General features: G+C 44.6%; 2 protein-coding genes across 2 annotated transcripts; one reads left to right on the top strand and one right to left on the bottom strand.

Annotated features, from left to right (window-relative positions):
- The first annotated feature begins 1,783 nt into the window (after window positions 1-1,783).
- VSIG2 (V-set and immunoglobulin domain containing 2) lies at window positions 1,784-26,771 on the top strand. Its single transcript, XM_079955217.1, has 7 exons — window positions 1,784-1,919; window positions 5,465-5,628; window positions 8,326-8,533; window positions 10,163-10,321; window positions 13,326-13,445; window positions 24,763-24,913; window positions 26,623-26,771. Exons 1-7 carry the CDS (start codon window positions 1,853-1,855, stop codon window positions 26,765-26,767), a joined length of 1,014 nt encoding a protein of 337 aa, XP_079811343.1. The 5' UTR covers window positions 1,784-1,852; the 3' UTR covers window positions 26,768-26,771.
- A 5,314-nt stretch (window positions 26,772-32,085) lies between these two features.
- On the bottom strand, window positions 32,086-82,770 carry NRGN (neurogranin). Its single transcript, XM_079955311.1, has 3 exons — window positions 82,354-82,770; window positions 61,256-61,459; window positions 32,086-32,991 (listed from the first exon to the last, which is right to left on the bottom strand). Exons 1-2 carry the CDS (start codon window positions 82,366-82,368, stop codon window positions 61,259-61,261), a joined length of 216 nt encoding a protein of 71 aa, XP_079811437.1. The 5' UTR covers window positions 82,369-82,770; the 3' UTR covers window positions 32,086-32,991; window positions 61,256-61,258.
- Window positions 82,771-105,210: the final 22,440 nt, after the last annotated feature.

The following is a 105,210-nucleotide window of genomic DNA, read 5'->3' as shown; positions in this document are numbered from 1 at the left end:
CTCCCCTCATTCCTGTTGGTTGGGGCTGATGGGAGTTGTTGTCCAACAAGATCTGGAGGACCACAAGTTCCCCATCCTTGATTTAAGGCTTTCGAAGTGCACTTTGAATTAGACTCGGAACCAGGCCAAGAGCCAATGCAACTAAAATGATAATAGAAGAACATCCTCAAGAAAACATCTGCCTTTGGACCACAGCATCCTGTAACTGCTTTCTGACTGTTCTTCAAAGGCAGTGTGCATTCAGATAGTCAAACCAAGCTGCAGTACAATAAAGGGGGCAGCTGGTGTCACCAGCTGAAATGTTTAAGCAATCAGGATTTCATTTGTTGCCTTATTGGGGAGGAGGTTTGAGGGTAGGATCGGAGTAAAGTTTTAAATTGTTGCAAAGCTCCATGTCTCATGACATCACAAGCACAGGCCAATCTGAGCCCTGCACATATAACTTCAAATGGCAACTAGGAGAACCAATTTGCCCTGTATAACGTGAAAGTGATGAGTCTTGTCTTTCCAGACTGCAGCAACTCCTATCTCTTTCTGTCTCTTGTACATCTGTTACTTTTTCCTTAAAGAGAAGTTATATCCCAATTTTTCACTGTTGGTTTGGGTGAGAGGTACAAGAGCTCGTGATATTTCTCTTCCTAGGTTACCTCTTGTCCATCACAGAGGATGCAGCTACTTGGACTCTGGAAGATCCCCATAAGGACTAAACTGAATGCACACACCTGGCCCAATCACAGGTGTGTGTGTTTTAAATCATCTGGATTCCAACAGTCTCCTATCAAAATGTGGGGTCAGATTTATGTAACGTTGGGTGTACTGGGTAAACTCTTGAGAGTTCTTGAGCGATGTCTGCATTTCCCTTGTCTCGTCAATACATTTTAAACATTTTGCACCTTGCTTTCCCATGTCTGCATGACAACTTGTTCTTTGAAAATGAAATAATCAAAAGATTGGCATAAAAAATTCGAATAACAATTAACTTAAAAACACACACAGAGAGAGAATGCAAATTAAATAGTGAAGATGTGTGTAGTTGTGTCAGCAAAATACTTGGAATTGGAAAAGGCTTGGAAAACAAAATCATTTCACTTTGCTCCTAGAGACCTTTTATAATAGGCAACTAATAAAGGAAATTAATGTTTGCAATAGTGATATACCATAGTTCATTTCTCCACCTTTCCACATCAGGTTGTATTTATATATATATATATATATATAAATAAAAGTCATCGTGAAAATTCACCAGCAAATGTCTCCTAATATACAATGTTTTGGCAAAGCAATTTCCCCTAATATGATGCATTTTTTGTGTTATTGTCACTGATATAAAGTATGCTTTTAAAGGCACACTATATGCATTTTTGCGCACAGTCCTTGGCTGTACTGCAAAATTCAGAGAAGTGTAGATTTTGAAGAATGTGTTTCAGTTCACATATTGCTTGGGAAAGCACAGTTTAGGTAGTGCTTTTTTCCGGAGGTACTCAAATGTACACAGTACCAGTACCTCTTTTTGTTGTAGTTATAAAGTGTGGCAGATACTGTAACAACTTCACGGTGAGTACCGGAACCTATTTTTCTAGAAAATAAAAGCACTGGGTAGGTACACCTTTACAGGCAAACTGAACTGAATTTTTCCTCCATCCTTTGTGTGAACTGCCCCTAAGCTGCAGCCAGCACTAAGGAGAAACATCTCCACCCTTTCGCATCAAGGGAGGCTCTTGTGCTTGAGGGTGGTTCAGAACTTACGTCTCGGCTGTTTGTTTTAGCTCACGTACGAGATAAAAAACAGTCCTGCTTAGTCTCAGTAGAGTTTCAGCTTTTGCACCAAAAGTCACAGCCTCCCAGCAGAGCAATGGCTCTCACGGTGATTTTCCTGACTCCCTCCATCTCTTGCAGCCTGATTCTCATCTCAATCTTTGGTGAGTACCTAAGATAGTAGCATACATAAATGACCTTTTTTTGACACCTGGGAACATCTAACCAACACCAACCCGACAAAAACGAAACTAAGGAACCTGCTTCCACCACATTCCTAACTCTCTGGAGAGAAAGGCTGTAGACCTATACCCACATGCCTGGGTGCAAGTCCCATTGAACTCACTGAAACTTACTTCTGAGTAGACCTGCCTCCACTTTCGGTTACAACTCCCCCACCCCAATTTTCTACATTTTAGCAGCATAAGTGTGGGAGGGCGGGGAGTCTTTTAGTTGTCACCATTGTTAAACAACTCAAAGTCAGAAGTCCTCGAAGATCTACTTCATTTTATTTTTTAAAAATATATATCTTTATTAATTTAAAATAAATACATTTATGAGAAAACAGACGTACATACAAGTAAACAAACATACAATCAAACAAACGAATAACAGAAAAATCAAACAAACCACCACACTATAAGATACAAGAAGATTAATATAATTATCATCATATATACTACTGATACTGAACACAATTATAAAACTTATAGAGAAGAAATAAAAAACTGACTTCCCATTAATCTCACTGTACTTTATCTATCCATTACTTTATACCGCACAGTTACATATTTCTTATATAATTTCTTTTTACCTCCCTACAAACTTATATTTATACAATACAGGGATCAGTCTAATTCTGCCAAGATGTTTCCTTTTATTCCATAGTTTTCTAAATATTCTTTAAAGATTCCCCAATCCTTATAGACTTTTTGTTTTGGTTGGCTTCTTACTCTTCCTGTCGCTTTCGCTAGCTGCAGATATTCTACCATTAGGATTTGTCAATCTTCCGTGTTGAGTATTGTGTTTTTCCAATTTCTTGCTACTAAAATTCTGGCCGCCGTTATTCCGTACACGAACAATGTTCTTTTCTCACAGTCCTCGCAGATCTACTTCAATTCAGTTCAAAAAGTCCTTGCAGATCTGCTTCAATTCACCCAGAGATTTGCCCAGTCGTAGCATACATGACTGCTGCAATCGTAACAACACTTATCAGAGACCATTATGCCCTGAACTAACCGGGAGACTCAGGAATCAAGAAGATAAGGACTTTAAAAAAGAATGGGGAAATTTTTATAATTTATTTAGGAGACCATTGTAAACAAATTAAAACTTTAGCTGGACTATTAAGATTCATTTGTAAAGTAACAAAAATTATAGATAATTCATGAGTACAAAAAGTATGGAAAATGGACTGATATGTAATTGTAAATATTGGTATAAGGACCCATGTAAGGGATGAGAGGAAGTTTGGAGATTCAGAGAACCTCAGAGAATGGTTATTTAAATACTTTTGCTATAAATTTGTATTTGTAAAAAACCAATAAAAAATATTTCATATAAAAAAGAGACCATTGTGTCCTGAAAACCACAGGACTTGCTTCCTATCACTAACCATGCAAAGGGCTTTAAGTATCTGAGAATGGGCAGGGCGATACCTGTCCAGATTATAAATGTGGCTGAGTATCTTTGCGTCATGGCTAATCTACAGGAACCACATCAATTCTAAAAGTAAACCATCTAAAGCCGTTTATGGTTAGTTTACTAGGTACATCAGAGGTGGGGAACCATGAGCCAAGGCATCCAACACAGCCCTGTAGGCATCTCTATCTGGTCACTGGGATAGTTGCTTGGCAATATCATCTCCCCAAGCCAGATTGCTCACTGGTACTGCTCCTTCTTCAAGCAATTTTTGCCCGGCTGGAACGTGTCCCTCAGCTGGGACGGTGCCTTGTGCTTGCATGTGTGTCTGGATTTTGCAGATGTGAAGAACCTTTGGCCTCTGGATGTTGCTGAACGACAACTCCCTCCACTGCTGGCCACTGGCTTTATTTGCTGAGGCTGATGGGAGTTGTAGTTCAGCACATCTGGGGAGCCAGAGGTTTTTTCATCCCTCTACTGCAGGGATAGGGTGAGTTGAACAAGCAACCTGAAAGTGTGTTTAGAAGTTTCTTGATACAGGATTTACAAAAAAACAAAAACAACCAGAGATATGAAGATGCTAACAATCCAGGGATGCGGAACCTGGGCCCCTATTATTATTAATTATTATTATTAAATTTATATACCGCCCTTCATCAAAAGATCTCAGGACAATTCACAGAATAAAACACAAAATAAAATACCCTACAAGTGTTGCTGGACTAAAACTAACCCCCCTGTGTACCAAAGACTGCATCTGTGAGTTAGGAGACATGGAGGACATTCAACACTATTTGTTACAATGCCCTTTATATACATCCCCTAGACAAAAATTCCTCGATTACACCCTTTGCTCTCTTTCCAACCGACCTCCCCTTGAGCAAATCTCTAGCCAAACTTACCAAACTTAAAACCATGGAGAGACCTGGTCTGAATAGAGACATTGGATTCTTATCTCATTATACACGATAAAGCTATTTTTGGCCATCTCATCCCTTGCTTTTTCCTGTAAGACCAATTGCAATCGTTAACAGTCGTCAACAGGTTTACCACACCTATCAGCCAATCACCCATTCCCACCAACCTTCTGAGTGATACCCCTCCCCACCCTCTCACTTTATATAAGGGTCTGGTGACTTCTGTTTCCATGTATCTGAAGAAGTGTGCATGCACACGAAAGCTCATACCAAGAACAAACTTAGTTGGTCTCTAAGGTGCTACTGGAAGGATTTTTTTATTTTTATTTTTTGGGTTTCGACTATGGCAGACCAACACGGCTACCTACCTATATCTAGTATTTATTAGTGCACAAGTTGCAAAATTTGCCTTGGCTGCAATTAAGTTGAGAGCTAGGCACCAAGGCAAGTATCATAAGGGGGGAGTGTGAGATGTGGAGTGCTTAACTTATGCAGGTGTGATTTTGGCATTTTTGTATGTTTGCTTTGCTGTTGTTGTTGTTCAGTTTTAAATCAATTATTTGTATTCTATACATTGTGATGGCTTATAGCTTTTACCGAGGGACGCGGGTGGAGCTGTGGTCTAAACCACAGAGCCTAGGGCTTGCTGATCAGAAGGTCAGCGGTTTGAATCCCTGCGACGGGGTGAGCTCCCGTTGCTCGGTCCCTGCTCCTGCCAACCTAGCAGTTCGAAAGCACGTCAAAGTGCAAGTAGATAAACAGGTACCGCTCCAGCGGGAAGGTAAACGGCGTTTCCGTGCGCTGTTCTGGTTCGCCAGAAGGGGCTTAGTCATGCTGGCCACATGACCCAGAAGCTGTACGCCAGCTCCCTCAGCCAGTAAAGCGAGATAAGCGCCGCAACCCCAGAGTCATCCGCGACTGGACCTAACGGTCAGGGGTGCCTTTACCTTTATAGCTTTCAACAATAAATATAGCATTCATTCATTCTGCACTAAAACACCCAGTCATTCCTAGCCTGTGCCTATGCTGCCTGGAGTCAATGGAGGTTGAAATCCCAACAACATTGGGGGGGGGGGGCACAACTTCCTCTGTAGTAATCCAAGAGATGAAATGATCAAACTGGTGAGCTTCTTTTTTCGTTTCCCCTGCAGGCTGTGGGGAGTGTGTGGAGGTGACAGTACCACAAGATCCAGTCATGCAGCGGAGAGGTTCGAGTGTGGAGCTGCCGTGTCATTACAAAACATCTGTCGACAAAAACTTTGTGCTTGAATGGAGGTTTGCCCCTGGCTCAACTCCTCCTGACCAAGGGAAACAGGTGAAGGGGTTGGGGGCCGTGGTGTGACCCATAATGAAAGTTGCGTAAGGAGAATGTATTGATCTCAACCAACCTAACCTTGAAGTTAAAAAAAATGGAGGGGAAGAGGACATTCTGCTTAAACTATGGGCTTCCTATTGTCCTACTCCTTTCTTACAGGGAAAACCACTCTTTAGTACTCAGTCAGAGCAAATAGCAATTTGGGTTTTCTCCTGATTGCCATTTGCTCTGATTTAGCACTTAAGGGAGGGTTTTCCCTGAGGAGGGAGATAGGCAAAAGGAAAATTACTTGGAACAGTGTCTACAAATTGGAGGTCGAGCAGAAAACTGTGGATGAACCCTTTGTCTGAAATTTGTTGAGGTTGCAACCTTACACACTCTAGGGAGTAAGGCCCACTGAAAACAGTGGGACTAACTTCTGAGTACACATTCACAGGGTTAAGAATGTAAAGAACTAGAGCTATAAACAGAAACTGCTAAAATTACCCAACTCCCAAAAGGTTTGGCTGGATAAGATTCAAGAGATTTCTCAGATGCCTAAGTTCAGAGTCAGGCTCTTCTCCAGCTGATCAACAGGAAGAGAAGACAAGCTGCATTTAGCAGATGAGATGGGAAGTTCTAGCATTGGAGTCAGGCTCTAACTCCAAGAAGTGGTCCTCTGGGCAAACTGCTAGAGTAGCAACAGCGTTTTCACAGCAGGTGTAATGATGTAATCTGCTAGAGCTGCATTTATTTGCGAGTTCTTGTGAGTTTCAGGATGGTAGTAGTGATAGGTTAAAAAAAAAAAGGTAAAGGACCCCTGGACGGTTAAGTCCAGTCTAAGACAACTATGGGGTTGCGGCGCTCATCTCGCTTTCAGGCCGAGGGAGGCAGCGTTTGTCCACAGACAGCTTTCCAGGACATGTGGCCAGCATGACTAAACCACTTCTGGTGAAACAGGACACTGTGACGGAAACCAGAGTGAACGGAAACACCTTCCCGCCCCAGTGGTACCTATTTATCTGCTTGCACTGGTGTGCTTTTGAACTGCTAGGTTGGCAGGAGCTGGGACAGAGCAACAGGAGCTCACTCCGTCGTGGGGATTTGAACCACTGCAAGCCCAAGAGGCTCAGTGGTTTAGACAACAGTGCCACCCACGTCTCAGTGATGATAGAGGGCCAGTGTAGCCTTGGCTGGTACATGATCCCTCTCTTTGGAAGGATAGGCAGAGGCATCAATTGGTCCAAGGTCACCCAGTGCCCCTCATGACTGATCAGGGATTTGACCGCAGGTGTCCCCAGCTGAAGTCCAACAGGCTAACCATGATTCCGTCCTTTGTTAGCTCGCTATTCTACAACCGCCACTTGATCCTTATAGAATGGGTATTAGGTTGTGCAGTGATGTTCTTTGGGATTATATCTAGGGGCTTGTTCACACATTACACTGAATGCAAACATAAGCTGTCCCCACACATGCTGATGTGTGAAAGTGTGTACACTAGTTTGTTTCTACAGCTCAGCGATTGTGTACACAGTTAGACACTACTGTACTCTCGTTGAATGCATACAGCTTTAAACAGTCACAGCATTCCCCCAAAGGATCCTGGGAACTGTAGTCTGTTATGGGTGCTGGAAGTTGTTAGGGGGTCCTTATTTTCCAAGTGGTTTAACAACAACAACAACTTATTTATACCCTGCCCATCTGCCTAGGTTTCCCCAGCACTCTGGGTGGCTCCCAACAGGATATTAAAAACACAATAAAACACCAAACATTAAAAACTTCCCTAAACAGAGCTGCCTTCAGATGTCTTCTAAAAGTCGGATAGTTGTTTATTCCCTTGGCATCTAATGGGAGGGCGTTCCCCAGGGCAAGTGCCACTACCGAGAAGGCCCTCTGCCTGGTTCCCTGTAACTTCACTTCTCGCAGTGAGGGAACCGCCAGAAGGCCCTCAGAGCTGGACCTCAGTGTCCGGGCTGAATGATGGGGGTGGAGATGCTCCTTCAGGTATACTGGGCCAAGGCCATTTAGGGCTTTAAAGGTCAGCACCAACACTTTGAATTGTGCTCAGAAATGTACTGGGAACCAGTGTAGGTCTTTCAGGACCAGTGTTATGGGGTCTTGGTGGCCACTCCCAGTCACCAATCTAGGTACCGCATTCTGGATTAGTTGTAGTTTCTGAGTCACTAAATTTCTCTTCACAGGGAACTCTGGAAATTGTAGCTCTGGGAGGGGTATCAGGGTCTCCTAGCAACTTTCAGAACCCTTAACAAATGACAGTTCCCAACTTTCTTTAGGGTGCCACAACTGTTTTACTAGTATAAGAAATGTGTGGCACAGATGTAGCAAGGCCATAATCTGTCATAGCTGCCTATGCGTAATATCCACTATATGTATCTACTTGAAGTTAGTCCCATTGATCTTAATGGTGTTAACTTTCAAATAAGCATGCTTTGGATAGCAGCTTTATTTCAACTTCCAGCACATGATTCAGTTACAGCTTGTACATCAGGGATGGGGAACCTGATGTTGTCCAGATGGGTGGCAACACAACCCAAGATCCAGGTGGAGAACCATAGCTGGAGGGCCACAGGTTCACCAGCCCATGCTAAAAGTGTCTTTCCTTCAAGTAACCTCATGGGTTCATCAGCGGGTTAGGGATACACCCAGGTATCTCTGAAGAGGTGCCTGTTTCCAGCGGAGCCTCCCTTCTCTCTACAGATTCTGTACTTCACAAATAATAAGCTGTACAAACCAGGCTCCCAGAGTGAACGGCTAAGTCTCCTTCAAGATCTTCCCACGTTGGGTGATGCTTCCATCCAACTGACTGACTTGCATGCATCCGATGCCGGCACCTATATCTGTGAGGTGAACAATCCCCCGGACTTCTATGGAACGAGCATTGGGCTCATCCAGCTCACAGTTTTAAGTAAGTCCCATTTCCCTTTTAACATTGATGAAATATACTCGGAGTTGAGAGTGGGTTTCATGCTCTTTATTCAGCTCATAGTGGTGAGGAGGAATGGAAGTTCCCCCAGAATGTCTGCTTTATATACATTATTTACACAATGGGTCCCACGAGATTGGCTAATTCGGGGATTCTCCTGTAGGTCAATCAGGTTGCAGATTCACTTCCACCTGGAGCTGGATTGGGTGACTCCTGTGGACCAATCAGACTGCTGCAATCTGGGTCCTATTGTTCTAGGACCAATCAGACTGCTGCATTCTGAATCCTATTGTTCTAGGACCAATCAGACTGCTGCATACTGAATCCTATTGTTTTAGGACCAATCAGACTGCTGCATTTTGGATCCTATTCAGCTCAGTACATAACAATTGAATAGAAGGGACGCAGTCCTGCAACCATGCTGAAAGCAGGCCAAACGTTTTGTCTCCGTTTCCCCAGAGGGCAGGGTGGGGAATGGGTTTAAGTTGGGTTTAAGTTAACCCACTTGGTTGAATGGGTTTAAGTTGCAGGCAGTGAGAACTTGGTTATGTATAAGGAGAAATGTATTCAGTTTAAGAGCAGTTTGCCAAGGGAACCAGTTACCTAGAAGGATGGTGGTTCTTAATCTCCAGAGGACATTTTCAAGCATAATCTGGACAAACATCTGTTGGGGATGCTCTCACCCTAGGACTTCTTTTAGATCTATGACTCTATGGCTGCATAAACACCATACATTTAAAGCATATTCTCTCCCCCCCCCCAAACCCTGGAAACACCCCTCAGAGTGTGTTGGGTTTCCATGGGAAGGGGTACATCTGAAAGCCCCCAGTCCCTTTCTCCCAGCACACAAATAGCCAAGAACACATGATTGTTCAGTTTAACATTTATTGCAATGATACATCACATGCTCTTCCCTACTGTTTAAAGTGGTATGATAGTGCTTTGAATGTATAGTGCGGATGGGGGCCCAGGAGCATGCCTTCAAGGGGGCTTTGTCCGTTTTGAACCACTTCCTTTTTTATATAATATTTTTAATAAATTTTCAACAAAAATAACCAAAGTAAAAGACGCACAATAACAAACACAATAACAACCACAAACAAAGAAAAATACACACAAAAACAATGTCAAATCCATAAAATGGGATTTTCTGAATCCCGGGTCTTCTGTCCCCCCCTCCATCCCTGGTCCCTTAAATTTTCTTTTCAATTGCATATCATTTCTACTCCAAATTATTATTATTTGACTTCAGATTTCCTGTCCTATTTCTAAAATTACAAGTGTTCTTAAAATCATGCCAATGTATTAATTAACCTGTTTACAATACTTTTGCAAATACAAAATAAACATTTCCCATTCTTTTTTAAATTTCTCGTTCTCTTGATTTCTGAGCTTTCCAGTTAGTTTCGCCATTTCAGCATAGTCCATTAACTTGGTTTTCCAGTTTTCTTTAGTCGGGGCTGCTTCCTCTTTATGACTTATGTCTGATATATCTCTGTAAAATTTTAATTTGAAAAACCAAATAAATAAATTTAAAGGCAAACTGTACAATTCTATGATTCTATGTGTCCTGGCACTGAATTATCTCTCTCTCCCCCCCCCCCACAACAGTGCCTCCATCCACTCCGGTGTGCAAAGGGACCACTTCTGCTTCCGTGGGTTCAGATGCCCGCCTGACCTGCAATTCTTCCGAAGGCGTGCCTTCACCAACTTATTCCTGGACACGGCTGGATACCAAGACTCCGCTACCTCTGTCCAATATGGTGCAAGGTAAGTGAATAACTGCTCTCTTCAGATACATTACTATTAAGGAACACTTTGGAAAAGGAAAACTGCATTGGTGCAATTTTCGTTCTTACCAACAGGGTAATGCAGATAGATGTGTAGGGACATGGGTGGCACTGTGGTCTAAACCACTGAGCCTCTTGGGCTTGCCGATTGGAAGATCGGCGGTTCAAATCCCCGCAACGGGGTGAGCTCCCGTTGTTCAGTCCCAGCTCCTGCCAACCCAGCAGTTCAAAAGCACACCAGTGCAAGTAGATAAACAGGTACCACTGCGGCAGGAAGGTAAATGGCATATCTTCTTGCACCAGGTCATTGAGGACCACTTGCTTTTTAAAATTCTCCCATATATACAGAACTCTCTGTGCACCTTTTGCAGACCCTCCAACGGTCCCTATTTTCCAGGGATAGTCCCCGATTTACAGAAGTCATCCCAGTTTCTGATTCAGTTCCAGAATGTCCCACTTTTTTCTTAGGACGTCCCTATTTTCACCCGAAAAGTGTTGAAGGGTGTGGAGTTTTCTGACCACCAAGCCATCTGTAGGTAGCCTTGCATAGGTTTTAAAAAATGTTTTGTTATGTTTTTATATATGTTGGAAGCTGCCCAGAGTGGCTGCAGCAACCCAGTAAGATGTGTGGGGTGTAAACAGTAAAATTAGTATTATGGAATAGAACACCCCTATTTTCATTGGAGAAATGTTGGAGTTTATGCTTTTGGCCTGTTATCTGCAGGTTTCCCCCTCTGCTTCAATAATATTTCATTATGTTCCTATCATTTTATGTAATTGTATTTTTTATAAATTATTTTAAAAAAATAAAAATAAAGCATGTTTTACAAAACAAAATATTTAAATAGCTACCGTCCTACTGGTAGGACAGAGTGGGGAGCCACAGGAAGGAAACGAGGTCAGAAGGGGGCCATGGTCGGAAAAAGGTTGGGAAGCACTAATCAAATGGGGTGCCACGTTGAATTCCTCCAAACGAACTGGGTCCAGCAATATATATTTTTAAAATCATTTTTATTCGATTTTACAAATACAGTGGTACCTTGGTTCTCAAACAACTTGGAACCCAAACATTGCAAACCCGAAAGTAAGTGTTCCAGTTTGCGAACTTACTTTGGAAGCCAAACATGCTCCATTTTGAATGTTACGCTTCCGATTTGAGTGCCACACCTCTGTTTTGAGTGTTACACTGAGGTCTGTCTGTTTTTACTATTTATTTTGCGTTTTTGTTTTTGCGGCTTTTTTTTGTTTTGTTTCTGTGACTGTGTGGAACCAAGTTCAGCTACTGATTGATTGATTGATTGTGTGACTGCAGTATATTGTTTATTGCTTTCATTTTATGGATCAATGGTCTCATTAGATAGTAAAATTCATGAGGGGGCCCACTAGGGGGCGCATAGGAAGATGGCCGACAATAACATCTCTCCGACCCACGGGAGGTATTTGGAGGCTATGTTGGGAGTAATTAGCCTCCCTAAACCCACTCAAGATGGTGAGTGGGGCCGTATGCCTGCTGTGCCCGATACCACCCCTGAATTTTTGAGGGGGATGGGGGCATTAGGCACAAAACCCTCCCGTGGGTCGGCACTCCTGGACGCCATCTCTGACCTGCGCCACTAGCTGCGAGAACTTCAAAAGAAACGATTTGGCATGAAGGAAACGCACATACTTCAGGAAATGAGGAGGAGTGAATACTGCAACAAAGAGGTCTCTGGAAAAACAAGATTTAATTTATGAGAAGATATGTCAAGATACGGTATGGCAAAGACTGATGGGGGAGGGGGAAAAACATTTTATTTTACTTATGTGATTAACCCCAAGAATCCCCTCCCTTCAAGAGTCAAAAGCCAGAAATGAGGTTTTAAGGACTTAAGCTGTGAATCTAAGGCTGTGTGGAGATAAACTTTCGAACCAAGGTATGTTTTTAGAAGACTGTGGAATGTATAAGAGCTTTGTTCTGACGCAGTTAAAAATGTCGTCGTCGCCATCTTGGGAAGCTCTGTCGGAGGAATAAGCCTGGGAGGACAGTGAATATCGTGGGAGAGACTCATCAAAGAGGCTTTAAGTACGACAGAGCTATGAATTTACGAGGGAAAAAGTGATCTTATCTCCGAAGGTGATGATTTATGGGAACCATCTGGATGGAGGTTCACGACAAGAAATCTACGCAGGAGCATTACCAGTGTATATCGGCTTAAGGAGACCATCAGGAGAGACCATAAAGGACAAAGAGAAAATATTTGATTAAGAAGTGATGTGGAAACAGCAAGATAAGACTGGAAAGAACTATGAATATGTGTTTGGACTGTTTAAACATCTATTTGGACTTATTTGGACTGATTTGGACATTAATGCAGAAGTAATGATTAGATCAGAATCCCTCCTCGGATCTGGAAGTATGGGACCCCCCAACAAAATTTAAAAATTCGGCACTGTAATTTGGAATTTATGTGATGTGGTTTGATTCGATGTGATTGGCCGGTTAATAAAAATTTATTAAAAAAAAAAAAGATAGTAAAATTCATGTTAAATTGCTGTTTTAGGGGTTGTTTTTAAAAGTCTGGAATGGATTAATCCATTTTACATTATTTTCTATGGGAAAGCATGCCTTGGTTTGGGAACACTTTGAATTTGAAATGGACTTCCAGAACGGATTAAGTTTGAGAACCAAGGTACCACTGCTCAAGTTTATAACAAAACCAAGTACTTTATCCATATAGAGAGATTTCTCTGAATCTCAAGACCCGACCCTCCCAATCCCCTCCATGGGCCGTATTGTCAACGTTTTCAACTGCAAATTATTTCATAATCTATATTTCAAATCTATCCTTGTTGTCCATAGTATTTGTTACATTACAAGTGAGACTAAAATCCTGCTAATGTTTTCATCTGCTAACAGGGTCCAGCAATTAATAGGCAGGCTGTGCTGTTTTGAGATTGAGCAAATTGACCCTAAACTTCACTCTTTCCTTCTTCCCTCCCCACAGATGACAAAACAGGGAATCTGTGGCTGAGAAACATCTCACTCGCATTCTCTGGGACGTATCAATGTCTTGCCTCCAATGAGTTTGGACAACAGAAATGCGAGCTCACCATTCATGTGACAGGTGAGGACAGGTGTCTAGCTTTGTGTTTACCTGCTTGAGTGCCTGGCTGTTGTCATGAGTGTGGCCACTTCAGTAAGCCTTATATATATATATATATATATATATATATTAGATAAAGTAATAACAATAAATAAATAAGAATAAAAATGTGCACCCCACCACCGAGACCATTCCATTGTAACTATCCAACCTCCCAAAATTTCAACACTTCTTGCGATGGTTTGACCCCTTTCCGTTTTAACAGTACAAATTCTACAAATATCCTCCATAGCTCCTCAAAATCATTTCTTCTGCATATTCCCCATCTTACCTTAATGACACGTGTTAATTGATCATTAATAGCTATATCCCACACACCTAAGTAAGCCGAAGTGAGATACAGTCAAACCTGGGTTGTCAATCGTAATCCATTCCGGCAGCTTGTTTGGCTTCCGACATGTTTGACAACCGAGGTGCTGCTTCCGACTGGTTGCAAGCAGTACTTTTTTTCTATTAAAAAAATGTTTAGGGGTACTCTAATTTTCCTACTTATATTGAAATACTGCCCCTCAATGAGGCCAAACTTAGAGTCACAAAATGTTTAGGGGTATGCAAACCCCTGCGTATCCCCAGAAAAAAGCACTGGTTGCAAGAGCTTCCTGCACTCGGACGTTCGGCTTCTGAAAAACATTCGAAACCCAGAGTATTTACTTCTGGGTTTTCGGTGTTCATGAGCCAAACTGTTCCAAAACAGAGACATTCGGGAACCAAGGTTTGACTGTATCACGTAGTGGTGATTGAGAAACTGGATGGGTGATTAAGGACATAAAATGGTCCTTAATGACCTGGAATCTCTCTCCAGCCTTGGGAGTGTGGGACCTATCAAAATTTGGGGGAGGGGATTGGAACTAGCTAAAAAGACAGCCAGAGACATTGAGCTACCTGAGGCGAAGGGTAACAGGAAGCCCCTCTGCATGCTACCTACAGAAACCAACTGGGCTGGCTGCTGAATCTTAGATCAATATGGGCAACAGGATAGTGCCCCCCTGAAAGCAACAGACTACTTTAGGGGGTGCAGAGCAGGCCATGTGCCTCCCAGCAGAGAAGAAGACTTGGGTGGGGATACATCAGAGGGAGCTGCGAGTAAGCTACTGCTTCTTCTTTTTAATTTTCAGTTTTTAGAAATGCCGTTTACATTCAGATATAATCAATTTTATACATGTATAGGATTCCCTGAATTCATGGACCTCCCTCCGTTCTCCCATGGTTTCCATCTTATAATATTTATCAAAAAAAAAAAAATCCATAAAGTTATTATATGACAAGTGTTATGTCAATCCTGCTAACGTTTATAAATGTTTACTGTGTTCTTCAAGGTAATCTGTACAAAACTTCCATTCTTTGTTAAACTTCTTGTCTTCTTGGTTTCTAGTTTTCCTGGTCAGTTTTGCCATTTTGGCATAGTTTAGGGGCCAGCAAACTTTTCAGCAGGGGCCGGTCCACTGTCCCTCAGATCTTGTGGGGGGCCGGACTATATTTTGCAGGGAAAAGAAAGAAAGAACGATTTCCTATGCCCCACAAATAACCCAGAGATGCATTTTTAATAAAAGGACACATTCTACTAATGTAAAAACACCGGACCATTCCCGGACCATCCGCGGGCCAGATTTGGAAGGCAATTGGGCTGGATCTGGCCCCCGGGCCTTAATTTGACTATCTATGGCATAGTCCATCATCTTGATTATTCATTCTTCTCTGGTTGGAACCTTACCTTCCTTCCATCTCTGGGCAAATAGCATCCTTGCAGCTGTCCAGGAGGCAACTGCTTCTGCCCCTAGCATCTGATGCCTGAGGCTGTTGCCTCACTTTGCCTATTAACAGGGCCAGCCTGTGTTGGAGGTGGCACATGGCCATATAATGGCAAGTAACTTCTGATAGCCATATCCTTCTTATATGGAATATTTGGGATCATAGGGAGCTGCCTCAAACTGAGTCAGAACATTGGTCCATCTAGCTTATTGTTGTCTATGCTGAGTGACAGCAGCTGTCCAGGATTTCAGGCAGAGATCTCTCCTAGTCCTATGCAGGGACGCCGGGAATTGAACCGGGAACCTTTTGCACGGAAAGCAGAGGCCCCATCATTGAGCTATGGCTATCCCTGCTGCAACACCAGTACAGCCTAGGAGAGACATGAGGGATGCATGCTACCTTTGAGAAAGATAAATCCACTCGTGCTGTTTGACAATATAGAACCCATTTGCAAAAAGTCCACTCTCTCTATTTCAGGCAAATCTTCATGAGCTTGCAGTGCCATCTAGTGACCAACATGTATCTGCATTTATTTATTTATTGACATGTGATTTTCCCCCCCAACTGTGTCCCAGTATAGTCAGAATCTGGGCTTGAGCCAAATTACAAGATGGGTCTTGTCTCTGTCTCCACCGACCAGTATATTGCAGGATGTGGTTGAGAGAAAAAGAGAAACAGAATACTCCAGCATTAGTGTTCCCACATTGCAAGTGTGTTGGGGGTAGGGATGAGCAAATCTATCAGTTTATGTTTCCCTGGTTTTCATTTTCTGTTTTGTTCAGTTCTTCACATTTCCTTTTTTAAAATACAGTCATACCTCGGGTTAAAGATGCTTCAGGTTGAGCGTTTTCAAGTTGCATTCCGCGGTGACCCGGAAGTAACAGAACAGGTTACTTCTGGGTTTCGCTGCTCGCACATGCGCAGACGCTCAAAATGGCACCACGCGCATGCTCAGGAGCGGCAAATCGTGACACGTGCATGTGCAGACGCGGGTTGCATTCCGCTCATGATGCGAACGGGGCTCTGGAATGGATCCCATTCGCATCCAGAGGTACCACTGTAATTTTTATTGAGTTTTTGATACTTTTATACATATAAAACACAACCAGACAATAACATACAGGGGTTCTTTTGCACCTTCGGACCTTCTTCCTTCTCTCCATGGGGTCCATATTCAAGATTAAATTTTCTGCATCTTTTACCTTTATCCATCCATTATATAACCATAATTACCATAAATCATTCCACATTACAAGTGTCATTACATCCCTGCCAAAGATTCTAACTGTTTATAGTGGTCTTTTAAATCAATTTCAAATTTACTCCAGTCTTTAGAAAATACTTGATCTTCCTGGCTTCAGAACTTCCCCGTCAGTTTTGCCATTTCCACATACTCCATCAGTTTCATCTGCCATTCTTCTTTTGTTGGTCCTTCTCCTTCCTTCCATCTCTGGGCTAGTAGCATTCTCACTGCCGTTGTTGCATACAGTTCTTCACATTTCCACACCACTCTTTTCTAAGTCCCAATGAAAACTCACCAGAAAATTCTCCTAATTTTGTGTGTAATTTTTCTATACAATTTTGCCTAACGTACAAGTTTTCGCAAAGCAACTTCCCCTGATAGAATTCATTTTTGCATGTTGTTTTTCAGTAATAGATACATTCTTATGCACACCTTATCCCGGTAGATGAATTTTTGTATGCATTACATAGCTGTATCACTGCATTGCAAAATTTGGAGAAGTGAGAATTTTGAAGGATGCTCCGAGTTTGGCTGCCATATTGTTTCTGAAGGTACAAATTAGGCAGATTCACCTTGAAATGTGAACTAAATCCCATTTCTCCCCCATCCCTAAGGGTGGGGTGAGGCTGAGAGAATATGACTTAATGGCAGTGCTCCAAGACAGTTCACTGCAGGTTGGAAGCATATCTAAGGCTGAGAGTGGCTTACAACATCCCTGCTATGTTACTTTTATGAATATTATGGAAGAAGGAGCTGAAATTGAGAGAGTGAATGGCTACCAACAGCCCTGAAATGCAATCTGCGTTTACAGATATGTGGCAGAAAGTGGAGATAAGGAGTCACTTGCTGCTTCTCTTAATGTAACAAAAATGTATTGGGTTGGGACTGCAAAGAGACCTGTCTTTCTTCAACATGTTCTTCGGCTTAAGAAATTCTTCTTCTTCTTCTTCTTCTTCTTCTTCTTCTTCTTCTTCTTCTTCTTCTTCTTCTGTGATCACTTGTAGCCAAGTAAGATTGACTTCCATGAACCCGGTTTAAACAGTGAGTCTATAAGTGACTGTGGAGGCCAATTCTGGACCCACACATCCTTCCACAGTGGGGACATTGGTTTGGGGGCAGGAATTGATTGCGGTGAGGGTTTGCCAAACGTGCCTTCCTCTTAACTTGTTTCTCCCCTTCGTCTTGAGTTCGAGCGTCTTCAAAGTTCATGATGCCTTTGGTAAAGCCTCTTCTCCAACTGGAGCACTCATAGGCCAGTGTTTCCCAGTTTTTGGTGTTTATACTACATTTTTTTAGATTTGCCTTGAGAGCATCTTTTGTTGCCCACCAGCATTACGCCTTCCATTTTTAAGTTCAGAATAGAGTAGTTGCTTTGGAAGACGATAATCAGGCATCCACGCAACATGACCAGTCCAACGAAGTTGAAGAATCATTGCTTCAACACTGGTGATCTTCGCTTCTTCCAGTACATTGGCATTATTTCTCCTGTCTTCCCAAGTGATGTGTAAAATTAAGAAATTATACATAATATCTCACATGATGAGCATGAGATCGCAGCCTTGCATCTGTGTTGATTAATCCTAGACCTTTCACTTCCTGATGCTCAAAAACAATGGTGGGGAACCTGTAGCCTTCCAAATATTTGAACCCTTGGCAGGTCAAGTTTGGCTTGTGGGCCAGAGATTCCTCACCTCTGCTCTAGCAGGCAGCAGGAGAACTAATGACTGGAAATGACAGGGAAGCAGATTTTGTCTAAACATTGGGAGAAACGTCCTCACAGCAAGAGCTGTTTGACAGTGGAGCAGACAGACTGCCTTGGGAAGTAGTGGACTCTCATTCGCTGGAGGTATTTAAGCAAATCCTGGATGGGCATCTCTTAGATATGCTGCAGTTGTGTTCTGCACTGTGGTCTAAACCCCTGAGCCTCTTGGGCTTGCCAATCAGAAGGTTGATGGTTCGAATCCCTGCGACGGGGTGAGCTCCTGTTGCTCTGCCCCAGCTCCTGCCAACCTAGCAGTTTGAAAGCACACCAGTGCAAGTAGATAAATAGGTATCACTGTGGCAGGAAGGTAAACGGCGTTTCTGTGTGCTCTGGCTTCCATCATGGCGTTATGTTGCGCCAGAAGCGGTTTAGTCATGCTGGCCACATGACCCAGAAAGCTGTCTGTGGACAAATGCCGGCTCCCTTGGTCTGAAAGTGAGTTGAGTGCCGCAACCCCATAGTCCCTTTTGACTGGACTTCACCGTCCAGGGGTCCTTTACCTTTTTACATTTTCAACCTCTGCATTACAGAGCCTGCACTGCAGAGGGAGAAGGACCTCAGGTGCCTTACAAACACTTTAATGAATCTGAATCCTCATCTCATGCCTAAATGTGCATTGAAATAAAGACCAAATTCAAAACAGGATAGCTAAAATAATAGCTAGAGTGCATTAGAGGATCCGTAGAAGGTAGTCATGCAACCTGGAGACAGATAAAGTCACCTTTAAAATGAAGTCAGGTCTTTCCAACAACTTTCTCCTGGCCTGCCTGCCTGCCTATCTGCCTATCTTTTGCACCTCTCGCTGTCAGCCTTCAACAGTTCCTACTGAAATAACACTTTCCCACCTATTCACCAGATAAATCCCTGAGCTAAATCTGCTTCACCGAATCTCTGTTTTGACACCCCAATGATGTTGCTGTTAATTCTTCAAGAGAATTCTGGGCTCAGAGCCAGTTCTCATCAATGCCCAGGACATAATAGGCATTCGATCATATTTCTAGGGATATGAATTGTTGCAGCTGTGCTGAAGGTTGTCATTAAAGTTAATTTATGCTGGCTTGAAGTTACGTCTTTAGGGAATTCATTGTAAGAACTTTCTCCATGAGAAGGTGCTTTTAAAAAACCCAAACCTGTGCCAGCTGTGGAGTCATGACCCATTTGCTTCGCGCATTACAGCTGCCTCTCCTTGGATTAATGCTGCTTATGTGCAGGATCTCACCTTTCCCTTTGCATACACCTTGTACACAGGAGAATGTGATCCTGTACATGGGGAATTGTGATATTTCCTCCAAATTGCACATCTATTGCTACTGAAGCTGAGGCTCCAATACTTTGGCCACCTCATGAGAAGAGAAGACTCCCTGGAAAAGACCCTAATGTTGGGAAAGATGGAGGGCACAAGGAAAAGGGGACAACAGAGGATGAGATGGTTGGACAGTGTTCTCGAAGCTACCAGCATGAGTTTGACCAAACTGCGGGAGGCAGTGGTGGACCAGAGTGCCTGGCGTGCTCTGGTCCATGGAGTCATGAAGAGTCAGACACGACTAAACGACTAACCAACAACAATTGCTACCAACAGAAACATGGCTATGTGAGCGCCATAGAAAGGTATCTATTGGTCATTGTCCATGACGTCATGAACAGCAAGTAACCAAGCTCTGTCCACCATGCCTGTGCCATTGTGTGAAATTGTTTTCAGAGGTGCTTTGTTTGGGCTTTAAAGGTCTGCACCAACACCTTGAATTGTGCTTGGAGAGGTACCCAGGAGCCAATGTAGGTCTTTCAGGACCAGTGTTATATGATCTCTGCAGCCACTCCCAGAATCCCTGCTCTCCTTCGTCCCTCATTCTGCTGCAGCCTGAGATATCCACAAACAACTCTGGAAACAGGAGAAAAGAGTTCTGGGTGACTGAGTGTGATTCTCAGTTAGATTGGAAGCATATTTTTGGCATGCGAATAAATAAATAACAGTGTTATTTTCTTTTAAATTAAGCATTGCTGGTACTCACTGATTGGAATTTTCTGGTACCAGCGAGATATCTGGCCCATTTGTGCTCTGACAGATTTCCAGAATGTGCCGGGCTTTGATTGCCGCCTCAACGACTCACATCCCGTTTTTCTGACTTGCTTCCTACTCAGGTCAGGTCCTTTCATTTAATTAGCTCTCATTTCCGTGGGCAGATTTCCCCCCCCCCCCCCATCGTTGGCTTCGCTTCTTGGCTGAACGGCGACTTAGAAGGAGAAATTGGACGGCATCTGGGAACGACTGAAGGATAAAAACACCAAGCGTACATGCAGAGGGGTTTGAGGGTGCGGAGAGAATGGCGGCAGAAAAATGAGATGTTAATTGAAGGCAAGGGACTGGTTTGGTTTAGGAACATAGGATCGAACCTGAGACCTTTGGCATGCAAAGCAGATGCTTTGCCCCTGGGCTACAGGAAGAAGAAGAAGAAGAGTTTGGATTTGATATCCCGCCTTATCACTATACGAAGGAGTCTCAAAGCGGCTAACATTCTCCTTTCTCTTCCTCCCCCACAACAAACACTCTGTGAGGTGAGTGGGGCTGAGAGACTTCAGAGAAGTGTGACCCAGCAGCTGCATGTGGAGGAGCGGAGACGCGAACCCAGTTCCCCAGATTAGGAGTCTACCGCTCTTAACCACTACACCACACTGGCCCTTCCCCAGAAAGTGAAAATGAAGCATGGGGGAAAGCTGGAGAAAGGGTTCAAGATATAATTAAAAAATGATACTAGTGACTTCTTAGGACTTGGAAGAGCCTCAAGAGATAAAGTGGAATTGGAAAATGAGTGAGGTCCCAGCTAAAGAAGAATGGCAACTTAAGCTGACGGAATATGCACAGCTTGCAGACTGAACATACAGTGGTATCTCAGGTTACAGACGCTTCAGGTTACAGACTCTGCTAACCCAGAAATAGTACCTCGGGTTAAGAACTTTGCTTCAGGATGAGAACAGAAATTGTGCTCCGGTGGAACCTCAGGTTAAGAACAGTTTCAGGTTAAGAATGGACCTCCAGAACGAATTAAGTTCTTAACCTGAGGTACAACTGTATAGAATAAGAGAGCAAAAGAACATATGTTTAGAGGAGCCTGGAAAATGTTTATTGAATATATGGGGGGAAATTTTGTACACCTGAAAACACTGACAGGATTAAGATAAACCCAGGGAAACCCAGCCAGATGGGCGGGCTATAAATAATAAATTATTATTATTATTATTATTATTATTATTATTATTATTAATTCAGTTTTAATGGATGCAATAATGGAATACTGAATAGTTTTGTTTTTGTGAAATGTGCAGGGATTTATGACATGCAAAATGAGCCATGGAAAGAGAAGAAGGGAAGTCACTGATATTTTAAGGATGTTTAAACGAGCATTTTAAATTGTAAAACAGAAAACTTAATAAAAATGAGAGAGAGAGAGAGAGAGAGAGAGAGAGAGAGAGAGAGAGAGAGAGACAGACTCAGTGATGGGCTATACAGAACGAAGTGAAATGTGAGTAAATAAATGCATATCTTATCCTGAAAGAAACAGCTTCACTTCAGTTTCCAAAAAGATTTCAGGGTTACCTGGCTGTTTCCTGTGAAGCAGGTAGCAGCATCCATGGAGGGAGGAAATTTAAACTGGGAAAATGGTCTAGGATTAACACCCTCCTTACCTGCATTACAGCCCGGATCAAATTCTCCCACAATCGCTACTGCATTTGCTTTTAACTTTAAAAGGCAGGAGATGAGGTTCATCCTTCCCCAAGTCACATCTTGTTGGGGCCCACCTTCTACATCTTCCCCATTCATTTAAACATATTCTCTGTTTGGGGTCTGTTTGGAACCTTATTTTCAAAATATGTGCAGGTTCGATAGGTACGTAATAATTTTATTTGTGAAGCTATAAGCCGTGATGAAACAGGAAGAGCATTCAACGGTCAACAAGGCGGATTCTGCACGTGCCGCAGAGGGAATTGAAGGGCAGAGAAGGTTTGTCAACCTGGGAAAGTAGCCCATCTAGGAGAAGGAAAACTCTGATCCTAAACCTCCACTGTCTTACAGGATGGCTTTGGGAGAAGAAAAAGGTGTGGGAATGTTGAGGAAAGTAGGAGAGGATATATTGATTAAATATTATCCTTCCTCACTCAAGTTAGTGAGCTAGTAGCAGAGCACATTCCTTTGTACACTGCAGGAAGCTAGTTAATGGATTCATGAGAATCATCATTTGAGCTAAGCAATCCAGTCTGGCTTGTCCAGATTGGCTTGTTCCTGGTAAATCCCCTTTAGTTCCCTCTTAAAAACAATAACAGCACAACAGTCTTCTTTTACAAGTACAGTCATACCTTGGGTTGAATGTGCTTCGAGATGAGCGCATTTGAGTTGCGCTCCGCGGCAACCCGGAAGTAACAGAGCGCGTTACTTCTGGGTTTCGCCGCTTGCGCATGCGCAGGTGCTCAAAATGATGTCACATGCATGCGCATAAGCACTGAAACGTGACCCGCGCACACGCAGACGCATGGACACGGGTTACGTTTGCTTCTAGATGCTTCTTAGATTCAGTTCACAGTACAGTGGTACCTCGGGTTAAGTACTTAATTCGTTCTGGAGGTCCGTTCTTAACCTGAAACTGTTCTTAACCTGAAGCACCACTTTAGCTAATGGGGCCTCCAGCTGCCGCTGTGCCACCCGATTTCTGTTCTCATCCTGAAGCAAAGTTCTTAACCCGAGGTAATATTTCTGGGTTAGCGGAGTCTGTAACCTGAAGCATATGTAACCTGAAGCGTATGTAACCCGAGGTACCACTGTATAGTCCTGAAGGCAGGCCTTAGCTTGTAGTTACAGTTACAGAGAAAAGTGTGGGTTCATCCTCTGTGACGGATGAGCCCATGCGCTGCTAGCTGAGAGCCAGCAGACAACAAAAGGCAAACTGGAGAGAAGGAACCAAAAGAAAGATGAGTGGCTACATGACTGGCCCTTTTGTAGAGTCTGCTGGAGTCACACCCATCTACCTGGTCATACGCTGGGGGAGGATGCTCAAGACCAGGTGTGACAGAAAGTCCTCCTGGCTGGAGCAACATTATCCTGTGTGGGCAAACAGGAAATGTTGTATTTGACTGCTTCAGTGATGTTACATCCCACAAAAGGCTATGGAGTTTGCCCTACACAAATCCAGAGTGGAGTCCTTAAGAGGGCTGGATGGTGTCTTGTACACCTCCTTCCAGAGACTCCTGCAGCCAAGTGAATGCCAAATGTATTGCTCTGCTTTCCTTTGGACCACATCAGTGAGGCCGAGAGGGGGGTCTTGTTGTCTGGGCAGCTCAGGACCTTCATACATGCTGCCCAGGCTTGTACCCTGGGGGATGTCAGTTGGGTGCTGTTAACACAGAAGTTTGACTTCAACCCTGGCACACTCCATCGTCTCTCAAGACAGATGGATGCAAATTAATTGTTCTGGGAGTGCACCAATGTTGATTGAATCCCCAGCTTAACAATTAATAGGTTGCATCAGATTTCCATTTTATACGTTTCTTTGAGATTTCTTTGAATGGAAAGTGATAAAGAAATTTTCAAAAGAAATAGACCAACAACACTTGGAGGGTCAAGGGTTCTTCACCCATGCTTAAGTTGTCAAGAAAAGGTCCATGTTTTTAGGTTACTGGAAATAAATGAGCTGAGAACTTCTCTCTCTTTACATCAGGGTAGGTGAAAGCAAGCAAGCAAGAATATTCTGATATTGTGAAATTAAATTAATGGTTTGAGGTTTCCAGCTCACAAGTCTATTTTTGTTTCTCTCAGATTTTGAGGAAGAAAAAAAAATCTATAGGAAGTAGAGAAAGTAGGATCTTCAGCATCTTCATGTTCAAAATCCATTTCTGAAAATGAATGGCTTATAAAAGCAGAGCAGTTGGGAAGAGCCATATGGTGTGAAGCGGTATCTTGAGCATCTCCATTGACACCACGTGGTCAGGGAGTATCTGAGAAAAAAGGGTTCTAGTAGAAGTGAAATAGAAGTAGAGGGCAGCAACAAAAATAGGCATTTGCAACACTTTCACGAGAGAGGAGGATGTGCAAAATAGGGGGAAGATCTTTACATGATTGAGGCGAAAGAATAGGTTTCCAGTGAAATTAACATGGGAAGGTAGAAAAGGAAATGCTTTTGGCATGTGGAACTCTCTGCCACCAGATGCAAGGAAGAATAATACAACTGATAAGGCCAATGGCCCATCTAGTCCAGCATCCTGTTCTGACAGTGGCCGAACAAATGCTCCAATGGGAATACCCCCTGGTATTCAGAGGCATAATACTGTTTTATTGGGTCTGCCCTACTGATTGTTGTACCCCTTGCATTGTACAACGATTTTTTTCCCTCTGATTTTGTTCTTTTCCCTCTTAAAATACCGCAAGTTGTTTGGAGACCGCTTTGTGGAAAGCAATTAATAAATAGACTAAACCGTTAAGATTTTTGTGCTGCTGCTGAGGACTGAAGCCTTGTGTTTTGTGTCTCTCCATACAACAGGCACTGCGGAAGCTGGAGTGATTGCAGGAGCTGTCATAGGGGTCCTCTTAGCGCTCCTGTTGCTCTGTGGAATAGTCCTCTGGTTCTTACGCTTTAGGAAGCAGAAGGAGAAGAAGAAGACACAATCCATATACAGCGGGAATGAAATCAGGTTAGATTGGCTCGCCGCAAGGTCGCCTTGGTTCTAAGCAAGCATCATTTGCCAACTGATCCTTAAAAGATGCAAAAACAAGGAAGCCAGGAGCTAAAAGTGGCCTTTCCTAACCTGATGCCCTCCAGATGTTGTAGACTACTACTCGCAAGTGTTGGCTGAGGATGATGGGAGTTGTAGTTCAAAACATCTGGAGGACACCGTGTTGGGGAAGGCTGGCTAAAGGCCAGAAATCCACAGAGGCCTGTTGACACTAAGGCTAGTTTATGCAATACCATCAGTCTTTCCTCTTACCACTATTATGGCACGAGGTCTGATTCAACAGGTAGTTTGATAGCTCTGCAAATCAGATGGATTATCTGAAGGTGCAATGAAGGGGGAGAAGCCTCCCTTCCCAATTCCTAGGTCCTGTTGACTGGTAATTAAAAAAAAAAGTGATATTGAGCAGACAGGTGCAAGGGGCTTCTGGTTAAGTTAATTTCATACTGAAAGGAAACTTTTAAAAAAATTAAAAAGTCTTTTCCACTATTGTCTGTTTGCTACCCATCTTGACTTTTCAAGGCATGGGATATAAAAGATGAAAAGCTTTCAATGCAGTCTACTCCACTTAATAGGCTACAATATTGGAAAATGTGACCAGTTGATGTGTGCACCTGCTCAGTCTGCTGTTCAGGATCTAAAAGTAGAGAGAAGTTGGATTTCATGGAGAGAAATCCATGTATTTCATGGATAGGGGAGTGGGTGGCGCTGTGGTCTAAACCACTGAGCCCCTTGGGCTTGCTGATCAGAAGGTCAGCAGTTCGAATCCCCATGACGGGGTGAGCTCCCGTTGCTTGGTCCCTGCTCCTGCCAACCCAGCAGTTCAAAAGTACTCCAGTGCAAGTAGATAAATAGGTACCGCTGTGGCAGGAAGGTAAATGGCATTTCCGCGCACTCTGGCTTCCGTCACGGTGTCCCGTTGCACCAGAAGTGGTTTAGTCATGCTGGCCACATGACGACCTGGAAAGCTGTCTGTGGACAAACGCTGGCTCCCTTAGCCTGGAAGCAAGTTGAGCGCCACAACTCCATAGTCCCCTTTGACTCGACTTAACCGTCCTGGGGTCCTTTAAGGTAAAGTAAAGGTAAAGGGACCCCTGACCATTAGGTCCAGTTGCGGATAACTCTGGAGTTGCGGTGCTGATATCGCTTTACTGGCCGAGGGAGCTTCCAGGTCATGTGGCCAGCATGACTAAGCCGCTTCTGGCGAACCAGAGCAGCGCACGGAAATGCCGTTTACCTTCCCGCCAGAGTAGTACCTATTTATCAATTGCACTTTGATGTGCTTTTGAACTGCTAGGTTGGTAGGAGCAGGGACTGAGCAATGGGAGCTCACCCCACCGCAGGGATTCGAACCGCTGACCTTCTGATCGGCAAGTCCCAGGCTCCATGGTCCAAGCCACAGCGCCACCCGCGTCCCTTTACCTTTACCTTTTTTACCTTCATGGACAGAGCACATGTTTTGCATGGGAAAGGTCCCAGGATCAATCTCTAGCATCTCCAGCTAGTATTGAGAAAGACTCTTGCCCCAAACCCTAGTGAACTGCTGCAAAACCTCAGTCAAGTATAACTGTGCAGCCTGAATTCACTGGTCTCTCACTTGAAAATAGTGACCATCTGGCTGATGCTACCTGCTTCAACATCTCTTCTTTTCCCCTTCTTCTCTTCCAAAGGGAAGATGCCACAGCTCCAGGAATCTCTGAGGCCTCTCTGCAGGGAGAAAGCCAGCCAGAAAATCATCTTCTGGAAAACATACCTAGCAGGCCTGCATCTACTACCAGCACTACCAAATCCCAGCTCAAGAATTTTCTTGTCTAAGCTTGCTCTGTGACTGTGGGGTTGGTTTGCTGTTGCTTTACAGCATTTTGTTTTACTGCATGGAGAACATTTCTTCTGAAGATATTTAGGACATCCTTCAAAGGGTGTCCTAAACTGCCCCTAATCTGCTTGCTGCATTGTTAAAACTTGAATTAGATTTATGAGAGCTCCACCAGAATAGAGGTGGTGGAGAAATTCTATTCAGTTTGCATTTCAACCTACCTTATTTTCACTTTCCAAAACAATATGCAAACCAAGACACAGCTATCCTTTGAAATTCTCATGTCTCTGAATTTTGCGATCTCGTTCTCCAGCAAAGTAACGTGTACAAAAAATGAATATACCAGGGTAAAATACATCTTTGTGAAAAACACATATGAAAATGCATCATATTTGGGGGGTATTGTCTTCCAAAAATGTGTCTACTAGGCAAAATTTCAGACAAAAATATGTATAATTCACACTAAAATGCTAATGAATTTTCATAATAACTTCTAGCTACAGTACTTCCTTCAAGAGCTGTGGTTCAACATCACTTGCCCTCTTATCCAATCAGAGTTTTTAGTGTAGTTTACTATGACTCCGCAAGCTTCCCTGCTAGGTAGCACTGAACGCTAGCTTTTCTATGGACTTCCTACCCTTAGAATTTAGCTCCTGTGTTGTGAATTTTCACAAGACTTGGAGACAGTGACCTCATACTGCTGTGCAATCTGCCATAGCTTTCCAGCTGGACTACCTGATCTGCGCTCGAAAGTTGTTCGGAAACTGCAGTTCCTTTGGAACATGGGAGCCAGACTTATTTTTAGTGTGAAATGCGGGGAGCATTTAAACTTTGATTCTGTATTTGTCCATTTGTTTCCAGGTTCCTTCTGCATCCCTTTTGGGAACAGCCTTTTTTTTTATCCTGAGGGCTGCATTTGCTTCTAGGCAACCTTCTGAGGGCCACATGCTGGTGGGTGGAGCCAGAAGCAGAAGTGAGTGGAGCAATAAATGCTAATAGACCAACCACCCGCCTCTATCCTCCATACAGGCCAACAAGAGGCATTATCAGAGTTCAAGGGCACAGTCTAGTCAGTCAAACGCCTTCAAGGAGGGTGCAAAGCAGGGCCATTAAAGATGTAGCCATGGAGAGGGGCGTGTTAGCCTGGGGAGAGTTCCACATGAGACACATGGAGAGACCTGGAGGTCTGACTTTGGCCCTTGGACTGAAGGTTCCCCATCCCTGTTTTATGGTCTTAGTCCAGGCTATTTGAGAGAGTGCCTTCTCCCATAAGTACCTCTCTGCTCTTTAAGATGAGTCACTGAGACTCTTCTGGTGGTTCCCACGGTGTATTTCACTGATGATGACTGCCAATCAGGCTTTTTCAATGATGGCTCCTAAGCTTTGGAACTTGAAACAGGTTCATGTTGCAGGGTACCAGATAATCCAGGAATTTTCTCCTTTAAAGCACACTGTTAATATGTTTTTGTTGTATTCATAGGCTATTTATGGTCAGGTTCATGCGTCAATGCTCTTGATTTCTCTCATCGTGTGTTTCCACTACCATTGTTCTGATTCTATATTTTGTGTTGTTCCTTTTTTAAAAATCATTTCCTTACCATGAAGATTGTTGCATGAAGAGTGAGTTAACCAAGCCCCACCCCCCAAAAAATAAACAGTGGGTGTCTTGTTGTATTAAGCCCCATCTTACTAAGACTGAACAACCCTAGGCTTTATCCTTGGCTTTAAGGCTAGACACAGCTGCCCAAAGTATCCCAGTTTGGGGGATTTTTTTCTCCCTGGAGCTGCCCAGAATCTCTTTTCTTCAATGTGTGCCCCCGCCAAAAAATGTGTCCAGGCAACCCAAACACTCTCTCTCTCTCTCTCTCTCTCTCTCTCTCACACACACACACACACACACACAAACACACACACACACACACACAGCTCAAACCTGTTGCCAGCGTCCACTGTGCACAAATTAGAGGAGATCAGTTCTAGAGAGCATGCCAGAGGAGCAGCTACTTCCAGAGTCGTGCTGCGTACACACCAGCCAGGACAAAACAAGAGCCTTTAACACATTATTCTCCTTGCCCCATTATCTGATGTAAATTATAGGGCACCTCCTATCGGTGGTTTACCCTTCCGTGGACTCCCTGCAGATGGGCAGAAGTCAAGATATAGCCTGGCTTCACCCCAGTGCCTAAGTCAAACCCCTGACATCTGTAACTAATTAAGTTGTGGCCTATTTGAACCCATAAAACCAGTGTGTTTTATTGTTCTCCTGGGAACAATGGGCAAGATGGCGGGCAGCTGCTGCAACAACAACAAAAAGAATCCAGATTTTCATATCAACATTCCTTTATTAACATTCCATCTTGGTAGAAGCAATCACATGCAAAATGTTAAAAAGATATTTAGAAAGACAGCTGCACCAGCTCCTGCCAAAACTGGATGGATGGAGAGAGAGAGAGAGAGAGAGAGAGAGAGAGAGAGAGAGAGAGAGAGAGGACTTACAAAGTGGGGCACGGTGCAGAGAGGCCGAGGAAATGTGGGGTGTTCACAAGGCAGATGGAACAACAGTGTAGGGTGGTGTAAAATGTAGCTGAATAAGCAGGGGGGGAAATTCCTGCATGCTATCAAGGCCTTTTGAACATTTCTTGGAATGGTTGGATGGTGTACAGTCCTCCTTGCTACCTAGAGAATCTTCCTAAAAGCCCAGCAAATTCAAAGCAGAGAATACAGTCACTGCTTGAGTTTGCTCTTCTGCTTATCCCATGGCCTTCTTCCCCACCCCCTCAGCCCTTTTCCTGCCTGCTCTGAGCCCTGTAAGAAGCGAGGGAAGAAGAAAGTGTAAAAAGCCAGGATCACATCTTCTTCCTAACCTGCCAGCCTGTTAGAGAACTTGGACCGTTCTTCGTGCTCTATAGAGAGCATAAAGCTGGAGGTTTGAGTAAGAAAACAAGAATGAGGGAATTGAGTCAGGGGAGCCAATTGGGGGAAGGGGGAATCGGATTAATACAGCCTTGCAAATAATAACAACAACAATAATAAGTGGTTGTCTGCAAAAATATTTACTAGCCTGCTGTGGGCTAGCATTGGAGGGACAGAAGTGGTGTGCTATTGCATTCAGGTCCTGCTTTTGAGCTACCCATAGGCATTGGGGGGTGGGGGCACTGTAAAATGGTCCCTTGGCCTGATCCAGCAAAGCCTTCTTATGTTCTTATGACAAGGTACACTGAGTGGCTTCCTCTTCTCTCACTTGCTCTCTCCCTCTGGGCCCAATCGGCACAATGCCCTGAAGCTGAGCATGGGGAGAGGCATGGAGGCTATTCTTGTCTTCTTGCTCTGGTTTGCAGGCTCAAAGAGAGCAGGTGAACAGACAGTTCCAGGATGAGGAAGAGGAGGGAGAAACACCAGAAAATGACAGGGGGCCCCTAGTGGGTTCGTGCAGGTGCCCACCAATGCCTGCCCTGTGGAGTGCTCTTCCCTTCCTTTGCCCTGCCTTCCTATCCTGCGTGCAAAGCAGGGATGGGACACTCCGTTCCTCCTCTACCAGCTGCAAGTCTTTCATGGTTGCTGATGGCTTCTGGGCTAGTGCTTAATTGCAAGGGTGAGTTAATAGCAAATGCGGAAGGCAAAACGATTTAACCTGACTACACGGTTGATCCCAAAACTATAGGGCCGGACCATTACAGTGGTACCTTGGTTCTCAAACTTAATCCATTCTGGGAGTCGATTCGGCTCCCAAAACCATTAAAAAACCAAGGCACGGCTTCCGATTGGCTGCAGGAGCTTCCTGCACTCAATCGATAGCCACGTAAGCCTCGTTGGATGTTCGGCTTCCGAAAAACATTCACAAACTGGAACACTTACTTCCGGGTTTGCGGCGTTTGGGAGCTGATTTGTTCGACAACTAAGCCATTCGGGAACCAAGGTACCACTGTATAGTTTGCAGCCTGAAGACAAGAATGGTGCCCCTCTTCCCCAAACCAACTGGACTGGTACATGAATCTTGCCTCAGCAATGGTGATGAGACAACATTCTCCATCACACTTGAGGCAGTGTATGCAATCCTGGCTTCCAACAGAGGGCAATGGCTGGGGGGAGGAGCTCAGGAGCCACAGCTGCACCCCAGTACCTGACCCCTGAAGTCACTGCCTCACTCTGTACAATGGTAGGGCCAGCCCTACAGAACTTGGGGCTAGGAGGTTAGGGCAGCCACAATAAGCAACTTGCATGGTGGGGGGGGGGGAATGATACACACTGACTATCAGATTGGGTCTGTGCAAATGAAGAACCTGAAGGCTTATAACTGGGAGCAACTTAGCACTCCCCATGATCTACTGGCCCAAAGAATAAAAGGTAACCAATGGCTGTCCTACAGCTACTGTATAAGTTCATTTAAAAAGGGCTCACCACACCATGACAAGAATTGAGGACACCAACAGAATTAATATTTCAACCTTCAAACCACAACTGAACAGGAACGTTCAACAAAGGCTAGACTGATTAAAAATGGAGCTTGGTTGCGCAACGCCTCAAAAAGAATTTCTAAAACTGTCAGATGCAAAAGAATAAATCAGCATGCAACATGCAAGAAAAAGCTTTATGGGAACACCTCTCTGGGCTGACCAAGGAAAAGGGTGTTTCCTTTCTAGCTGGAGATATTTTAAATTTCAAGTGTGAAAGGTAGTATGAGAGAGAGGTTTCAGAAACAGCTTTGCAGGATTTTGATGTGTTTTTCCAAACTTGATGCCGCCTGTAATGAGGACAGACAAAACACCTTATTGCAATCCTATGCATAGTTACGGTACTCAGAAGCAAGCCCCATTAAGTTCAATGGTACTTACTCCCTGGTATGTGAACACAGGATTGCAGCCTCAGTCGTGGGGAGATAGTTTGAATGGACCTTCCTTGCACAAGTAACATTATGTACAGATTTCTGCCTGGCGCAAGTTCAGCAGGCAAGGAATGCTGCTGCAATTTTTCTGTGTGTTGGGACAGGGGGTGGGGTGGGGACACAGAGCTGGGATGGACACATATGAGTTGGTGTTAGGGATGAGGAAAAATATATGAACTGAAGCACAGCTATTTTTTGAAGCATGCCCTTCTCTGAATTTTGTGACGTAGTTCTCCAAACAAATGAAGTATACAAAAATATATATATTGGGGAAACTAGGCAGACAAAGGCATATATTAGTGAAAATAGCACCATACGTGCATTATATGAGGGGGAACTGACTGAAAACACTTGTCTGTTAGGCAAAAATGCATATAAAAATGTGTACATTAGGCTAAAATTCTGATGAATTTTCAGGAGAATCTTTTTTTAAAAAAAGGAATTCCAAAACTGATGCAGAAATGTGGTGGACTGGATAAACGAGAAACTGAGAGAAACCAAAATTGACAGGTTAACCCATCTCGACGTGGCACCCGTAACATCATCAACATGCATTTCCTTCTCCATTATTTTTAAAATGTTATTTAATTGGTAAGATGAAAGATGGGCGAATGGAGATATAAGAAAATCATTGCGTTCACAATCACAGCCATAGGCGATGTTAATGTGGTTTTATTTTATGTGTGTATGGTGTTGTTGTATGCAGTAAGGATCTAATTAAAAACAGCAGCCAATATTATGCCCCATCGAGCCAGATATTACAGTGGGACAAAATACATGCTTGTGTGCTGTAGAGCAAGCCACTATCATACCACTTGCAGCTCCACTGCCTTGTCTCCAGACTCTGGCCAGTGATGGAAAAGGCTTAAAGGCCAAGCTATAAGAAGAATAGCCTCTTTGCCTCTGCTCAGACTGCTTAGAATACAGGACTGAGTAGCGAATGCCTGGAGGGCCCCAAAAACTGAGAGGTGGAGAGGCAAGCTTACAGGTTATGAGCGCTGCAAAAGAAAGCTCCGTCCTATATTGCACAGGTGTGGGTGTGATATACGTGTATATAATTTGGGTGGGGGAATTGAAGAACAACTGATATGTACACAGGGAGGGGTTAGAGACAGCGTGCAAAGGAGGAAGCAAGGAGTGCCAATATGATTGTTATTTTTAACAGAAAGAATAGGGATAGCGGCTCTAAAAAGAAAGGCGGTCCAGGAGAGCATTGCATCTCTTCTGTGATCAGACTCAATGGGGTGGTGATTGTTCTTCTGGAAGTGAAAGGGTGCTGTTGAGAGGACCAATGGGAAACCAGCTTGGATGCTTCTGTGCCATTCCATTTCTTCTTAGACACTGTAAATAGAAAGATACATATTGACTCTGGCATTCGCAGACCTGCATCAACAGCTTCCTTCCTGACCCGTGGAGGGACTGCTTCCAAACCTCCCCTCCAGATTTCTTGGTAGGTTTCGGAGCTCCAAATTGCAGGGGTTTGTTTCCAAAGTGGAACCACCAATGAGTTAGAATTTGCCCTTATTCTCCTTTAAATAACATTTCTGAATTCTCAGTGGTAGATAATAATAATAATAATAATAATAATAATAATAATAATAATAATAATTTATTTATATCCTACCCATCTGGCTGGGTTTCCCAAGCCACTCTGGGCAGCTCTCAACAGAATATTAAAAACACAATAAAACATCAAACATTAAAAACTTCCCTAAACAGGGCTGCCTTCAGATGTCTTCTAAAAGTCAGGTAGTTGATTATTTCCTTGACATCTGATGGGAGGGTGTTCCACAGGGTGGGTGCCACTACCAAAAAGGCCCTCTGCCTGGTTCCCTGTGACCTTGCAGTAAGGGAATTGCCAGAGGGCCCTCGGCGTTGGACCTCAGTGTCTGGGCTCAATGATGGGGATGGAGACACACCTTCAGGTATACTGGGCCAAGGCCGTTTAGGGCTTTAAAGGTCAGCACCAACACTTTGAACTGTGCTCAGAAATGTACTGGGAGCCAATGTAGGTCTTTCATCTGCTTCGTAACCCTGGCATGTTCAGGAAGGGCTGGGAGAGACCCATCAGAAATCCTAAAAATTTGCTGCCGGCCACTGCGGAACAGGGGCAGCCAATGGGGTTTTGCAAAACCTCCAGATGTCTTGGACTACAACTCCCATCATCTCTGACTGCTCACCACACTGGCTGGGGCTGGTGGGAGTTGCCATCCACAATATCTGAGTGGTGCCATGTTAGCTACCTCTGGTGGAGACAACACTGAGTTAGGCAGTCTAATGGGCTGGCCCACTTTAAGGCACCTTGCTAGACTAGATTTTTATGTTGTGAACCACCCTGAGATCTATGGGCATAGGGCACTATACAAATTGTAATAATAATGATAACAATGATGATGATGATAACAATAACAATAGTAGTAATAGTAATAATTCCCCCCCCCCCCAACTTTCAGAGTCCCAATAAGGCCCACCTCTAGCACCTGGCCTGGGCACCTCTGCTGGGCACCTGAAAATAACCTGCAGTTTAAAAATAACCTGCAGTTATTCTTTTGGGAATTATAGGGACAGAACTACCTAAATTGTATAGAAATACAGTGGTACCTCGGTTTACATATGCTTCAGGTTACAGACTCCGCTAACCCAGAAATAGTACCTCGGGTTAAGAACTTTGCTTCAGGATGAGAACAGAAATCACACGGCGGCAGCGCAGCAGGAGCGGGAGGCCCCCTTAGCTAAAGTGGTACCTCAGGTTAAGAATGGCTTCGGATTAAGAACGGACCTCTGGAACGAATTAAGTACTTAACCCGAGGTACCTCTGTAACCAATTTCTTCTTTTTGGTGTTGTGCTGAACAGTCTTAAAGCAGGGATGCCTAACTGCAGGCATAGGGACCAAATGTGACTCTCCAAGCGTCTTTGTGCCCCCCCCCCTTTCCACACCACACCCCCTGTCCCAAGCCACACTCCTCACTAATCCTGCTTCACCGCCTCCTAATTTTTGCCTGGATGGAGGATACAATGCCCTTGTTGTTCTGCCCACTTTTGCCTCTGTCTCCACCCACCACTAGCATGTGGTCCCCACAAGGTTGCTCAGTAGACAATATGGCCCTCGGGCTGCACAAACACCACCCTTGTCTTAAAGGGTAGGTTAGTTTGATACAACAAAAACAAGAGAGTCCTGTAGCAACTAAAGACTGACAAATATATTATGTTCCAAGCTGTGATTCCAAAACACAAGTTCTGATTCATACTACAGTGGTACCTCGGGTAACGTAATTTCAAGTTACGAATGCGGCAACCCCGGAAGTGTATACTTCCGGGTTTCACCCCGCGCACATGCGCAGAAGCACTCTATTGCTCTGGTGCGTGTGCAATAGTGGCGCCTCCAGATACGGACTTGGTGCCTCCAGATACGGACTTTTTGGGGTAAGTGCGGACCCCCAGGACGAATTAAGTTCGTATCCAGAGGGTCCACTGTACTACTACTACTACTAATAATAATAATAATTTATTGTTTATACCCCACCCATCTGGCAGGGTTTCCCCAGCCACTCTGGGTGGCTTCCAACAAAAGATTTAAAATACTTAAAGGTTGGGAAGGGGGGAAGGGGGAAGGCATACTTGGGGAAGCAAGTGCACTGATCCCAGTGAAACTTACTTCTGAGTAAACAAGCAGAGTGGATTATTATAATAATAATTTCTTCTTTATACCCCGCCCATCTGGCTGGGTTTTCCCAGCCACTCTGGGCGGCTCCCAATAGAATATTAAAAACACGATAAAACATCAAACATGAAAAGCTTCCCTAAACACGGCTGCCTTCAGATGTCTTCTAAAAGTCGGATAGTTGTTTATTTCCTTGACATCTGATGGGAGGGGGTTCCACAGGGCGGGCGCCACTACCGAGAAGGCCCTTTGCCTGGTTCCCTGTAACTTCATTTCTTGCAGGGAGGGAACCACCAGAAGGCCCTCAGAGCTGGACCTCAGTGTCCGGGCTGAATGGTGGGGGGTGGAGACGCTCCTTCAGGTATACTGGATTGGGCAGGCCGGGGCGCTCAAGTGGGACTCAGCTCACATGAATGCAGGCTAATAACCTGCAAGCAACTCGAGCATCTCCTCCCTTTTTTGAGCCATGGGGAATCTCCCCCTCCCGCTTCGAATGAATGCTGCGATGATGATCCAAGGCCTGGACTGGCTGTGCCGGATCCCTGGTGGAAAGGAAGCTTGTGTTCTGGGCGTTGTTTGGAAAGCACACCGGGCTTAGGAAAGAGGCAGGAAAGCAGTGGGGCACTCAGGAAGCCCAAGGAGGCATTCGGAGAACTCGCCGTCTCCATTCAGATGAGGAAGTGTAGGAGACGAGGGCTTTGGATCTGACTTGAAAACAGTTCTTGCAGAGGGTGTGTGGGTGGCGAGCAACACTGGCTCCTGCTATTTTCTGCCAGATGGCTGATGATAACTCCTCTCTCTCTCTCTCTCTCTGGTTCTGTGGCTCTTGTTTTTCGCATTGCCTTGATACTGTGCAAAGCCGTGGCACCTTTCTCATCCTCAGGGAGGTGTGAATCATTCCCCTGGTCTACTGATGGGTGTTGCACTGCTGCCTTGGTGCCACCTGCAAAACCTGGCACCTGTGTCTCAAAACAGGAGACAAGCTGACATTTTAGGCACCAAGTTCCTTTCTCTGCTTCTGTAGCTTTACTGAGATGTGCATTGCTAGTACAGTGGTACCTCTGTTCCAGAGCCCCGTAAGCATCCTGAACTGAAAGCGACTCGCATCTGCGCGTGCGCAGGTCGCAATTCGCCACTTCTGCGCATGCGTGAGACGTCATTATGACCATCTGCGCATGCGCGAGTGGCGAAACCCGGAAGTAACACATTCCATTACTTCCAGGTCACCGCAGAGCACAACCTGAAAACACTCAACCTGAAGCAACTTCAACCCAAGGTGTGATTGTACATTCAAAAGGATGGGAAGGGGGGGGGGACTCTGTGTCTCATCATGACATTGTTGACCTACCCCTACCATCATAACTTGACTGCTGGTCATCCTGGCTGATGGGCGCTCTCAACTCAACAGCATCTACAGGACCACAGGTCCCGAGAGAAGAAGCTTGTTGGATCAGATCAGGCACCCCCAAACTCAGCCCTCCAGCTGTTTGGGGACTACAACTCCCATCAGGGCCAGTGGTCAGGGGTGATGGGAACTGTAGTCCCAAAACAGATGGAGGACTGAGTTTAGGGATGCCTGGATCAGATCAAAAGTCCATCTTGCTTGGCATCTAGCTGTTCTCCCCCCAAGCCACACAGCTCAGCAGATGCCTCCAAGAAAGTTCAGGATAGGACCCCTGGACGGTTAAGTCCAGTCAAAGGTGGCTATAGGGATGCGGAGCTCATCTTGCTTTCAGGCCGAGGGAGCCGGCGTTTGTCCACAGACAGCTTTCTGGGTCATGTGCCCAGCATGACTAAACTGCTTCTGGCACAATGGGACACCGTGACGGAAGCCAGAGCACACAGAAATGTCGTTTACCTTCCCACCACAACAGTACCTATTTATCTGCTTGCACTGGCGTACTTTTGAACTGCTAGGTTGGCAGGAGCTGGTACAGAACAACGGAAGCTCACCCCATCACAAGGATTCGAACCACCAACCTTCCAATTGGCAAGCCCAAGAGGCTCAGTGGTTTAGACCAGAGCGCCACCTGCCATCCCTATGGGGCAACATCAACCCCAGCAGCAATTCAAACGGTATTCAGTAGCATTTGTCAGAGAACATGAAAGTTCTGCCATATGGGCACCATAGCCAATTGCCATTTATAGTTCTATCCTCAAGGCATTTGTCTTAGGGAGGGGCCCTAACTCTGCAGTTGAACATCTGCCATGCTGGCTGAATGTCCCAGGTGCCCATCACAGGGGTCTCTGAAGGACCATCTTGCCCTGTGGGGAATGGAGAAGAAGCAGAAACAGTTTTTTCTGAACAAACTTCTCTTTTCCATTTTATTATAACTTTTTTAAAAAGGTGTTCTTTGCTGTAATCTTATGTAAACTGTTTTGTGAGGTCCACCCAAAAAATGGTACATAAATACTGTAAGTAAGTAAGTAAGTAAGTAAGTAAGTAAGTAAGTAAATATTATAAACCACTCTGGAGAGCCACTGTCAATCAGTATAGAGACTCTACTGAATTAGTATAAGGCAGCTTCTTTCTATGCTCCTAGGATGGGGCTGCTACAGGCAAGTCCCCGCTTCCCTCTGTGAAATCTCGCAAGGTGTGTCAGAGCTATACAAAATCTGCCTCCTTTGCAGGGAACCTACTCTCTGCAACCTCCGATAAACATGTGTTCAGTGAACCTCAGGGTTGTTGTTTTTATTAATTTAAACACCCTCTCTGATGCACAGCGCTGCCTTCCATCTCCAACTGTCTCTCATAGTCGTTTCATCATTGTCATTACCATTATTTAAACCTATTAGTTGCTTTTTGTACAGAAGTAAAGCAAAATGACTTAGAACGGTGGTTGTCTAGGCTCCATAGGTTGCAGGACTGTCTCCCTACTGCAAATGCAGAGATGTCTAAAAGGGGAACTGGCAAATGTGTTTTATTTATTCATTTATGTTTATACTACTGGATTGTGGTAAAACCTCAAAGCAGTTTTCAAGAAATATTAAATTCACCGATTAAAAACAGCTAAAAACCATTAGAAAGATTTTTTAAAAAATAAAAAAATAAATAAAAATTATTACCTTCCCTTTACTCCCAAGGTTCCATGGGCAGGTTACAACAATTCAAAAAATAATTAGAAATAACAGTGCAAGAGATTAAAACACACCAATACCTACATGTTTGTATAGGATATTGCGTATTAAAAAAAATGTTTGAAGCAGGCACCCAAAACCTGCCTGGTGTTAATGGTCAGGGGGTTCCTAAGTGTAGAAGCTGCAACACCAAAAGATATTTAATTTTAGCTTTCAAATTTCCCAGCTGTCATGCATCCTACAGAACCCAGCAAGAAGAATGAGTGACTGTTGTCTAGAATATTATCTAATTGCAATAATGTGCAGGTGGGCAGCTATGGAATACCACTAAATATTACAGTGTTGGGGAGGAAGAGAATTCCACCCACTTCTGTCTCTTCCCATTTCATTTAGTACAATTGCATTTGGGAGTCTGTAAGCCTCAGATTGCTTCTAGATCAGTCCTGTTTGCCAGTTCCACATCTTTGATGTTTTCTGTAATGCTTTTTGCTAGGGGGAAGCATCAACTCTAATCATGATCATTGTAAACAACACTTAACATTAATCATTGCTGCCTTTGTTTAATGAGCTCACAGTGAATTTGCTGCAATGTCCTCTTAATCCTGTAACAATCTGTGGGATCTGCATCCTATTCTGGGGGTTTGTATTTCAAACAGGGCTGCTGCAAAACTATCCCATAATGGCAGCCTATAACTGCACTGATACTTGAAAGGTGAGCTAGCATTGCTTATCTTTTAAAACATAGGCTTGTGTCTAGTGTTCCCTTTCTGCTAGTGCAAGGGCTCACATGCTAGTCAACGGGTGATGTGGTTTTTTCGCCCTGGCGCTTTCCCCAGAAAAACCTGTTCTTTGCTGCTGAATCGGAGCAAACAGCAGTCTGTGGGGAAACCGAATTCAGCATGAGTTTTCTGGGGCAAAGCAGTGGGGCAGGGGGGAAGTGCTCAGACACAGAGCTTTAAAGACCAGACCTGTGTCTAGCAAGCGTGGGGCAAAAGGGAAGTTTGGACATTTTGCTACAGACTCAGCAATCTCTTGCACAACCCATGTATACATTGTCTAGCACAGCCATGTTCCGCAGGCACAACATGTTTTTTCCAGAAGAACAAGGATACCCTAAGGGACTTTAACTGAATGCCACATTTAGATACAACCCTCAATATTTTAATCTTATTGCACGCTTGGGGAATTCTTATCTTGTTTTATGTTTGTTGATGCATTTGCAGAGCCTGATATTTAATATAGAGAGAGGAACCGTTCGGTATAAAATACAAAACAAAGTCCGTTTCCCGCAAGTGTTTTATTCACTATAGTCCTTGTTGTGCGTTCATGTCAAAGAGGCAGTGGAAATGAGCTCACTGGTGCTTCATTTTTTGCCACCCTCCAGCTTGTGGAAGATCAACTTCTGCAGCAAGGAGTCATCAATGAAAGCTCATTTTCCAGGGTCTAAAAGCCTCCACAGGTACAAAAGGTCCCTATTGCAGATGTTTGCCCTCTGTAAGTTGGACAAGAATGGCAATGGGACAGAGCTAGGGTGATCTTTCCTGCAGCCCCCTCCCATGTTCTGGGCATGTGGCCAAGCAGCAGGCAAGAAGCCCCTTAAAAGTAAAGGTAAAGGGTCCTCTAACCATTAGGTCCAGTCGTGGCCGACTCTGGGGTTGCGGCGCTCATCTCGCTTTATTGGCCAAGGGAGCCGGCGTACAGCTTCCGGGTCATGTGGCCAGCATGACTAAGCCGCTTCTGGCGAACCAGACCAGTGCACGGAAACGCCGTTTACCTTCCCGCCTATTTATCTACTTGCACTTTGACGTGCTTTCAAACTGCTAAGTTGGCAGGAGCAGGGACCGAACAACGGGAGCTCACCCCGTCACGGGGATTCAAACCGGCAACCTTCTGATCGGCAAGTCCTAGGCTCTGTGGTTTAACCCACAGCGCCACCCGCGTCCCTAAGAAGCCCCTTACCACCCTTTAATGCTTCAGGGGCTTAGGAAGTCCCTGTTGTAACTTAAGTGGCTTTAGATTGCCTTGGGCATGATCGAGCAATTAAGCTACTAACAAATTTAATAAATAAATAATAATGATAGGAGAAATTCACAACAAAATGACAATGAATTTTCACGATTTCTTTTTAAAAAACTAACTCACAGAATGATGCAAAAATGTGCAGAACTGAACTTGAGACTGGAAAACGAAAAACTGAGAGATACCAAAATTGCCATACAGTGGCACCTCTAGTTGCAGACGCAATCCATTCTGGAGTGCCGTTCGAACCCCGAAAAGTCTGCAACTAGAGCAGCACTTCTGTGCAAGCGCGGAGCATGATAGAGTGCTTCTGCATATGCAGAAGCACGCAGAACGCTTCTGCACATGCGCAGAGTGCACAGAACGCTTCTGCACATGTGTGCGCAGTGAAAACTGGAAGTATACACTTCCGGGGTTGCCACGTTCACAAGCCAAAAAGATGCAACATGAACCTAACACAACACAATGTATGACTTTACAGTGGAACCTCAGTTTTCAAACATAATCTGCTCCAGAAGACCATTCAACTTCCGAAACCCGAAGCATGCATTTCCGGAAGCAAATACTTATGGAAAACTCAATACGGAAGCTGCATGGCACATTCTACTTCCGAAAACCAAAACGTTCAACTTCTGAGACATTCGAAAACCGGGGTGCCACCGTATAGTCATACCTTGGATCTCGAATGGCTTAGTTGCCGAACGTTTTGGCTCCTGAATGATCAAAAACCAGAAGTAAGTATTCTGGTTTTCAAGATTTTTTAAAGTCAGATGTCCGGCACGACTTCTGTGGCTTCTGATTGGCTGCAGGAAACCACACCTTGGTTTTTTAATGGTTCTGGGAGTTGGATGGACTTCCAGAATGGATTCCATTCAACTTCCGAGGTATGACTGTATTTGCCAATCCCTACCTCCAGGCTAGTGTAGGGAGGATGAACAATCCAATCCATGCAGCATACGCAGTTCTGTCCTCCAAAAAAGGGGAATTGCTGGAATTGCAGGGGGTTGCATTAGATAACCCTCAGGGGCCCTTCCAACTCTTCTATTCTATTCTATTCTATTCTATTCTATTCTATTCTATTCTATTCTATTCTATTCTATTCTGGGGCCCAACGCTATTTCCTCACTCTGCCTAATAAAAGGGCCATCCCTCCTAAAACTGATTTTGGAATCCACAGGATGTGTAAGGATTATTTAAGCCACATTCTTCTTCTTCTTCTTCTTCTTCTTCTTCTTCTTCTTCTTCTTCTTCTTCTTCTTCTTCTTCTTCTTCCACTCCCTTTCCTTTAGAATCGTTTCTCAATAAATATCTCAATTAGAAACCTGGAGTTGAGCAACGAGGCTCCACTTGGAAGATATCGCCCACGCTGACTGTTCAGCCTAATTGCTAAAAGGAGAGCTGGCTTATGTCTGTCTCCTGCCTTCTTTTAAAATTTCTTAAGTTTGGATTTGGCTGGGGCTTCTTCTCAGGAAAGTGGAGACAGGCTTTATTTATTTTATTATATTTTATTTTGCTGCCTTAGTGACCATGTGTTTGTGAGCGATAAAACACACTCATCCTTTCTTGCATGGCAAGGCACCGGTGGGCACGAGAGTCCCGAGAGTCTCAAACGGCATCCGCCCTTGATTTACTCCACTTTTCTATACCTTTTTCCTGCCTGGTTTTAAAAATAGCATGCGCTGATGTGAGGCATTCAGCCTGGTGTTGCTAAGGAAGAAATCAAATTCAAATCCAGCTCCTTCATCTCCACTGGGGCGTTAAGTCCTTGTTTCCATGTGAACTACCAGCATGTAGGATTGCTGCCTGCCACGTTAAAAACTAGGACATACAGTTGTGACTCTTTGCTGGTTCTACATGTGGGAAGTTTGCAGAAAAGAAAGAGAAAGGAAAAACAAACCAGAGTCGTCGTGAAAAGCGGAACTGGTTCTTTCCTTGTTTTCAAGCAGAAATGGAGGAAACCATGCAGGGTTCAATGATTGTTTTGGATTTCTAGTGCATGCATACACACATAAGGAATCAGGCCCAGTTGAAATAAACACATTTAAAATGAAAACAGGACGTGCTTTCGAACTGCTAGGTTGGCAGGAGCCATTTGCCTAAAAAGGTAAAGAGACCCCTGACCATTAGGTCCAGTCACGGACGACTCTGGGTTTGCGGCACTCATCTCGCTTTATTGGCCGAGGGAGCCGGTGTACAGCTTCCGGGTCATGTGGCCAGCATGACTAAGCTGCTTCTGATGAACCAGAGCAGCTCACAGAAACGCCGTTTACCTTCCCACCGGAGTGGTACCTATTTATCTACTTGTGCTTTCAAACTGCTAGGTTGGCAGGAGCAGGGACCGAGCAACGGGAGCTCACCCCGTCGCAGGGATTCAAACCGACAACCTTCTGATCAGCAAGTCCTAGGTTCTGTGGTTTAACCCACAGCGCCACCCGCGTCCCACCATTTGCCTACTTGTCAATAAAAATAGATACAGTCTACAAAATTTTAGGATCAAGATCCTGCAACAAAATATTGAGCAGTGCAACCCAAAGCTTAATGGTCAGGACACCTGAACAAATTAAGACATGTCCTAGTTGATGCCTCTCGAATCACATGGGGGAGGGTGGTCCAGAGGCTTGGTGGAGCTATGGAAAAGGTGCTGTTCCTTGTGATCTGCCAACCATGACATGACCAGCAGGGTATTCCCCAATGGGGAAGTGTCCCCAGGATCAACCCCCAACATCAGCAGGTAAGGCTGGGGGAGAATACTGTCTGAAAACCTGGAGAGCCAAACTGAGGAAGATATCCATGTATGTAACCACTGCCACGAGAATGCTGACAGCCAAATGGTGGAAGGGAGTCAAAATACCCACTAAAATGGAGTGGCAGGCGAAATTATTTGACTATGTAGAATTGGCAAAGATGACAGGAGAAATGAGGAACCAGGCAAACCAAAAGTTTAACAAAAAATGGGATATATATTTAAAAGAACATTGATCACATATGAAATCTTTGACGTGCTTTGATTAACTTCTGCAGTGTGATATGCTACAAAGATTGTAGATAATGTATGATAAGTTAAAGGTCCTACAATATGCAGTCGACAGGGAAACAAAGGACCCATACTGAGGATGACGGAAGTCTCAACATAGGGAAGAACTTTATTTTATATGTAACATATGTTTTGTGTGTATTTGATGTGATTTGTTTTTTCTTTGGGTTTTTTGTGGTGAATGGATTCAATATTTAAAAGCAATAAAGATTAAATTGCAAAAAAGGGAGAGAAAACTTGGAGAGCCACTGTCAGTCAGAGTAGGCGATACTGAGCTAGATGGACGAATGGTTGGATTCATTACAGGTATAAAACAGCTCCCAGTGTTCTTAAGGCAATCAGTCTGCCAAGTATTCTGATCTTCAGCTGTTCAGGGTTTCCTATGTCAATAGCAAAACCTTGAAGATGTACACAATGTACAAACATGTACAAAATTTGGGGGGGTTCTTGCAAAAACGTATACATTGGGCAAAAATACTTGCAAAAACTGTGGGCATGAAGGGAAACATGTATGAAAACAAAGACAAATTTTCATGTACATTGGTAAAAGAATATAGAATGGGGCGAACTGGGGACTGGAAAAATGAGAAGCCAAAATTGACAGAGTCACCCACGCCTAATTCTGCCCCAGTCAAAACAGCCTCCATCTCTGTCATCAGTAAAAAAAATTAATCAAACGCAGAGCTAAGTACAGATATCCCCAGCTGTTGAGTGGGGCTCAAAGACCATCATTGCTCCATGGACCACAATTGGGTGATAAAAACTATTTGGCATTACTTAGAAGCTGGGCCAGTCACTCTCTCTTCCGTCCCTCCCCCCTCACGGCAACAGGCTGAGATTCATTGGTCAATAATTCACATCAATATTTGCAGTCCCCATATGACAAGCGTCAGACACGCTCCATCCATCTGACTTGCACTCCACAGCATACATGCAACAACTCATCAGCAAATATGGCTTTAGGGTTTTCATTTAAATTTTAAAAAGAAAAGATGAAAGGAAATAGACCACGTTGCATTTATACATCAAATACTATCTAAATTTGTCAGAAGGCCAAATTCCATTTCCCTTCTAACGTCTTTCCTCCCCCGCAAACCTGTACATTTGGTCTGCAAATGCTTTCAGGGAAAGCATATAAGCTTTGCATATGCCAACGATATCCCCAGATGGATTGAGCTAATGAAATCATGCTGCGGAATAGGATTGCAAGCCTATTTGTGCAGGGGAGAAATTGTGCGCCTGGAATGAAGAGGGCAAATTCCGATGTCCTAAAAGAGTGTCTTAATTCCATGGATCCAAGGACCTTTTGAAGACCCAATAAATCTTTCCACATGCAATTGTGCCTCCAGTCCTTCCAGTATACCATAAGGGTGTTTAAAACATCACAGGGGGCCACTTTTTTATATCCCTGCATAACTCACACAGCTGGGGGTTATGGCTCTGAACGCCAGTTGTTGGAGACCCTGAGCAGGAAAAGGCTATTGCCCTCCAAGTGTCCCTATGTTTCAGGGACAGTCCCAGATTTAGAAAAGCTGTCCGGGTTCCTAATTTGATCCCATAATGTCCCGCTTCCCCTTAGGACGCCCCTATTTTCATCGGAGAAATGTTGGAGGGTATGGAGTTGTGCAACCCCTGAGCCAAGGAGATAAGTAACTCTACAAACTTTAGAAGACATCTAAAGACAACCCTAAATAAGGAAGCTTTTCTTTAAAGTTTAATGTTTTATCATTTTTTTAATATATGTTGGAAGCTGCCCAGAGTGGCTGGGGCAACCAGTCACATGAGCGGGGTAAAAATAAATTATGATGATGATGATGATTGGATGCAGGTGGGGCTGTGGTCTAAACCACCAAGCCTCTTGGTCTTGCCGATCGGAAGGTCGGCGGTTTGATTTCCTGTGACAGGGTGAGCTCCCATTGCTCTGTCCCAGCTCCTGCCAACCTAGCAGTTTGAAAGCACACCAGTGCAAGTAGATAAATAGGTATCGCTGTGGTGGGAAGGTAAACGGCGTTTCCGTGTGCTCTGGTTTCTGTCACGGTGTCCCATTGCACCAGGACTGGTTTAGTCATGCTGGCCACATGACCCGGAAAGCTGTCTGTGGACAAATGCCGGCTCCCTTGGCCTGAAAGCAAAATGAGCACCGCAACCACATAGTCATCTTTGACTGGACTTAACCGTCCAGGGATCCTTTACCTTTTACCTATTACAGTGGTACCTCTGGATGTGAACGGGATCCATTCCGGAGCCCTGTTCGCATGATGAGTAGAACGTAACATGCATCCACACATGCATGGGTTGCGTTTCGTCACTTCTGCGCATGCATGTGTTCCGTTACTTCCGGGTCACCGCGGAGCGTAACCTGAAAAAGCTCAACCTGAAGCATATTCAATCCGAGGTATGACTGTATTCTTATGTACTGGGCCAGCAGGGGGATACTGTAGATAGTTATACAAATGAAGGATCGAAAATGACATTCAGTGATTGGATAGTTTTAGAAAATGGCAACAGTTACATTGTTCTGGAGCTCTATATAAGCAGGCTGACTGAGCTCCTCAGTTAGTTCTGTTCTGCCTCTGAATAAAGAAGAGCTGTTTGAAGAATCGCTGTGTCGTCTGATATGTTCACCCACAACTTAACATGTATCATCATCATCATCATCATCATCATCATCATCAAGACTCCTTGCCCTCTGCTCTCCCTTTCTTCCACTCCAACCCCACAGAGTTGGTATGTCACATGGGACTAAGCCTTGGTGACCGCAGCCTCCCTGCCGCCTTCTTGACTGTTTCCCAGCAGCTGCTACAAGTTGCCCAAGGGGGGAGGCCAGCAGTGGCAGCCATGGGGAGGAGAAGCCATGGGGAGTCAGCAGTATGCTCCCTTACAGCCACCACTGCTGCCGTCGCAGCTCAGGACAAGCGATGGATCATCCTCCCTTTCCCAGCTTGGTTGGTGGCAGCAATGGTTGCGGGAAGAGGGACATTCCGGCATCAAATCAGAAGCCAGGAGCTTTCATAATTCCAGGACTGTCACTGGGAAATAGAGAAACTTGGAGGGTGTGCAATTCCCTCCAGGTTACAAACCCGCCCACAGGCCACACCCCTGAATGTTTTTGATCGGCCGGAATGTGCCTTGGAACTGTGACGGTGCTGCTTCCTTCCTCTGATTTTTGCATGGCAGGGAAGAGTTGCACCCATTTGCTCTGCCCCTTTGCATCTGCCCCCGCCACCTCTGGCATGCGGCCACCAGAAGGTTGGGGTCAGGGACCGTGTTGAGAAGGGCTGCGCTGAGGAGGAATGGTGGGAGCCTCCCCCTGCTCCTGATCAGGATCCTGAATCTTCCCAGGAGCATAGTATAGGTTTGGAACAGTGGTTTGCAGAGGGGCATAGTTTAGAAGGCAGAAGTTGGGAAGTACTGTGTGGGGAACAGCTAGGAGGAGAAGAAATGGGGGAGAGAGAGTTAACAGACTCACTATCACTGGCAAGCATCCAGCCACTCAGCCCAAGGTCAAAGACAGAGGATAAGGTGGCAGCACAGAAAGCACAGGGCTTGTAAGATCAGGTTGCAAGGCGCAGAAATGAAGTGGGTGACTAGGGAGGAAGTGGGTGGAACCCTTAATTGAGAGCACCGCCATTCCGAGGAATGGATTCTTTGTTCTCTTGCTGTGGTCATTAAAATTTCTAACTGGTAAGGGACTGCTTTTGCTTTGTTCTGCTTATCTACAGCCAAAGTGGGGGAGGAAGCAGAGTCCCTGAAGCCTGACAGTTGGCCATGAAGGAACGTGGCCCTTGGACACATTAAGGTTCCCCACCCTGATTTGAAAGGGTGTCTAAACCAGGTGCCCAGCACTGCATGTGCAGGATGGAAATCCATAGCTAAAATAAGCCTTCTCCAAGCTGGTGCCCTCCAGATCTTTTGGACTATAAGTACCATCAGTCCCAGCTAGCATACTGCAGTGGCAAGGGCTGGTGGGAGTTGTAGTTCAATCATCTGGCAAGCACCCTGTTAGGGAAGACTACTGTACATGTCTATCTGGAACTAAGCCCCTTCAACATCAGCTGAATTTGCTGCCTCTCCCTTTCCTCTATCATTTCCCCTATACAGTGGTACCTTGGGTTACAAACACTTTGGGTTACAGACTCTGCTAACCCAGAAGTAATACCTCGGGTTAAGAACTTTGCCCCAGGATAAGAACAGAAATCGCGCAGTGGCAGCAGCGGGAGACCCCATTAGCTAAAGTGGTACCTCAGGTTAAGAATGGTTTCAGGTTAAGAACGGACCTCTGGAATGAATTAAGTTCGTAACCAGAGGTACCACTGTATTTGAAATGTAGTTTGGAAGCTCCTTGAATGCAGGGACCTGACTTCTTATACTTTGTGAACTGCCACACGCATTGATGGCACAATAATAAACTCTAATATTCATAATAATACATAAGACAAGATTGACAACTACTCCATGTTTTTCTTTTCTTCCTGGCATGTAATTGTAACTTTAAAAGTTAAATTAGTTTTTTTTTTTTTGGGGGGGTTAGGAATTTAAAAAGCTCTTTTTTTTAAGATGCTGAACCCATTTATATGCAGAAAACAGTATAGTGTTGACAACAATGAGCTAGTTAATTTCATTTATTCATCTCAAAGGGAATTAATCAAATCTGCATAATTATTTCCAAGGTTGAAAGGTATGTTTAGTTATTTAAAATGCGACTTTCTCTACTGAGAAGTGCAGTAGTGTGGGGTGGATTTAGCAGACAGTGTTGTGATTTATTTATCAGAGAAAAGTGGAAAGTAGAGATTGGAGCAGACAGATTGATGGTTTATTACACACAGGTTGCCTGGGCTAGATTTGGACTGTTCTAAACTGTCCTTTTGCAGAACACAATCCCAAAGGGGGCAGCGGAATGCAACTTCATTCTTGGCTGAAGCAGATGCAACTTATTTGTCTTGACGCAACTGCATGCTTGAGGGATCCCAGATTTTAAAAGTGGCATCTTGTGGTCTGCTAATTGCCCCTCTCGGCTGGTGCGCCAGCAGAGCTTTCTCAGGGTGGTGGGTGGGAGAAAAGTGGCGTCTTGCTGAGCTAATAACCATTCCAAACAAATTGCTCCTAATGTGTAAGCACATTTTCCTCTTCTTGCTCAGTTGCTTCCCACAACCGTCGGGGTGAACACTCAAAACCCCGCACAATTGTGCCCAGGGGGTGCTGCCTAAACAAAGGCCAGGGGTTTGCATTTCTAGAGGGGAGAGCTAGGTTTGCCAGTGGGTGGTGTTATAAGAATTCTAAGGTCCCAAATATAAAATAAAGGTTCATAAATGTACAAGGCAAACACATACATAATTACATAAACCACGTGTCTGAAATAGTACAGCAGTGCAGTCCTGAAGTCATTTTGACTCTCCCAACCCATTTTGACTGTCCCAAATTGACCTCAAATATTTTTCTGCAAGAAGGAAAGAAATGGGAAAGTCTCTCCATTTTCTTTTGCTTACCTGTCTTAAGGGCAGGTATGAACAGAGTGAGCCTGAATAAAGCCATGGTTTTCCCAGTAGCGATGTATGGAAGTGAGAGCTGGACCATAAGAAAGGCTGATCACTGAAAAATTGATGCTTTTGAATTATGGTTTTGGAAGAGACTCTTGAGAGTCCCATGGACTACAAGAAGATCAAACCTATCCATTCTGAAGGAAATCAGCCCTGAGTGCTCACTGGAAGGACAGATCATGAAGCTGAGGCTCCAATACTTTGGCCACCTCATGAGAAGAGAAGACTCCCTGGAAAAGACCCAGATGTTGGGAAAGATGGAGGGCACAAGGAGAAGGGGACGACAGAGGACGAGATGGTTGGACAGTGTTCTCAAAGCTACAGTATGAGTTTAACCAAACTGTGGAAGGCAGTGGAAGACAGGAGTGCCTGGCGTGCTGGTCCATGGGGTCACGAAGAGTCGGACACGACTAAATGACTAAACAACAACAAAGGGTGAGCCTGTGACATGGATTCAGGAATTAAAGTATTTAATTAAGTATTTAATTTAATTACCATAGCAAAAGAATGGCCGGGCTGGCCAGGTAAAGCAATCAGTGACCATTGTCAGGTATCCTGGCAGACAGGATTTCTGCTGTAAACCACCTCCTGTGATGCATTTCTGCTGTAGACTGCCTCCTTCTGTGATGTATGTATGATGTTTTGGGGGGTGGTCTTGAGCTACAAGGTGGGCAATTTCAAAAGTCTCTAGGAGGGCTTGCACACCACTGTTCTGGGTTCCTCCTCCCTCCTGCGTATGGTGAGTGAGGACCCTGTTGCAACAGTTTAATAAAGATCAGGCTTACTAGCTGCTTTGCTTCTCAATATTCTCTGGCTGGCCTCTGTTATTTCTCCTACCGACAGGGAACCCACTTAAGGACACTATATGGGCTCCAGGAAAGGGAAAAGGAGCAGAATTTTTTCTGTATTTTTTTTTTTTAAATTATTAAAATTTTCCAGAATAAAAAGGAAAGATAGAAAGAAAGGACAAATATAGTTTACACTTAGTTTCAGTAACATCTTTCCCGGACTTCCCCCTCCCCTCCCCCTCTTGTATTCCATTCCCTTAAATTGATTCCACAAATTCTCACCCCAAATTTTAAAACCTTATTGTAATTTTAACTAACCCATTTATTCCAAATTAATTTATCTTATTTATCTTAATTCCTTATATTTTATATAATTCCCTAAGATCGACCCCATTTCCCTTCCACGAATTCCCCTATTTTCAAACAACAGACAAGAAAAGAAAAAGAAAAGAAAGAAAAAATATGTAATTTTACAGCCTTTGGGTTCCAAATCTCCCCCCCCCCCCCATTCCCTGGTTCCGATCCCCAAAATTCATCCATTGTCTACTGCCAGCCTGGTGCATCCACGTCTATATCTCAGCTCCACTTTGCCGTCTTTTGATAGCTTTTAATTTCAAAAAGTCCAATCTCGGAGAAACTCTCAAAAAAGATCATTCTTCTTCCATCCAGACCTCTGTGTTTAAGAGTCTAACTCAAATTCTGTTTCTTGATCCTTTTAAAGTCTGGATGTTCCAAATGCTCCAACTTTGGATTTAGTCCAGCTCTTTGCTTTTTCCTGTTCTGCTAATTCAGAAACTTCTTGTTCTCCACAGAGGCTTTTGTTATTCAGGAACATAAACTTGCGTTCAGTCCCTTCCTTTCTTCAATAGATAAATCCATTGTCTCCCTTAGTATAGAAACCTCTGTAGACAAAATAATGCTTCGTTTTTGCAGCTTTCCCAAGAGATAACAAGTCCTGCTCAAATCCATAGTATTTTTCCACTTGCTGTTACTGTTGCAATGTCCCGGTCTCCCTCTAGAGGGAATATGGTAACTTAATTTCTTTCCAGATCAGACCCAAAAGTCAAATAACTTGTTGCCTTTATTTCCAGTAATTTATGTCCAAATTGTAACAAATCTAACCAGCAAAGCCATCGTAACAAAGTTCTCTTTTATTTTCCTGCTTTGACAGCTACTTTGACAGCTGTCAAAGTTTCTGTGTCTCTTCACCAGTCTCTCATAGCGGATCGTTCCCGGTTCCCAGGGGGGTTGCACCTTAGTTCCCGCAAACTAATCTTCTCCTCCAGCACAATTATTGTAATTTCCCTTCGTGAAGTTAATTTTTTTTTTTCAAATAAGCAAGTTCATCTCTCGATCTTAGTTGTCAAATCCTTGCGTTAAGCCATCTACAACGGGGGGGGGGGGGGCGGACTTCCTTTTTGCACCACCACACCCCCCCCCCCGCTCGCTCCAAATTCGTAGATCAAATTTCCCTTTTAGGTCCAATAAATTTACTCACGGGTTGTTCTTTTTAGTCCAAATCCGAAATTTCCAAAGAAGAAGTCGTTGCTCTCCACTGAATGGCATGCGGCTTTGCTAGGCAGGGGAAGCAGTGGACTCATAGCACCACACCCCCCCCCGTCACCCGCTCCGCAGCCTTTAAAAAGGCTCCTTCGCGGGTCGGGGGGCGCAAACGGTGCCCGCCGAGTCACCAAGTCCATGGGCATCTCTGCCCATGGTTTTTGAGGGTCCCCGCGTCACCGGCACGGCAGGACCCGACCCCTACCCAGCCGACTCCCTCCGGAGCTCGGAGGGAGTCCGCCATTCGGCGATGGCGCCAACCCGGAAGTGATTTTTTTTCTGTAACAGTGGTTAAAAGTTTTCCATGATTCACAGTTGCTAATGGCAGAGAGAGGTTTGGCGTGGGTGTTTCTACACACACACACACACACACACCTGAGTACAGAAGTGCAGGAGAATTGCATCTGATTGATTCCCCGCTGCCTCATAACTGTCAATGAAAAAGGATAGGAAATTGCCGCTCCAAATTCCCAAAACACATTTGGATTTTAAAGGTGCTAGTCCCTCTGCTACTCCTGTCTTTTATTTGCATAGATGTTTAAGGTTTTGTTTGGGGTTGTTGTTGTTTTTTTTAAAAAAGGTTTTATGAATTCTGTTCATTGTACAGTGGTACCTCGGACGTCAAACAGAATCCGTTCGGAAAGTCCATTCAACTTCCAAAACGTTCGAAAACCAAAATACTGTTTCCGATTGGCTGCAGGAAGCCATGGAAGTTGCAGTGGACGTTCGGGTTCCTAAAAACATTCGCAAACCGGAACACTCACTTCTGGGTTTGTGACGTTCAGGAACCAAAACATTCAACTCACAAGGCATTCGGATCCAAGGTACGACTGCAATTGCTTTTAGCATTTCTATTGTGTCCGTAAGTCATTTCTATGAATAAAGCAACTAATTAATATAAATGCTACTACTAATAATCATGATCATTATAATTGCTTCAGGGACAGAACTAAGCTTGAGCCTGCCTTACTGTTTATCCATAATAATGACAATTTGTGCGATGTTGCTAGCTTGCTATTGAGTTGACAACACCCAACATGGAGCGAGTAGCATTGGAAGTACACATCAACTCAGCTGAGGGCAGGGAGCGCGGGGAAATAATTATTTTTCTCTGCCAGAAATCTTCCCAGCAAGTCTGCACAGCACGTAGCATCTGTTTTCCACCGAAATGAGTAGGAAGGGATGTCAAGAATCATCTAGTCTGACTACACAGGGAAGACACTCTAGAGACAAGTTTTTTTAAAAAAATAAAATAAAACAGGAGGGGGATTCAAAGTGGCACCTGGAATAAATTGTGAAAATTGAATGCATTTGCTTCTTTTTTGCATAAGTATTTTCTGCTGGCCATTGGGGGGGGGTGTCAAGGAATAGTGCCAAGCATTGAAGCCCCCAGTGCAAGTCCAGTGCAAGGAAAGAAGGAAGGAAGGAAGGAAGGAAGGAAGGAAGGAAGGAAGGAAGGAAGGAGGGAGGGAGCTGAACAATTTGCCCGGCATCTAATTCTAAGCTTATGGTATAAAATTTAACAGCAGCAGCTCCAATTCAAATGGGCAGCCAGAGTGCCTTTCAAAAGAAACAGAAATAAAATACACAATATTAAAGTCACTAATTTGGACAGCAATCATTAAAAGTAGCAGTCATTAAACTCACTTCTCCCTGAAGAACTGCTTCCCGTGAGTGTAGAAAACGCTACGCTAGATGGTCTTATTTTTCTTACATATTAAAAGCAGCAGCAGTGATAAACTTTAAGAGCCTGTTCAAATGGAAATATTTTCAGCTTCAAAAATGTTTAAAATAACCTTTGCTAAAAAAAAAAACCCTGAAGCCTTCCTTTAAAGAAATTCTAGGTGCCGAAATCCCAAGGGAGCAGAAAAGACTACTGTATTTATGTATGTGACCACAGCTGCGTGGATGTTAATGCATAGCTGTCAACTTACAGATTTGAAAATAAGGGACCAGCAGCCTTGAAAATAAGGGACCAGCAGCCAAAATAAGGAACCAGCAGCCTCACCTGTTCCAGGCACTCCAGTCTTCCTGTCCTCCTGCAGTCTGGTTAAACTCATGCTGGTAGCTTCAAGAACACTGTCCAACCAACTTTGTAACCAGAGGTTCAACTGAATAGAATCTGAATCACATGCACCACAAGGCCTATGCAGCCTCAACTTAAGATGGCTCCCCGGCCTGGCTTTGCACTGCAAAGTTTGCAGCAGCACGTGCAACAAAATGGCGTCCAGCATTCAAAAAACCCCTCAGCTTGCATTAACTAGCCACACACAAGGCATGCAAGCTCCACCCCCCCAGTCGTTCTTAGACTTCTTATTGGGTGAGCAACACAGCCAAGCAACACAGTTGGAGCCTCCCTCCTCCCTGGCTGGCAGGGAGGGAGGGAGATGAGCTGCTTCCTTTGAAATTTAAGGGACATCATTTAAGGGACATTTAAGGGACATCTATCAATAAGGGACAGCAGCGGGACATGGCGCTGGAATAAGGGACTGTCCCTTCAAATAAGGGACACTTGACAGCTATGTGTTAATGGCCCAGAGATGGAAAGAAGAGAAAGTCCTTAACAGAGAAGAATGGCAGATCAAGTTGATGGAAATGATTAATAATAGGATCCACAAAGGGGAGGATGGAAGTCCAGGAGATTTCTTGGAATCTTGTTTTCATTATTTATGTTCGATATATCTCTGTAAAATTTTAATTTGAAAAACCAAATAATTCCCACCCTACCGAAAAAAAGGAAATATTTTCTGCTTCCATCAAAAAGAAAACAAGGAGGGCAATTGAAAGCCCCAGAGCTACTACCAAAAAATACTTTGTCCTCACTCAGTTAGCCACTTGCAAGCTGCCCTGAAGGTAACTTGAAGTGCAGAGAACACACAATCGTGCATTTTCAGTGGCTGGAGTGTGACATGTAGAAGGCTTGTGTTCAAATCCCCTCCAGCCACTAAATTCACTAGGTAACCTTAGGCTGCTCACTGCTTCTCTCAGCTGAACCTACCTCACAGGGTTGTTATGAAGATGCTCTACAACAGTGAATAAAATATGGCTGCAGAAATCCAGCCTGGATTCCCCTCTGCTTCCTCAGGGCCATGTGACTAAAGCAACTTACAAACTGCTTCAATATTTTCACAGGCCTGGAAAACTTTCTTCTCCACGTTATGTATCTATGAAGGCTATTTTCCTTTCCAAACCACCGACTGGCTGATTCTGCCAAGGTACCCAAAGCACTTTATGGTTTTAAAATACCCAGATACATGAATGATATAAAATGTAAATTTAGCTCTTCTGGAGGCGGCAAGATGCCATCTTTGCCTTGTTCTCTCTTTGGTGTTTGTTTACAAGTTGTTTTTGTTGATTTTTGGAAATCTGTTGTTTGTTTTGTTTTTAGAGCATTGGTGGTTTGATGCATTTTTTTAATTCATTTTTATTGGATGCCTTTGAATGTGTTTGTAGTGCATGTTTTTAATGGGTGTATTTTAATTCTTATCAGCCACTCTGCGTTTCTTTTCGAGAGAGAGAGAAATGGGAGGTGGCATTTTAAGATCATTTTTTTAAAAAGCTCTTGGAATAAACCATGCAAAAAACAGGACTGTTGCAAAACCAACAACAACAACAACAACAGGTTTTACTATACACTTGCTTAATGGATGTGCCATCCCAGCATACACTCATATCATATTGTATGATACAAATAGAATACCACAGTGAGGAACCAACAAATGCCTCTGTGGTGTAGAGGTTAGAGCAGGCATGGGAAACCTGTGGTTCCCCAGCTGCTGTTGGACTACAGTTCCCATCATCCTTGGCTACTGACTATGCTGGCTGGTGCCAATGGGAACTGCAGCCTAATAACCTCTAAAGGATGGAACAGGACACCTGTCCCCAGGTGTGAGTGTTAGACTTGGGCAAGAGAGACCCAGGTGCAAATCCTCACTCAGCCAAGAAGCTCACTGGGCAGGGGCGTAGTGTGAGGGGGCCACAGGGCTGTGGCCCTGGGCATACATTTTTTGAGAGGGCACAAACCAGGGGCCCCCACACAGGTGACCCACTTGGCCCTCCCTGGTGCTCCTCGCTGGCCACCACGTCGGCCAGCCAGGCTCACCCCTGTGCAGACGGGCAGGTGGCTCAGCGTGGCCCCACTTTGCTCTGGTGTAGATGGGGTCACTTCAGCGGCAGCAAGAGCTGGGGTCTACACACATCTCTCCGCCTGGCACATGTGTTCCTGCCTCACCCATGCCCTGGGTGCCAGCAACCGACACTACACCACTGTCACAGGGTGACCATGGGCCAATTGCTACTGTTGGCCTATCTACCTGGCAGGTTTGTTATGAGGATAAAGATGGGGGTGGGGAGGAGAGCCAAGTGTGCCACATTGAACTCGTTCGTCTGGAACAGAGCAGGTCACATTGTTTGCTTCTTGTCCTCAATCTGACAGACTCAAAGGGCAAGCTGTACTGGATACGTCATGTGGCCTCTCAGTCTATTTCTCAGTCTATTTCTGCTTCAGTCTCATTGTGCTTTGTACAGCCCCAGGTCCTCTCTCCCCTGTAAAAGGTAAAAAGGTAAAGGACCCCTCGACGGTTCAGTCCAGTCAAAGGCGACTAAGGGGTTGCAGCACTCCTCTTGCTTTTCAGGGCGAGGGAGCTGGCGTTTGTCCACAGACAGCTTTCCAGGTCATGTGGCCAGCAGGACTAAACCGCTTCTGGTGCAACAGAACACCGTGATGGAAACCAGAGCACACGGAAACACTGTTTACCTTCCCACCACAGTGGTACCTATTTATCTACTTGTACTGGCATGCTTTTGAACTGCTAGGTTGGCAGGAGCTGGGGCACAGCAACAGGAGCTCACCCTGTTGTGGGGATTCGAACCGCCAACCTTCCGATTGGCATGCCCAAGAAGCTCCGTGGTTTAGACCACAGTGCCTCCCCTGTGACATGTCAGTAGGCAGAAAGCCCAGTCTGCTCATGCCTCAACAGGAGAAAGTTCTTCGAGCAACTGGCAAAAGACCATAGAAACACAGGGAGCTGCCATATACCTAATCAGGCCATCAGCTGATCTACCTCAGCCTTGCATCTACAGTGACCAGAAGCATGGTCTCCCAGCCCTACCTGGAGATCCCAGGGATTGAACCTTGGGACTCGCATGCAAAACAGATGTTCTGTCCTTGAGCTATGGGCCTGAAGGCAGAAGTCAAAGTGATGGGAGCTTGTGAAAAGCAGCAAAGGGGCTGGAGGTAAGGAAGGGACTGAGGTGCTGGCAGCCATTAAGGAAACAACTCTGTGTGCCAGGGCTGGGCCCATGGGCAGCAGTAGGGGGTAAGCCAGGGCTGAAGACTAGGCCAAAGCAGAAGTCAGAACCAAAGACGAACCAAGGCTATAAGGGCCCAAGAGCACAGAAGGACCACGTTGCTCAATTGAGGCTGAACTGCAGGAGGAAAGTCCTTCCCATTCAACAGGATCCAATGGCCGTCCAGGGCGGGCAGAGTCAATCTGGGGTTTGAAGGTGCTTTGCAGAAAATCTGCTATTTGCAGCTTGGTGGCTCCCGACTTAGAGGAACTGCACACCGAACCAGATGCTCCTGACAGCATATGGTTTTCCCCATGTGTAAAAGGCAAATAGCAGCTTCAGGGAATGACGGTGACCATTCAGATTGGGAAAATGTATTAGAGGATTAATGAAGGTTACAAAAACCTCTGCATTGTTGCAGCCCTGATCTGGACCGTGTCTACCCATCCATGGCGGTATTCAACGTTTTGTTTTAAAAAGAGGGAGAACCAATAATGGAGAAAGGGATTTGCACCCAGTACATTATCAGGGCAGCTTATAAGAAAACATTAAAATGTCTTCAAATAAGTGGTGTATGAAAAGCAATAGCAACAAACCCAGGAAGTCTTTAAAAGCATCAACAGCGGATCTCAGGTGTGGTTTCGGTGCTGCTCACCCTTGCGGGAAAGTTCACCAAACTGAAAGTTCACCAAACTGTAGGGACCTAAATCTGAAAGCAACAATAGACCAGGGGAGATTGATTTTGTGGTGGATGCACTACAAAGCTGCTGACTACCATGGAGAAAGAGAAAGGGTCAATATGATCTCAATATTCTTTTTTAAAAATAAATAAATACAGGATTTCCAGACATTATTTTGGAGAGAGGATTTGCTTTATACAGGGTGAGTCCTTTAAAAGAGGCCCCGTGGATACAGAGTACACAAAAAAAGAGCCAGGCTGAGGGTCCATCTAAACCCACATGCTCTTCCCAATGAAGGGCAATCAGATGTTTCCAGGAAGCCAACAAGCAGGCTATGAAGAAGAATTTGGATTTGATATCCCGCCTTATCACTACCCGAAGGAGTCTCAAAGCGGCTAACATTCTCCATTCCCTTCCTCCCCCTCCTCTGTGAGGTGAGTGGGGCTGAGAGACTTCAAAGAAGTGTGACTAGCCCAAGGTCACCCAGCAGCTGCAGGTGGAGGAGCGGGGAAGCGAACCCAGTTCACCAGATTACGAGTCCACCGCTCTTAACCACTACACCACACTGGCTCTCAGTGTCTCCATTGCTCCCTGCCCCCCCGACCTCAGCAAAACGGTATTTAGAGCTCCACTGAGCATAAGAGATGCCATTTAGCTATCATTGGCAATAGGACCTCCATGCCACAAATTTATCTGGTGCTCTTTTAAAGTCATCTGACCCAGTGCCCATACCCATGTCTTGCAGAGCAACGAATTCTGCAAAATGCACTGGCTGAATGTGCTGTGCTGCTGCTAAGGGTGCTGTGAATTGTAGCTCTGTGGGGGATAAACTACAGTTTCCAGGATTCTTTGTGGGAGGGAGAATGTGCTTTGAATGTACGTTGTGTACACAGGCTGAATCAGGTTTGGCTTCTTCATCTCAGTCACCAGGCGGAGAGCACCATGCACTCCTGCTGTGGTTGGTGGTAGTGAACCATTCATTTGGCACCAAGGGACCTGAGGCACTTTGTGTCTGAGCAGTGTGAGGCTCGTTTACATGATGCTACACCGTAATTTACTGTTGTGTCCAAAAATCTTCAGTAGGTATAACACTAAACAACAGACTAAGTCCATAGCTTTAGTGAAAGTTGACGTGTTTCTGTGAACAAGCATCAAACCACCTTTGCCTTCAGTTTCAACAATACAGTGGTACCTTGGTTCTCAAACACCTTGGTTCCCGAATGCCAAAAACCTGGAAGTAAGTGTTCCATTTTTCGAACATTTTTCGGAAGCCAAACGTCCGATGCAGCTGTCGGCTATTGTTTCCGGGGCACCTGCACCAATCAAAAGCTGCGCCTTGGTTTTCGAACATTTTGGAAGGCAAACAGACTTCTGGAACAGATTGCATGTGGCGCTTTTGTTTTTGCTATTTATTTTGTGTTTTTGTTTTTGAGGCTTTTTCGGTTAATTTATTTTTGTGACTGTGTGGAACCCAGTTCAGCTAATGAGTGATTGGTTGTGTGACTGCGTAAATGGATAAAAGCCCCACAACCTGATGACTATCATCAGTGCAGGTAAGAAAAAATAATAATTTTAATTTTAATCATCTACAATACTGTCTTATTTATTTTATAGTACAGTGCATTGATTATTGCTTTCATTTTATGGATCAATGGTCTCGTTAGATAGCAAAATTTATGTTAAATTGGTGTTTTGGGGGTTGTTTTTAAAAGTCTGGAATGGATTAATCCATTTTGCATTACTTGCAATGGGAAAGTGTGCCTTGGTTTTGGAACGCTTTGGTTTTGGAACGGACTTCTGGAATGGATTAAGTTTAAGAACCAAGGTACCACTATATGTGCTTAAGTGGGAAAATGGGGAAAGGGCAGGGATCAGTTCTGGAGACCATAAACAGAAATAGAAAGCATGAGTTTTCGTTCTCTACAGGGCAGGCATAGTGGGCGTATTCATCATAATTACCGCAAAATTGCTGCGTAGAATAATGAATGGTTATCTTGGCCATTAAAATGATACAATGATAGTATTGGTTACAATGCAGTGATTGCAACAAGGCTTTTCAAAGCCTGTTTGTTTTGTCCTTCGGATGCGTTGCAGAAATGAATGGAAAAGAACGTGCCCGGAAATGAAATTCCATTTTGTTTTCTTTTTGCATGCACTTGGAATGAGCTTGTATTAGAGCCCTCCAGATGTTTTAGACTACAAAACCCATCAGCCCCAGTCAGCACTGTCATGCAACTGGGGCTGCTGTGAGTGGTAGTCCGTAACATCTGAAGGGCGGCAGGATAGGGAAGGCTGAATTGTTTGCATTACTTATCTGTGCACCAAAATGTCTCGGGGACAGAGGAGAGAGAGCCATGAAACTAACAGATTGCTGGTAAGTTCTATTGAGTTTTGACTGCAGTTAGGCTGAGTCTGTTGCTCCTTGTTTAATTGCCTATTAAATGGGAAAGCTTTGTCCAATCCATCTGAAAATTGGCAGGTCTGATGCCCAGAGGGAATTATAGAATGACTGCAAATTTCATGTCATTGGAATGAAAAGTATCCAAGATGATACGAGACCCCTGGAAGACTGTCTGAATCTTTCACTGAAATCAATGGGAAATGTATAGGATGTGCACTTTTTTAAATTGCCTCTGAAATAATAGGAAGCTTTTGTTCAATTCCCTTGGAATTTGGCATCTTTGACACCCTGGGAGTTAGTAAAAGGACGTAACATATCATGAATTTTTGGACAGATAATGCCACAGTTACAGCAGGAAACTCACTGAATCATCCATTTAAACCAGAGTTGTGGAAACTGTGGCCCTTTACATGTTGCTAGACCCCAACTCCCATCATTCCTGTTATGTATTCAGTGGTCTGTGTTTGCCTGAGCTTCAGTCTGGACTAAGGATTCTGAGCTCCTGTATTCTGATTCAATACAAGTTGTCTAATCACAGAACATTTCAGGATTTGGGCCTCTGTCATTGGCTCTTGAACTCTGAGTCATGATTCGCAGTTTGGAAATTTAGACAGCCAATCATGTTGAGAGTGGGAGTGGCCCAGGCCTTCAGAAATGTATATAAGCAGTTGCTTGTCCTCTGTTTCCCAGTTATGTAGTTCAACAAAAGTTCTTGCTGTTATCACTGTGTCTTGCCTTGTGGGAACCTACCTACACTTCAATTCCTACCATTGACCATGATGGCTTGGTCATAGACAATGGTCAAGGATAATGGGAGCTGGGATTCATTGATATCTGGAAGGTCACAGGCTCCCTGACTTTTTGTTACAAAGATAAGGGCAGAGATTACTGCAGGGATGGGGAACCTGTGGCCTTCCAGGTGCTGTTGGACTACAACTCCCATCAGCACCAGTCAGCCTAGCAAATGTCCAGGGATAATGATTTGTCTAACAACATCTGGAGGCCCACAGGTCCCTCATTCTTGCTCTAGACCACAGCAGCTTATGCCACAATAAATTGTTTCATCTTTCAGGTACCACAAGACTCTTAGTAGGAAGGTAAATTAAACTAAAAGGTAAAGGTAAAGGGACCCCTGATCATTACGTCCAGTTGTGACCGACTCTGGGGTTGCGGTGCTCATCTCACTCTATAGGCCAAGGAGCCAGCATTTGTCCACAGACAGCTTCCAGGTCATGTGGCCAGCATGACTAAGCCGCTTCTGGCAAACCAGAGCAGCGCATGGAAACGCCGTTTACCTTCCCGCTGGAGCGGTACCTATTTATCTACTTGCACTTTGACGTGCTTTCGAACTGCTAGGTTGGCAGGAGCAGGGACCGAGCAATGGGAGCTCACCCCGTCACGGGGATTCGAACCACCAACCTTCTGATCGGCAAGTCCTAGGCTCTGTGGTTTAACCCACAGCGCCACCCGCATCCCTAAATTAAACTAGGTACATGCAAAAGAATGGCTCTCAATAAAACAAACAAGTAAGCTGGGCTGGGGCATTCGGATCCTTACCACTTAATCTCCATTGCGTAGGTCCCCCGCACGAGTGCTGCTCGTGCACTCGGGGTCCTTGCTTTTGCGCTCTCCCCCTTTGATCTTCTTCCTAGTCATATGGCCACGGAAACTGGCCTGGATCTTGGCGGCAGCCGCGTTGGCACTGGGGTCATCCAAGGGAATATCCATGATGTCTTCATCCAGCTTGGTGCAAGCCCCTTCCTGTGAGAGAGGGAAGGAAGCAAAATAAACACAGGAGGTCCTCACGCCATCAGGCACATTCTTGTCAGGGACGAAGGAGAAGTACCAACAAAAGAAGAATGGCAGATGAAACTGATGGAATATGCAGAGATGGCGAAACTGATGGGAAAGATCTGAAACCAGGAAGATCAAGTATTTTCTAAGGACTGGAGTAAATTTGTAATTTATTTAAAAGACCACTGTAAACAATCTCTGACAGGGATGTAAGGACACTCGTAATGTGGAACTATTTATGCTTATCATGGTTATTTAACAGATGGATAATGGTAAAAGATGCAGCAAATTTAATCTTAAACATGGAACTGATGGAGGGAAGGAAGGAGGTCCAAAGGTTCAAAGACCCTTGTACTTTAATGTTTGAAACTGTGGGGGAGGGAACAATTAAAAAATTAAAATATAAAAATAAAAGTTCAGACCACCATCTTGATTCAAAATGTCATTCAATTGTATCCAAACATAGACGAAAACCTGCTCCTTGGTCTTAGGAACCAGCATGAACTGACAGCTTTCCAAGATATGGCTTTGATGTCATTCTGGACCATGACTGTTTCTTGTCATATTATTCAAAGCAAAACAAACAAAGCAACCAACCAACCCAGGAATGAACTAATGTTCATTTATCCCTGAAGTTCTTGTCAAGGGCTGTTTGTGCTAACTTTAATTACAGCTTGGTGCTGACTTCAACCCACCATAACTTCAGACTGCAAATAGCTATAGGTTTGTTGGAAATGACTAGGCTTTGTTGTGGTTTTGTCAGACAAGTGTGAGATTGTATTTTTTCTTTCCTTTCAAAACAAAAGAGGCAGCCAAGATTGAGGTGAAAAGCAGGAAAGGGAAGGGAAGGAAGCAGCTTACTGTGTTCCTATGAATGGTTTGTATCTCATAAAGACATTATGTTATTCTAGCGTATAGGACTTCATCCTAGGAGATGTCACCAAGGAGAACAGTTCTATATGAGAAGGCATTCCTTATTTGAATGGTTCTGTGGTCCAAGTCTAGTTTAAAGATCAAGATATCATAAAAAGGGAGAGCAGGGTGCAGACTTTGAGCTGCTCATCCACACCTGGATTGTTCAGGCCAGACGGCAGGTCCCCTGGCCACAGTCTTCCTCATTAAGGTGAGATATAATTTAAATTCTCTCCAGGTCTTCTACTCAGGATATGATCAGGCCAAAGCACTCATTAAACAACGTGTAGCAGTCATAGAGCACCAATTGGATCTAGCCAGGACCCCAACTTTTATCACCAGTGAATCCACCAGGTACTCTGCCTCCCCCATGGCATATCTAACTAAACTCGAAGTCCCTTAAGCATCGGAGGGCCTTTACCCTGGCATGATGTCACGCCCTCCCCTCTGCTGTCATTGAAGGTCAATGGCTTACTTGTAGAGACAATGCCCCTGTGACTCTGGACAAATAGAAACAACAGAGCATGTGCTTCTCCAGTGCCTATACTATAGAGATATTTGTATTAGCCTCACCTCCCCACTACTCCATAAGTACCCAGGGTGCACCAGACAATTCTATACCTCCCTGCTGCTTTCATATACCAACCCTGCTACAACCTACAATGTTGCCAGATTCTGCACAGCCGCGTTCAAAATTCGTCGGGTGATGACCTGTGCCACAAACTAGATTTAATGAACACTCATATCAGAGTGCTCTCTAAATTGATAGCTACAGTTTTTTATATACTAACCTTTTATGCTCTTCCACATCTGTTTAATGCTCCTAAGCCTTCTTTTAGATTCTTTCAGCTTCTTGTAGTCTTTTGTACAGTGGACACTTTGGTTGCGAACATGATCCGTGCGAGATGCACGTTCGCAATCCACAGCGCCTGCACATCTGCACGCACGCGGGTTGCGATTTGGCACTTCTGCGCATGCGCATAGTGTGATTTAGCACTTCTGCGCATGCGCAACTGCTGAAACCCAGAAGTAACCCTTTCTGGTACTTCCAGGTTTGGCGGTCCGTAACCCGAAGAAAACGCAACCTGCAGCGGCTGTAACCCGAGGTATGACTGTATATACCTTCTGTTTTAATACTTCTTAGCTTTCCAACACGGTTTACAATTTTTAAATGTTTGTACCCCACCCTACTTATGCTGGTCTATGACTGTAATATAGATTTGATTGATTGATTGATTGATTGACTGATATAATTTAAATTATCACTGTGATTTCTAACATTGCATCTGTACCTATGTAAATTTCATGCAAATCTGCGCCTCCTTTTTGATGATGTGTTAAGGGACTGCCCAACCAGAACACCAGACTCCTTCCTGAATGGCAGGTTACTATTGCAGACTAGATGCAGACAGAAGATGAGCTACCCTGCTGGATCAGGGTAGTTGCCCATCTAGTTCAGCATCCTTTTCTCACAGTGGCCAACTAGATGCCTCTGGGAAGCCCACAAGCTGGACTTGAATGCAGCAACCCTCTCTCCAGCTGCGGTTCCCATCAACTGATATTCAGAGGCATGCCACAGATCCTCCAGGCGTCCCTATGTTCCAGGGACAGTCCCGGATTCACAGAAGTCGTCCCGGTTTCTGATTTGATCCCAGAATGTCCCGCTTTTCCTTGGGAGGTTCCTATTTTCATCTGAGGAATGTTGGAGGGTATGGTAGGAGGTATCTGCTTCTGTTGGAGAAATGTTGGAGTTATACAACTCCTAAGCCAAGGAGATAAGTAATTATACAACCTTTAGAAGACATCTGAAGGCAGCCCTGTATAGGGAAGCTTTGGTTAATGTTTTATTATGTTTTTATATACGTTGGAAGCTGCCCAGAGTGGAAGAAGAAGAAGAAGAAGAAGAAGAAGAAGAAGAAGAAGAAGAGGAGGAGGAGGAGGAGAAAAGTAGGTCGTCCCTATTTGCATCGGAGAAATGTTGGGGAGTATGATACTGCCTACGGAAGAAAGTAGGGACGCAGGTGGCGCTGTGGGTTAAAGCCTCAGCGCCTAGGACTTGCCGATCGAAAGGTCGGCGGTTCGAATCCCTGCGGCGGGGTGCGCTCCCGCTGCTCGGTCCCAGCGCCTGCCAACCTAGCAGTTCGAAAGCACCTCCGGGTGCAAGTAGATAAATAGGGACCGCTTACCAGTGGGAAGGTAAACGGCGTTTCCGTGTGCGGCTCTGGCTCGCCAGAGCAGCGATGTCACGCTGGCCACGTGACCCGGAAGTGTCTCCAGACAGCACTGGCCCCTGGCCTCTTAAGTGAGATGGGCGCACAACCCCAGAGTCTGTCAAGACTGGCCCGTACGGGCAGGGGTACCTTTACCTTTACCTTTACGGAAGAAAGTAAACATCATGGCTAGTAAAGGTAAAGGTAAAGGACCCCTAGACGGTTCAGTCCAGTCAAAGGCGACTTTGGGGTTGTGGCACTCTTTTTGCTTTCAGGTCGAGGGAGCCGGCGTTTGTCCACAGGCAGCTTTCCGGGTCATGTGGTCAGTGTGACTAAACCACTTCTGGCACACCGGAACACCTTGATGGAAACCAGAGCGCACAGAAACACTGTTTACCTTCCCGCCACAGCAGTACCTATTTATCTGCTTGCACTGGCGTGCTTTTGAACTGCTAAGTTGGCAGTAGCTGGGACACAACAATGGGAGCTCACTGCGTGGCGGGGATTCGAACCACCAACCTTCTGATCGGCAAGCCCAAGAGGCTCAGTGGTTTAGACCCACGTCCCCTTTTACCTTTTAGCTCATGGCTAGTAACCACTGACAGCCAGGACCAAATAGAACAAGCAAAAGGAAAAGCTTTAGCAATGTATACTGATGTATGCGTGAACATATGCCTTGAGGAAGTAGTGATCCACAATATAAGCATTGGGTGCTGTGACGTGTTGTATTTATAACTGTTTCCCTGTTTTCACCTGTGAAACAGTGGGACATATGGAACAGCCTAGCCCAGCCTCCCCTTGTCTCCATTCTCAGGAATCAGATTATATAACACTAGCCCTACTGCCACTGGATCGGAGGAGTTGCACAAGAAAAGCATTTTAGAAATAAAAAAACCTAGCCTCCTTCTCCCCCCCCTTTCTTTTTGTAGTCATCTAGAAAGGCTCATCGCCCCAAATTGTGACTCACATTACGCCTCATCTGGGAGAGAGGGTACAGAAGCAATTCTGCCAAAGAAGCTAAAACACCATAATGGGATAATTGGTTACCTGCCAGAGTTGAGTTGCTGACAGCCAGCCATGCTAACTCGCACACATGTGATATTCATTGCTGAATATATATTGCATACACCTGAACATTGTCTATGAAATGGCACTCTCCCCCCCGCCCCCACAACACACCTCCAGTGCTGTTCCTAGAGCTCTCACGGTGCTAAAATAGAACTATGCCTTTTAAAGAAAAACGTCTTGCTGGCTTCAATCTGTCCTAAAGATTTAATTGATCCGAAGCTGCCTTTTTGGCTGAGTGGTGGAGGAATGTATTCTATGCACAGAGTGTTGCCTAGCTGCATAGGAAAAATGTTTCCTGTTCTAAAAGATTAGATTTCTGCCATTCTTACACACAGTAACACAATTGTAGGCTTTTTTCCTGCCCACAATTGAATCACTATGATTGTTTTATCGGTATTATTGTCAGGATTCTGGCAGGGGATCAATTGAATAGAAACCTGTATAATTAGACTTTGCAACCTCTGGACCTTCATTTATCCACAGACACCAGAAGCATGCACAGAACTTTTTTTTTTTCAGCTTTAGTGTCCAAACTTCTTCTTTCAACCTCCCCCCTAACGTTATCCTTGCAACAGCATTGTGAGGGAAGCTAACTGGGAAATGGTGATCAAGGATTTGAGTCTGAGATCTAATCTAGCATGATGTTTTAACCTCTGTGCCAAAGTGGTTTTATGTCTCTGACCCCGAACTATAAACAGGACCCACAGGCATGGGCAGGTCACACCCTGACATCATATGGCCCAGACAATTTTCTCTCTTTTTGTTTATTTTTTAATGGTTTTAAAATAGATCAAAACTACAACTAATCCAGAATGTTTTCTATATTTCATTAATGTATTAATGAATATTTATACCCCACCTACGAACTGAAGTTCTAGAGATGTCTTACAATACATTTAAAACACAATTAAACAGACAGTGATGCAAATGTTGAAATATACTAAAAAATAAAAAAAAATGTCCAGTAGCACCTTAGAGACCAACTAAGTTTGTTCTTGGTATAAGCTTTCATGTGCATGCACACTTCTTCAGATACAAATGTTGTTACAGCAGTACAAGGTGTACATAAGTCCTGTCCCCCCTGCCTTGTACTCAATGTTCCAACAAATGCCATTTTGTAGCTGAATCTCCTGGCTGTTGAAGCAGCTAAATGTTAGTGCCACCAAGTCTAGGAAGTCCTCACTGGGTGGCTCCTGCTGCTGCTATAGAGACTCCCACCGTGGTCAATCACTTCTGGGAAGCCCAGAAACGGGAGCTGACAACAGGCCTCAGGTGGCCTTAAAGGTAAAGGGACCCCTGACCATTAGGTCCAGTCGTGGCCAACTCTGGGGTTGCGCTCATCTCGCTTTACTGGCTGAGGGAGCCGGTGTACAGCTTCCGGGTCATGTGGCCAGCATGACTAAGCCGCTTCTGGCGAACCAGAGCAGCACACGGAAACGCCGTTTACCTTCCTGCCAGAGCGGTACCTATTTATCTACTTGCACTTTGACATGCTTTCGAACTGCTAGGTTGGCAGAAGCAGGGACCGAGCAACGAGAGCTCATCCCATCGCGGGGATTCAAACCCCCGACCTACTGATCGGCAAGTCCTAGGCTCTGTGGTTTAACTCACAGCGCCACCCGTGTTCCTTGATGACAACATTACACCTCCCCTATTGCTTTTCCCCAGCAATATTCAGAATCAGAAGCAGGACGCCTCTGGTCCTGAAGGCAATAAACAACCATCATGACAAGTAGTCATTGGTAGGCTTATCCTCAATCAATTTGTCTCACCCCCACATTTAAAGCTCAGTTGGAGGCCATCACCATATCTTACAGTAGCAAATTTCATCATTTATCTATGTGTTGTGTGAAGATGTGTTTCCTTTTGTATCTGCTGAATCTCCTACTCTAAGGAATCTATTTCTTGGGGTCGACACACAGCAGGGGAATAGATGACTTCCTCAAAATGCTTTCCATTGCAACATGCAAACAGTGTTGAATCATAGACACCCCCAGAGTCTTCATTTCCTAGGCTAATAACAGACTGCTGAATTACACAGAGCTGTATGGCATCTCTTAGGGTTTCGCTGAATGCTACAGTAGCAACATAATAAATAGGGTATCATATAAATGTAGTGTAAAAGGTGTTCCCCTAAGCCACTTAATTTCTAGTTCTGCAAGGGTCACAAGTGACTGTGATCATCCCAGTCCCATCTTTAAATCCTTAGAGCCAAACCCTCTATCTACCACGACACATTAGGAATGCAAGAATTTGGGAAGCTGCCTTATAAAAAAAGTGGCTAAACATGCTAATTTGGGTTTCACACAGTAGCTTATTTACCCCCACATTTCCACATCATTCTGCTCATTTTTATTTTTTAAAGTTGTCACGAAAACACACCAGAAAGTTTTTGTATGCAATTTTGCCTAGCATATACAGTGTCACAAAGCAATCGTCCTTAGTATAGCACATTTAAAAATGTTATTTCGACTATTGCATGCATTTTTACACACACTTTAGTATGTGAGGTTTTCTACACATAAGTTGGCTGGAGAACTACACTGCAAAATTCAGGGAAGTGCAAATTTCAAACGACATCTGTGCTTCGGTTTGAATGTTGTTTTGGGAACCGTGAACTAGATCGATCCAGATTTAAATGCGAACTGAATTGAATGTGTCACTTATGCAGAGCCAGACTGGTTTATATTTTTGACACTGGCTCTCTGGGGTTTCAGGCGGGTGTCTTTTCCAAGCCTTACCTGGAGATAAAAGGTAAAGGTAAAGGTACCCCTGCCCGTACGGGCCAGTCTTGACAGACTCTGGGGTTGTGCGCCCATCTCACTTAAGAGGCCAGGGGCCAGCGCTGTCCGGAGACACTTCCGGGTCACGTGGCCAGCGTGACATCGCTGCTCTGGCGAGCCAGAGCCGCACACGGAAACGCCGTTTACCTTCCCGCTGGTAAGCGGTCCCTATTTATCTACTTGCACCCGGAGGTGCTTTCGAACTGCTAGGTTGGCAGGCGCTGGGACCGAGCAGCGGGAGCGTACCCCGCCGCAGGGATTCGAACCGCCGACCTTTCGATCGGCAAGCCCTAGGCGCTGAGGTTTTAACCCACAGCGCCACCTACCAGGGATCAAACCTGGAACCCTTTACATGCAAGGCGTGTGTTCTGCCAATGAGGTACAATTCTCTTCCCTGCAGTTAGAACCAGGGGAGCAGACTGAGCAGGTGCACAGAACACCTGGCTATAGTCTTCCCACTACAGCAAAATGTAATCATTTCTACATTTGCATCTGTACATATAAATTAGCACGTGTCGTTTTTAAGCAAATCAATGTCCTATCAATTTATCGTTGCTTCCACTCAGTCTTGAGACATCTTGTCTGCTTCGGGTCCCACCAACACATAAACCACTCCTACTTTTGGGAAAGATTTTAGTAACTTTTGCAGAAGAGCCTGAAGCCAGTAGCTCCAGGAAGGGGGACAATTCATTCATCATAGTCTGCCTTAAATCAGGTTGGATAAAAATCAATGTTTTTTTTTAAAAAAAAGAAAAACAGATTTTTTTATTTAAATTGGGTTTTTTTTTTAATTTAAATTGATTAAATGGTGGAATCCATTCATTTCAGCAGGTCAGCTATGAGTAGAAGTTTGCTGGATCTGTGTTACTAATATAGCATTAACTGATTGCAGCTAAGCAACTGGTTAGAAATCTTCATCAACTGTTTTCCTTTTATTACTGAAATCAAAGGGACTAGAGACCTAATTTTTGAAAAAGCTTTGCATGTAGGAAGGTCCAGGTTAAATCCCAGCATCTCCAAGAAGGGCTGGGAATGTCTAAAGTTGTGGAGAGCCACTGTAGTCTATGTAGATAATATTCACTAGAATGATCAGTGGTCTGGCTCACTATAAGGCAACTTCCTATGTCCCCATGTTCTTCTTCTCACTGCTGCACAACTTGTTTGAGGTTGAATCCTGACAAGACAGAAGTACTGTTTTGGGGAAACAAGGGGCAGGCAGGTATGGAGGACTCTCTGGTCCTAAATGGGGTAACTGTGCCCCTGAAGGTGTGCAGCCTGGGGGTCATTTTGGACTCACAGCTGTCCATGGAGGAGCAGGTCAATTCTGTGTCCAGGGCAGCTGTCTACCAGCTCCATCTCGTATGCAGGCTGAGACCCTATCTGCCCGCAGACTGTCTCATCAGAGTGGTACATGCTCTAGTTATCTCCCGCTTGGACTACTACAATGTTCTCTGTGTGGGGCTACCTTTGAAGATGACCCAGAAACTACAACTAATCCAGAATGCGGCAACTAGACAGGTGACTGGGAGCTGCCGCCGAGACCATATAACAGCGGTCTTGAAAGACCTACACTGGCTCCCAGTACGTTTCTGAGCACAATTCAAAGTGTCAGTGCTGACCTTTCAAGCCCTAAATGGCCTCAGCCCTGTATACCTGAAGGAGCATCTCAATCCCCATCGTTCAACCTGGACACTGGGGTCCAGCGCCGAGGGCCTTCTGGTGGTTCCCTCACTGCAAGACGTGAAGTTACAGGGAACCAGTCAGAGGGCCTTCTATTGACACCTGCCCTGTGGAACGCCCTCCCATCAGATGTCAAGGAAATAAACAACTATCTGACTTGTAGAAGACATCTGAAGGCAACCCTGTTTAGGGATGTTTTTAATGTTATATGTTTTATCACATTTTTAATATTTTGTTGGAGGCCTCCCAGAGTGGCTGGGGAAACCCAGCCAAATGGGTGGGGCATTAATTATTATTATTATTATTATTATTATTATTATTATTATTATTGCCTTGATACACATGGCACACAAGCATTTAGAGATAAACATGATGCTTTTTCTTGTCATCCACCCAAGGCATCTCAAGAACTGTTCTGTATTAGTCTGACAGCAACTCACAGAAACAAAGAATGCAATACAAAATGCAACACTTCAAATCAGCACTGTATGCTTATAAATGCGATCATATGCTACTGTAAGCCCAATTACTGTGACGGCACTGTAGCAGCATAAATGATCCGCCACCCTTAAAACCTGCTCATGTTTTAAACCTGTCAATTATTTTATTTTGGTTTTATTTTAAACGCATCAAACTGTTGAAGGCTTGATTTTTCTGGAAGCTATTTTGAGGTGCACTTAAAATGAACCACGCCACATAGTAAGCATTGGCTGTGTTGTATCACGTTTTTCTCCAGCCTATGTTTGGCGCATTAACATTGCACCGCTGGGAATGGTTACATAAGCCCATCTCCTTTTGGCGGGGTGACCATCGTTCTTAACACCCTTGCTATTTACAACCCCTGAGTGGGCATCCATTTTTGATGCTTGGAAAGCCTCGTCCGATTATTGGCGGACAACTTTGCTCTGCCTGTGCAGGAGAGATGGACAGACATCACGTAAAACTGCTATCTTTTATCCAGGCAAATGACGTACGGTCCAGGTCCAGCTGTTTGCTGCATCGGTGAGACAAGACAAGTGGGACAGGAGGGGGGTCTATTGATTAGCAGATGATTCACGACAGGAGAGGAAAAGTTACCGTATTGGCCTGAATATAAGCCACACTTTTTACCCCCAAATTCCAACCGTGAAAAGTTAACATGCTGCTTAAATTCGCGACCTTACAAAAATTGGCTTTTACATTATCGCCGCTGAAACAGACATACGGTAAAACAGAACAAAAAAAAAAAAGTTTTATTGCCAATTTGGAAGCTTGAGACTGTTGTGGAATTAATTCTAATGTCATTCATAGCTTTCCCCGTATTCTACAGTGCAGTATTGGTTTTTTATTTACACTGACGGTGCTACGAACAGGTGTTTAACCCACTTGCGGGTCCTCTCCAGTATCCATAGGATTTTCTTATATATTTGCCATTTATGGGTGTGAGTGCCTGGGGGATTGTAGCAACTGAATAGCAATTTGCTGTTTTAGCGATTGTACAGTAACTTTTGTGGGCTTGCAAGATCAAAGGCTTAAATGGGAGTTACAATTCTACCAACTGCAATGACTTTCAGCCTGCAACCCAATTTTAAGGGAGCGGATTATATTTGGGTATTCTCCCCCCAAATATTTTTTTTAAGGTGCTGCTTATTGGCCGGTGTGGCTTATATTTGGGCCAATACGGTAACTGTCTATAGAGCACTTAATTAACTTACGGCATTCAATGTGGCAAAATGTGGTGATCAGCACCAGCAACAGGTTTGAGGGGGCCCTGTGCAAAATGGCCACTGGTGTTGCCCCCCCCCCTGTTAGCTAGTACTTGTGGACTTGTGGGACAGCACTCTGAGCAGTTCAAGGTGGTAGGTTTGGTCTAATTACCATTTTAATTTCCCAGAATCCCCCAGCCCTAAGGATGACTACATTTTGGTTTGCGCTTTGTTTCAGGAAGTGCAAATCAGGAAATATGCCTTTAGGTACAAACTGAATCAATTTTCTGCCCAATCCCTAGTTGCTGCCTTGGCTATCCCTGCCCTACAATAACCTTGATACATAATTTAAAGACTTTCTCTCTGTTTTTCAACAGTGCAATGTTACTTGATAGTTAACTGATACAGAATGGGTCCTCTTGGACTAATCTGAAGAGCAGAATTGGGGCGTTGCTAGGTTCTTAAAAGATTCAATGCACAAGCCCAGAGACAGACATTTGCATTAACATTGCACAGACTAATTGATATGTGCAGATGCAAATCTAGAATTTAAATGTCACAGGAGAGAAGACAAACCAACTAATTTCCCATCCATATCTTCAGATAAATTCTACATTTAATTTGCACCCCACCCAGATCAGTTCCTCTTCAATTTATTTACTCCCGGTTAATTTCCCAACAGATCCTTCTCCACATCCATTCTATTCTTCTTCAACAGCTCCCATTTGTTGGCCTCTCAAATTGTCCCTAGATAAAGTCAGCTCAAATTAATTTATTGATGTATCCCCCCAGCCTGCTGAGACCACCCACCTCACTCAATTTTCCTCACACTTCTTACCCACCCAGAAACTGTCAGGGCAGTTCAAGGTGGGTTCATGTGACATGGATGCCAAACCTTTTTCTAAGAATGCCCATAGCCAGACTCATGGAAAGATGGCATTTAGACCTCTGTTCATACAGAAGGTTTGTGGGCATTCTTTTTAAAGATGGTTTTAAACTGTATGTGTTCACATACACCTCTGCTGTCATACTTTCATGAAAAACTTTCTAGATTGGATTATTTCATTGCCCCTGACATTCATTTCTCTAAAGGCCCTTGTCCCAGAAATGTTATGGTCTTACTTACTAAGGAAAGCTGGCTATAACCCTTTCTCAGGTGAAAACAGGGACATCCTATTCCATAATAATTATAATTATGATAATTAATGAAATTACAATTATTTATACCCTGTCCATGTGACTGGATTGCCCCAGCCACTCTGGGCAGCTTCCAACATATATAAAAACATAATAAAACCTTAAACATTAACAAAAACTTCCCTATACAGAGCTGCCTTCAGATGTCTTCTAAAGGTGGTATAGTGACTTATCTCCTTGGTTCGGGGGTTGTGTGACTCCATACCCTCCAACATTTCTCCGATGAAAAGAGGGACATCCTAAGGAAAAGCGGGACATTCTGGGATCAAATCAGAAACCGGGATGGCTTCTGGAAATCCATGACTGTACCTGGAAAATAGGGACACTTGGAGGGTCTGTAACACTCGGTCACAATTCCCCACATTTTGTGGAATGGCTCAGTGTGGTATAGCATCTGCTTTGCACGCAGAAGGTCACAGGTTTAATCCTGGCATCTCTGGGTTGCTTTGGGAAAGACTTCCTGTCTGAAATCCAGGAAAGCTGCTGCCGGTCCGTCTGGATAATACTGAACTAGATGTACCCAATAGTCTGACTTGTTATAAGGCAGCCTCCAGTGTATGGGGACTAATTATCAGTTTGCATTTCTTAGTGCAGAAAGTGTTGTTCTGATGTGTAGAGATCTTTCCTATTCTAATTAATTCAAGAGGGTTCTGGAAGCTTCTCTGTGTGAAAGAAACAAGCAGAAGGTTCATGATGTTTGGGTTATTCCTTCAGAGAAGCCGAGTACAGCTGGCTTAAATTGGTTCTGTTATCTCTTCTGTCAAGTCATGTTGACTATAATATTACGGCCAGAAGGAGCCTGGTTTCACTCTTTCTATCTCTCTATCCTTTTGGTGTGGTGTTCTGTATATAGTGTTAAGGTTAAACTTATTGTAAGTTTAAGTTAAGTCTGCTGCAACTGGATTTCTTATGGACAGTGCCAGTCCTGAATGTATTGGATTTGTGACCATTATGCTCATTTGCCTTCAGTAGCAGTAAAGCTCTGCTGGATGAAATATTAATTGCCTCTGGTCTATTGTTTGGGAATTCTGCAACGTGTTTAAGTTTTTACTCTGCTAACTACACGCTGGAGTTCTACTCTGGATCAATATTGAGTAGAATTCCATGACACTAATGCCCTGGAGAGACATGATGTCACGGTCACTCCAGGAAATTAGAAAAAACCAGAGGCCTACCTCCTGGGAATAACAGATTTGGATATTCCACAAAAGAGGAAGGGTATCTTTTTATATGCGATGGCGGCAGCAAGAGTTTTGATCGCAGCAAAATGGAAGAGTAATGAAATCCCCTCTATACAAGATTGGATCCAAAAGCTGACAGAATATGCCAAATTAGATGGTTTATCAGAAAAAAACAAAGAATAAATCAAAACAGGAATTTGTTTCTAAATGGGAGGTTTTCAAAGAATATCTGAAAAATAAATATAGTAGTTTAAATTCTGTTGCAGCATTCGAGGAACTTCAGTAATAGTTGCTAGGTAGATAGAAGAAATTAGATTTGTTGAGAATAAGTTTAATTATGAAAAAAATGTGTATTGGCAATAAGTAATATGATTTTGAAATATGGAATAGACGGGAAGTTGGGTCTTTAGTGTTAAGACCAATAGATGTTTTATTGTTTGCCAAGAAAATTATGTGTCTATGGTTATATTTGTAATTTGTGTGTAATTTGGTATTTGTGTTTTTGTGTGTGTGTTTTTTCTTGTTGTATAAATAAATAATTTTTTTTAAAAAAAGAAATACAGCTTGAGGACCTGGGCAAGAGATGTTGGCGACAGTGGACCGTGCCAGGGAGTTGGGACCCCTAGCTGCTGCCCAAGGAGGCCAGAGGCTGACTCCGTGCCTGGTCACAGCTAATGATGAGTTACAGGAAAATAAGGGCAGATGGAGTGGGATGAGAATGCCAGCAACGATATTTCTAAGAAATGCTATTACGTTGCATGGGGCACGTCTCAGTGCAGAAAGGTCAACCGGCCAGAAGCACTTGCTGTTCGGAACTCAAAGACAAAACTCATCTTCCCACCTGACCCCCCTAAATGCCTCCACGTTGATGTGCCCTTTTGTTGAGGCTCACCTGATGGCTTCTTTCAACTGCATTGACTCCACTGCAGAAACAGCACAGAATCCTGGGAACTGTAGTTTAGCCCCCCACAGAGCTACAGTTCCCAGCACCCTTAACAAACTACAATTTCCAGGAGGGGAGAAAATGTGCTTTACATGTGTGATTACATGTGTGCAGGATTTTTTTTTTAAAAAAAAATGCTTCCTTTTTTCTGGAATGGCTCCCTTACCTTTAATAACCAAGACAACAAGAAATCCAGCCAATGAAGCTGTATCCACTGGTACATTGGGAACATTTTCTCCAAATCTCTGCCTGAAATTGGATGCATTTTGTTTGTTTGCGATCATCTACTCTGAAAACCGGCATCATTGTGTAGGATCAGGAAGGAGCTGTAATGCATGGGTGGCATCTACAGTGGTACCTCGTGTTACATACGCTTCAGGTTACAGACTCCACTAACCCAGAAATAGTACCTCAGGTTAAGAACTTTGCTTCAGAATGAGAACAGAAATCGTGCGGCAGCAGCGGGAGGCCCCAGTAGCTAAAGTGGTACCTCAGGTTAAGAACAGTTTCAGGTTAAGAATGGACCTCCAGAGCGAATTAAGCACTTAACCTGAGGTACCACTGTATAGGGAAAGGACTGCAGCTCAGGGACAAAGCCATGCTCCGATTCGAATGCTGACATCTCCGGTTTAAAAGGATCAAGTGGCAGGTGGTGTGAAAGGTTTTGTCTTCACCTCAGACCCTGGAGAGAGTCACTGATAAGTCAGAAAAAAAAACAATACTGAGCTAGGTGCAGAAATAAGCTGATGATATATAGCAGCTGATTTATGCAGAGCAAACCCCTTGAAGGAACAGGAGCAGGACACAACAGTTTTTTCCTGGGCAGTTGACAATCCTCTACAGAAGAGAGACAGACAGGTGGCCAGACAGCTGGGCATTAACATGCCCACCACAACTCTGCTGGTGCCTCTAGAAAGGTCCTGAGCTGCCCTCCTTGCAGCCAGTGGTGGAGGAAGACACTTGGGTGCCTGGGGCGGTGTGCCATGGGGCAGGGCGAGTTGCCCATAGGGGTGGGGTGCACCACAGGGCCTCCGGAGCCTAACTGCCTCCTCCCACTTTGCCACCCTACAGCTGGGGGGGGGAGGCAGCGGGCGGATCGTTTGGGCAGTGCAGAGCCTGCATGCGCCCAAGCCACCGCGTCTTTCCCAGGAGAGACGTGTGGCTCAGGCGCACTGCAGGCCCCGCAGTGAGTGCCTCCCGGCATTTTGTCATCCCCCTCAGTGGTGACACCCGGGGCAGCCCGCACCTACCGCACCCCCCTTCCTCAGCCCCTGCTTGCAGCCCATCCCCCAACAGTGGGCATTCAGTGAAGTCCCATCATGTGGACATCACTATCAAAGATATCAGAAGAGCCCTATGTTAGCCCTCTTGGCTTCCATGCTTGGAGACGGGAGGCGGGTGGTAGGCAGCAGAGGCAAGGCAGAGCAGTAGCAGGGCCAGAGTGCTTGTGGGTGAGGGCTGGGGATGAGCAGATGTCCCCACTTGCTCAGATGTGGGCCTTGTCAGAGTCCCAGCAATCCCAGCCCTTCACACCTGTTCTCTGCTGGTGGCACATTGTGGAATGCATCATTCGGATCTGTGCCAGTGTGCTTAAGGGAGGAGAGCAGCTGAGTTAAATGGCCCTGCTTTTGGGGTCCTTCTTAAAGACTCTGTTAGAACTTAACCCCTAACCATCCATCTTTCTCCCCTCCTTTTTTTTTGCATTTAATATTTGTTGATTTTTTAAGTACAGTGGTACCTTGGGTTACATACGCTTCAGGTTACAGACTCCGTTAACCCTGAAATAGTACCTTGGGTTAAGAACTTTGCTTCAGGATGAGAACAGAAATCGTACTCTGGCGGTGCAGCAGCAGCAGCTGGAGGCCTCATTAGCTAAAGTGGTGCTTCAGGTTAAGAACAGTTTCAGGTTAAGAATGGACCTCCGGAACAAATTAAGTACTTAACCCGAGGTACCACTGTATACATCACAATTATCATTCTCCATCAGAGATATACAGAAGAAGAAGAAAATACTCAAACGTTCAAAATGAAATAAAATTCTGTTTAAAAGTATTAAGACTTCCCTCCACCCGAACATGGGTCCTCTACAATTCTATATTAACTGCATATTGAATAACATCTAGTTCATATTTATCCAGTATGTCCATAAGTTATGTCACCTTGCAGGAGTCATTCAAGGCCTGCCAAAGATTCCAGATGTTCACAGTGATCTTTTAAGGATTGTCTGTATTTGTCCCATTCTGTGATAAATTTTTGGTCGTCATGATTCCTAACTTTCCTCATTAGTTTTGCCATCTCAGCGTACTCAAATAATTTTGTCTGCCATTCCATTTTTGGTGGTATATTATCTCCTTTCCAGCATTGGGCTGATAGCATTCTCACAGCTGTGGTTGCATACATAAATAACATCCTCAAATATTTTGGTATATCTACGCCTATAATACCTCGGAGAAAGGCTTCAGGTCTTTTTGGCGAAGGTTAATTTAAACTTCTTTTTTAGTTTGTTGTAAATCATATCCCAAAATCCCTCCCCCTCCTTTTCTTTTGGTAATATATTTGTGCTGAAGAAAAGTAGCTGCGCTCCCTCCAAATTGGAAGGCTGTCTCCACAAATAAGGCACACAGCCCTGCCCAGAAACCCCAGCAGCCCACACACCCTGCCAGCAAATGCAGGCAGACAAACATATAAATAAGCAAAGAAGATGGCACACAGTTCTGATTCTGCAGACAAGTCACCTGGTTTCCATCCCACTTAATGCAACGAAATACGACTCTGCCAGCCATCTCCTAATTGAAATTGCTGAAAACCAACCCGAGTCCCTTGGGAGCTGCCGGCACGCCGGCACTGACATCCCCTGGCTTGGCAAATAGGATCACGGGGAAATTCCAACAAAAGCTCTAAGTGAGCAGATCGCGTCCTTTCCCCCATCTAGCTCTGCGGACGTGGGAGAATTTCTGGGTCAGGCTGTTAGAAGAAGTCCAGGCTTCCTCTTGACGCTGATGGGTTTCAGTCGATGGGGACTCAACTCTCATTTTACCTTGCAAGTCCAATAACCTTTGGAGAAGCCTTTTCCAAGCTGCTGCCCTCCAGGTGTGGTTGGAAGGCAGCTCTCATCAGACCCAGCCAACAGGACCAGGGACCAGGGATTGAAAGCCATAGCAGCTTGGGGGAAGGCTGCTATAGTTTTTCACATCCCTAAATGCAATAAAACATCAAACATTAAAAACTTCCCTAAAACAGGGCTGCCTTCAGATGTCTTCTAAAAGTCAGGTAGCTGCTTATTTCCTTAACATCTGATGGGAGGGCGTTCCACAGGGCAGGTGCCACTACCGAGAAGGCCCTCTGCCTGGTTCCCTGTAACCTCACTTCTCGCAGGGAGGGAACCACCAGAAGGCCCTCGGAGCTGGACCTCAGGGTCCGGGCTGAACAATGTAGGTGGAGACACTCCTTCAGGTATACAAGGCTGAGGCCGTTTAGGGCTTTAAAGCTCAGCACCAGCATTTTGAACTGTGCTCAGAAACATACTGGGAGTCAAAGTAGGTCTTTCAGGACCAGAGTTACTGGTATATGGTCTTGGCGCCAGTCACCAGTCTAGCTGCTGCATTCTGGATTAACTGTAGTTTCCGGGTCACCTTCAAAGATAGCCCCACATAGAGCGGGGCATGTGAATACTTGCCAGTGTTGTGGGATGTGCAGCCGCATATGCTGCCAGCACAGAGATGGGGAATGTGTGCTCCTCTAGATGTGGTTGGACTCCAGCTCCCACCATTCCCAACTACTGGCAATGCTGCTTTGAGGCTGATGAGAGCTCAACGATAAGTCCCCCATCCCTGCCTTAGCATCTTACAGGTGGTGATTGGGACATGCTTGCAACATTCCCATTCTAATAATAAGGTTCTCATCATAAGCCACACACCCAGGACCAGCATCAGGAATCAGCGTGGTTGAGCATCTGCCATGCCATCCCTCCAGTTAGTGTTCCACTGCTAATCCATCCCCCTGCTGCTACTTCTCCTGTTGCTGCTTGCTCACCCTCCCTCTTCAAGCAAGCAGCAAGAGGAGCATAAAAAAGTGAAAATATAATAATAATAATAATAATAATAATAATAATAATAATAATAATACCCCACCCATCTGGCTAGGTTTCCCCAGCCACTCCGGGCAGCTCTCAACACAATATTAAAAACACAATAAAACATCAAACATTAAAAACTCCCCTAAACAGGACTGCCTTCAGATGCCTTCTAAAAGTCAGGTAGTTGATTATTTCCTTGACATCTGATGGGAAGGCATTCCACAGGGCGGGCGCCACTACCAAAAAGGCCCTCTGCCTGGTTCCCTGTAACCTTGCTTCTTGCAGTGAGGGAACTGCCAGAAGGCCCTCAGAGCTAGACCTCAGTGTCCGGGCTAAACAATGGTGGTGGAGACGCTCCTTCAGATATACTGGACCGAGGCCATTAGGGCTTTAAAGGTCAGCACCAACACCTTGAATTGTACTTGGAAACATACTGGGAGCCAATGTAGATAGCCATATCTTTGTCGTTTCTCTCTCTGGGAGGGGATGGTAGTAAGGAATGGATTGTGTCCATAGCAGAAGAGCGGCAATGACGGTGAAAGGACCTAGAGACCAAGTGAGATGAATTAAGGTGGAATGAGTATGTGTTTTAGAGACAGCTAGGAGGTGGGTGATGTTGTGGCCCCCTTCAGATACTTGAAGGGCTGTTGTGATGACAGAGCAAATTGATTTTCCATTGATCCAGAAGGCAGGACTTGAACCAACACATTCCACTCACAACAAAGGGGATTTCAATGAAACAACAGGGAGAATTTCATAGCACGAGCTGCAGCACAGGGGTGGAAAACCTTTTCCACCCTGAAGGCCACATTCCATTCATTGCAAGCTTCTGGGGGCCACAAGTGTGCACTAGGGCCAGAGGCAAAAGCAGGTGGACCAACAAATGTGAGTTTTACCACCTTTTTGCATAGTAGGCTGGTTTCTTCACACACACCCTTCTCTCCTCTATCCAGGCAAGCAAGAAGCATTGCCAGAGTACAGAAGCATATTCCAGTCAGGTAAAAACACCTGAAAAAAGGTGTGAAGCGAGGCTGGCAAAGGTGTGTGAGAGCAAGGGTGGAAGTAGGCCTGGGGGAATTGCCAAAGGCCAGATAGAGAGTACCAACCTTGTGGCTCCCCACCCTTGGGAGCCAGTGTGGCATAATGGTTAGAGTGTTGGACTAAGGACCTGGGAGAGCAGGGTTCGAATCCCCACGAGGCAGCCTTGGGCCAGTCACCATGTCTTTGCCTAACCTAAGTCACAGCCTTGTTGTGAGGATGAAATGGGGAGGAGAAGAACCATGTACACCACCTTGAGCTTCTTGGAAGGAGAAGAAGACATAGTATATAAATGTAAGAAAATAAGATTGCATCAGAAATCTTTTCTTTGGACTTTTTAAAGCAGGTGATGGATTACCACCAATCAGAGAAGCCGTAGCAGCAGATTTCCTGACCTAGATGATCTTTGAGGTCCTGTTTAGCTCCATGATTCTATGAAGGAACGAAGCCCGCAGGAACGTACCTTGTCCAAGGGCCGCCCCCCAAGCTTCAAACTGGCATCACCCACCTTCTCCACTGTTAAAAAATGCTGAAAGCCCTTCTCCAAATGCCATATCCATTGATTATGCAGTGAATTAAAAGCCAAGAGCATGTTTGTCATTTCCAGTTAAAGATATAACAGAGAAACATATTTGCTCACACAAGATAGCCCTGGAATATGTTATCAACACTTGGTGAAGTGGCCAGATGTACCTTCTTCACAGTTCCAATGAACAGGCATTTATCTGGATGTAACTAGGGGCCTCAAGATGCATTCACCCAACCACTCGGTTATCTTAGACTTCTCCAACCCCTGGGAATGGACCTGAATCCTGAAAAGGGGGCACAACTACCAACGCACACTCAGAAAATTTGAACACAGCACTCCTCAAAGGAGTCCTAATAAGCAGGAAATGATTGTGGGCATATTTCCAGTATTGTTTGCAGTTCCCTAAACTAGGGATGAGGGAATCTGTGGCCCCCGCAGCCAACACGGTCAATGATTGGCCACATGTTCCCCATCGCCACCTTAGCCCCTTTGCCAACAGAACGTGTGAACATACCAACAGCACTTATTTTTGTGTGTGGATTAATCTTGAAATCAAGGGTACAACAGAGTGTTGCACCACAACTTGCATCGCTGGTCATGCTGGCTGGAGCTGATGGGAGCCAGAAAACCAACATTAGAAGGGAACAATGTTGGCTACCCTTGCTCCAAAGGTTGAAAAATGAAGGAAACCCAGGGGGAAAAGCTTGCAAAATATGCATGTTCTACCCAACGCTGCCAGCCTTCAAATGCTTTTCCCACCCAAAAGCGCAAATCCGATTTAAGACTTCCAGCAGTCCAAAGTTCATTGTTTTAGTGTGTTTCTTTCAAAGGGATGAAAAAAAAGAAAAACCCTGATCCATGAATTTAGTCAGCGGTTGCTGCTTGTTCTTCTTTCTCAGCCCCTTTATATATATATAAAAGAGCCATTATTTTCCCTCATCTCTTTTTCTTCCCAGTACAGGAGTAGAAATAAGCAGCAAACTCCCACACAGAAACTAACAGTTCTGCTGGTCCTGTTATTGCTATTTCCACGCTTAGCTTTCTGGCAACTAGAAATCGCTGTGCCACACAGAGCAGCCAACTTAAAAGATCCAAAAGACAGACTCCTTTTATTTAAAATATTGCAATAAAAAAGTCAATGCACCACATCTAATTTAAAGTTATTAAATAGGCTCAGGGCAGCTGGTAGAATTTCCAATCCATCAGACAGGGAGGAGAAATTCCAAAATGTCACAGGGTTCAGGTACATGGTGTGCCATGCCTGGTTGCCTGGTCCACAACCATCTCAGAGAGGGGATCTTTCAGACCCTAAAGAAGAGACCCTAAATAAAAGGTGGGCGTGTTCCCCCTCCCCCTGCGCCATATCAATATGAGAGTAGATTCAGAGACAACTCAGCACTTGATCACAGACTGCCATTCATAATAGTTCAGCAATAAAAACGAGCAAAACAACCTGAACTTCAGTCTTTCCCCACCAGCTTATTACATTCTAGCATGATTTTTTCTTTGCGCATTCCAAAATAAAATAATAATAATAATAATCTACAGATGTGTACGTACATTACAGCAGTCCATCGTGGGTGCCAATCTGATTAAGAGTTCCCCAGCCAACAGGAGCTAGATATACCCTGGGAAGGCAGAGATCTGTTTCCTTCTCCACTTACGAGAACTTGCTTTTTCCCTGCTGCCTCCAGAACAGATCTTTCCGTAGGTGCTGAAGTTGAGCAGAGCTTATTGCCTACGTAACCCACTTACTCTCAGCTGGGGAGCCTATCAGACCTACTCAGGCAGCTCCAGTTCTCCTCTTGCTTTTTAATTTCTCTCTCTCTCTCTCTCTTTCCCCAGCTTGTTTTACAGCAACTCCCCTCGCTTCTAACACCCTTTAAATACTTAAAGAGACAGGCAGCCCAGTTGGCATTAGAGAGCTCTTTGTGCCATAGAAACACAATCAAGAACAAACAGTACCCAGCTCGACATAGAATGGCCAATTCCACAGGTCTCTAGCAAGTGCCCAAATTATATTGTCGGTTGCCAGTGCTTGATCAGACACCAGAAAAAGAACCAGGAGGGGGGTGCCTCAAATATGAATAGCTGTATTGGTCCCAGGGTATTGTATGAAGACACATGATGCAGTGACCTTACTGAAACTAAGCAAATATGCATCTGGCAAGGTCTTAGAGAGGAGCTGGCCTGCAGACTCAAACCCTCCAATAGTCCCTATTTTCTAGGGACAGTCCTGGATTTACAGAAGCTGTTCCAGTTTCTCATTTGATCCCGGAACGTCCCGCTTTTCCTTAGGACACCCCTATTTTCATCAGAGAAATGTTGGAGGGGATGAAGTTATGCAAACCCCTAAGCCAAGGAGATAAGTAGCTATACAATCCTTAGAAGGCATCTGAAGGCAACCTTGTACAGAGAAGGTTTTTTATGTTTAATGTTTTAATATGTTTTTTTACATATGTTGGAAGCTGCCCAGAGTGGCTTGGGCAACACAGTCAGATGGGCCAGGTATAAATAATAAAATTATTATTGTTGTTGTTGTTGTTGTTGTTGTTGTTGTACCTCTGGTTACGTACTTAATTTGTTCCAGAGGTCCGTTCTTAACCTGAAACTGTTCTTAACCTGAAGCACCACTTTAGCTAATGGGGCCTCCTGCTGCTGCCACGCCGCCGGAGCACGATTTCTGTTCTCTTTTTAAAAAAATAATAATAATATTTATTATCTTTTCCAACAGTTTAAACACTACAAAGAATGAAAACCATACAATACAACACAATACAATACAATACAAAAAAAACACAAAAAACCACTAACATTAAACTAACAAAACAAAACAAACACAATTTAAAACACATCTAATAGTTTCAATATCTTATCTTTCATTCCCTTATTTCCGTGACCTCCTCACACCTCCCTTTTTGTATTCCACTTCTATTAATTCTTTCAGCAATTCCTTTCCATCTTCCTCTATTTTTAATCCTATAATTATCTTAACACATTCTAACCTTATTTTCCCTTTAATACTCTATTAATCTATTTGTCCTTAATTCCTTATAACATTTCTGCTAAAGCCATATAACTTCATTCCAACATTTTTCTAACATTCATTAATTGAATGTTGCAGTGATTTTTAGGAAGTCATTAGTTTGCACCAGGCGTCCTATTGGGAAGACCCAGTTCTCTGAGTGCATGTTCTGGAAGTTGGGCAATAGGGGCAGTACAGGATTCCTTTTGGTGTACCGACCTCCCCGCTGCACCAAGGATTCCCTGCCCGAGCTGCTTCAGGTTGTGGCGGATGTTCTCCTGGAGACGCCTACTTTGGTTGTCCTAGGGGATTTTAATATCCATGCCGACACGACCTTACAAGGGGCCGCTCGGGACTTCGTGGAAAGCATGGCCTCCATGGGGCTGTCCCTGAATAAGTTTGGCCCAACCCATAGCCGCGGACATGCCTTGGACCTGGTATTTACCTCTACGGATGTTGGTGACCTGACACTAACTAAAAGTGAAACAAAAGAAGTGCCATGGTCAGATCACTTCCTGGTGCAACTGGACTTCTCTGCAACCCTTCCCCTCTGCAGGGAGGTGGGACCGATTCGGATGGTCCGCCCCCGCCACTTAATGGATCCAAATGGTTTCCAGAGAGTGGTAAGGGGTGCTTTATCCCATGTTGATGGCCTTTCAGCTGATTCCCTGGTGGCCCGCTGGAATGTGGGGTTAACCAGGGCTATTGACTGTTTGGCTCCGAAGCGCCCTCTCCGATTGCATGGAGCCCGGAGAGCCCCGTGGTTTTCCACGGATCTGAGGGCAATGAAACAATCGTTGAGACGGCTAGAGTGCCGGTGGCGGATAACTCATTCTGAAGCTGACCGGACACAGGTTAGAGCTCAATGTCAAGCCTACCAAGTGACGGTAGCGACGGTGAAGAAGACCTTCTTCACCGCCTCTATTGCATCTGCAGAAAACAGCAGCAGGAGACTTTTTCAGGTGGTCCGCAATTTAGCGGAACCACCTGCTACATCGGGGCCCAGTACGGGCCACATGATCTCCTGCAATGATTTTGCAAAGTTTTTTGCAGATAGAGTCGCTCAGATTCGGGAAGAGGTAGACGCCACCGTGGGAGCAGGGCCGGGGCGGGAGAGTGCTAGAGTCTAGTCAAATTGCATGGGATCAATTCCAATCTGTTACCTCCGAGGATGTGGACAGACTGCTTGGACGAGTGAAACCAACCACCTGTCTCCTTGATCCTTGCCCATCCTGGCTTATAAAAGCTAGCCGGGAAGGACTGGGCGATGGGCTTCGTGGGGTGGTGAATGCTTCCCTCCGTGAGGGAGCCTTCCCAGACCCACTGAAAGAGGCGGTTATCAAACCACTTCTTAAAAAACCATCTTTAGATGCGGCCACGATGGCCAACTATCGCCCAGTCTCAAATCTTCCATTCTTGGGCAAGGTGATTGAGCGAGTGGTTGCTGAACAACTCCAGGCACGCCTGGAAGAAGCGGACCATTTGGATCCCTTCCAGTCGGGATTCAGGCCTCATCATGGGACTGAAACTGCCTTGGTCGCACTGGTTGATGATCTCCGGCGGGCTAGGGACAAAGGTGAGAGCTGTTTCCTAGTTCTGCTGGATCTCTCAGCGGCGTTTGATACCATCGACCATAACATCCTTCTGGACCGTCTTGAGGGGCTGGGAGCTGGGGGCACTGTCATACAGTGGTTCCGCTCCTTCCTCCTGGGCCATGTTCAGAAAGTGGTGGTGGGGGATGAGTGTTCAGACCCCTGGGCTCTCACTTGTGGGGTGCCTCAGGGTTCTGTCCTCTCCCCCATGCTTTTCAACATCTACATGCAGCCGCTGGGAGAGATCATCAGGGGGTTTGGGCTGGGTGTTCATCAGTATGCGGATGATACCCAGCTCTACCTCTCTTTCAAATCAGAACCAGTGAAGGCGGTGACAGTCCTGTGTGAGTGTCTGGAGGCGGTTGGAGGATGGATGGCGGCTAACAGATTGAGACTGAATCCTGACAAGACAGAAGTACTGTTTCTGGGGGACAGGAGGCAGGCAGGTGTGGAGGACTCCCTGGTCCTGAATGGGGTAACTGTGCCCCTGCAGGACCAGGTGCGCAGCCTGGGAGTCATTTTGGACTCACAGCTGTCCATGGAGGCACAGGTTAAATCCGTGTCCAGGGCAGCTGTCTACGAGCTCCATCTGGTACGCAGGCTGAGACCCTATCTGCCTGTGGACTGCCTCGCCAGAGTGGTGCATGCTCTGGTTATCTCCCGCTTGGACTACTGCAATGCACTCTACGTGGGGCTACCTTTGAAGGTGACCCGGAAACTACAACTAATCCAGAATGCAGCAGCCAGACTGGTGACAGGGAGCGGCCGCCGAGACCATATAACACCGGTCTTGAAAGACCTACATTGGCTCCCAGTATGTTTCCGAGCACAATTCAAAGTGTTGGTGCTGACCTTTAAAGCCCTAAACGGCCTCGGTCCAGTATACCTGAAGGAGCGTCTTCACCCCCATTGTTCTACCCGGACACTGAGGTCCAGCACCGAGGGCCTTCTGGCGGTTCTCTCACTGCGAGAAGCCAAGTTACAGGGAACCAGGCAGAGGGCCTTCTCGGTAGTGGCGCCCTCCCTGTGGAATGCCCTCCCACCAGATGTCAAAGAGAACAACAACTACCAGACTTTTAGAAGACATCTGAAGGCAGCCCTGTTTAGGGGTGCTTTTAATGTTTGATGTATCATAGTATTTTAATATTCTTTTGGAAGCCGCCCAGAGTGGCTGGGGAGGCCCAGACAGATGGGCGGGGTATAAATAATAAATTATTATTATTATTATTATTAGTATTATTATTATTATTATTATTATTTTGCAGTATTTCCGTAAATAGTCTTTAAACTTTTTCCAGTCTTCTTCCACCAACTCTTCTCCCTGGTCTCGGATTCTGCCAGTCATTTCCGCCAATTCCATGTAGTCCATCAACTTCATCTGCCATTCTTCCCGGGTGGGTAGATCTTGTGTCTTCCAATATTTTGCGATGAGTATTCTTGTTGCTGTTTTTGCATACATAAAAAATGTTCTATCCTTCTTTGACACCAGTTGGCCGACCATGCCCAGGAGAAAGGCCTCTGGTTTCTTCAGGAAGGTATATTTAAATACCTTTTTTATTTCATTATTAATTATCTCCCAGAATGTCTTAATCCTTGGGCATGTCCACCAAAGGTGAAAGAATGTACCTTCAGTCTCGTTACATTTCCAGCATTTATTATCAGGCAAATGGTAAATTTTTGCAAGCTTGACTGGTGTCATGTACCACCTGTAAATCATTTTCATTAAGTTTTCTCTTCATTACATGCCGTAAATTTCATACCTGTGGTCCATAACTGTTCCCAGTCAGCCAGCATTATGTTATGTCCAACATCTTGTGCCCATTTAATCATAACTGATTTCACCATTTCATCCTGAGTGTTCCATCTCAGCAACAAGTTATACATTCTTGACAAATGCTTAGTTTTTGGATCAAACAATTCTGTTTCCAATTTTGATTTTTCCACCTGGAAGCCAACTTTTTTGTCCAAATTGTATGCCTCCATTATTTGGTAATAATGAAGCCAATCTCGCACTTTATTTTTCAATTTTTCAAAGCTCTGCAATTTTATTCTGTCTCCATCTTGTTCCAAAATTTCCCAATATTTCGGCCGTTTGGCCTCCATATTGAGTTTTTTCTGTGCCTTCACTTCCATTGGTGACAACCATCTTGGGGTTTTCTTTTCTAACAAATCCTTATATCTTATCCACACATTAAACAATGCTTTTCTATCAATATGATATTTAAACGCTTTGTGTGCTTTTACCTTATCATACCACAAATATGCATGCCAACCAAATACATTATTAAAACCTTCTAAATCCAACACGTCAATGTTTTCAAGAAGCAGCCATTGTCTCAGCCAGCAAAAAGCAGCTGATTCATAATATAGTTTAAGGTCTGGCAGGGCAAATCCACCTCTTTCTTTAGCATCAGTTAATATCTTAAATTTTATTTGAGGCTTCTTGCCCTGCCAAACAAATCTGGAAATATCTTTCTGCCACTTCTTGAAACAATCCATCTTATCCAAAATTTGCAATGTTTGAAAGAAAAACAACATCCTTTGCAGCACATTCATTTTTATCACAGCAATTCGGCCTAGCAATGATAACTTCAAGTTTGTCCATATTTCGAAATCCTTTTTCACTTCAAGTTTGTCCAACATTTTTCATAATTATCCTTAAATAAATTCACATTTTTGGCTGTCATATTTACCCCATAATATTTCACTTTCTTAACCAATGTTAATCCTCTCTCCTGAAACTTTTCTCTCTCATTTACAGTTAAATTTTTCTCTAAAACCTTAGTTTTCATCTTGTTCAACTTAAAACCTGCTACCTGTCCAAATTCTTGAATCAGTTCCAATACCCTTTTAGTACTAGATCCTGGCTCCTGTAAAGTCAACACTAAGTCATCAGCAAATGCTTTCAGTTTGTACTGTTTAACTCCCACTTGTATACCTTTAACCTCTTGGTCCTTTCTAATCATATTTAACAAAACCTCAAGGACCGATATAAAGACCAATGGAGAGATTGGGCAACCTTGTCGTGTCCCTTTCTCAATCTTGAATTCTTCTGTCACATTGTTCACAATTAATTTTGCCTTTTGTTCTGAGTAAATTGCACCTATACCATTTTCAAAACCTTGGCCTACCCACATCCCCTGTAGATTCTTCTTCATAAAACTCCATGAGATGTTGTCAAAGGCTTTCTCTGCATCCACAAATATCAGAACTGCCTTGGTATTGATATTCACTTGTAATTTTTCTAGAATATTAATTATATTCCTCATGTTGTCAGACAAGTGTCTACCCGGGAGAAAGCCCGCTTGGTCTTTATGAATTTCTTCAACTAGAACCTTTTTTAGTCTTTTAGCCAAAATATCTGCAAAAATTTTATAATCCACATTAAGCAGTGATATGGGGTGGTAGTTTTTAAGCTGTGTCTTTTCAGTCTCTGTTTTTGGTATAAGTGTAATGTAAGCTTCCTTCCACGACTCTGGTGGCTTTCTCCCTTCCAAAATTTCATTACAGACTTCCTTCAATGGTTGTATTAACCATTCTTTCAAAGATCTGTAGTATCTTGAAGTCAAACCATCTGGTCCTGGAGATTTACCTAATTGCATATTCTGGATGGCACCTTCCACCTCCTGATCCGTTATTTTATAATTCAACATTAGCTGTTTTTCCTGAGAAATTTTGTGTAGTCCATTTATTTTCAGAAATTGATCAATGTCCATTTCTTTCTGCTTCTCCTGTGTATAAAGTTGTTTAAAATATCTCTGAAAACACTTCCTAATCTCCACTGGGTTCTGTATATTCTTTCCTTCCACTTCCAAATTCGTAATAGTATTGAGTTTTTGTCTTTTTTTCATTTGCCAGGCCAATAATTTTCCACACTTATTTGCTGATTCAAATGTCTTTTGCCTCATCTGTTTGATCTTCCATTCTATTTCCTGATTCATCAGCTTTGTATATTGTACTTGGTATAACTTTATCTCTTTCAGAATCTCCTGTGACTTTGGTTTTGCTCTCAGTTTCTTCTCTCCTTCCTCTATTTTCCCCAGGATTTTATCCTTTTTTCATTCTGAGTTCTCTTCTTAATTGCATTCTGTTGTATTAGGAATCCCCTCATAACCGCTTTGCTTGCGTCCCAAATTACTCTTTTTCCCCCTGTAGTATTCATATTTATTTCAAAATAATCTCTTAGAGTTTTTTGGGCCTTCTTGGTCACCTCTTCATTCCTAAACAAGGTATCATTCATCCTCCATCTAAAGGAACCAGTTGGCATCAATGTAATTTCCATCTTCACAGCATTATGGTCAGAACAGGTTTTGGGGCAGATCTCCACTTTGCTGATCTTCGGAACCAATCCCCTAGTTACCCAAATTTGATCAATTCTTGTCCATGTCATTTTAGCCTCAGAGAAGAAAGTTCCCTCTCTTCCCATCGGGTTCTTCACTCTCCAAATATCAACTAAATCCAGGAAGCATGGCCATTGGCTAGGGATTGTGGGAGTTGTAGTTCAGCAAAATCCGGAGGGCCAGAAATCCCCCGCACCTGGTCTATACAATCTGTGTGCAAACTTCAAACATGTGCAAGACAAGCAGATGCCCACTTTTGAGAGAAGCGTGGCAGGGAGAACGCACTCCAGTTTCCCTCTTCCTAAACTGTTGCAGATTGCAGGCTCATGCATGCTTCTCTAAAAAGGTAAAGGTACCCCTGCCCGTACGGGCCAGTCTTGACAGACTCTGGGGTTGTGCGCCCATCTCACTTAAGAGGCCAGGGGCCAGCGCTGTCCGGAGACACTTCCGGGTCACGTGGCCAGTGTGACATCGCTGCTCTGGCCAGAGCCAGAGCCGCACATGGAAACGCCGTTTACCTTCCCGCTGGTAAGCGGTCCCTATTTATCTACTTGCACCTGGAGGTGCTTTCGAACTGCTAGGTTGGCAGGCGCTGGGACCGAGCAGCGGGAGCGCACCCCGCCGCAGGGATTCGAACCGCCGACCTTTCGATCGGCAAGTCCTAGGCGCTGAGGCTTTAACCCACAGCGCCACCTGCGTCCCCGCATGCTTCTCTAGGAGCCCCTTAATCTCAGTGGCACTTATTTACGTGGGGGAAAAATGCATTCAGTTACACTGTTAGATGGATTTTTGAGGGCGAAAGGCCTAAACCCAGCTGCATAAAGATACTGGATTTCTCCATTGATTTCTTATTAACATTTGTCACTTCCAGCCCTGGGAACTTTTGAAAATAGCTTCTCAGCATGAGCCAGGAAATGACCTATGGAGACAGAGAAGTGGTTCACTCTGTTATCTACTCTATAAGTCTTTTGATCCCTTAGCAGCTGCTCCATCCCATTCCACTCCCCACCTGCCTCTCCTGTTGTTGTTGTTGTTGTTTTCACTCTCAGACCCTAAACATGCCATGCCACTGAGTACATAAAGGACTTTTTAGGAGCCTCCTCCTTCTGCGTTTTTTCTAGAGACTTTTTTGTACTTTTGCAAACCTCTGGGTTCCCTCAAGCCTGCCTGTACCTTCCTTTCCTGTGTGGGACAGACATGGTTTGTTTTAACGTTAAGGTCGCTTCTTATGTCCCTAACCAGTTAGTTAAAAGTTGCAGCCCTAGTACAATGGTACCTTGCTTCTCAAACACCTTGGTATTCAAACAACTTGGAACCCAAACAGTGTTCCGGTTTGCGAACTTTTTCGGAAACTGAACTTGTTCCAGTTTGAGTGCCCCACTTCCCTTTTGAGGGTTACGCTGAGGTCCATCTGTTTTTGCTATTTATTTTGTGTTGTGTTTTTGCTTTTTCAGCTTTTTTGTTTTGTTTCTGTGACTGTGGAACCCAGTTCAGCTGCTGATGGATTGACTGTGTGACTGCAGCACATTGTTTATTGCTTTCATTTTATGGATCAATGGTCTCGTTAGATAGTAAAATTCATGTTCAATTGCTGGTTTAGGGGTTGTTTTTAAAAGTCTGGAACGGATTAATCCATTTTGCATTACTTTCTATGGGAAAGTGCGCCTTAGTTTTGGAACGCTTTGGTTTTGGAACGGACTTCCGGAATGGATTAAGTTTGAGAATCAAGGTACCACTGTAAAAGGTTTTGATAAGTGTTCTGCAAATTGTTGGCCACTTTAACAAAGCAGCAAGAACACAGGTTTGCTATTTCATGAATACTAGAAGGTGTTTGGTTTGGACACCAGGATAAGTGGATCCAGGAGGGATCACCATGCCTGAATGTGTGGTGTTCCTGGGGTACTATTCCCCAGATAACCAGGATGGTAGGAAGGAGGGCGGGAGTGTGGCCACGTGGTATAGAGCTTGCCCTGTATTCAGAAGGTCCCAAGTTCAATCCTAGCCAAAAGTATTCTGGATAGGAAATTACTGGAACCAGCACCACTGCCTGAGAAACAGGCACGAGCTAGACAGGACCATAATGGGCAAATAATCTGCCCCAATCATTCCTTGTACTTGTGATATCAAGTGGAATTATACAGAGATAGAGACACCTGTGGGTATCTTTAAAAAAAGAAAGATCATAGCTTTTTTGCTTCAAGCTTTTGAAACCAATACAAATACACCCACACATCAAAGCAACCTTGTGGAACGAGGACTTCATTATGTAACGGCTGTGACAAACTGCAGCTGACCTTAGACTAGTGCAGAGATGGGGAAAGTTATGGCTCACCAGATGTTGCTGGACTCCAACTCCCATCAGCCCCAGCCAACACAGCTGATGCCCAGGGATTATGGGAACTGTAGTCCAACAGCAGCTAGAGGGCCATAGGTGCCTTAGCCTTCAAATTGCCGCTTGCTTAAGTCCACTTACGGTGCAATGCTTTCTGTGTCTACTCAGACATACGTGGGCCTAGGATTGCAGCCTTTCATATGGCGGATTTAGATCTGAACCAAGTGCATTGAGCCACTGAGTGCCAACTGAATACCCTCTAACTGTCCCTATTTTCCAGGGACCGTACTGGAATTACGAAAGCCAGCCGGCTTCTGATCCGATATTGAAATGTGCCTATTTCCTTTGCCAGTGCTGTCCCAAGCAACAATAAAACAATGAACAGAACAGCATGGTGAAACAATGACTACCCTGATCGACACAAGGTAATATCACCAAGGCAACTATCGGGGGGGGGGGACAATAAACACCCATAAAAATGGCAAAAGTAGCTTCTTTCGCAAATAGGTTTTATCTTAAACAATAGCAAACGCAGTAAATAAAGAGTTCACTTGTAATATATGAGTGGTTCAGTGCTCATTTCTTCTCCTTCCAAAACAGATTTTATCTTGAACAATTGCAAACGCAGTAATAAAGAGTCGACTTTTGAATAGCAGTGGTTCAGTGCTAAGGAAAATTAAAATTAAAAATACGTTGAGAATGCATAATTAAGACATAACTTTGTAGTAAATAATATACAAGAGAAGACAGTATGTAAATGCCTTAAAGCAGGGGTATATCTACAACAGGGATGTCCAACAGGTAGATTGTGATCTACTGGTAGATCACTGGACATTTGTGGTAGATCACTGGTAGATCACCAGCTCTCCCCCAAAGCAGCTCAACATTTTTGCCCCCCAAAAACAGGGCTTTTCTCCTCCCTAAAAGAAGCTCAACAACTTTGACCTGAACCCCTAAAAAAGGGCCTTCCTCTTCCCTAAAAAAAACCTCAACAACCTCAACCTGAAACCCTAAAAATTAGGATTTCCTGCTCCTTAAAAAACAAACTTTGACCTGAACCCCCCAAAAGGGGGTAGATCACTGCCAGTCTTTAACTCTGTGAGTAGATCTCAGTCTCTTGGGAGTTGGCCACCCCTGATCTACAAGAATAAAGGTGAGACTATAACTAGTCTATTTGCACATACACAGTGAATACCCCCAGTCCCACTAATACAAAATATCTCTGTAGAACAGCCTTTCTCAACCTGTGGGTCCCCAGATGTTGTTGAACTACAACTCCCATCACCTCTAGCTAGCAAGGCCAGAGCTCAGGGATGATGGGAGTGGTAGTCCAACAACATCTGGGGACCCACAGGTTGAGAACTGCTGCTGTAGAACCTTACCTATCGCCACCTGCATGTTTCCTTCCGGAGGAGCACAGAAAGAGGACGATGTCCTTAAGTTTGTTAAACCTCCTTAGGAAACATGGTCAGGGCTCACAAATTTAAAATCATAGCGGTGAAAAGCCAAGCAATGGCAGCTGTGGCTGTGAGGAAGCACCCTGTTGCATCTCCATGGCTGTGAGGGGAGGCTGGCTCTGAGGGGCAGGCAGAGCGCAGGCAGGAATAAAGGGGGAATGAAGCAGAGAGCAAGAAGTCTTCATTTTTTTAAAAAAAAATGCTTTGTGCATCCGCGTCTAATCTTACCCCTTTCTAAAATTTATTTATTGGGGTGTGCATTTCTTTTTGTAAATCTACCAAGGAATAAAATAAAATCGGGATTAAGGGGTTTTTCCTCTTCCTTCTTTCTTTTTGAAATTGTTTTTATTTGATTTTACAAACATAAATTTATAACAATACCAAATCTATATTTGCATAGATTTCTCTGAATTTCGGGACATCTCTCCCCCCCCCCCCCGCATCCCCTCCATGGGTCCTATTGTCAACATTTTCAACTGCCTATTATTTCATAATCTATATCTTATGTCTATCCATATTGTCCTTACATTACAATTGAAATTAAAATCCTGCTAATGTTTTCATTTGCTTACATCGGTCTCCTAAATAAATTATAATTCCCCCCCCCCCTTTCTTGAAATTTTTGTCTTCTTGGTTCCTGAGCTTTCCAGTCAGTTTTTCTATTTCGGTGCAGTCTAACAGCTTGGATTGCCATTTCTCTCTGGTAGGGACTCTTTCTTCTTCCGATCTCTGGGCTAGTAGCATCTGAGCACTGGCGGAGGAATGGGAGGGAGAAGCGCACTGCCGCCGGCACCATCGGGGAGGGGGGTACCATCACAGCTGCCCCCCATACACACACCACACACACACCCCACCATGCCAGGCGCCATGCCCCCGCAGACGGCACGCCACACCCCCGGGATGCATGCCACTGCATCTATGCTGCAGTTGTCACATACATAAAAAGACTTTTCTGCTCCTTTGGGATGTAAAGGTAAAGGTAAAGGGACCCCTGACCTTTAGGTCCAGTTGCGGATGACTCTGGGGTTGCGTCTCTCATCTCACTTTACTGGCCAGGGGAGCCGGCGTACAGCTTCCAGGTCATGTGGCCAGCATGACTAAGCTGCTTCTGGCGAACCAGAGCAGCACACGGAAACGCCGTTTACCTTCCCGCCAAAGCGGTACCTATTTATCTACTGGCGTGCTTTTGAACTGCTAGGTTGGCAGGAGCAGGGACTGAGCAACGGGAGCTCACCCCGTCACAGGGATTTGAACTGCCAACCTTCTGATCGGCAAGCCCTAGGCTCTGTGTGTCAAGGAGGGTCAGTTGTGGAGGAGTGATAAATGTCCCTATTTTCATCTGAGGAATGTTGGAGGGTATGCAGTTGGTGGGAATCACAGAGCAGAACGTTGTTGGACTCACAATCTGGGCTTCCTGCAGGATGCCGGTGTGTAGGTGGGCTGCTAGCCTGATCCACGCAGGGCTCTACTTCTGCTATGCCCTTACATTGTCAGAAGGGAGCTTTGCAGCTTATACCTAAAAGCTCATGGAAACATAACCTGCCCCTCTGTCCAATCAAGGCAAAGCGTTCAGATTTAAGCCCAACCAGCTCCCAACAGGGCTTAAATCAGCTTTCGTCCTCCAAGGAGTTTGGCAGAGAGCAGACTAAATATCTCTGCACTATGAGATCTCTTTGCAGTGGTGAGTGCCTGTGTAATTAAATCCACGCCGAGAAAGCTGGGCGAAACTTTTGTGCCTGTCTGAGCCCAAGCGAAGCGAGAGGCTGAGAATTAACACGGCTCAACTGTATTCTCTCCCATCTGAGCTCCCTGCCCACATGGAAAAAAATTGCTGCCGAAAAATAAAGGCTTGGATGTTGCTAAGCAACCTTACAATTCTCCCACTTTATCTTGCAACTGTTCGGTGGCTTCTCTTTTCTTATTGCCCGGGGACCGATTTCTAAAATAAAAATAAAAATCTTTCCACTACCAGGTGCTGAAATTTATTACACCTCCCTGCCCGCCCCCATTCTTAAGTACCAACATGTTTGTCTGAAAATCAGACGCAAAAAATAATCACAGTGTTCTCCTGTATCAGAAGGAGTAGTGCTAGCTAGTTGTCTGACCTTATGCTTCATATTTAGGCATGTTTAGATATAAGTATTGTGTATACTTATGCTTTTTTAACTTGCTATCTTATGCACTGGTATCTTTTCTAGAAAAAGAGGTGCCGGAACTCACCATGAAAGCCTCCCTTGTTCTCTTAAAATGGCAATGGCGCCCATCTAGGAACATACTCCTCAACATTTCTCTGATGAAAATAGGGACATCCTATTCCATTATTATTCTTATTATTATTCTTATTATATTTTTGCCCCGCCCATCTGTCTGGGTTGCCCCCAGCCACTCTGTGCAGCTTCCAACATATATAAAAACATAATAAAACATTTTTAAAACATTTACAGAGCTGCTTTCAGATGTCTTCTAAAGGTTGTATAGTTACTTATCGCCTTGCCTAGGGGGCACATAACTCCATACCCTCCAAGATTTTGCCAGTGAAAATAGGGACATCCTAAGGAAAAGCAGGACATTCTGGGATCAAATCAGAAACAGAGGTGGCTTCTGTAAGTCTGGGACTGTCCCTGGAAAATGGGGACACTTGGAGGGTCTGCCTGAGAGGTGCCAGAACTGAGTTCTGGCTGAAAACAAAAGCCATGATGTTTTGTGAAACACTTTCAATGTTGAAAGACAGCTGCTATGAATATAGATTCATATTTTTTAAAGTGGGATAGAAATCTACTAAGTAAATAATAACATAAGAAGAGCCCTATAGGTCCGTCGAGTGGAGCCTTCCAAATGAAGATCTACTGCTCCTATCAGCCCCAGCCAGCCTTTGATGGCTGAGGCTGATGGGATTTGTAGTCCAAGCGATCTGGAAGGTGCTAGGCTGGAGAAGGCTGTTAGGTTTCTGTTATGCCACTGTGCAGTTCTTGGAGTCACAAGACTCTGTTGACATTCCAGACTATTGGAAGTCTCACGGGAGACGGATGTTGATGTTATTGGTTTCCTGTTTCTTTGTCCTGTTGTTCTCTGTCTCTCACAGACAGCAGATACACAGGTAGAAATAAAGTAGCAATGTAACACATATTTCTGGCTCCTGCTGCTGCTGTCTGGGTACTCTGCGAATGGAGAGCGTGCCTGAAGTCTCATTCAAAGGCTTAGGTCATCAATCACTGTCGGAGGAGAGCCTGGATGGGTTCCAAAGATACGTCGGAGGAGTAGCCATTACAGTTTGGTCATATGGGGGCTCTGATAGGCTGGCCTAGTCTAGGATCCTGTTTCCCACAGTGGTTTGCCAAGTGCCTGTGGGAAGCCTACAAGATGGCATGAAGGCAGCAGCCCTCTCCTGTTATTTCTTCTCGAAACCTTGTCCAAAAATGTACACTGCCTCTGAAACTGGAGGCTCCGTTTAACCATCATAACCAACAATAACTGATAGGCCTTTACCAACCAGGAATGTGTCTAATCATGCAGCAGTAAGTTCCACAAATCAGTCATGTGTTGTGTGAAGAATCATTCCTGAATCTGCTACCAGTCGACACCATCAGTTCTAGTATCAACAAATTACTAGATGCAACATGCAGGGTCAAACTAGGTTTTTATTTTTAAAAAGCAGCTGCATGGCAAAGACAATTCGGATCAGGACTGCTGCAAGGTGGGGAGAAAGATTAAGCCTTGTTCTCCTCCACTGATTCCCTGACGTTACTCAGCCCTGCATATGACTACAGTGGTACTTTGGTTTTCAAACGTACAAACATTTCGGTTTTCGAATGCCGGAAACCCGGAAGTAAATGCTTCAGTTTTCGAACATGCCTCGGAAGTCGAACATGCCATGCGGCTTCCGCTGAATGCAAGATCCTGAGGCCTAGCTGTTGGCTACTGAGTTTTCGGTTTTCAAACGTTTCAGAACTCGAACAGTTTTCCAGAATGGATTACAGTGGTACCTCGGGTTACATACGCTTCAGGTTACATATGCTTCAGGTTACAGACTCTGCTAACCCAGAAATAGTACCTCGGGTTAAGAACTTTGCTTCAGGATGAGAACAGAAATCGTGCTCCAGTGGCGCGGCAGCAGCGGGAGGCCCCATTAGCTAATGTGGTGCTTCAGGTTAAGAACAGTTTCAGGTTAAGAACGGACCTCCGGAACGAATTAAGTACGTAACCCGAGGTACCACTGTATGTTAAAAAACTGAGGTACCACTGAATTTGCTTCCCCTTCACAATTTATAGCAGCCTACTGGGGTGAGGGGGACGCAGGTGGCGCTGTGGGTTAAAGCCTCAGCGCCTAGGACTTGCTGATTGAAAGGTCGGCGGTTCGAATCCCTGCGGCGGGGTGCGCTCCCGCTGCTCGGTCCCAGCGCCTGCCAACCTAGCAGTTCGAAAGCACCTCCGGGTGCAAGTAGATAAATAGGGACCGCTTACCAGCGGGAAGGTAAACGGCGTTTCCGTGTGCGGCTCTGGCTCACCAAAGCAGCGATGTCACGCTGGCCACGTGACCCGGAAGTGTCTCCGGACAGCGCTGGCCCCTGGCCTCTTAAGTGAGATGGGCGCACAACCCCAGAGTCTGTCAAGACTGGCCCGTACGGGCAGGGGTACCTTTACCTTTTACTGGGGTGAGGGGAGGGGTGGAGAACAGCCTGAGATGAAAGGGCTAACCCCCCCCTCCCCATTCCCACTCCCCACAGATTCCTTCCTCCACCTTTCTTGGCACTGCTGCTATTTGGAAAAATGAAAATAACAACAGAGCTGCCTTCTTGTCGTAAACATGCACTGAGTTCAATGCGATCTGCTCCTTTAACTAAGGCTGTGGTCCATACTGGACAGAAAATCCCACTGACCAAATATAACAGGGCTTGCTTTCGACTGCAAATTCACCTGTTGAGAGGCTTGGTACCTTGTCAGGTTGCTCCAAAGAGAACTGGCGCCGGCTCCGACGCTAAGCCGTCGAACCATGTGCCGCACCGCAGCCATTATAAACACAAGCGCAATTACTGTCATGTTGACTGCAAGACTTGGCAGGTTTCGCCTTGTATTTATGTCATAATGCTGAAGGCTGTGATGCGCCGCAAATGTGTTGATGCTTAAAGGATTCATGCTGATCACTCCAGTAATAACCTGCGCTGGTTAACAGCAACATCTTCCCTTGGCTGAGAAGGCGTTCAAAGGCAATTAGCCCGTTCTATGGAAAGCGTCTATGACTACCTAGCAGTTCGAAAGCACCTCCGGGTGCAAGTAGATAAATAGGGACCGCTTACCAGCGGGAAGGTAAACGGCGTTTCCGTGTGCGGCTCTGGCTCGCCAGAGCAGCGATGTCACGCTGGCCACGTGACCCGGAAGTGTCTCCGGACAGCGCTGGCCCCTGGCCTCTTGAGTGAGATGGGCGCACAACCCCAGAGTCTGTCAAGACTGGCCCGTACGGGCAGGGGTACCTTTACCTTTACCTTATGGAAAGCGGCATTTGTTAAGGATGCTGAGAGTTGTTAGGAGACCCCTCTTTCCAGCATATAGCTACGTTTCCTAGCAAACAATGTCTCTTCCCAGGGAATTCTGGGAATTGTTTCTCTGTGAGGGGAATGCGGGAGGGGAGATGTCCCTCCAAACAAGGCACAGCACCCTGAACAAAATACATTTCTGGTTTTTTTTTGGGGGGGGGGAAATCCAAATAATTTTTATTTGGTTTTACAAATTTAAAATTATAATCATACCACAACAAATTCATAATTTAAATATTCTTCCAAATCTCTGGACTTCCCACCTTTGCCTCCAGGGGTTCTGTTGTTACCCCTGTTCTACTGCATCTTATTTAAATAATCCAATTTTTTTGTAACTCTGTTATATCCATAGTTCTCGTAACATTGCAAGTGTTATTGCAGTCCTGCTAGTGTTTTCAGCTCTTTTCAGTGGCCTTCTAAGTAAGCTATAATTTCCCCCCATTCCTTATTAAAGTTTTGGTCTTCCTGGTTTCTGAGCTTCCTGGTCAGTTTTGCCATTTCGGCATAGTCCAACAATCTTATTTGCCATTCTTCTCTGGTAGGGACTTTCCATCTCTGGGCTAGCAACATCCGTGCAGCTGTCGTCACATACATAAAAAGTCTTTTCTGCTCCCTTGGAATTTCAGCACCTACAATTCCTAATAGAAGCACAATTCCTGGGGGTTTTTTAAAATAAAAGTTCTAAACATTTTTTTCAATTCATTATATATCATTTCCCAAAATGCTTTTATTACCTTACACGTCCACCACATATAATAAAAGGTGCCTTCTTTTTCTTTACATTTCCAGCAGATATTTGTACTTGTCTTATACATTTTTGTTAACTTATTAGGCATTTGGTACCACCGATACATCATTTTCATATACCGTATTTTTTGCTGTATAAGACTCACTTTTTCCCTCCTAAAAAGTAAGGGGAAATGTGTGTGTGTCTTATGGAGCGAATGCAGGCTGCACAGCTATCCCAGAAGCCAGAACAGCAAGAGGGATTGCTGCTTTCGCTGCGCAGTGATCCCTCTTGCTGTTCTGGCTTCTGGGATTCCAATTTTTTTTTTCTTGTTTTCCTCCTCCAAAAACTAGGTGCGTCTTATGGTCTGGTGAGTCTTATAGAGCGAAAAATGCGGTAATTATCTTTCAGAGTACAGCATGCCATGAATTTCAAATCAAGATACATTTCTCAATATTCTCGGGGGGGGGGGAGGCATGGTTTATTATTATTATTATTGTACCACTTGAAACAGCAATAAGAAGAAGAAGAAGGAGGAGGAGGAGGAGGTGGAGGAGGAGGAGGTGGAGGAGGAGGAGGAGGAGGAGGAGGTTTCGGCCAGGGAGGGTGAGATATAAATAAAATTTGTTTTTGTTTATTATTATTAATTATTATTATTATTATTAATATTATTATTATTATTATTATTATTATTATTATGGCTGTTTCAAGTGGTACAATACTACCGATGGAGCCTAACAATGGCTATGAGCTACAAAAGCTACGTAGAACCTTGATGTCTAGAGGCACTTATGCCACTGAATACCAGCTGCTAGGAGGCAACAGCAGGAGAATGTATTTAGTTACCTACTTGTGGACCTCCCAGAAGCATCTCTTAAGGCCATGGTAGGAAAAATAATGCTGGACTAAATGGACCTTTGGTCTGATCCAGCCGGACTCCTCTTATGCTCTCCCATGAGCATGTCTATAGCAGCTAGGCAGACATGGTACTTTATTATTACAAAGGTTGGGTAACTCCCCCTCCTCCCATGGGGTTTGAGACACTCACCCAGGGTGGTCCTTTGGAGAATTGAGATGTGGAGGAGACTGCTGTACCTTTAAGAAATATAGTATATACAGTGGTACCTCGGGTTGCATACGCTTCAGGTTACATACGCTTCAGGTTACAGACTCCACTAACCCAGAAATAGTACCTCGGGTTAAGAACTTTGCTTCAGGATGAGAACAGAAATCGTGCATCAGCAGCGCAGCAGCAGTGGGAGGCCCCATTAGCTAAAGTGGTGCTTCAGGTTAAGAACAGTTTCAGGTTAAGAACGGACCTCTGGAACGAATTAAGTACTTAACCCGAGGTACCACTGTACACCTATTTACACCTTTATTCTGCATGGAGGGAGTTCAGAGGGGGAGTGACCTAGCTAAGCCTGGCAGGGCAGCTTACTCTATGACATTAACTCCTTCATGCATCAATTAGACTTAAGCATGCTGGCTATGTGAGGTTGGTTATCCCACATTTCTTATGCTATTATGTTCAAGACTGCTTTTAATTAGATTGCTTGAAGTGAGATGAATGTGTGTGTTTCTTTCTCGTGTTTGTCAGCCAGAAAGTTTGTTTTTGGAACATGAGGCTTTTATAGCACTTCTCAAGTCCTCATCGTCTGTCTCGGTGCCTCTGTCTTGCAAACATAAGGTTCTATCTACTGCAAATGTTGCTTCCCCTCCCCCTTTGTGCTGGTATGGAGGAAACTTTTGTTTTGCCACGGTTTTCGACAACATTTGCATTAAAATCATCTTTCAGTTTCTAAATAAAGACTCTTCCATTTCTGTGGCTCAGATCCCAACTCTGCTCAAACTAAGGTGATTTTGGTGCTTATGAGTTTTATGGCTTTCAGTGAGTGTTTCAAACCTTGATGATAATCCTCTACGGGAGACTACTTTTCTGTTTGATCTTAACCAGAAGGTATCTCAGTCGCTTTCTGGACCCATCCTGGATTTGCTGCTATCCAGACTATCTCACTGCTGGATTTTTCCTTTTACCCTCAGGACATCGGTGGCGCTGTGGTCTAAACCACTGAGCATCTTGGGCTTGCCAATCAGAAGGTCAATGGTTTGAATCCGCGCAATGGAGTGAGCTCCCATTGCTTTGTCCCAGCTCCTGCCAACCTAGCAATTCGAAAGCATGCCAGCGCAAGTAGATAAATAGGTACCACTGCAGCGGGAAGGTAAACGACATTTTCATGTGCTCTGGTTTCCGTCATGGTGTCCCGTTGCACCAGAAACGGTTTAATCATGCTGGCCACATGACCCGCAAAGTTGTCTGTGGACAAACGCCGGCTCCCTCGGCCTGAAAGCGAGATGAGCACCGCACCCCATAGTCGCCTTTGAATGGACTTAACCATCCAGGGATCCATTACCTTTTATCCTGCTTCCTGTTTCCCATTAAATTAGGGTCGCCATATTTCAAGAAGTAAAAAATCCGGACACAAAAAGTTGTTGTTTAGCTTTTGGGGGAAAGTTTCGAAACCCAAGACATTTTGACTATTTCCCGAAATTCCCCCCAAACACTGATTCCGTCATTGGAATTCCAGACATGTCCAGGAAAATCTGGACGTATGGCAACCCTACATTAGAGCATCAAATGGAACTAGGATAGGATCATGGGGAGCTGACTTATACTAGTCAGTCCATTAGTCCATCTAGCTCAGTATTTCCTACACAGTGAATAGCAGTGGCTCTCCAACAAGTCAGGTGCAGTTCTCACCCCAACTTACCGGGAGATGCTGGAGATTGAAAGGGGACCTTTGGCATGCCAAGGAGATGTTTTACCACAGAGCTGTGACCCTTCCCAGTTCCTGTTCAGATAAATGCTAAATATACTTCAGCAATGACAAACCTAGACAGCATCTTAAAAAGCAGAGACATCACCTTGCCAACAAAGGTCCATATAGTTAAAACTATGGTTTTCCCAGTAGTGATGTATGGAAGTGAGAGCTGGACCATAAAGAAGGCTGATCGCCAAAGAATTGATGCTTTTGAATGATGGTGCTGGAGAAGACTCTTGAGAGTCCCGTGGACTGCAAGAAGATCAAACCTATCCATTCTTAAGGAAATCAGCCCTGAGTGCTAACTGGAAGGACAGATCCTGAAGCTGAGGCTCCAATACTTTGGCCACCTCATGAGAAGAGAAGACTCCCTGGAAAAGACCCTGATGTTGGGAAAGATGGAGGGCACAAGGAGAAGGAGACAACAGAGGACAAGATGGACGGACAGTGTTCTCGAAGCTACCAGCATGAGTTTGACCAAGTGGAAGACAGGAGTGCCTGGCGTGCTCTGGTCCACGGGGTCACGAAGAGTTGGACACGACTAAATGACTAAACAACAACATACTTCAGCGAACAGATAACATGAGTTGTTGAAATATCACCTATGGGTTGTTGGCAACAAGTTGTTTTTTTAAACTTATTAATATGGAGGGCAGAAATACCGGCAGGCATTTTGATGCGAACAATATCATGTGGATGTTGCAAAGAAAGAAAAAACACTCAGCATTGGGATGTATCTGGAAAACTCACAAAATGGACCCATTTGATGTAAGCACCTTGTGTGGATTGGCAATGCAGAAGGAGTCACAAGTCTAGTGATGGAAGATATGTTTGTTTCTTGATCCACACAGGCTGACTCACCCAAAGCTAATCTTCAAGGCAGTGGTGGTTTTCAAACCCCTTAGCGGTATTCTTGTTTGATCTTCCAAGTTTTGAATCGATCCGAGGTTTTTTAATCCCCCTTAGTACCAATTACAGCTTTGAAGTAAGGATAACTTAACATGTTGTTCGTTCCACTCAGAAAACCACCACAGAGAAAACAGAACTGCTGGCGTTACAAATCTTCTGGAAGGAGGAGGTTGTGCCGCAAAAGTGAGCTTGGTCATAGATGGTGAGAGGTAGCGTGGATCAGTGGGGCGGCTGCTTCAGTTTGAAGATGCTGAGGTCAGGGAGTGGCAGTGAGGTATTTGAGGACCTCCAATGTGTGCCACTCAGACTCTGTTAAACCAGCCGACTGTCCTCAGGGTCAGTGGAGGAGTAAGATTTAATGGTCAATGCTGAAATAAGATTCAACAGCCAGCCATTGTAGCTGATGCCCATTGTAGGGTAGGGAGGTAGGGAGCCCAACTGGGAGCCCAATACACATTCTGCCCTGTATTCATCGCACGCAGCACTGTTTCTGTTCCACTGCATTCCGTCTTCGACCAACAACTGTGATATTCGTCTCACTGTCTCTTGTCACAAAATTACGAATGCAAATTGTCATCCCGTGTGCCACCTTGGCCTCATGATTGAGGGGCCCCGGGGCTATGCAACGTCACCATGGCATGCATGCAGACACACCCCAGTGTGTTCGCATGACGTCAACATGCAGTGGGGTGTGCTTGCACTGTACAAGTGTGCATGGCTGCCACTGAACTTTTTTTGGGGGGCTGGCCCCCTGGCCCCCTACTACTCAGCCTGTCTGGTTGTCATTACATTATTCTACCCCATTCATTTCAATGCAAAGGAAACCGTGCACATTGGGACGCAGGGAGGAAACGTAATCATCCCATATTGTTTGCAGACTGAAAGCAACAACGGCAGGGAATACTGATCACATTCACTGGATTGATTTCCATTCTGGACATGGGATAAATAAGCAAACATCAGCATTTTCTACTCCTGTTTGCAGTTTTTGTCAGAATTCTCCAGCGCCCTTACTTCAAAGCTAGGGTGCATATAGCATTGCAGCCCTAAGGGTTCCTCTAGACCAGGTGTTGTCAGCCTGGTCACTCTAGCCCACAAGCAGGCATTTCAGGATTCTAGGTGGGCAGTAGGAGGTTCTATGGCAGAAGCTGAATCCTCCTTCTATTGAACACCGGTGGGCGGTAAGGAAATTTTACCATCAAGAAAGATGCATTAGTGGGTGGTAGGTATAAAAAGGTTGACAACCCCTGCTCTAGACAATATACTTATTGAGCATTTATCGTAATTCCCTTGCACAAAACCTATGCAGAGGTTCAATTATATCTACTCCTTATTGAGCAGTCATTCTGATTTGTTTGCGGGGAGGTTATATGACAATGAGCATTCATTCTGATTGGGGCTGTTTATATGTCTTCCTGTTAACCATTTTTCATTCCACACATTTAAATGCATTTCACGGTCACTTTTCTTTGACCCACCTTCACTGCACAATCCTAAAAATCCCTGGTATGTGCTTGAATCCGTCCCACAAAGAAGTGACAATCTGGAGGCACCCTTCGTTAAATTTCCAGGACATATTGCCCCACCCTCCAAATACTGAAGCCACTTTTGTCAGAAGCGAAGGACAGTTGAATGTTAAGCTTGTTCCAAAGTATGCATTTCCTTATTACTCATCACGATTACAT

The sequence above is a fragment of the Podarcis cretensis genome (assembly GCF_951804945.1).
Source record: "Podarcis cretensis genome assembly, chromosome: 15".
Taxonomy (NCBI): domain Eukaryota; kingdom Metazoa; phylum Chordata; class Lepidosauria; order Squamata; family Lacertidae; genus Podarcis; species Podarcis cretensis.
Note: the sequence above shows the minus strand (reverse complement) of the source record. Positions and strands in the feature narration are given on the sequence as shown.

Excerpts from the sequence above, each read along its gene's own strand:
- VSIG2 (XM_079955217.1), top strand. The coding sequence starts at position 1,853 with ATGGCTCTCACGGTGATTTTCCTGACTCCCTCCATCTCTTGCAGCCTG. Across the intron at positions 5,629-8,325 it reads CTCCTGACCAAGGGAAACAG|ATTCTGTACTTCACAAATAA; the intron begins GTGAAGGGGTTG and ends TTCTCTCTACAG. Across the intron at positions 24,914-26,622 it reads TACAGCGGGAATGAAATCAG|GGAAGATGCCACAGCTCCAG; the intron begins GTTAGATTGGCT and ends TCTCTTCCAAAG.